Source organism: Mytilus trossulus, chromosome 9 (genome assembly GCF_036588685.1).
Source record: "Mytilus trossulus isolate FHL-02 chromosome 9, PNRI_Mtr1.1.1.hap1, whole genome shotgun sequence".
NCBI classification, from domain to species: Eukaryota; Metazoa; Mollusca; class Bivalvia; order Mytilida; family Mytilidae; genus Mytilus; species Mytilus trossulus.
The window spans coordinates 7323995-7468173 of record NC_086381.1 but is presented as its reverse complement, the minus strand read 5'-3'; the positions used below and the strand labels follow the sequence as shown (position 1 = coordinate 7468173).

General features: G+C 32.0%; 4 protein-coding genes across 12 annotated transcripts; 2 read left to right on the top strand and 2 right to left on the bottom strand.

Moving 5' to 3' along the window:
• The first annotated feature begins 1441 nt into the window (after nucleotides 1-1441).
• Nucleotides 1442-2176, top strand: LOC134683696 (uncharacterized). The gene has a single exon (XM_063543007.1). The coding sequence runs from the start codon at nucleotides 1442-1444 to the stop codon at nucleotides 2174-2176; it is 735 nt and encodes a 244-aa protein (XP_063399077.1).
• A 21121-nt stretch (nucleotides 2177-23297) lies between these two features.
• Nucleotides 23298-87327, top strand: LOC134685047 (myotubularin-related protein 13-like). 9 transcript variants are annotated; one of them, XM_063544417.1, is made up of 44 exons: nucleotides 23298-23439; nucleotides 39384-39469; nucleotides 43711-43971; nucleotides 44495-44597; nucleotides 45233-45349; nucleotides 45702-45834; nucleotides 46382-46490; nucleotides 47719-47832; nucleotides 49544-49624; nucleotides 50150-50263; nucleotides 50705-50833; nucleotides 51053-51151; nucleotides 51776-51930; nucleotides 52838-53003; nucleotides 54485-54634; nucleotides 55146-55214; nucleotides 55506-55682; nucleotides 56652-56765; nucleotides 57068-57258; nucleotides 57629-57795; nucleotides 58184-58257; nucleotides 58601-58796; nucleotides 59111-59244; nucleotides 59835-60007; nucleotides 60496-60692; nucleotides 60965-61160; nucleotides 61710-61790; nucleotides 63398-63507; nucleotides 64325-64555; nucleotides 65714-65737; nucleotides 68235-68354; nucleotides 70280-70324; nucleotides 72093-72259; nucleotides 73122-73295; nucleotides 73794-73898; nucleotides 74429-74614; nucleotides 74893-75073; nucleotides 75642-75766; nucleotides 76111-76335; nucleotides 78337-78634; nucleotides 79474-79635; nucleotides 80195-80355; nucleotides 81526-81657; nucleotides 82684-87327. In XM_063544417.1, exons 1-44 carry the CDS (start codon nucleotides 23385-23387, stop codon nucleotides 82771-82773), a joined length of 6177 nt encoding a protein of 2058 aa, XP_063400487.1. In that variant the 5' UTR covers nucleotides 23298-23384; the 3' UTR covers nucleotides 82774-87327. The 9 variants fall into 9 exon arrangements, with proteins under 9 accessions (XP_063400487.1, XP_063400486.1, XP_063400488.1 ...); XM_063544416.1 differs by having other exon boundaries at nucleotides 74893-75076; XM_063544418.1 differs by lacking the exon at nucleotides 65714-65737 and having other exon boundaries at nucleotides 74893-75076.
• A 3771-nt stretch (nucleotides 87328-91098) lies between these two features.
• On the bottom strand, nucleotides 91099-112601 carry LOC134685046 (glutamate carboxypeptidase 2-like). The gene is made up of 18 exons (XM_063544415.1): nucleotides 112304-112601; nucleotides 107212-107365; nucleotides 106711-106818; nucleotides 106168-106290; nucleotides 105243-105426; nucleotides 104504-104600; nucleotides 103591-103677; nucleotides 103024-103109; nucleotides 101851-101970; nucleotides 101046-101128; nucleotides 99182-99245; nucleotides 98251-98318; nucleotides 97761-97825; nucleotides 96504-96591; nucleotides 95743-95992; nucleotides 94546-94633; nucleotides 93338-93430; nucleotides 91099-91842 (listed from the first exon to the last, which is right to left on the bottom strand). The coding sequence occupies exons 1-18, from the start codon at nucleotides 112519-112521 to the stop codon at nucleotides 91662-91664; spliced, it is 2157 nt and encodes a 718-aa protein (XP_063400485.1). The 5' UTR covers nucleotides 112522-112601; the 3' UTR covers nucleotides 91099-91661.
• A 12792-nt stretch (nucleotides 112602-125393) lies between these two features.
• On the bottom strand, nucleotides 125394-143249 carry LOC134683687 (uncharacterized). The gene is made up of 7 exons (XM_063542996.1): nucleotides 142917-143249; nucleotides 132365-132431; nucleotides 130359-130542; nucleotides 128660-128865; nucleotides 127196-127441; nucleotides 126019-126225; nucleotides 125394-125755 (listed from the first exon to the last, which is right to left on the bottom strand). The coding sequence occupies exons 1-7, from the start codon at nucleotides 142938-142940 to the stop codon at nucleotides 125394-125396; spliced, it is 1296 nt and encodes a 431-aa protein (XP_063399066.1). The 5' UTR covers nucleotides 142941-143249.
• Nucleotides 143250-144179: the final 930 nt, after the last annotated feature.

Below are 144179 nucleotides of genomic sequence, written 5' to 3'. Positions count from 1 at the left end.
GTAATACGAATTCACATTCAGCAAAACAGTCACAATCAGGAATAAGTCACGTTTGGTAATTAAAAGATTAGACGACATAATGACAAACCACAATCTACCATGTGGTAAAAATGTCCTTAGCTAGTTTTGTTAAAGAGACATCATATTGAAACGAATCGAAAAATGCAAGTGTACAATTAAGGTATGTCCAGGATAAGTATAACGACGAGATGCCAGTGATATAGCATACAAGACGACGAATACAAGTGATGCACCTTCGAAACAGGATTTCCCAATGGATAAAAACTTAAAGGAAATCCTGGTTACAAGAACAAGGAATACAATAAGTATATCCTTGAAAAATACGGGATCATTGTGTAGTCTCAATAAACTAGATTGCAGATAAAGACACAAAGTCGCTGATAAATTTCAATACTGTATTTAAAAACACATGTAAAGTATATACAACAACATGGTAGATATAACGAACAACCACTAATCGGACTCTCTATTTCTCTCTCTCCCCTCGCACTAACTCTCTCTTTCCTTTTATACCATACTCTGCCCAGTTACATAACTAACATAAAGATATGCCCTACTAGGGCATATTATTGCTGAGTAATCATTTTAGTAGGGCTCTAGGGCACCATTATATAAACTTTACTAGGGCAAATAATTGCTGACTTAGCAGTTACAGGGCAACCGGGCACCATAATAAGGGCTCAGTTGCACCAGCAATTTAGGTTAATAGGTCAACATGTGGTTTAACTTATCATGTTTCCTTGAGAACAAAGAGATCAATCTAAATATAGCAATTACTACTAAATATATCAAATCTAGAATAATTCTGATGAAATTTCACTAGCACTGAATGAGCTCAACACAATTACTATAAAACTATATAAAAATGAGTATTTAAAATCTATGATAGGGCAAAAACATTACACAGCCCCCCTCTTAACACTGAACCTCCACTGTTCAGTACTTAACACCAAAACTATCATATAAAGCACCTTATAAATCTCATAAAAAAAACCAATATAAAACTTGGTTCACATGCATGTAAATAAAATAAACAACATTTTAATAAATCCTAACTCATGTAGGTAATATTATGCATAGATATACGTAACAAAAAAAACAACCAACAACCTCCATACAGTCATACTTTTAAATGCACATTTAAGATAAATGACCAAAAAGGGCTTTAGTTTTTAGACACCAATAATATTAAGGGTCTTAAGCACCAACATTATTAAATTATCAATTAAAATAATACATATAACAATAAGAAAACTGATTGTCCCCAAGGTCAATACAAAATCAATAAAAATAAAACAAAATATAATACTGACTTGTGTATTTTATGACTAGAATCCCAATTAAAAAACTACATATAACATAATGCTACTATTCATTAACAAGGTACCAAAATGGCACATTTGGGACTCTGAACAAAATTATGGTCCAGGACGGAGCAATATTGCATGAAGCTATAATTAAGTCAGGTGTGACAAACCGGGCAGGTATTACAGAAGAGAGCAGTTTAATTGGTATTTTAACACCAGAAAGACCATTTCTGGAGAAATATGGGTTAGCCATCGCTAGGACTTTAGTCGATGCAGCTAATGATGTCGTTTATACCCGAGTATTTAACCCTGGACCTAATGATGTTGTGGTTTACAAACACACCCATATGGCTTTGTTTAATCCAGTTAGTCGAATAAGACATACTTTTAATTTGAATAAGAGTAAAGATCCAGTTCTACAGGTTAACGTGGCTCCTATTAGTAACATGGCAGCCACGATACCTGAGCATTTGAATGCAGTATTAGAAAAAGGCTGTTCACATATAAATGAAGAACAGAAAATTAAATTTAAGAATTTTCTTTTAAAGAATCAAGAGTGTTTCGCTAAACCTGGTGAAGTAGGGCGTACTCATTTGGGGACACATAAGATCAAACTGAAAGATGAAACACCTATTAGAGAACCCCCTAGACGAATACCTTTATATAAGAGACAGGCTTTGGAGGAAGAGATTGAGAAATTGGAACAACGGGGACTAATAGAAAAGTCATCAAGCCCATGGTCATCACAGACAGTTATGGTCCAGAAGAAGGACGGGACTTGGCGCATGTGTATTGACTACCGGAAATTAAACGAAAAGACCATCAAAGACGCCGCTTACACGTATTGATGAGAATCTAGATGCTTTAGATGGGGCCGAATGGTAAACGTCACTCGACCTCGATATGGCCTACCATCAGGTACCAATGGAAGAACCAGACAAGGAGAAAACAGCATTTGCAACACCCAGAGGTGGCCTTTATCAATTTACCACCATGCCGTTTGGGCTATGTAATGCGGCGAGTACGTTCGAAAGAATAATAGAGAAGGCACTTGCTGGACTACAGTGGCAAATAGCTGTTTTATATTTAGATGACATAGTCGTTTTTGGTAAATCGTTTGATGACCATTTTGTTAATTTAGAGAAAGTTTTGAGTAGACTGTCGGAAGCAGGTTTGAAGTTAAAACCTAAAAAATGCCATTTCTTGCAAAAAGAGATTTCCTTTTTAGGCCACATTGTCTCAAAATCTGGTATAAAGACTGATCCAGAAAAGATAAAAGCAGTAAAAAGTATGCCAAGACCCAATACCGTGACTCAGATGCGAAGTTTTCTTGGCCTGACTTCATATTACAGGAAGTTCATAAAAGACTACTCCAAAATTGCCAAGCCTCTATTTGATTTGACTAAAAAGGAAAATACTTTTAATTGGGAAGAAGCTTGTGAAACAGCTTTTAAAGACCTCAAACTGAAGTTGATTACAGCACCCATACTGGCATATCCCCGGGCAGAAGGGTCCGAGTTTATTCTGGATACTGATGCCAGCGCCTATGCCATCGGGGCTGTATTATCACAAGTACAAGACGGTAAAGAGCGCGTTATCGCCTATGGTAGCCGCAGCCTAGATAAACCAGAGAGGAACTACTGTGTAACCAGAAGAGAGATGCTGGCAGTAGTCTACTTTACAAAGTATTACAAACATTATCTCCTTGGGCGTCGTTTTAAATTAAGGACAGACCATGGTTCATTAACCTGGTTACAGAATTTTAAAGACCCGGATGGTCAAATACACAGATGGATACAACAATTGAGTCAGTTCCACATGGTAATTGAACATAGACCTGGTGCCCGTCATGGTAATGCCGACGCTTTGTCTCGACTTGTAACACAATCAGAAGAAATTTGTAAACAATGTGAAATGCCCTGGAATTATGTATATGATGGACCAAATGAGTTTGAAATTGAGCATATGAAAGAAGGTAAAGAAAGTAAGACTGTAGAAATGGTTTCAGACGATGAGGATTTGGAACACAGAGATTTAGAGGACCCCGAAGCAAGTTGCCCTAGTCCACGACGTTTGCCCGACATTTCAGACGGCGCTACGCCCGGATTGGGTAACGATGTTTCCGGAGAAACACCAACTCTAAGAAGGGGGAGGAAGCCTAATAGACCAAAACCAGCAAAGAATAAAGATGAACCTAGTATCGATTTAAGTCTAAATTCAATTCGTGAAAAACAAGAAGCAGTTGGTACCTTGAAACAAATTTTAGATTTTAAAATGAAAGATGAAAAGCCTAAATGGGAAGAGATAAGTCGAGAAGGTGGGAAATACTTGAGATAAAAAATGATGTTTTGTGTATGTACTGGGAAGATAATACGGAAAGTGCTAGATGGAAGATCTGTTTGCCTAAAATTTTGGCTGAAACAGTTCTTTGGTACTTACATGATAACAAAACTGCTGGACATGTAGGGATAACGAAAACTTGTGAAAAAGCGAAACTTTCACCGTTTTATTGGCAAAATATGCAAGAGTCCGTGAGGAACTATGTAAACAAATGTGAGATATGAGGAGAACGCAAAAATCCGCCTAATAAGAAGCGGCATTTCATGAAATCATATGTAGTCGGTTCCCCCTTTGAGAGAATCGCTACAGATATTGCAGGACCTTTTCCTATAACTGACCATAAGAACAAATACATTTTAGTCATAGGGGACTATTTCTCCAAGCTAACAGAGGCATATGCAATACCCGATACGCTAACCACAACTATCGCGGACATCCTAGTGCGAACTTGGGTTAAGAGATATGGTTGTCCATTGGAGATACATTCCGATCAAGGCAGGCAATACGAGAGTGCAATGTTCAAAGAAGTGTGCCAACTATTAGGAATAAATAAGACCAGAACGACTCCTTTACATCCTCGTTCAGATGGAATGATAGAACGGATGAACAGAAGTATCAATGATATGCTCTCCAAATACATAAAATCATGCCAAAGAGACTGGAATTTATATTTGGACTTTCTCACTATGGCTTACAACTCTACTCCACATGAGAGCACCGGGATTAGCCCGCATAAATTAGTTTACGGTCAAGAGAAAAGCCTTCCTTTAGAAATGATCACGGAACCTATAGACGAAAATACGGAAGAACCCCAATTTGCGTCTGATTACGTCCAAGAACTTGAAGAAAGATTGAGAAAGGCGCATGACTATGCGAGGCAACATTTGAAAATTTCGGCAGAAAGACAGAAATTACTATACAATGCCCGTGTGAAACCTAAAAATTATGAGGTAGGTGATTTAGTTTGGAGGAACCAGAAAAAGAATACACCAGGACTTAAATTAAAAATTTCTAGACAATGGACTGGCCCATGGGCAGTTGTTGATAAATTTAGCGAAGTTATTTTTAAAATTCAACATTCACAGAAATCACCGCCGGTTATTATACATGGAGACAATTTAAAACCATATAGAGGAAATAAGAAACTCGATTGGGTTGCAAAAATTCCGAGAAAGCAAGTCCCGGCAGTTTTTCCAACCCTATCTCGTTTCATCGAGGATAAAGTAGACCAAACGGGAAAACAACACACGGAAAAACAAGTAGGAGGTGAAATTCCGACCAGTCCATTAATTGAAAACAAAGAAAAGTCTGAGTTAAATAATTCTCCAGATGTTGATTATGCAATAAGTCCAAACGATTCGGGCACCAGCCCTAGTACAATCCGGAGTCCGGGCGTGCTCCGGACACGTGTCCGATACTTATGTAAACCTTTGCGCGGAAAAATTACTGAACCAGAACATAAACAACAAACACGCAAAGGAAGAGCAGTTAAAATACCAGCGAGATTCAAAGATTTTATACACTTGGTAGAGGAAAACGAAGCAAAGATGGATAACAATAATAATGAAAAGCATATTTGTGAGGACTGTGGGCAACAGTATGCAAATAAGAGGAATTTAAGGAGGCACAGGAATCAGGTGCATGACGAACAGGTCAGTTATGTGAAGTGCCCAGAACTCAGATGTAACAAGTTCTATTACCGAAAAGAATACTTAGCCCTTCATTTAGAGTGTGCCCATGGTTTCGGCCACAATGGAGCTAAGGAAAAAGTGAAGCAAACCAAGATGGAGAAAGGCAACATGAGTGAACTTGAACCACGCCGCAAAGATCGGAAGATGAGCGCTACTTGCACTAGCCCAACACTAGGGGTGTCTGTTGATGTGTCCAGTTCTATCGACAATACAGAAGGAGCCGTGGGAGGTGAACCGCCAGCACAGTCAAAGGTGACAGTTGAATCAGTCCAGTGTGTTGATTTTCTTGAAGTACATGCTGACAGTTCTGAATTCGACGATGAACAATCAAAGTCAGAAAACTCTGTTGAACAAGAGGGTGAGACATTTTTAGAACTTTTGGACAGTTTAAAGGAATTGTCAGATAACTACAGTTCAAGTAGTCACGTGACATCTGACCCTGTTGATGAGACCCCTATAACTTCAGGGCCGTCCACATCTGTACGTATTCACCCAGAAAATGAACAAGTTGCTGGCTCGTCTGGGTTATCATATGGAGAAGTGTACCAGTCAGAAAGTGAAGATGAAGCTGATAATAATGAAGAGGTCAAGGAAATTAGTGACTATTTTGAAACTGTAGAGGCAATATCTATAACCTTAATCACAACAAAACACTTTCAAGAAAGTACCGGCAATTTACTTTCAGAAAGAAGAGAGCATAGGTTTGGGTCGTCATTACATCACGACCCAAGAGATTTAGACTGGGACCGCTTCTTTGGAGATGTGCAAGAGGAAATAATTAAACACGCTCAAGAGGATCATCGTAGAGAAGCAGAGGTGGAGGAACTATCAGATGACAATGCTGAGGCCGAGTAACACAGAACAGGATTACCAAGGGAGGAGAAAGACACTTTTCGAATTGCAATGTACTTTTATGTAGACAATTTTTGTTTGTTTGTTTGTAATTTTTTTATTATTCTTTTTGTTTCCATACTCTATTTTATAAGAAGTGTTTGATATGTTCGGGCATGTATTTTTATTGAATTTGGTGTCCTGTAACCCTTTCATTTTTGGTGTTGCTAGACCTTTCTCTTATTTTATAGTTTGTTTAGTAACGGTAAATATGGAGGTATTTAACGCTTTGATCCTTCGGTTGCCCTTAATAATAAAACTAGCCTCATCATGATCCCATACACATCTGTATGTGGATATAAAATCTTCACCTATTAAATTACAACTTACACCGCCAACAACAACCTCGTGTTCAAACACTTGGTTATGAAAAGTTAAAATCATCTTGGCCTTGCCAAGACAATCCAACTTTTGTCCATTAGCTGCAACATAATTCCCACCCACTGGGTGAAGTGCTGGCTTATCAACCATCATATCGTAAGTATTCTTAGATATAAAGGTGCTTTTAGCTCCTGTATCAATTTTCCATATAACAAGGGCTCCTTCTATCTGCCCCCGTATCAGCATACATCCAACACCTTTTACACGGACATCTGATGCAACGACCGCCGGATTATCCGAGGCTCCAATTTTAGGGCCAAGTGTGCCAGACGTATTATTATCACTACTACTACTACTACTACTATTTAAAAGAGGCTTACCCTCTTTAAGCCTCCTCCTCTTCTGTTTTCTCCTTTTACGTTTACCATTAAATCCACCATTCCCATTAGGCCGTTCACGAGTGACCGACACCTGGCCTCCGGTGTCGGCCCCTTCTAGTTTAACGGTCTGGCATCAAAATCTCTACGAGGTTCCTCTCGTCCCCGGAAATTCTGTGAACGGTTATCGTATCTACGGTATCTCCCTCTTCCGCGTGCATTACCTCGGCTGTAGGGTCGCCCTCGGTACCCCCTGCCGGAATCATACGGGTAACTATGGGGGGACTTTTCTATACTTCTATTATTCGCCTCGTGATCTGTTGAACCTATAGTTCGGGAATTCCCATTAGTAGCTACATCTTGTATGTCTCCCCCATCATCTACTTCATAAATTTGTCGATTTACTATCTTGCCGTCCTTAGCAAGATCTTTTTCTCCGGCCCGCAAACACTCTTCCTGCATTGCACTCAAAACGGCATCTTGCAGGGTTCTAGGTCTAGTCCGCTTAACGGCTAGACGAAAATCTTCTGCCTGACCACATTTGTCTAGAAAAGATTTTATAGCGCTTTCTTCTACTATTTCAGGACTACTAGGGTACGCCCTCCTATACAAATCCTCAATTGCCTGGCCAAAGTCTCTTAACGACTCATTAGGTTGCCTTTTTCTCACCTTGGCCTCAGTTACATAGCGTTCTTTCATAGCTGTGTGTCCGAATCTCTCTCCCATCTTTTCTTTTAGTCTATTGTAATCTCTTTGTATCACTAATGGAATTCCATAGGCATAAGTCTCAGCTTGTCCTCTTAGTGTACTTTAAAGGACCCTTCTGGACTTTTCGGTATTCCACCTGTTTAAACCAGCCAGGTTTTCAAAATATTGAAGGAAGTCATTCCACACGTCTGTACTCGTCCCAGAAAAGGTTCTTCGAACAGAGTACTCTTGTGTATGAGGAATATTTTCCAAAACAGGTTCCTTACCCTGGTTACAATACCTATTATCAACCTCTGCAGTTTCAGGTTGGTTAAATAATTGCATCGTTCCACGTCCTTCGTCCTCATGCATGGCTGTGTTCTCCATTTTAGGTTTCATCATGGGCGAGATATAGGTCCGGTTAGAAAAACCTGACTCATCTGTTGCCCTGTGCGAGTTATTACATTGTCCATAGTTTTGTCCGGAAAGCCCAACAGGAGGTTGCCTGTGCCCGTTCGTGGTGCATCTTGCATTCCATTCCGTCGGACCCTCGGACGTTATCTTAGGACTATATAGTTGCCCACGTATCGAGGAGTTTGCCAGTTCATCTTCCCCAACATTATCCGGGTAACCGCTAAACCCATAATTAGGATCTCGCATGTTCTCGGACCGTGCTGGAGGGGTATCATATATATCATGAGTGCCAAAAACATAATGCCAAATTAGTTTAAAAACAATAGTAAAGACAATAAGTCCAATGATTACTAATAAGCCGGACATCACATATTCTTGTGATCTCTGGACTACTTTATTATTAGGAAAATAGACCCAGGCTACTGCTACCAGCCCACTACAAACAGAGAGCAGACCAACCCAAATTAACCAAAATTTTCTCCAGCTATTCCTTTTATCTATAACTGTCTCCGTCATATGATTATCCTCCTGGACGTCTCTACCTGGAGCATCCCTCGGTGAACTTTGCCCGGCTCTCCGTCTATACGGCATGCCTCGCATTGTTTCCGTGTGGATGTCCCTGGGAGTACCAGTGGCAGGGGATCTGCCAGACCCAGAGTTATCTGGGGAGAATAATCTATTTCTATAATGATAATGTCTTACCTCCGAATTTATTGGAGTCCGAGTAGGTGTTCTTCCTCTAACAATCCTAGGTGTTTCCATTGCAATATCCACAAGAATGAATGTATCTTCTTATTTACAATAAAGTTTTTGAAGTCACACTTATTGAATCCCACCGCTGCCACCAATGTAACGAATCGAAAAATGCAAGTGTACAATTAAGGTATGTCCAGGATAAGTATAACGACGAGATGCCAGTGATATAGCATACAAGACGACGAATACAAGTGATGCACCTTCGAAACAGGATTTCCCAATGGATAAAAACTGGTAGCGCCTCCTTAAAGGAAATCCTGGTTACAAGAACAAGGAATACAATAAGTATATCCTTGAAAAATACGGGATCCTTGTGTAGTCTCAATAAACTAGATTGCAGATAAAGACACAAAGTCGCTGATAAATTTCAATACTGTATTTAAAAACACATGTAAAGTATATACAACAACATGGTAGATATAACGAACAACCACTAATCGGACTCTCTATTTCTCTCTCTCCCCTCGCACTAACTCTCTCTTTCCTTTTATACCATACTCTGCCCAGTTACATAACTAACATAAAGATATGCCCTACTAGGGCATATTATTGCTGAGTAATCATTTTAGTAGGGCTCTAGGGCACCATTATATAAACTTAACTAGGGCAAATAATTGCTGACAAAGCAGTTACAGGGCAACCGGGCACCATAATAAGGGCTCAGTTGCACCAGCAATTTAGGTTAGTAGGTCAACATGTGTTTTAACTTATCATGTTTCCTTGAGAACAAAGAGATCAATCTAAATATAGCAATTACTACTAAATATATCAAATCTAGAATAATTCTGATGAAATTTCACTAGCACTGAATGAGCTTAACACAATTACTATAAAACTATATAAAAATGAGTATTTCAAATCTATGATAGGGCAAAAACATTACAATATGGATCCACCAATTCGTGATGGTGTCCATAAAATTTACGGAGTGTCAATTTTAATCTGTCCTCCTCATAACTTTGTTGGAGCAGTTTCTGCGTAAGGAGCACACTCCTGTATATGAAGTCCGTATAGTGTGAACAAGCACGTGAATAACGTATCAATTGTGATATGTAAACACCATACGAAGGGGCAGAGGGTAGGTTACTGCTAAGAAATGGGAAATTGATAATTGGGAAGTTGAAATCGTCCCGTTTATCATAGATTTTCGTGTGAAGTCGTCCATCTACGTCAATATTTAGGAAAAGATCAAGGTATGAAGCAGTCCTTCTAGTATCAGTAGTATCCTTAATTTCAAGTTCACTAGGATATATGAGATGTAAATATTGGCTGAAGTATGGGTTGTTCAATGATAAAACATCATCAATATATCGGAAAGTAAAATTAAAGAATTTCGCAAGGTGCTTTTTCTTTTTGTCTTTTAGAAGGTTCTGAATAAATTCTGCTTCATACGAATACAAAAACAAATCAGCCAGCCTTATGGAGGGCATTTCTGCGACTTTGTACAGTGGTTTTCAAACTTTGGAATACAATGAAGATATGCACTTCCCCTTTTCATTGCTTTTGTGTTCGTTTGGAAAAAGGGTAAATTAAAGTTGCTGTTAACTCTTATCAGTATTTAAAATTTGTTGTTAAATGTTTTGTCAAAATCGAGGTGTTGTTATCACCATCACCACCATCTATAGAGGGGGTTGATTTAGTGAGACCTAGGAATGTTCTAGATCAAAAAGAAAACCACCATGGAGATACATTTATAAATTTTCTGAGTGATACAAATTTTGGGATGTTCAATGGTCGTTTTCAAGACAGTGAATACACTTGTATTTCTACATCAGGTAGATCCGTAGTTGACTATATTTGCGTCCCATATGAAGATCTGGATACCATTAGCGACTTTAAAATCATATCTATGTCGGATGTAGTTAATAACATTGCTTATGTTCCAGAAAGTATTCCTGATCATTCGTTTTTGTATAGTGATTTTGAAAATGAATTAAATTATAAAACAATTTCCGAAGAGCCACAATTAATACGAAAACCTAAATATAACGTGTCGACTGTTCCGAATGACTTTCTGATGAATGAACAAATACATTCAAAGGTGATGGAAACTATTCAAAATATTGAAAATTATATAAATGTATCTAGTGATATACAAAACGCATATGACCAATTTCAAGATTTGCTTAAGTGTGAAATGAATAACAAGCTACAAATAAACACAAGTGGTATGAGTCGTAATAAAAGCACAAAATCTAGGTATAAACCTTACTGGAACGATGATTTGTCTTCACAATGGACTAAAGTGTGTGCATGTGAAAAGAAATGGTTGCGCTGTAATGGTCCGAGCGGCACAAAACAAAGATTAAAAACAGATTATTGTGTGGAAAGGAAGACATTCGATCGTCTTAACAGAAAATATAAGCGGAAACACCAAATAACAGAGCGAAAGAAATTAGAAGAAAAACTATGTACATCAAATCAGCGCGAATTTTGGAAGTCGGTTGGTAAAATTGGAATCGCAAGTGACCGTAAACCATGTATTCCGATGGCGGTATTAGGTCCAAATGGAAATGTAAATACGAATAAAAACGACGTTCTTAATAAATGGAAAAGTGACTTTCAAAATTTATTTCAACGCAATGGTGGAGATAATAGCCAACTTAATGCATCTACTTTCAACACAGAAATAGACGTTACGCCGGTAAATCAACCAATTTCAAGAGACGGGGTCGTTAATGCCGTAATAAACGCTTAATTACGAAAGGCCACGGGAATAGATGAAATTCCGACGGAAGTTTTGAAGAATGGTGCGGCAATAGACTTACTTTATCAAATTATCAGTGGTTGCTTTAATCTTGGAAAAGTTCCGTATCAGTGGAATAGTGGTATCATCAATCCAATTTTAAAACCGGGATTTGACGACGATAGAAATCCTATGAACTACAGGAGAATCACTTTGGTGTCCGTGCCGTGTAAGATATATTGTTACATTTTAAACACGAGACTTAGCTCTTGGCTGGAAAAAAACGAAATTCTGTGTGATGAACAAAATGGGTTCCGCCGTAACCGTAGTTGCGAAGAACATATTCACATGCTTCATTCTATTATGAACGACAGAAAAATATCAAAAAAGTCAACTTACGTATGCTTTGTAGACATAAAGAAAGCTTTTGACACCGTTGAACATCATCTTCTGTGGTTTAAATTACAACGTGTTGGTGTCCGTGGACAGTTCTTATCTGCGATTCAATCCTTGTATAATGACCTAAAATGTACCGTTCGTATCAATAGTGACCAGACCCCTTGGTTCAGTGTAGATGCCGGTGTGAAGCAGGGCTGTATCCTATCGCCCACTTTGTTTTCAGTTTACATCAATACTTTGGCAGATCGTATAAATTCTCTAGAATGTGGAGTGCATATTAATGATTTCCGTCTCAGTTTATTGCTCTACGCGGACGATATAGCGCTAATAGCTCCAGATAAAGAAAGTCTACAACGTATGTTAAATGTAGTAACCGAATGGTGCGCCAAATGGAAGTTATCCGTAAACATTGGCAAAACTAAAATTGTCCATTTCCGTCCACAGTCATTCTTACGTTCAGATTTTACGTTTCGATGTTCTGGAAAAAATATTGACTACATTGATTCATACAAATACCTTGGAGTGTGGATGGACAAACATTTAACTTTCGTAAAAAATGCAAAAGAACTGGCCAAAGCAGCGAGCCGTGCTTTGTGTGCTTTAATTACAAAAACCCAATCCATGGGAGGGATGACTTTTAAAGTGTACAATAAACTGTATACGTCCGTTGTTGAACCAATTTTACTTTATGGTAGTGGTATCTGGGGCACAAAATCGTTCAGTGCCATATCAGCAGTACAAAACCGAGCATGTAATTTTTTCTTATCGGTGGTAAAGCGCACATCGAACGTAGCTTCACGCGGTGATATGGGATGGACTTCGCCAATAACCAAACAACGAATAAATTATTGTAGACTTTTGTGCAAATTGATCCGTACTGACCAACAAAGAATTTCATACAAAACTTTTAAATGGACGTCTAGAAGAAAGGGTTGGTCATTTGAAGTGCATAAGATTGTTGACCGGATCAGACTAAAGGATCCGACGTATGACTTAACATTATCGACCAAATCAGTTATGCATATGATAAGTGAAAAACTATGTGAGCTGGACAACACAGAATGGTATGAAGAACTTTTAGATGACCGTCGTAATCTAAAAAACGGAAACAAATTGCGCACTTACAGATGTTATAAACAATGTGTGAAAACAGAACCGTATGTGGTTTTAAACATTTCTAAACAGGAAAGGCGTGTTATGGCTCTGTTTCGCTCCGGGGCTCTACCGCTAGCGCACGAAACTGGCAGATACTCCAGGCCGCCTACACCCGTAGAAGATAGACTTTGTTTGTTTTGTGAAAGTTGCAGTGTAGAGACTGAAAAACATTTTCTGATGGAATGTACACTTTATGACGATATTCGGTATAACCTTTTTCATGAATGTTCAAAATTAATTCAAAATTTGTTCAGCCTTGACATAGATAACAAATTTATTGAAATAATGAACTGTTCTGATATACAATATTTCCTATGCAAATTTTTGTATAAATTTTTCTGGCGAGGAAAATTGTTTAACTGCTCTTCATGAAATTTTTACTAGCTTCAGAGTTTTATTATTTTAATTTTACCAGGAAAGTCAGATTTCGACAAATTTTTATATATATATATTTATTGAATATAGTGATTTTTAATTTTAATGGTGACTTTTTTTGTGACTTGTATGTTTTTACGGAGTATATTTGAAATTTTTATAGAATTTGAAGCTTTTTAGTGTCTCATAAGTCGTTTTTATGGCTGGATATTGATTGTTTTATGTGTATATATTTATATAATGTTGCTTATATTTATGTCAATCAATATGTGACACTTTAATAAACTATTTACTTACTTACTTACTTACATCTAATTATGCATCAGATAGAACTACCAAATGCTTTACAGCATTTAAAATGTATACAAATTATATATTTTCAAAAAGAAACTGACAAGAAAATTAATTGTAAATGCAATTGTTTCTCCTTACTTTCGATGAAAACAAAGTATTTTCTTAATTTTTCTTTTTACAAATGAATCATTTCAGAAATTAAACTGATAATAAAACAATTTTATGTGTCTGTTCGAATTCTCGATCCTATGGTTCGGTGGTTGTCGTTGCTTCATCTCTATCTTATTTGTTGTTTTCATAAATTGTTTTGTTATGAGTTACGGGCCGTTATAGTTTTCTTGTTGAGTCCTTCCACATTTTTCTGTCGATGCTTTTTATAGCCGACTATAACATATACATAGGCAAATACATAATGTTTCTTTGAGCTCCTGACTTGGGACAGGCACATACATAATGTAACGACAACCACTGAATTACAGGCTCCTGACTTGGGACAGGCACATACATAATGTAACGACAACCACTGAATTACAGGCTCCTGACTTGGGACAGGCACATACATAATGTAACGACAACCACTGAATTACAGGCTCCTGACTTGGTACAGGCACATACATAATGTTTCATTGAGCAAAGATATCATGTGATGGGATTGATGGTTATCCAGCCGAATATTTCTACCACGTACTAAATTTCGCAGATTCTATATATTAAAACATAAACAGAGTTCTCCCTTTTACATTTTGATATGAGCGTCACTGATGAGTCTTGTGTAGACTAAACGCGCGTCTCACTTTTGCGTACTAAATAATAATCCTGGTACCTTTGATAACTATTCACATTTAGTATATACATTAATACATGTAACATGAAATGTATAAACTTATGCATCTACGGTGTAAATATTTTCCAAATAAAACCCAAAACATTAGGTGTGTCCGTTTTGTCATTGTTTCAAAATTATAAGATAAACGAATCGTGCATATACCAATTTGACAATTAATTATATACATCTCACTATAAAATACCGTCAATAAAAAAAATCTTATTTCGTTTGAATAGCTCATTTATGTTGGCTTAAGAAATGTGATTAATCATGTTGATCACGGTGGGTATGGTTGTCCTGCGAGAGAACGTACTGTGCTGGTGATTCGGTCCTGACGGGTGCTGGTGATCAATGAAAAAATGTAAACAAAGACGAAAATGATGATTTTTGACGTTTTCACTAATAAAAAATGGAAGAAAACAGTTGAGATTTTTCAATTTTATTTCTTATGGGTTCATATATAAACCATTGAAAAGTTGACCCTCTATACTGTTTCAGTAAGCGTAACACAAAAATGCTCATTTTCAGAAAATCTTGAACTGAAAAAATAAAACAAAAATGCTCATAGAGTCCGCTTTCTATACCGCAATCCACACGACAAAACTATTTTGTAAAAAAACATTGCAATTTATAAAAAAATAGCATTTTCTCAATTTACTCATGTCCTGATACTGTGCTGGTGGGTCCTGTCATTGTGCTGGTGGGTCCTGATACGGTGCTGGTGATTTTGGATTAGAAGTTGGTCATATTTGAAACAAATGTTACAAAATCAATAAAATTGGGCAGATAATTGTTGTCAATAGGATCTATTACTCCTATTTAGCTCTTGTGCATCCATTTGGCTGTTTAATATGTGTTTTCAAATGATCGTAACTTGTATAACATTATCACATAAAAGGGCAACATCTTTCGTCCAATATCAGAGAACAATATATAGTATGTAAAATAAGAATAGTTTTATTAAGATATTAAATGCCCCTTACATTGATGCCTCAACAATAATCAAAGCCCATGCCGCATAGACATGTTTGTCAGCGCTCCGCATACCCCTCCCCACTTCCACCCAACCAACCCTCCTCATTTCCTCCTTCATTGTAACAGTGGTGTACCAACACAACAATATATCACATTAAATAATTACACAAAGACACACATTATTGAACAACGAATGCTCGCAGGTACTGAACGCTAGTTCAAAGCCACATTTTCAACTAGTAGATAAACCATGTTCACATATACAAAAATCTCAATCGTGTCGATTAAAAGTCGCAAAACTTAAGTTCAGATTTTAATGTTTGATGAAGCAGAACTTTAAAAGTGTGCAGTGAATCTTGTGCTCACAACAGTTATTGTCATAATTATGTTTACATGAGACTTATAAAGGAATTAAGAAGGTACCAAGAAATGTTTTACAGTTCAATTTAATTATCATGAATGGAAGGTGAATGGAAACTGTGAGGGTCAAAATCTTAAATTGCTTATAAATTTTTGCTGGACCCAGTTTCGTTATCTGATCTGAATGTTCTGAAATGCGCAAGGTGGATAGACATTTTGATTTTTTTTACTCGGAAAGTTTTGCCCTAATTGCTTGAACTTTTGCAATATTAAAGCCGATTTCAATGAGTGTGAAGACAAAGGGAATATCTTTGGTTATATTGCTTGATGAACAGAAAAGTCATTGTTAGGTTATGTAAACTACCCTACTTTAAGAGTATACCAGTCCGACAAATGACACATCTTTCTGTCTGTAGGACCAGGCTACTTCGAAAGGAGGGTACGGTTTAGCTCACAAGCAAGCTAACCAAAGATATTATGTTTGCCTATATACTCGATGGAATCGGCTGTAACTAAAAACTCGAATACATTTTAACAGACAGTGGTCATGTTTGTTGATGAATATTGTTTTTCTAGATTCACTCTTGAAAAATCATTTGGTAACATTTGGTCAAGTAATTTCAGAAAAGATCTTTTTGTAATTGCGGACGCCAAGACAATACATGAACCTCACACGACCCCTCGACACAGGTGAGCTTATACAGCCCGTAACAGAGAAGTGATCGAATTGGTGTTTCTTTACCGTCAAAATTAGCTACGTTATTGACAAACTTAATTGAGTAGTGAACGAACTATTGGTACTTTAACGTTAAAAAGATTGACAATGCTGACAAACTTTCATGTGTCGATAATCAAGTTTAATACCGATAATATTGAAAATAATGCTAATAATATGAAACAAAATATGTCCATGTACCATTTCGATTGGGCGAAAAGAAGTCATTTCTTCAAAGTCAGAACAGAAAAAAAGGTTTATGGAAGGACGTCTTGATAGTATTATTTCCTTTACAATTTTACCCAAAACTAAAAGAAATATACTGGTAAACATTTAAAAAAGTGTTTGATAGGAATGAAGTCCTTTATTTTTTCGGACTACACTGTGTATCGTATGTGTGATAAATTTGAATTCAATCAATAACTTTGAAATGTTTTCTCATATGTATACACAAAAGGGAGGACTGGTATTTGTACTTCTGTTAGAACATGTCTTCGTCCGAGTCACATGCCAAACTTTTTTCTAGTACAGTTTAAACGGGAAAATTTTGTTGAGATTTTTTTTAATATGACAAAATAACGAGCAAAACTATTTCTTGCAATGGCACACACAGAGAATATATCTTTTCTAATAAAAATCAGTAAAAAAAAATTCTCCAAAATATACCATGGCCAGGACCTGACAGTTTTCAGCAGTGTACAAATAAAAATCGTCCGGGAAACTGCGCTTGCTGTCATTTTGATGGATCATGCAACATTTCACCTATTACCCATAAACAACATAGGTTCTCAATTACTAAAAAAAGTTCTATAAGATAGTTTCAAATCAGAGTAAACATATTAACTTCCTAATATACAGTCGGTATTTGGAAGACAATATAATTTACTATCAATTTAAGATTGACTCTTGAATTTTAAGAGACAATATAGGATGAACGGATCATATAAACCGGAGGGAAAATATGATACATGCCCAAACAAAAAATATAAACGAGTCTAAATTAAAAACTACGTTCAAACCTATGATTGCGTTGGATAAAAACCGCAATTTTTATACGTGTGCATGTCAAACAAATTTCGTTGTAGAAGAATCTAAAAACAGCACAAACAACATTTTCCAAAAGACCTTTGTGGCACAACATCGTAGCCACTAGTTAACAATTTTTTTTTAATTTTTTTTTCTGTGACGTATTAAATTTTTATTCAGATCCATTTTGTTACATCTTGTGATCAATTTTATTTGGCAATCGTCAATGGCAGTCAGCAGGGTTAAAGAACATCAGTTGTTCGACCTGTTAGTCAAATGCGTTTTGTTTAAATATACTTTTTTCACGTTTTTGGTCTTTTGGAAAATGTTGTTTGTGCTGTTTATATCTATATAACTAATATGAATTTGCGGAATTTAGTTTGGCTAAACCTATATATAGTATTTTTGTCATTCTGGCGGAGTTTCTGTGAATAATCTACTTCTTTAAAAGAAACGAAATTTATCTAATTTATTACAAATAATGCAATTTTCAATTTTGTGATTTATTAACAATATAAGACAGTTGAAATTCATATTTTAAAACTGAGCCTAGAACAATTCCTGATACTTCGTTGTTACTGGCATTATTCGGTGTAACAGATTCTTACAATAATTTCAGTACATGCACAAGTTTCCTAATAGATATAGGAAGATGTGGTGTGAGTGCCAATGAGACAACTCTCCATCCAAATAACAATTTAAAAATTAAACCATTATAGGTTAAAGTACGGCCTTCAACACGGAGCCTTGGCTCACACCGAACAACAAGCTATAAAGGGCCCCAAAATTACTAGTGTAAAACCATTCAAACGGGAAAACCAACGGTCTAATCTATAATGCATATATTTTCCCTTCACAAGAACACATTTATCAAATCCTGAAGAAAGTATGACGTATTGAGACCACTTTTGTCATCCGTACTCATACATGGGTAAACCTGCTGCCGTATGTGTTTGTTATGACGCCATGTCTTTGTTTGCTAGCTTTCAGAACATGTAGTTTGCATGATGATGTACTTGATGGTAGGCGTGACACGATGGTAATGTTTTTGGTTGGACGTCTGATATGTAGCTTGCTAAAATCGTCTTGATTAGACTTATACATTCTTATTTTGGATTGCGGACACTTTAGAGTTTTCTTGTAGCACCGATCTACGTGTCAAAATACATTTTGTTTACTTTGTTATAGACCCGCCATCTATTGGTGATTTCGAAAGCGTTAAAAGATAGCTTTCTTAGGAACAAAGATAGTCGACGAGATAAGCGCAACAGTAGTATACCGCTATTCAAAACTCGTAAATCCGGCACGGACAAAAAACAAAACCGGGGCAACAAACTAAACTGAGGGAAACGCATTAAATATAAGAGGATAACAATGACACAACATTAAAATGTAATACACACAGAAACGGACTAAGCTTTAGACAAAATTCGATAAGAATAACAAATATAACATCAAAACCAAATACATGAATTTGGGATAGAAAAAAGTACCGTGACACGTCTTATAGTAATGTGAATTCACAGTCAAACATAAGAGAAAACAAACAACACAACGGAAACACAACGCTAAAATGTAACACACACAGATACGAACTATTATAATATAACAATAGTCATATTCCTGACTTGTTACAGCATATTTTTAAAGAAAGAAATGGTGGGTTAAACCTGGTTTTGTGGCATGCTAAACCTGGCACTTAAAAGGCAATGTTACATATAACATTAAAATGACAACATAATATTACAGGACTACAATACAAAAAAATAGGAGAACATATTAGTCAAAGAAACACATGAAAAATAGATTAATAAAGGCATCAGTTTTAAATTCAAATACGCCAAAAACGCGCCTCGTCCTCACAAGACTTACCAGTGACGCCCAGATATAAAAGTTCGAAAGTCAAAACAAGTACAAAATGGTACATGTAAGAGCGTGAACTGCTGGTAAAGGTACATATATTTAATAAAAAAAAACTATACAAAAAAAATTCACAATAAACATGATGCATCGCTAACCATAATTCTCACTGGTTATAGAAGTCGTAAACAGCACACAGTTGTTCTATGTCTAGAATTCAATGAAGTGTCAGGTCATTGTTGACCCTCTGACATTACTCCTCTTAAATTTTTAATCCGAATTTAGAATAAGAAGCCTGAAGATATCGTATTATAAGCCTTTGATAAGTATGATTAAAAGGACACTATGATCTCTGTATACCAGAGACTAAATGCTTTGAGGTAAACAACTATAGCTTATCGTATGGCCTAAAACAAGAAGCAATAGCCAACACTGTATAATAACCTATAAAGGTTCTAAACAATTTTTAATTAGATATCCAAAAGCTTGATTCATGCTCAAAACTACAAACAAAAGCAAAAATCATAAAAAGCAACTAACGACAACCATGATAGTGAATAACAAATCTACTTGAAAGATATCAGGCATATGATCGATTGTTTACCGTAGACACGCGTTTCGTCTACATAAGACTCATCGATGACGCTCGAACCAAGTAAAACTTCGAAGAATATTTAAAAACACGGAATCCTATTTAAAATACGGCTTAGTTAATATATACGCCTGAGGTAGAACATTTATTGTATTCTAAATATCTACGAAAAAATCAAAATTTGTCAATTAAATGAATAGATATCCCCATATATTAAAGTATTTATAGCAGGTCAACATACAGGTCTTGACGTGGCCCTAGCACATACATGCACTATGCTTCCTTAAAAATACTTATCAAATTTGCACCATCAATAAGTCTACCGTATGCGATGGTTAAAACTGTAGGAAATTTAAAACATGTAAAAGACGGACATATCTCACGTTCAAGTTCATGAGGAAAATATCAAATTTGATACATGTTTGCGTACTTTAAGTTGCAAAACTAAAATTTGCATTGAGAAAGAAGTATTTTTGAAAAGTTATTCATAATCTCTGCCTTTTGTAAGTGCAAATTGACTAAGAATAATAAGATATTGGTTTTCTACCAAGAAAAACGTTGACATCTGAGCTTCTATGGTTCTTTGATTTTTTTTTATATACTTTGCGTTATATTTGTAACAAAATAAATGCCTTCATGGTTATTCATACTCTTTTTCGAAGCGTTTACGTCCGTGAACTTAAAGGAAATTAACAGAGAAAGCGATTGCAGAAATTTGGTTGAAAAGGGAGAGTGTATAAAAGTGTATAAAATCCAGAATAGTACAGTGATAACGATATTTATCAAACAAGTAATGAACTTTTGAATAATACTAACATCTTTAATTTGGGTTTCAAGCTAAAAATATCTCAAAAATGAAAAAAAATTACAATTGGCACTATTTTTATAAAAAAATTGAAAATCTTACAAAAATCATTTTTTTTCGCAAAAATTACTATTTTTATTTTTGAAAGGTATTTTTTATACATTGACATATTGAACGTACACAATTTTGGCATTGTGATAACAGAAAATAAAGCTACATGTTAATTTTTCACGCTTCAACACTGTTGGTCATTTTTCAATTTAGAATTATTTCTCGATTTTAATTCAATTTTTACAAAAATTGCACTGTACGATTTTTTTACGACCGACCAAAAAAGGAAGTTCAGATATTATACTATAACATATAAAAAATTCAGCTGTGTGTTAGATGGGTGCATTAAAGTCACTAACTTAGCGTCTTTTCTGAAAATGTCACTCGCCTACATGTCGAAAGTAAATAATTCTTATACTAGTATTTTGTACAAAGATCACACTTTCTCCTCACGCAGTAATCAGGAACTTTTAGAACAAATTCTTTTTATTCGAGTTGATTAGCAATGTCCGACATTTTGTCCCCTTCAAACCAATTTAAACGTAGGGTTACGTTTTCTTTTTTTTTTTCATGATGTTTATTTATTACAGTGCCATTCGCTACATAAAAAACATTATAATGGATAAAAGTACAAAAATTTATCTCTATTTTGATATTAAATTCCCATAAATTAAATCTAATATACGAGATATCAGATAAAACTAAAATGTCCGATACAATGTCCCCACATACGATTTTGACGTTTTTTAATAAAATATGCTTCTAACGTTCCGTCTAATTGTCATGATAACGGGTTTCACAGACGATTTGATATACGGCTATTTTATTTAGTTGCTTAATAAGAAAACTTTGAGATTAATGTTTTATGTTGAAGCTCTTTCGATTCATAAAGAAGGGGTGGGGAGAGAGATTTCCTCGCGGAACTGAAGTGTTTCCCGGACTATAATAGTCGGAACCGCTATAATACAAATTAATGGAAAAAACAGCTATAATAATTGTTCCCGCTAATTCCCTTGTATATATTTGTGCAGAACTGCCATGCTAGATATGCCGTAGACTAGTCCTTTCGCCTTGACATTCTGGAGTGCAAAAATGAATGCATTTGCAGTGCAAAGTTTATCCATAAAAAAAAAAGAAATCGATTGCCTTTATAATTAAAGTGTACTAGTATATAATTTTAAAATGGTTTCAATTCAAGTTACTTTTTATTTTTAATTTGTTAATAAAACTAAAGCTGATTTAAAACATCTTTTATCTAAGAAAAAAAATTAGTACTTTCTTAGGGAAAAATCAATCCTTTAGAATTTATTGTAAAAAGTCATCTGAACAACATGCATTCCAACGTGAACGTTTGTATTTTGTCTTACGTCTTTGAGTGTGTAACGTTAGGTGACACCAGTATCGTGCGACGTTTCTTACATTTTGTACAAGTTAAAACCATTTTTAAGCATTATTTTGTACAGGTTATAACATGTATGAGGTACGTTTGTACATGTTATTACTTGTATTTTTGCATTACACAAGTTATAACATGTACAATATTTTTGTACATGTTATAACCTGTACAAAATCGCAACTTGTACACGACATATATATATAATAATAATTAAGGTTATGGCTGTGGCTTATTATACACATATCACTGATCAGCATAACTAAAATTATTCATTGGTGTTTTATTTATGTTAAACTATCAACCAACTAAAGGGCATACGATACAGTTTTTTTGATCCTGTATTTACAGTTTCATGAAAATTTCTATATAGGCTAATTTTTGCCTGATGAAATCAAATATGTAATAGAAAATATACCTTCATGTGCTACTTTTTGAGTTAAATGAGGTCAAAATTTTGTATATTTACTAAAAATTCGGATTTCTGTCCGTATTTTCCGTTTCAAAAGAAATCCATTTATATAACTTTTTTGTTTTAAAATATGAAGATAAACCGTGACAAATTGTTTTTTGTTAGATACTTTGTAATTTCTGTATTTCATAAGTATCCGAAAAAAAATATGCATTTTTCCCCCCAAAATAATTCATTTTTATCAAATGGTCATGAATTGAGAAAAAACGTAATTTTTCATTGTATCTTTTATTTAATATCAAAATTAAAAAAAATGCTCTATCAGTTACAGTTTTATAAAATTTGGTCAACATAATCTTCCTGCAAAATGAAACAAAAGTGTCGTTTTAAAAAATAGGGTCCACGCACCAATTTTTTTTTTTTAATTTATGCAAAGCATATATTAAACTCATGTTATCTGATAGTATAAAATTAATCTATAAATATCTATATCTAAAGTAATAAAAAAAATCCCGCCAAACTCTAATTTTATAGAAACGAGTGGTTCCCCTTACACTGGGATGTCCCGGAAGTGCATTTTAGGAATATGTACACAAGATGGCGACAGTGTGATGGGAATGCAACCGAAAAGTGAAACTTTGTGGTATTTTATGCAATGTCTCGATTGGCCGACTACTTTGTATTAGTAGGATACGACCACGAGAAAGATAGTAAGTGATTGAAAACATACATTGACCAGAATAAGGTGCATAAGCACACCTCTGACACTGACAAAATGCGTCTGCAACAAAATGTTTATATATAGAATTATCGGTATAAATATAACCAGTCATGTACAACAGAAATCTGGTAGATATAACTAAAATACGCTTATTTATGGTTCTTGTTTTACATTTGAATTGTTGGGGAATTGTTTGTTACATCCCATACAATTACAAGCATTATTCGAACCACCATCTACCAAAAAAATATGGCTTTATTTTAGAGGACTTTCACTTTCATGCATTTTTTGTGTACATTTCAATTTTCCAAAAGTCAATTCATCACAATTACATTCTGATCTACCATCATACCTCATTCATAAATGAAACTCATTGGTCTACAGGGTCCCTGTAACAGTGAATATGGTACCAAACTTTAAATCATCTTTAAATAACTGTCATATTTGGAACATCATACATGTAGCACTTTAAATTTCTAGGAGGTGAGATTCTCCGGCTTTTACCTCAAACACTTTGGGAAAATACAATTTCTAATTCCAATTTAAAATCAAACGGTAAAAGATATCACGAAAAATTTTGAAACACAAAAAGGATACGATGAGGCAGAGTATGTACTTTATTATTATACTGCAAATTAGAATTGTTAACAAATATCATTAAACATAAATGAAAAGTCATGAAGCCTACATTGTATTCCAGTATTCTACTATGTAAAGGGGGAGGGGGGTCTAGGCAGATCAAAGCCTTTAAAGGAAATTAATTGTGCGGTTGCACCGTTGCAGCAATACACATACATTGGCTATTTTTAAACATACTCTGTTCTAATAATGAATATTCTGCAATTAAACATCAATGCAAAATAATAGGGCCAATGGACACTGGGTGAACAGGTATTAGGGCAACAGATAACAGGGCGAAAACATGAATTAGGACAAACATCACCATAATCTTATGAAAACTTATTATCCATTATTCATTTAAAACAGTAGACAGGGTAGATATTGATGTTATCAAGTCTGTTATTATAAAAAAATTGGGTCAGAATGTGCAAACAATCTGTTTCAAAGTAGGGCCTAATGTAGGATTTTTGAAAAGGAGGAGGCGACTTCTCCTTCCATGAGAGGGAGAAGTGAAATTCCAGTACTATTTTGGTTTTATAGTGTTTTTCATGCTTATCATTACTTCATTGTACTTAGGATCGAAGAAATTGTTTTATATATACATTTGTACAAAATGTATGCAATAAAAATATACATGATTGAAGAAGATGGGGTCAGGAATGTTAACAATATCTTGACAACACTTCCTATTTAAGGAAACACCAACTCCTATAGAATTAAAAAAAAAACCCTAGATTATTCAGTAAGTAAACAATTAGCAAACATTCTTAAATGCACCAGTGAAGAATATCTTTTTATCTGTCAGGATTTGAGCTTCTCCCTAAGGATTCTTGAGGGACTCTGTCACTCATCACTTTTGGCCATGGTACATTTAGGTCCAGCAGCAAGATAAAGATATTTGATTGAAATATTATATACATGTATCATTTAAATTTTTAGTCTCCATCCCATGACCCAATAGAGCAATGAAATGACATTAAATTCAGATTTCATTTAAACTTTAGCTGAAGAATGATGATACATGTCTTTAGTTTATACAACATATTTCAGTGTTGATGATATATAATGCATCTTTAATTTGGAATCCCTGATCTGTCATACAATAACCATACACGTAGGACTATCAACGTTTATTTGTTTCGCCTAACAGAAGTTTCAATGGAAACTTTGTTATAAACATTGACATAATATCTATTTCTGTTGGAATAAATTTTCCATATCATTTTTTCCGTTATGAATATATATACTCAATAACTAATATTTATTCCTGTGGAAATAGTATTCCAGAATTTTTTTCTTCTTTTGGAACTTATTTTATGAAGGAACTTCTATTCGGTGACAGCATAAGTTTTACTCTTCACTGAGTTGGCCCAATGTTGACTATTGATAGAGTAAAAGAGGAGACTGCAGTTGATTATTGGTTCGATTCTCTGCTGGGTCAGTCCACTGTTGAATTGTAGTGTAGAGTGCTGGTTGAGACTGAAGTACAAAATGTAGATCATTGGTTCTATTCTCTGCTACATGTAGGTTAGTCCTCTGTTTTCTAGTTGTTGAGTGTTGGCTAGGGGATGAGTAGAGCATAAGTCAGTTCACTGTTGACTATTGGTATAGTAATGAACATGAGATCAGTAGATAGTTAGTTCTTTTCTCCACTGGGTTGGTCCATTGTTGACTAGTGGTAGAGTGATTGCTTAGACTCTACTGCATGTGCAACAGATCATGAGTTCTTTTCTCCACTGGGTTGGTCCATTGTTGACTAGTGGTAGAGTGATTGCTTAGACTCCACTGCATGTGCAACAGATCATCAGTTCTTTTCTTCCCTGGGTTGGTTCATTGTTGACTAGCGGTAGAGTGATGGTAGGGACTGAAGACAACATTGGTTATACTCTTGACTGGGTCAGTTCACTATTATCTATTGGTAGATTTTTGGCTGAGAATGCAGACTATTATTGGTTCTAACTTCTTTTCTCCACTGGGTCAGTCCAAATTCTATAGATACATATGTTCTGCTTCTACCCAATTACATAATATTTAAGAGGAAGAGGAAAGACTGACGAAGTCAGAGCCAGAATGATGTTGACTGGTACATGTACATGTAGCTTGTAAGTTCTAGGATCATAAGGGTAAATTAAACTAACACGCTTCTTTCAAACTGTTACCTTCTGTGCTAGTAATACTGGTACATGTACATGTAGCTTTTAAGTTCTAGGATCATAAGGGTAAATTAAACTAACACGCTTCTTTCAAACTGTTACCTTCTGTGCTAGTAATACTGGTACATGTACATGTAGCTTTTAAGTTCTAGGATCATAAGGGTAAATTAAACTAACACTCTTCTTTCAAACTGTTACCTTCTGTGCTAGTAATTTGAAATTCCAATCAACTCAGTGGGTTTGTCTTTTTCAAAGGAATATTCCCATCTTATGAATACTTATGGTAGAATCCTGAACTTGCATGTTATTCTGTTACTGGACGATATACAACCATAACAAGAAATTAATTATATCTTTACTATAGAGTTTCCAAGTGAAAGTTCAAGCTGTTATACATGTAGTTATTAAACATCAGTTTCTCAAAGTTATACATTTAGTTTATAACTATAATAAGGAATCATGTACTACTACGATAGGTATTTAATGTAACATCTGGTTTTATTAGGATTGATTTCTGTCACTTGGCTATTCTTATCACATGTCTATTTATTGAGAAAATCAATGTCACACATTCCAAATTTACTTTATTAAAAATTTGTTCTTGTATTATTAATCATCTGGAACACACAGGAAAATCCAATTGTTTTTGTATACAGAATTTGTATCAATATTGGGGTAATTGTTGCCATACTTCTGTATCAATTTGTCTCTGTTGTAGAGTTGTCTCCTTGGCAATATCACCACATCTTCTTATTCATATATTTTAAAAGTTTTCAGGATTTTTAAACACATTTTCAATAGGTAATTTTTAAAGGCAGTGCTTTAAGGCCTGACTTTTAAGTCATGAGGTTCATCTTTTCATACGCAATCTTTGCAGGGGGTCTTTTGGCCAGAAATAGATCCGGAAATGTTCGAATTTCTCCTCTTCTTTTTATGGTATGATATGGTTTTTATTTCTTTCATTTACATTGGGGACTAAAGAAACGATCAGTGTGTTTTGTTTGTTTAATAGAACTTGTTATGAGTGTGTATTTTGCATTATAAGCAGTCAACCTGACTACAAACTATCATTATGTGTATTCCGTGCGGAAAGAGGTCGGGTCAATTTCGAGTGTTATCTGACATCTAAAGATTCTTTAATTAGTTCAGACGTTGATTTAACAATGAAAAGTCGACTGAACATGATTAATATTGCATCTTCTATAATTCAAAGCGGAATTCGGTTTATGAACGAGAAACTGTAAAGCGTTTTCAATTTCGGTATTAGTTATGTATGTTGTCTACGTATTATCCTGGTTCCCGGTACTACGTTCCGGGTATTAGCTTTTTGTGTATGTGATGTGTAACATTACGATCGGGTACCAGCCAATCTACGTGTGTATGTGTACATGATTTCCCGCCAAAATGACCGTTTTACAGCTATGGAAAAAATAGTCCACAAACGTTCCGTATAATGATATCAAATTCATAATTAATCGTAACTTTTTATTATCTTTGTATAATAAATATAACAAAATGGATTCCACAAAATTGAAAATAGCATTATTTTACGAGGATTTCTCATATTTTTCTCACTTCCGGCGCAGTAATACGTATGTTTCGAAGAAGCTCGAAGAATTTGACAAAGTGAATTGAGAAGGAAACGGATAGATTTACGTCCTTGCTATCAGGTAAAACAATTTAAATGTACAGAACAAACACATTTACTTCACACAAATAGTACAGGCTTAAGCTTTTTGTTGTCTTATACACGACTGTAGTCTAGTCGACGGCGGTGACCTACAAGGTACGGGTCATACTGGGTCAAGTCTAAATATGTAAACATATCCACGTGCTATTAGGTAGAAAGCATCGTAATGCAATATCTACAATTTTCCCTCCTTTATACATCGTTTACCCAAATATATTTCTCCTTTATAAATCGTTTAACCCGATATATTTCTCTCAAATACACTTAAACACGGGTTGTATGTACGTATCGTTTCTAGTGTTTTCTTGTCCTTATTAAAGTTCATTTGTTGATGTTTAAATATTTTTGAACGACTGAACACAGGAGTGAATGAATGCAACAATTATATATACTGAAGACTTGGGCTGTACAATGATAGTGTACGTATTGCATACTGATAATTATTCTAGCTAGCTAGCAGTAATTATGTTAATTTAGGATGTAATGACAGGAATTCATGAGCTCAGGCTTTCTGAAAAAAATATCAATGACAATGTAAACAGGAACAAAACATTGACACGAATGCTGCTCTCTTCTATGTTATAGTTATTTAGGTATGTGTGTTGCACAAGTTTCAAAAAAATTAAGTTATAAAACTTTTTTTCAGGGCACAAACCCACTTTAAAGACACTTGTCTACTGCCATACCCATCCTAATTTCATGCACCATTTGCAAGCAAGAGACTGAATGGTTTGCAAAATTAAAAATCAGGACGGTGTCCAATTAAAACAAAAGAACTAAACTGGATGAATATTGTAGGAGAAATCTAGAGGAAAGTTTTGATTTGTGAAATTGGTTTTCCTGAAAAGCCATTCATCCTAGCCTGCAGAAAGGAACTATAACTGTCCACCACCAACTGACGAGCTAATGTTGAGCTTCACATATGGAATTAATCAAATACCATCAACGTTTGTGTTTTCAGCACAGATTTCACAAGTTATGACACAGCTGTGTTTTTTTATACCTGTTTATAGAGTTGTATACTAAATTTTGTTTTTTTTATCAATAAATATATATTGTGTCATTTAAGAACTTGTATTTTGCCAAAAGATGCATACTAGTGAATGAAAGTGGTGCAGATCATTTTGCTTTGGTATATAGAATTGAATTACAATTGTTCATGTTATTGGAATGCTTATAAAAATAAGGAGATGTGGTACAATGTATATGATATTTAGTGAGTTAATCAAGCAAAAGTGAATAAGAAATTGGTATAAGCAGTTACAGGTACATGTACTACTGTACAATCTCAAACAATGAGAAAAACTCATACCGTAAAGAGAATTTCATATTTACTTACAAGTAAGTTTTGTTTTTGCGTTGAATAATTTTCTTCTATTGTTTTAATTGCAAATATTGGAAGTGGTTAAAATGCTAATGAGACAGCTGTTATGGCCACAGAGCCTTAATTGAAAACTTCTTTTTCATTCATACCAGTAGATTTTGCCTGGAGTTAGAAACATATCTGCCAACTTTTCAAAATGCACATGGGGGTTTTACATGAAAGATGGTTCATATAGTCATACAAAACCTCCAAGGGGGCCTTCAAATGGAAGCAGGACAAGTCGCCCCACTGGCTAATCGCCCCACTTTTAAAAAAAACGCCACAAACTGATTTATCAAATCGCCCCACATGTGAAATTGGTTAAATCATGTTTAATATTACTCCTGCCAACTTGCCCTACTTATAAAAAAACGGTAATATTTAGATTAATAATATATATATAATTAAAAATAAAAACTCGCACCACTTTAATGAAAACTAATGTACACAGAATACAAACAAACCGAAAATTAATTTACTTACTATTATTGATATATACTGAAATTATAATTCTAAAAAAACCCTGATTGTTAAAGAATAACTAAGTTTTGAAGCTCTAAGTTATTTGCATAATAATTGAAAAGAAACCTGTTAAATGTATCATAATGCAATATATGGAATTGAACTTATATTCCATGGGATAACATCTTTTTCCATAAGTGGGGTGAGTTGGCATTACTAAATTCATCCTGGTTATTAATATATTTATCTAGATTTCACCGATTTCCATTAGGTGGGACCAGTTGGCAGGGGTAATATTAACGGGATATAACACGGTTCACAAGTGGGGGGCGATTTGGTAATCCAGGTTGGGGCAGTTTTTTTGTCGAGCCTGCAACTTTTGTCGCAGAAAGCTCGACATAGGGATAGTGATCAGGGGGCGGCGGCGATGTTAGCTCAGTTCTTAAAAGCTTTATATTTTAGAAGGTGGGAGACCTGGATGCTTCATACTTTGTATATGGTTGCCTCATGTTACGAAGTTTCCGTCAGTCACATGTCCAATGTCCTTGACCTCATTTTCATGGTTCAGTGACTACTTGAAAAAAAAAGTTAAATTTTTTGTAATGTTAAATTCTCTCTTATTATAAGTAATAGGATAACTATATTTGGTATGTGCGTAGCTTGCAAGGTCCTCTTGCCCGTCAGACAGTTTTCACTTGACCTCGACCTCATTTCATGGATCAGCGAACAAGGTTAAGTTTTGGTGGTCAAGTCCATATCTGAGATACTATAAGCAATAGGTCTAGTAAATTCGGTGTATGGAAGCACTGTAAGGTGTACATGTCCAACTGGCAGGTGTCATCTGACCTTGACCTCATTTTCATGGTTTAGTGGTTATAGTTAAGTTTTGTGTTTTGGTCTGTTTTTCTTATACTGTTTGCAATAGGTCTTCTATATTTTGTGTATAGAATGGTTGTAAGGTGTACAGGTCTACCTGGCAGGTTTCATATGACCTTGACCTCATTTTCATGGTTCAGTGGTCAAAGTTAAGTTTTTGAGTTTTGGCCTTTTTTTCTAATACTATATGCAATAGGTCAACTATATTTGGTGTATGGAAATATTTCATGATCTACATGTCAGTCGCGCAGGTTTTATTTGACCTTGATCTCATCTTTACAATTCATTGCTCAGTGTTAAGCTTTTGTGTTTTGGTCTGTTTTTCTTAAACTATAAGCAATAAGTCAATTTTATTTGTTGTATGGAAGAATTGTTAGCTGTACTTGCCTACCTGGCATGGTTTATCTAACCTTGACCTCATTTTCATGGTTCAATTGTCAATGTTTAGTTTTCTTGGTTTATGTTAAGATTATGTGACAGTTGTAATAAAGCTTTATTATTAGGATTATCAACATAATATCAATGATTAGTAAAGAAGGCGAGACATATCAGTGTGTGCACTCTTGTTTTTAAAGTGGGACGATTTGTCATGGATTCCCTTCAAATATATTCTAATGTGGTTTTTGGCTTCTTCATGCATTAACAAGCTCATAGCCATTGTTGAATTAATTGTTTTCTTTAAAATAGTCGACAAAATTGCTCTTACAAAATTTCCATTTGGGAGCCTTGAGCTCGATGGGGGAAATACTCTGCAAATACTGACAGTTGCCAGGTATGGTCATCAAAAAAGTTGACATGTTACTATGTACATTTTCCATTATGTTACTTGATGTTCTTGCTATAAACACAGTACAGAGACTAGTCAATCTTTGTGAACTATTTTTTATGAGAGTCATAGAATATGTGTATACAATCAATAATTAAGAATAGTCTATTTATATTGAAAAGGAAAAGTTCTTATATGTCTAAAGATGAGGGACGAAAGACACCAAAGGGACAGTCAAACTCATAAATTTAAAGCAAACTGACAAGGCCATGGCTAAAAATGCATTTCATGGGAGGCACATAAAATATACTGTAAACATAGACTATAGATATAGGTGAACTAGGTACAAAAGAACTCTGAATCTTAAATTCTACAAACCACCTCTGTTCTATGGAAGATAATGGTATAACTGGACTAGAAATACACACAACCTGTAATTAACTGCCTTTACAGCGCTTTCGCGCTTTGATTAAGCATGTAATTGATTTTTGTTTATTTTACTTTTGCTTTTGTGATAGCTGAAACTTTTTTTTAACCCACAATATATATTATACAGTTCTGTTAGAGCATAAAATTGCTTCTGAAGTAGTTTATTATGAAAATCTTTAGAGTCAAAGGTTCTTTTCAAGATACTTAACTATAAATATTTCCTAGTATTTATATTCCCTTCACAAACAACCGTGCGAGGGATGTAAATCCAGTCAAGGTTGTTAAACACTTCCATCATCATAATTTAACTACATGTACAAGTAAAGAAAGTTGGCCTTTCTTGTCAGCATACATGTATATTCAGCTTTGATTTAAAGGTTAAATAATATATACATGTATATATACATTGTACATGTGTATTCAAAAACTTTTGTGGCTTATACGTTGATGACTCTTTTTAGATTGATCAAAATGGAAAGGAATAATCAGACATCAGTAACAAATTGATATTTAGTACACAAAAATGTATTCCAATATTACACCCTCCCATGTACATATATATATTAAAGTATGCAGTAATTGCAATCCTGTGAACAAAGGAACTAATCCACTATGAGGAAATGATAACTTAACAATTTAACCAGGGTTTGAAGTTGAAGTAGCTTTATGAATGGAGATATCTGATGATAACCTGGGGTTAAGATGTAGAAACAATGTCATATCAAATGTACAGTTAATTGTAGGTTACTGGTACAATTATGTAGAAATTTCAGTCCAATTAAATAAAATTGGAAGATAAGGAAGTTGCAAGTGTATTTGAATTGATAAACTGAATGGTTCAATGAACAATTTCTTGTTTCGATCCTGTACTGTTAACTTCCACATAGGTTGTATTAGTATGTACATGTATAAATTTATTCTTCTTGGAAGAGATTTAGATTTAATTTATTTGTGAAACTAGGAAATTACAGGTATTTAGTACGTTTACTGCAGAAAAAAGTACCATTGAGTCGCTAATAAACTTTATAAAGGTATAATGAGCAGTTAAAGCCACTAATTGTCCCTAACAAGTCTCTGTCTGACACTGTCAGAATTGTGTGAGTTTTGGTTGATAAAATTTGATTCAATGAAAAAAAATTAAAGGCTCAGGCCTCTTTTCATAAAAAAATTACTTGCAACATTTCTACTGGCATAGACATAGGATAGATATTACAATACTTGCATAAATAGTTGGATGGCATTTTCCTGTCAAGAAGCCTTCAAAAGCCATATATATTTCAAAATTATTTTTTTATGGAAGACTGAATTTTTGGCCACAAGTCGCAAATAATTTCCTCATAAAAAGTGACACATATATATGTATTATTGAAAGTGAAATAACTCAAATAACCAATCTAAAATGTTCACTGGTATAAACAATTTATCAATAAATACATGTACATGTAGAGCATGTTGGGTCTCCAACTAGTCTAAGTTTATAGTGCATCCTCTCTAGTGCTCTCCTTTTAAAATTAAATCAGCTATTTTTAATCTGCTGAATAACCCCCAGCAATGCTTTAATTTGGATATGGCTATAGCCTCTCACAGTATTTTGATAACTCTAGATCTGATGTTGAAAAATTCATTGAAAATTACTACTGAATATGTATTGAATGCTGCAAATGGTTGGACCTATTATATCTATGTAAAGATGATACATTGTACATGCTGCAGGATCCATGTAATGAAATATGTATATATAATGGGGGTTAATGATATGCATATCTGTAACAGCTGTGATCACAGTGAACTATGGGAGAGTAATGACATAATGATTCCAAGGTGAGGAAGGTGGTTATAGGTTAGTAAATTACTTCCTCATATTTATACTCAGGGTCAGTGATGATTACCTACATCAGTAACATCATGTCTCTAGTGATAGCAGGATGAATTACAATTACATTATGACTTTTGAAGTATGAAATTGAAACAACTGTGTGGGTTTTATTTCTGGGAAAGGGTACATTGGAGTTTTGATAAAAAAGGGCCCAAAAAGTTTGAACAGTAAAAGAAAGATTTCTTCATGGATATAAAATCAAATTTGTTCTACCATGCATCCATCCATAGACTTCATCGCACTAATGTCATTGAAATAATGATTTAAATAGGTGCAGGATTGTTTTGATGAACTTTCTCAAATATATATGCATGAAATATTAGCGACTAGACATTAAACAAACAACCCTTTACTTTGTTGTGACAAGACTTATCTAGGAGTTGAAGCTGTTCAAGCATCATGTCTAATGGACATTAACACATTATAGATATGAAGTATGTCAACTGATGGAATCAATATTGTCTCTTTAGTAACTTGTACAATGGCCTCTATAGTAATATACATTTATAAATTATTTTTTTGGTTGTCCACAATAAATTGAATTGGGATGATCTTTGTGCCAGAACAGAAATAATAGAACAGAACACTCCAGGGATTTACCAATTATCATCTATTTTATATTGTAAAGATCTAGTTTATAAAAGATATCATTTTACAATCCTATAATTGACTTGTCAGTTCCATGCTTTCCGTGTGAATTATTATATTACAGATCAATTCTAGGATGGGACTTTGTCAATAAACTTATGGAAAACTGGGAAGTTATGAAATAGTTGTTCTGTAGTCTCAAAAGAATTAAAAGTTCTGTTGTCCCAAAATAATTAATAGTTCTGTAGTCTATACGGTTACGTATGAAGACTGACCACCCAGTACTTGAAATTATAGCAGAAAATTGCAAAGTACTTCCTATTGTTGCACATGATTACGTAATCCAATGGTTTGTTTCTAATTATCTCCGCACTGCCATTGATGTGTTTTATTCTTTAATTACTTCTGGAAAACACATGTTATCTCTTTACTTACATGTATATTGAAGCATTCATTGAAGGCATGAAGTAATTATGAAATAGTTTGGCAAGATGATGTGTGTTTTCAATTTTATCTTTAAATGTAGAAAAAACTGTTGAAATTTTTAAAATAAAGCTGTCTTTTTGTGTCTCTTTTTCATAAAAGTAATTACAAAACAGCTATTTATTTCCAAATAAACATTTCAATTTTAACAATAACTTGCTACTTTAGTTTACCAGTTATTATGAGAGTTCATGGATTAGATTGAGAATTTGAGTTTTTTGTAAATTTACAAGAAGCCTTGATACTGTTTCCAGAAAAGGCATATTTATTGCATAATTAAAATTAATATATGATACTTTGTTAACTTAACAAGTACAGTGTATGAATGTTCTATTTTGCCCTTCAAATTTTGTCACCCCAAAGAGTTAACTAGAAATAAAATATGGCAAAGGTCACATCTATGGAATTATCAAGGCATCTAGTGAAAATGAGGCACTTATTTGAGGGCAGATGTGTAAATACTATGCTAGAATGTAGACGTTATATCTGATGCCCTGTGTAGATTGAGTGCCACACTGTCTGCATTTATTTTTTACTCTTTGACATGAGTAAACTGTATGCTTGCAAATAAAACTTCTGCCCCTACAAACATGACAAAACGTAAACCCCATTGTCTAAGTGGCAGTCCATTCAAGATCACCTATACATCTAACTGTATGGATGTTAAAATATTTTTTGTTCTGTATATGCATTCAATATTTGCCACTGAATAATAAGCAAGAATCAATCAAATAAATAAGATGTAGGCACATACATATACGGCATACAAAACAAACTTTCCGTTTGGGCAACCACTTTATTTTTATATTATATTAGATGATCAAGTTTTTGTTTGAAACTACGAAGAATTATAATTTTTGACTTATATTTAACATGTACAAACGTTTATACAAATGTAAATGTTGTTGTATATATCAGCTGATGTTGTTTTCACCTTCCCCCCAGAAATGCATTGAGGTCAGAATATTTGTTTCTGTTAAATGAAGTAGCAGATGCTATAAGATGTATCACTGAACAGAAAAGATATGTTATGTAAGACATAGTTTACAGAAGAATTCCAGAAAGCTATCAGTACTGTGTTGGCAGAATGTAAATGTAAAACCATTCTGGTAGCAACTTAACACAATTACTGGATAAGATAAAACGTTAATCTTTGTAGGAAAAACACTTGGTTATATCTATCTTATCTACAATTACTGAACTATCATTGGAATATATAACACACTTGAATAAATACAAATATTGAATAAGGCTTGAGAATAATGTATTGTTTTATTTGTTAAGACAAATACAATTTGTCATGATGTGATGTTGAGATATTAGATGTTTATTATAGATCATCTTCTAAGATTAGATCTTGGGTTAGATTTATATTAATGGATTTATGGATATTGTTATGATGTCAATCTTGTAGTAACAAATTATAACATAGTTTTTGGTAAATAATAAAAGGATGAAAGGGGGGTGAACATTATTTTTGGAATTTTTAGCTTTGATAAATATATGATATTTTTTGTATCAACAGCAAGGGAAAAAGAGATTTCAAGATCTCTAAAAGTTATATTGCTACACTCACCTTTTCATGGAGTTTATTGTGTTTCAGTTCATGTTAAACAGCATAAATATTTGTTTTCCTCACTGTTTGTAAGGCATTATAAAAAAAACCCCAAACTTTCAAGGTTTCACGCAATAATTAACTTCTATTAACTGTTGTAACATTTATAAATGAGGCGTGTAGATTGAAATTGAAAGAATTAAAACAAAGAGAAAAAAGATATTGGAATAAAGAAAAGCAATCAGATTGAGACACCATCTTTTTTATGACACAAATATCAAATGAATTACAATTTCTTTACAGATTTTAAGTAAATTGGCCTTCAGAATTGGATCAACTTTCTATTAAGTTTGATTAGAGTGAGAGTTAATTCCTTCAGTGTAATTAATGAATTGTTTATCTCGTGGATATTTTCATGCTGTTTGTTTACAATTAATCTTCCTTGATCTAACATGTTAATTATTTCTAGAGAATATATTTTCCATATGGAACAATTCTTTCATGTTATTGTAGGAATGTAGTTAAGATATCTTTGAATCACTGATTGTAGAGCAATTTTGTAGCAGCTCTGATTCTGTGTGCATTCTTTTCACATGTCTTATTGTTGTTTTTTTTTTAATACAGATTCAGAAACTGTAACATTCAAATTCATTAATTATATGGTGCTATCTGTTATTGTGAAAATTGAAAACAAGATAACTGTCGCAAATTTTTTTTTAGATTAAGACAGCACAATTTGTATGCAGTATTTCTACTTAAATCAAAATAGTCGTTAAAACAGAGTTTGTGTCAATTGACTGACATTAACAATAAATACAAGCAATATTGAATTAACAAAATTAACATTGTTATACAACTTTTCATTATATATAAGGCTAAGAAATATACAAATATATACTACTAGATATGAAATATGTTCAAATCCTTAAATATACTTCCTGTTTATAAACTACATCATCAAATAAATGGAATGAGTTTTTATTATTGATAAGTATCACAAGACAACAATTTTATAAAATACAAATGTACTAGTATATATATTAGTATTTTAAAGGAATAGTTGTTACTAGTCTAAACAGTTTCTGGGTAAAATCATTACATACATGTATAATGTTTTTAATCTAGACAACACATCTAGTTAACTTTCAGTGGCTGATCCAGCACTTCTAAACGGGAGGGGACCCACTGACTGACCTAAGGGGTTGGGGGAGGAAGTGCTCCAGTCATGCTTCAGTGATTTCCTATATTATTTAACTAAATTCACACGAAAAAGGGTACATAGTACACACATGTATACGTAGGGCAAGGACAGTTTTGAGTTATCTGGTGTGGAGTAAAAAAGTATTTTTTATTGAAAATCATCAACAGATTTAGTTACATACATGTATGACCTACATGTATAATATGAGTAATATACATGATATACATGTAGGAAATACAAACATCTGTGAATTTGAATGATTTCGATTTGAATATTATTAACATATAACCTGGACTAGTTCCATTCTAAATATTGTGATAGAATTTGTGGTATTTTAAGAATGCTACAATAATTAAGCATCAAATATCCTTCCTACTGAGAAGTTTTAACTAATTAGAAATGGAAGTGGTGTATAGACAGTCGACTGATCAACTGATTAATGTATAGGGTGAAGAACGTATCTATGCTTTTTTCATCAAGTTTAGAAGTAGTAGTCTAAGAGGTTTCTACTAATGCCTGTCAGGCCTGTCAGTAGAGTAATTGAAAATTAATATTGAAGTTTTCCTGACTTTTGAAGTATATGCATTTGTGATTACAGTTTTAAACATATACACAATTGTATAATCACTCAAGTAATTGAGACTTTAAGATCTGACGTCACATGGATGAACATTTAGAATTTAGACTATTTGCTTTGGCAAATCACAAAAATTGGAATCCACAAAAATAAATGTATTAACAGTGCAGATTTATACTAGTTTGTACTTTACTTCCAATGAAACTATATACATTGCACTATGTATCAACTTAACAAGCTATATAAATAGGGATTCTCTGTTTATTACTTTATAAGTTGCAGATTCTTATCTCTTTTCCTCAAATGGGATTTTGATTAAATTTTTATCAAGGTTTTAATAACCATTTTGATATTTCTAATAAAATTAAATTTTTACGAAGTTAAATTTAGAAAAGACAATTTTAGTCAACATTGATGGAGAGTGCATTTTACATGTTGTTTAAATGTTAAGTTATTCAGTGTATTTTACTATTTATGTAAATATCTGTCATTATAGAATTATGTTATTCTACAAAAATAATATTTACAAATATCACAACTTGCTTGTTACACTCTATTTCTAACAACATGCATATATATATATGTATGTTTGTTTCTGCTCACCTGGCCCAAAACTAACTTTTTTCCTCACTCATATACTTTGTTAATTAATAGCCAGTTAGAAGTTTAAATGGGTAAAAAAGAGTCAGCCAGATTAAGTCTACAAAACCAGTCAATTTGACCAAAATCTTCAGTCTACTTCATAAATGAGTTATTGTCCTTAAAGGACTAGTTTTTCTGGTTTTTTGTGTTTTTTGCCTCAGGTATCAAGTTAAGATTGGCGTTTTAAATTTGAAAATTTAACTGTCTCGAGTGGATAAATATCGTATTACACTTGATGCAGAGGTAGAATCTATATATATGTAATGCATATTATAAAGAAAGTTTTAAAAACAAATATGATCAGAAAAACAAGGTCTGCAAATACATGAAATAGGTCAGCATTGATGAAATTGTCAGTAGACTTCTTTTAAATATGAGTTATTGCCCTTACATGACAATTTATTTTTCATTGTGTGTTTTTGGAATAAAACTGTAGAAGATGGAGAGAAAAACTGAAACATGAAAAAATTAAAGGGTTAAAAGATAATTTTGTTTTCATGAATTATATCTAATGACTAGATTCTAGTCTCGAATGTTTGAGAGTGTCCATTGTTGAAGATGCACATAGGTGAGCAACACCAGCTTTAAGAGTCTCTAGCTACATGACAATTATACATCAAATTGCTTCTAACATTGTATTTATATTTGTAGGAGGTGGACAAAGTGTAGGAAAGATTATACAGAGATTTCCTGAGAAAGAATGGGATGATTGTCCATTTACGCAGGGTATAGAACTAGTAAGTACATTGGCATACTTGAAAGAGTGTACATTTACACAAGGTAGAAAACTGGTAGGTACAATGATGTATGAAGTAGATAGATTGTCAATTAACACAGGTAGAATTGGTTAGTACAATGACATACAAGTATGACTGTCCAGTTACACATGGTATAGAAATGGTCAGTAACTGAGTACAATGACATACAAGTATGACTGTCCAGTTACACATGGTATAGAAATGGTCAGTAACTGAGTACAATGACATACAAGTATGACTGTCCAGTTACACATGGTATAGAAATGGTCAGTAACTGAGTACAATGACATACAAGTATGACTGTCCAGTTACACATGGTATAGAAATGGTCAGTAACTGAGTACAATGACATACAAGTATGACTGTCCAGTTACACATGGTATAGAAATGGTCAGTAACTGAGTACAATGACATACAAGTATGACTGTCCAGTTACACATGGTATAGAAATGGTCAGTAACTGAGTACAATGACATACAAGTATGACTGTCCAGTTACACATGGTATAGAAATGGTCAGTAACTGAGTACAATGACATACAAGTTTGACTGTCCAGTTACACATGGTATAGAAATGGTCAGTAACTGAGTACATTGACATACAAGTATGACTGTCCAGTTACACATGGTATAGAAATGGTCAGTAACTGAGTACAATGACATACAAGTTTGACTGTCCAGTTACACATGGTATAGAAATAGTCAGTAACTGAGTACAATGACATACAAGTATGACTGTCCAGTTACACATGGTATAGAAATGGTCAGTAACTGAGTACAATGACATACAAGTATGACTGTCCAGTTACACATGGTATAGAAATGGTCAGTAACTGAGTACAATGACATACAAGTATGATTGTCCAGTTACACATGGTATAGAAATGGTCAGTTACTGAGTACAATGACATACAAGTATGACTGTCCAGTTACACATGGTATAGAAATGGTCAGTAACTGAGTACAATGACATACAAGTATGACTGTCCAGTTACACATGGTATAGAAATGGTCAGTAACTGAGTACAATGACATACAAGTATGACTGTCCAGTTACACATGGTATAGAAATGGTCAGTAACTGAGTACAATGACATACAAGTATGACTGTCCAGTTACACATGGTATAGAAATGGTCAGTAACTGAGTACAATGACATACAAGTATGACTGTCCAGTTACACATGGTATAGAAATGTTCAGTAACTGAGTACAATGACATACAAGTATGACTGTCCAGTTACACATGGTATAGAAATGGTCAGTAACTGAGTACAATGACATACAAGTATGACTGTCCAGTTACACATGGTATAGAAATGGTCAGTTACTGAGTACAATGACATAGTGAGAAGATTGACAATTTACATGGTATAGAACTTGTGAGTACAATGCAATGTTTGTAAATATGTATGAGTACAATACAGCAAATATTTCCCATGCACACATGGCATAGTGCTGCTAGTACAAATTATGAAATATCAAGACCAATAATGATTTTAAACATTCAACTTATGTAATCTGTACTTGGAAGGCTTTAAATTAACATAGGACATGGTAATTTTAATTTTAATGCACACAGGGACTGGGTATTCCCCTGCCTCCTTATTAAAATATCCATGTAATCATCTAAGTATACGGAAGTTGAGAGGGAAGTCTGCAGTATAAAATCAGAAAACCATACTGAACAACCCCCCTCCTGGATCTGCCTCTGAGAGTTCTCACTTTGATTTTCTACTGATGAGTGATGAGGCGACTTACATTGTTCTCACCCCTCACACCATAATCTTGTATTGTGATAAAAGTGTGTTTTTATGTACCACCCCTCTTCACCCTAACAATGTAATGATGGTAATTATCACTAATTGGTTGTGAAGAAATATGGCTGTTCGCCATTTAGAGTTTACTTACCTACAGTTTACAGGTGCTCAATTTAAATTGTCTGTTACAAAAGTTCTGCCAATTTAAATGATTGTTTAGGTTCCATGGAGGATTATTTTGGAAAAGATGTACATATTATATGAATATTTAAGCAAATAAACACAATATGTAAATTTGAAGTCAAATTATGAAATACAATTTTAAAATCAAATATATGTGTTGGTCTTTTTCGAATGAAGTTGAGATTATTCTGAAATTAGACTTCGGTTGATTTCCAATGATGGTTGTTTATATTGCTGTTGAAATATCTGAGTAAATATATGAAATATGGTTGATTTTGAAATGAAGAGTGGGATGTACAAAAACCAACTTAACCCCTTCCCCATAGCATCTGTCTATGTAAACAACACCTGTCACACATACATGTAATTACTTCATTCTACTCTCCCTACTGTAGATGAAGATGTTTCGATTGATTTAATGAATATATATACAAATTTCAGATGTACGGATAAACATTTGGTCATAATTTATTATTGTCCATTTCTTAAATAAAACTTTATAAGAAATATTCATAATATCTTACTATAATAGTCTTACGTTAAGGACTTTGAACAAAAAATTAAACCTCCTAGAATTTGGTAATACTTAGCATTGCTTACTAAATAAGGCTTTAACTGCACCCTCTGTTTAAATGACTGGGAAAAGGCACTTAAAGTTAAAGTGATAATGATGCTGTACTTTGAAAGAAGCTTGTCAAAACTTGAATACTAAGACAAGTCATGTCCATAAAGTCCTTGTCATATTTATTGTTTGAAAGGATACAATCTTGTTGTACTTAGGTTGAAATTTATTTGAATTAACTTCAAATATTATTGCTCAAAGACATAAAAATATGCACCTAGAGTCCAAGACTGTTGGGTAGTTGGTTATTCATTGATAAAGAAATTTAACTTTTTTATAAATTATAGTCTTTTTTTTAGTGTATTTAAGAAAAAACAGTATCATCCGGATCATTATTTCTTCCATCATGTATAAATTTAGCTCACAATCTTCCCACATAACTCATTCATCTACTTACTGTTACATAAGGACATTTTAAAGTATGGAAGGAAATTTTAAAGTATTTATCTATAATTTGATTTAGTTACTAATCAGATAAATGATATCCGTGCTTTACCTAAATAAAGAACTGATCAATGGAGAAATCACTGATGATCCAATACATGTCATTTCATGTGGTCACTTCATATTTGAAAGGTACATTTTACTGATAATATATCTAGATTATCTATGGATTCATTTTAGGGGAAATATAGTGTAGAATTCTTATCCAGTTAATATACAAAATGAAATATTGTATAAAAATAGAGGCAGATGAATGAATATAGTATTTGTCTATCCTTAGTTACATGGTGGTAATTTGTTAAGAGCACCACATGACCTTTTGACATTTAGATGCATTTTTATGGATATTAAAACACATTTATGGCTCCATTTTCTTTAAATTAGGATTTTCTTTGTTTGAAACCAGAGGCTGTATAAAGTACCACTTAAAATATCTTTTAAAACTGCACTTACTTTATATTTGACCACAAAATACATTCACTTTTGTACGGTTTTGACATTTTTGGATCAAGAGTTATACTCTTTTCTAAAAAAAATCAATGTTTTGAAACAGAAAATAAGGGTCAATGGTTGCTTTAGGCATTTTCCTTTTCAAAAATAGTGACCCTTGATAAATCAGATGGTTTTGGGCTTCCTGATGGTAACTAGAGTACCACTTGACATGAAATCTTTTTAGATTTTAACAACTTGTCACGAAAAACAGGTCATATTTGATATATACAGCATGACATGTAATGATTTTGGCACTATATTATATCATTATAGTTTCTACATAAATCATTAAAAGTACAAAATTCACCAATTTTTTTACATGTATATTGTTTATATATGACAAAAGATCATGTGATGTCTGTTGTAAATCAAAACAAGAAATGAAGCATTTTACATGAAATAAACAAGGAATAAAAAGTATATATTTGAAAATATGACTGTAAGAGACCTTCTTCAGTAGTCAAGGTTGTTAAACACCACATTCCTTTGTCTATAAATAGAAGTATAACAATCTTAAATGAGTTATGTAAAAATATGTTTTACATTATATGGCAGTGATAGGATTTATCTAGAAATGTATGCAACAAATCTGTGGTGTGTCTGTATTTATTTTCATATTAACATGTGTTACTTAAAAGTGATATTATCTATGTAGAAAGGTAGACAGAACTCTATATTTACTCCATGTTATTATGAATACATCATTGTGTTTCTCTTGTAGTTTTGTCAGCCATCAGGATGGAAGCTGTCACCACAAAGATGTCCGCCAGAGTTCTTTATCGCTGTCCTGACAGACATGGATGCAGACCGCCATTATTGTGCGTGTCTGTCATTCTCAGAGTCTGTCTCCGTAACACTCCCACGACCAGATGAGGACGGAGATGCAGATGAAACAGAAAATGCCATAACTCAACAATCTCTAATGTTCTCAACAAAATGTCTAGTTCTAATATCAAGACTGGATTACTTTGAAACATTTAGGGTGAGGTTTCTCAATATAAACTTGTACATGATGCTTTATAAAAAAAGTATTAATACCTTTTTTGGGGGAAATTGATTGCTGTTATTTATAACTCACAGTCAGTTTTAGAACATAAGCCATAAGGTACATGTGTTTGTAAATACAAAATGTATATGTTTAGAGGGTTCAGATATAAGTTCAGATATTTTAGAATTCAACAAAATGAAAAAAAATCAACCAATAGCAACCATTATATGTTTATGGTTATCTGTTGTCATCAGTTTCTATACTTTATAAACCCATTCCTCCAAACAAAAATTCACATTAGGTTTATTAGAAAGAATAGACACATCATGGATGAACATCTTGTAATGTCTTTATTAGAGTTTTCCTTATCATGGCTTATGCTAGCTATAGTTTTCAAAATTCTAATAATCAAATTTACATTGAAATAAAAGCATTTAATAGAAAATAGTAAATGAACATGGTCACAATTAAAATCAGCTTATTTTTTGTAAGATGTATTTTATGAATTTGTTTTCAGAACTGCCTAGGAATCATATACACAGCCTATGTAGACAGACTTGATGCTCAGTTAGAGGTTTTGGTGGGGAACATTATAGGGAGTGTTTATGTCCCTCCCCCAGGTATGATATTGGCAGATGTTGCTGAAATGTTTTGAGTATTACTTTCTTTACAATTATCCATCTAAAAAAAGAGATGTGGTATGATTGCCAAAGAGACTATCCTTTGAAGACATTAGAATAAAAGATGTGACAAATTACAGAAATGGTCTTCTACAAAAACTCAGAAAATAATATGTGAAATAATTGGGAATAAAAAAACCAACAGCAAATTTCAACTACAGCAGTAAAAGAAAAACACTTAAAAGTAGAGAGCAACCAATGACAACCACTAGACTACAGACTCCTTGCTACCCATAATGAACTATGTCATGCACTCACATTTGATTGAATCTCTGTGATGACTGCTATAATTGCTGTTTTGAAAGATATCTCTTAACATGACTTTTGTGAGAAGAAAATAACACCAAGGTTTAGCCTCGGCTGCAAATATGTCAAATCTTCTATTTTCTCTTGTATGTACACATCAACAAATTTAAAAAAAATTGCAAAATTAAGTTACTGGGAATTCAGGTAGAAAAAACTAATGACAGATGTAGTATAAAATCACATTACATTATTAAATTCTTTTAGTCAGTAAGAAAATAGTTGAAAGATGTGATGAATATTACTGACTGTATATAATGCTGTTTTTCCAGGTGGACCACAGATAAGATTTTCAATAGGTGCCGGAGACAGACAAGCTTTACAACCTAAACTTAACAGTGGTTTACCTTCATCTAGAAATTGTGTAGCATTGTTATTTCAACAATTAGGTAAAATCTTTTATGATAAACTTGGAATTTATCAGGATATGACATAGTTAAAAAAATTATATAAATGAGGAAATATAATAATTAAGATTTAAATGGAATGTAGAAATTTTTTACAACTGGTTCCTCACTATAAAATATACCACATCAATTTTTCTAGAAACAATTCAAATTTTGCCCATATTGTATATGACAACACAAATGAATTTTATATTATAGAAAAGATATTAAGAATGTTTCAATCATAAGACTTGTAAACAAAATAATGTGAAAAAATTCAATTTTATTGAATATTGTGAATACATTCCAACTGAAGTGACCCTCTAGTAATTTATAATCTATTTTCTCATTCCAGGGATCCAGAACACATTGGTGTTATTTTGTGCTGCTTTGACTGACCACAAGATTTTATTTCATTCCCAGAGTTTTTCTCGATTAACTGATTCTTGTCAAGCAATAGTAGTACTTCATTATCCTCTCAGATTTAGGTAAATATCAGTACAGGGAATTGATATCAAAGATAGCTTATGCTTAAGTTGGTTGTTATCAAACATTAAAATAAGAAGATGTGGCATGGTTAACATTGAGACCAAATGACACAGAAATTTACAACTAGAGGAGACTGTACAGCCTTCAAAAATGACAAAACCCATATAACGTAGTTAGCTATAAAAGGCTTGAAATATAAAATGTTAAAAAAAAACAATGAACAGATACAAAATTATATACACATATTTTTTTATTTTTTTGTGTGCATGCACATGACACCCTGATCTTAATTGTATACACTTGTCTTGGATATTGTCAAGATAATTTTCTTTAGTGCAAATAAAACAATTATAAGGACTTACTATAGTCCAACAAGTGATATAGTCAAATGCAAGTAAATTATGAAAACAATCTTTTGTTTGCATTAAACAAAGGTAATAGCGAAATAATTATTTACCAGAGAAGGCTTTAAGAACAGGATATTTAAAAAAAAAACTATGATTGAAATATATGTTCTGTTTTATTGACCAATTGTTTATGTTTCAGTTATGTATATATACCAATATTACCAGCTCATCTTGTGGAAGTACTAAGTTCACCAACCCCATTCATGGCAGGCATCCACTCTTCATTAGCTGATGAAACTGCTGAATTTGTAAGTTTTTACCCTATAGATTGTGGTGTATAGTTCCCAAGGTAGATAACTCCACCAGTTTTTACCCTATAGATTGTGGTGTATAGTTCCCAAGGTAGATAACTCCACCAACTTTTACCCTATAGATTGTGGTGTATAGTTCCCAAGGTAGATAACTCCACCAGCTTTTACCCTATAGATTGTGGTGTATAGTTCCCAAGGTAGATAACTCCACCAACTTTTACCTTATAGATTGTGGTGTATAGTTCCCAAGGTAGATAACTCCACCAGCTTTTACCCTATAGATTGTGGTGTATAGTTCCCAAGGTAGATAACTCCACCAACTTTTACCCTATAGATTGTGGTGTATAGTTCCCAAGGTAGATAACTCCACCAGCCTTTACCCTATAGATTGTGGTGTATAGTTCCCAAGGTAGATAACTCCACCAGCTTTTACCCTATAGATTGTGGTGTATAGTTCCCAAGGTAGATAACTCCACCAGCTTTTACCCTATAGATTGTGGTGTATAGTTCCCAAGGTAGATAACTCCACCAACTTTTACCCTATAGATTGTGGTGTATAGTTCCCAAGGTAGATAACTCCACCAGCTTTTACCCTATAGATTGTGGTGTATAGTTCCCAAGGTAGATAACTCCACCAGCTTTTACCCTATAGATTGTGGTGTATAGTTTCCAAGGTAGATAACTCCACCAGCTTTTACCCTATAGATTGTGTTGTATAGTTCCCAAGGTAGATAACTCCACCAACTGAACTAATTTAAGTAATGGTTAAATGAGATTTATCATGCATTTCACAGTTTTCATGAGAATTATGATTAGGTTGGAGATTATTGGCTGTGTATTAATTTTATACAAAGCATATTCTTTGCTTAAGCAATCCACAATGAAATGGACTATCTGATTGCTTGAATTTCTTGAATGGGAGTAAAAAAGAAGTGTGAAGACCTAGGTATGGACAACCTTCAGAAGGAGCATATCATTAGTATATGTCAGTAGAATGTCTATAAAGATTGACTTATTCCACTAAAACAGGTTTAAAGTTTTAGGAACTCTTTTAGATGAAGTTTGGTAATGTCATACAAATAAGACTAAAAAAAAAACCTGTCCTGTCCATATTTTTGGCAATAATAGAAATATTGCAAAGGTCTCTGAAGTTACAGTATATTTACTTATATCTTTTGTCTATTTCAGTTGGACGATAATTACTTATATCTTTTGTCTATTTCAGTTGGACGTGATCATTGTGGATTTAGACGGAGGAAGTATCAAGATTCCTGAATGTGTAAATATTCCCATGATACCTGAACCAATACTCACTAGGACCAAGAAGTCACTTCATTTGGTAATGGTTTATTAAATGTTAACCTCATTTTTAACTTTAGTCTATCTTGTTTTTATTAATATGTTTTACATAAACCTATTTTCTGTTTGAGTTTCTGGCTAAGTAAACAATATCTTGGAGTATCTAGTTTATGTCACACCTCAACAAAGTTGTGGAGGTGAGAGCTAAGCTGTTGGTAAAGTTTACTATTAAGATTATGATGAACTACTGTTGTATAAGCATTCCCACTGAGGTTATTTGACCTTGCCCCTTCCTCCATTGTCAATTAGTTTTGAAACTTGTCCATAAAATATATTGTAGCAAGGCATAGCTCTATGTCAACAGTTTATTCTTATAATAAGGTATTTTCACTGTATTTAACCCTAAAAGTGTTATAGGTTAAAAATTTTTAGGTACACTGAGCATGAAGGCAAACTTAATTTTCTGTAAAATTAAAAGAGATAAAAGTGAAATGAATAAAAAAAATGAATAATTTGTAAATTTTATTTTTAGAGAATACTTCAATTCTCATTCTCAATTTTATTCAAATCCTGAAATTTTTTGGAATTGCTAGGATATTTTTTTTTACTTCTCATATTTTATAAAGAGAAAATAGCATTTAAAATTAGAATTGCATGATAAATCAAATAAATTTGATCCTGTATTGCTTCATTTAGGCTTTGTCCCTTATTTTTAAGAATCTATTTCTTATGTAAAAGCAGAACACAGTACACATATTTGGAATTGAAAAAATATATTCATATGTTATATCCCCACCAGACATTTCTAGAGTAATTCATTTAAAACCAATAAACAGGTTTCTGCTGTTGATAATTGTATACCTGAAAGTGAGGTAAATATTGTTTAATAAATGTTTTGAAGAATAAAAGGCACCCAATTAACAAAAAAATCAGCATGTATTGTCAAAACACTTCTGTGCATTACAATATGAATTCTTTTCATATTCTTCGATTTTTAAACAGATTTTGAAACATTTCTCTGCTTTATGTGAATCAAAAATCTGCTGTATTTTAGTCGAGTGTTTTTGAATCGTCTTCTGAAGAAGTCAATGTGTGCTTGAAATGAATGTTAATTTGAAGTTGAAACTTTTGATATTATAAAGCTTTTGATGAATGTGGTATAATGCATATTTCTTCTTTAAAAGTCTGCTGTTTTCTCAAATGATATTTGCCATGGAAAGTCTGTAAAACCAGCTGGAAATCAAATATTTGCTCAATTATTTCAACTCTAAAGCTTATCATAAATAGCTTAATCTATTGTCATGCTGAAATGATAATAAACACAACTTTATCTTTTTGAGTATGTCATCTCAGATGGTTTATCATACATGTAAAAGCTTGAGTTTTATATTTGTAAATAGCGAATGAGAACATATGTTTAAAAAAGATATGTAATAAAAAATATACTATAAATTTTTGTTAGGCATCAAATGCTTTCCATCTTGCATGTTTCAGTTATTTTTAGTCTGTTATAATAGGATCTAATAATTCTTTATATTCCATTTCATATACCTTGAAATACATGTTTGTGTCTTCCTATACAAAGTATAGTTCAATATCTTATAGTTAACTTTATTTACTTTTTCAGAACTTCTTTCCAAACATGTATAGGCTTTAGTGTTATGGAGGGAATTTGTAATCTGTGTTCCTTGTAAACTGTTATTCAAGCTTTTTCACTACTTTATAATATATATATATATATTTGATTTCAGATTTTAAACATGGATTTATTTAATGCTGACAAGGCGTTCCCTCCATCCCCTCCCAAGAAACAGATCAGTAGTGACATGAAGGTATTGCTTATAGCTGTAGGAAAGTTTGTTGTACAATAAAAAGATCAAGACAGAATTATTGTCCAGAAAAGTGTTCAATTTTAATGAGGTCACTTTAAATGCAGTCCATTAATGCTAAACACTCTTGCATGAGTTAATGTACAAATAAACCAAAATAGGAAAAACAAGATCAGAAATAAAATAAGAAAAATTTGCAAAATTCAATTTTGCTTTTGATCTTTACCGGAATTACCTATCTTCAAAACATTGACTCTCTGTATGTTCTAGTAAAAGAATATCCATATTAGGGTTTTAATGCAAAGATTCAGGATATTGGGTATTTTTTCAGATTCAATTATCAGAAGGATTTTCTAAAAGTTAAATAAACCAAAAATTTCCTTTCAGTCCTACTCAGTGAAAAACATTGCAATGGGAAAAACAACAGAGAAAGCATATAGATATCATTATCGCTATAAGATATGGAATAAATTAAGTATTTTTTAATTTAGATGTTTCATATGTTTAATAATATATTTTTATTTTCAGGACAAGGAAATTCGAGCAGTATTTATTCGCCTATTTGCTGAGTTATTGACGGGGTACAGAACATGTCTCACGGTGATCAGGATACATCCAGAACCATTCATCACTTTTCATAAGGTCAGATAATAGTCAATTAGGAAAAGGTCAAATTTATAACACGTTTATATGGGTATTGTTGGAGCAAAATTTACAAAATAAAGTTAAATTATGATGAATTTTATACACAACATACAATTTATACTACAGCCCAATTATTTCAAAAGGTACTTTCCTCAGCAATAAGTAAAATATAATACCAGATGATATCTTTTTGCCAAACACAAATTAAGATATAAAAAAAAAGAAAAAGGATTCCTGTACCTTGATAAAAACAAACTCTATGTACCCCTCACTATGTAAAAAGACACCCTTGTAGATTTGCTAAAAAGAGCAGACTAATGCTGCTACAAGGTACCACTCACACCTGTAAATTGGAAAGGAAGTAATATAAGTTGTAAAACTTGTTTCCCAATCCACTATGAATAAATATGTTGAAACTAACCTATATTTCTCTTTCAGGCCAATTTCCTGAGTAACCGAGGTTTTATAGAAGATGATTTTCTAGTACGAGTTTTAGATTGTATGGCTTTTGGTGGATTTGTGCAAGAAAGAGGTCCACCATATCGTGTCTGTGATATTTTTGATGAGGTTAGTATATTGAAAGGGAGACATATAAAAGTAGTGACCATTTGTGTTCAGGAAAAAAGCTTTTCTCACTATAATGTTGAGCTTTAATCTTGTTTGTACATGTAAATGATGAAAACAAAGAATGCTTCATGTAAATGATACACTTGAAATATAAGATCAAATTGTAACACTGAATCAGACACCTAAACCTGTTTTAACCAAATTTGATTTTAATTTTAGATCTATGCAAATATACAAGATTTATTAACAGAAGAAAGATCTGATCCAAACAAAATGTTAGAAAACATTAAAGAGTTAGCAAAACAGCTGTATACAAATGTGAGTACTTATAAATTACTGGTAAGAATGATAAGAAAAACATTAAAGACTTGGTTGAAGACAGATGCATACAACTAGAAGAACACATAATCAATACTGGTTCATGTGGAGATTTAAAGTGACCAAGACTTTGGACAATTAGATGACAAATAGAGTCATATATTGACCCACCTTGTAATAAACTTTGAAATGTAACAAAAAATTGAAATTTAAAAAAAACCTTCTTTAAAGAGAAAGAACAAGACATTATATATTTTGTTGTGTATTACTTAAACAAGTTTATAAATACCATATTGTGCTATAAATAAAAAACATCTCCTGGTGATTTTCAAATCCATAACAAATCCATGGTAAAAAACTAACACAAACTTATATTAATGTGAGATCAGAATTAGTTTCAAGCAACCATAAAACTTGAAATAATCATTGGATAATTGGGATACTGTGAAAATATTTTTAACATATTTTTAACACATGTTAAGTTGGTTGAAGTATGCATTTTAGTTTCAAAAATTAGTAGTAACTCAGGCTGACTGGCTAGCTTCAAACATTTCATACATATTGAAATTTTTTAAAAAGTTTATAAAATATTTATATAGTATACCATTGTTTAAATGTTTGTAGGAATATCCTAATCCTCAACCATACGTCCAGAAAGTGCCAAAACCAACAGAGGAAGCCTACAAGAGAATACATCAACCACAGTTCCCATACCTAGACTGGTTACATGTCCAGGAAGTTATTGACGAGGGCATTGCTAAAAACAATCTGAAATCTAAGTAAGGAATTATCTATAATACTAAAATTACGAAGTCCAATTTTTCAGCCGTCATCACGTAAAAACGACGAATCAAAGATTTCAACTTTATATATCACTAATATAGTACAAAGGTGTAGATTGAAAATTACACCACTCCAGGCCCTTTTGTTTTCCACGTAATTAATATTGCCAATAATTAAGAAGTTCTGGGTCGAGTCCGATACCGATACCAATAGTATATTCACCTGTTACCTATTACCTAATCTGTACGTTCCGCATCTGACAGGCACACCACCAAACGGTGTATTCAGGGTTAATATGCTATATACACGGGTCATAATCACAGGGTTGACACTACTAAATTGTCAAATAGCTACCTATTGTAGTATTTTAATCAGTAAGAGTTCGACGGGTTCAAACAGAAAGATTTGAAAGCAGAGAAAAACTGTGTATCTTATAATCGGCATGACTTTATCAGATGACAATACTAATACTATAATTAGGCTTGCGCATAGTTATATACCTTAATTCAGTCACGGACCCGCGATATCACGGGTGTGTTCTAGTATTACATTAAAAATATTAAGTCATAGTTCGTGATCTTATAGTCAAACATTACTAAGTTGCAAAATTCTGGAATTATCAACTATAAAATAAAAAAGTCGGCAAGCTCTATTGATAATTTTTTGTTGCCAGATGCATGCAAAGTATATTTGTATTAGAATGAGAGATTCATTAAAACTTTATAAAGTTTACCTCATTGCTGTTAAATTTTAAATTGTGACAAATTGATCTGTTATTTTGATATTGGTTTAAAGTGTCCTGGTAATTTATCATCATTAATTTTTTTCTTACTTAGCTTCACAGTAATAAGGCTCATTTAGCTTATGAAGTATTTTGTTAAGAAAGTTTTTCATTATTAACAGATTTAGTAATATGAGACCACATCAGTTACGGATAGTCCCTATAGGTCCCCCCTCAGCCACACTGACAGAAAGACAGAGGATGGTAGATAACAATGCCAGAAGGCTTGAAGTCCTCAGGAATTGTGTTAATTTTATATTTGAAAATAAGATCTCAGATGGCAGAATTGTAAGTTTTTAAAATCATGTTACAATGTAAATTATCTGTTATAATGTAAATAATATATTACAATGTAAATTATCTATTAGATGTAAATAATATATTACAATGTAAATTATCTATTACAATGTAAATAATTTATTACAATGTAGATAGTTTATTACAATGTAAATTATCTATTACAATTTTAATTATCCACCACTATTTAAACTATCTGTTTCTGCAGTCATAAGATGATAGTTATCAAAGGTACCAGGATTATAATTTAGTACGCCAGACGCGCGTTTCGTCTACATAAGACTCATCAGTGACGCTCATATCAAAATATTTATAAAGCCAAACAAGAAAAAAGTTGAAGAGCATTGAGGATCCAAAAGTCCAAAAAGTTGTGCCAAATACGTCTAAGGTAATCTATGCCTGGGATAAGAAAATCCTTAGTTTTTCGGTAAATTCAAAGTTTTGTAAACAGGAAATTTATAAATTGACCGCATTAATGATATTCATGTCAACACCGAAGTGTTCACTACTGGGCTGGTGATACCCTCGGGGACGAAACGTCCACCAGCAGTGGCATCGACCCAGTGGTGTAAATAGTTATCAAAGGTACCAGGATTATAATTTAGTACACCAGACGCGCGTTTCGTCTACATAAGACTCATCAGTGACGCTCATATCAAAATATTTATAAAGCCAAACAAGTAAAAAGTTGAAGAGCATTGAGGATCCAAAAGTCCAAAAAGTTGTGCCAAATACAGCTAAGGTAATCTATGCCTGGGATAAGAAAATCATTAGTTTTTCGGTAAAAAGTACCCCTTGTAGTTGCTGTAATTTTATTTTCACCACAAAAAAGAAAAGAAAACAAGTTAACACAAGATTAAAAGGAGAACACATGATCAATGAAATATTCAACCAGCAAAAAGCAATGGCTAAATAATTTTGACTCTTTAAATACTGTAAATTCAGAAATTATTGCGTGCATTTATTATTGCGATTTTGTCATTTTAGGCTCAAATGCGATTTTAATTTTTACGATTTTGAGAAAAATCCTGTTAAATTCATATAAAATATTTCAAAGTGCGAGTTTAAATTATTGCGTTTACAACTCAGTCGCATTTTTCGCAATAATAAAAACCTCGCATTAATTGCTGAATTTGCAGTACCAAATTACACTCAAAGTCTACTGTGGATTCATTTATAATATTTTCGTGGGTACCAATTTTCGTGGATTGCGAAAATCTCACATATTGGAAGATATTTGAATTCGTTGATTTGGAAAAGTTTGCATGCATTCCTTTGGAAAATTTGTATTTCGTTGAACATTTAAATTCGTGATTCCCCTGTTCCCACAAAATCCACGAAAATTGGTATCCAACGAATATTAATGAATACACAGTATATGAATGAATGAAAAATTTACATAGACATGACACTTTAAGGCAAGATTTGTTACAGAGATTGCAGCCATAATTAATATTTTTTTAACATTACAGATATTTCCAGCAGTATTGAGGGCACTGAAGAGTAGAGTAGCTAGAATTGCTTTAACACAGGAACTAAGCTATCATATACGTAGTAATAGGGCTATGTTAGAACATCAACAATTTGATCTGGTGGTCAAGTTACTTAACTGTGCTTTACAGGTAGGTTATTATAACAACATGACTAATTGATTGAATGTTCATGGTACTTAACTGCTTTGAAGAAGCATAGGTGTTTTGGCATCCTTTTGGCATCCTTTTGGGTTTTATTCTGGTTGTATAAGCATTACGATCAGAATAATCAATATATGGATAACAGTGCAAGTTTAAGATATTTTTTGGCCAAATTTGAATAATAATTCAAAATATCTATCAGTAGAATATTCTTAACCAAAACAAAATATATCTATGAGCTGATAGACAAAAAACTTGTTATGTTTGTCAGTAGTTAAAGAGAGTGTCTTTTCCTATTGGAAATGAGTAAAAGGAAATCCTGGTAAAAGTAAATGAACCAGTAACTGTAAAATACTTTGCAAATGTTGAAAAAAGTAATAGTTTTGTTAACCAAACTTTCATTTAAAAAGTTTGCTGTTATTTCATGGAACATTATACATTAATACACTTTGTGTATTATGAAATTAGAGAGTAACCTCTTCACATTGATTTATTACAGAATGATTCTAATATGGATGAGAATGGTGTGGCAGCAGCCATATTACCTCTGGCCACCTCCTTCTGTAGGGTAAGTATTGTACTAATTTACATTGAGTGTTCATTATTTCTTTAGAAATTCTGATTTTACAGTTTATAAAAAAATATCTTGTATCACACAAGATTATATAAGTCTAAAGATGCACATGTGAACTTGTTTCCTTCAAATTAATGGTGCCTGATTTTATAAAGGTTTAGATTCTCAATTATATTCAGAATCTTAATCAGGTTTCTTTTGATTGCTCTAATAATATATGCAGATTATACATTTTTATTTTTATTGGAGCAAATACTTTTATTACAAATATGTATTTCTTTACAGAAATTATGCACTGGAGTGATACAGTTTGCCTATACCTGTGTCCAGGAGCATGCTGTGTGGGCCACTCTACAGTTCTGGGAGGCTGCATTCTACCAGGACGTACAAAAACAAATCAGACAGCTGTATGCTCCTCATTATGAAGAAGTTAAAGATGGAGCATGTAGTCCATCAACACATGTAAGTCACCAATATACTGTGGATTCATTATTATTTGTTGGATACCAATTTTCATGTTTTTAATGGGCAAACGTGTTCAAAGAACTACAAATTTTCTCCAAGTTTTCTGCAAGTTTTCCTCATTCCACGAAAATTGTTACCCACGAAAATGAGTGCAACCGCAGTAAATGTAGATCAGTGGGGGATCCAGAACTTTTCACAAGAAGGGGGCCCACTCCAGTCATGCTCCAGTGATTCCCTATATTATCAAGCAAATTTTTCCTACAAAAGGGGACCCCTCTGGATCCGCCTATGAAGATTAAGATAATCTCAATCAGTAGGGTGTAAATTGTCTTATTTAAGTCTTTATACAAGTTCAATCATTCAATGTTCTATTAGAGATCATAGATTATAGTTAAGGCCCAAGAAAGCTATCTTAGGTAAGAAGTAAAATCATTCATTTAATATTTCCTAAAGAGCAGAACATGGACAATTTTCAAATTCCTGCATCTTTTTGTGTCACAATACTTATGTTATTTCACAGTATGAAAAAAGTAAAAACACAAAAATACTGAACTTCGAGGAAAATTCAAAAAGGAAAGTCCCAAATCAAATGGCAAATTCAAAAGTTCTAACACATCAAATGAATGGATAACAACTGTCATATTCCTGACTTGGTACAGGCATTTTCTTATGTAGAAAATGGTGGATTGAACCTGGTTTTATAGCTAGCTAAACCTCTCATTTGTATGACAGTTGCATGAAATTCCATTACATGCGCATCAAATTCCGTGAACTGATTGTGTGTTCAATGACTAAATTTACATCGATTGACTCAGGGAACCTGTGTTACTTGTTCACAAAAAACAACAAAAGATTGGTTTATTGTGTAAGGGTATTCATACATCTTAAAGATATCCTATGATATATTACTTAGATTTTGATAAGAAGGTGATTTATATATAAACATAGTACCATTTTTGTTTTCAGCCAAATGAGTTAGGAATAGTGTGGAATAAAACACAGTCTACAACACCCGATACAAAGAGAAGATCAGGTATTAGACCCAGAGAGATTGGTGCATTAGAAATAGCAGCTGAACAGGTAAGTCTTTAGTTGGTTAAAACCTTATTGTAAACTACACCTGACAAAATGTATTATTTAAAAAGTATAGGTTATATCACTTTTTACTTTATGAACTGTGAAAATTTACAATATATATTTATCATATGTTTCAGCTAAAGTAAAAATTTTGAAGAAATCACAAATGATAAAGTTTCTACTTTAAAAAAAAAAAGAAAATGAAAAGAAAAAAGTTTCTACTTTTCTGATTTGTGTGAAAAATTATCTGCATGGAACAACACATATTTAACTCAAAATTAAAATCATGATTTTATAACTTTCAGTTACGAATATGGCCAAGTCTGACAAAGGAGAAGAAAGAAGAAATGATAAACAATGAAGAATCAACAGTTTATAGTCAAGCCATACATTATGCCAATCGAATGGTATACATGAGGGTCCCACTGGACACCAAAACAAGTCTGAAAACTTACACCGACTGGGAGAGTAATAGCAACAGTAACATAACAGCAAGGTTTGTATCTTAAATATTTTGTAGTCATTTATGTTGTCAACCTTCAGGTTCAGTCTGTGGTTAAAGTTCATTTAGATCAGTGACTTTCTCAATCATTCATGGAACTTACAAAACTTCGACAAAAACCTTATATATGACAGTTAAAAAAGAGTATTTTGAAAATAGGTGTATTACTAATAAGCTTTTTTGTAATTATTACAGTTAAAGGTTTGGATAATTTTTTTAATTAGAATGAAATTACAAAGCTTAAAAAAACTTGGCAAAATGAAAATTGATGAGAGATATATTACAATATGTTTTAGGTGGAAAACTAATCTAAATTTGAATTTGAATGCAAATTCATAATAATTTGATTAAATATTAATTTTAGCATTGCTGAGAGTGATAGTGTGGATGCAGAGAGTGGGTTTGATGAAACAGAAGTATCTGACACAGGGGCGGGTGTGATTAAGTTTGTTACCAGATTTGTAGAGAAAGTCTGTAATGATAGTAAAGTGACACAGGATCACATCAAAGCTCTACACACAATGGTTCCTGGTAAGTTGTTCTAATAGAAGATATAATCATCCTGTCAAGTAGATTTAGTATACAATATTTTGTCAGTCAATCTGTTAAATAGGAATAAAGATGCTGGGTTCAATATACGTTTGCTTCTCTGTAAGCGTGAAAGAAGTTATTTGACTGTGACACTTTTAAGAAACTGGAAAATTTAAGTTGTCAACTGGTTTCACTTATCATAGGTGTTTTCTGGATATGGTACAAACAAGTTTTAGTTCCTGAAATGCAGAGTAATGGTACTAAACTTTTTATTCCAAAAAGTCTTCAGTTAAAGTATTCAAATAGAAAGTGAAAGTACAAATACCCTGAAAATATCTTATAAATGATGATTGCATGTATTTCTGATATGTATCATTGGTCATTTTAGGAGTTGTAGCCATGCATGTTGAAACATTAGAGGCAGTACACAGAGAGAGTAAGAGATTACCTCCGATACAAAAGGTAAATAGAATAATATTATCAAGAGGAAATAAGTTATAAAGAAGTCAAGAGAGAAACCCAACAATGAAAATTAAATATGAGGATCTTGTCATTGGAAACATTTCTTAGAATTTTTATTGAATTCTGTTCTAGCTCATTTATCTGCTCTTATAGAAAAATGTTTTCAGATAAAAAAAAATAATTTTGTGTTCACAAACAGTTTATTTGGAAGAAGGGTGTGGTATAAGAATCACCCTCTCGGTCCATTTGTCAATGTGCTGTGTAAGGACAACTTCTCATTAAGGCTTAAATTGATATTGGACCCCAATGTGATAAAAACTCAACCAAATGTCATACATTTCAGCCAAAGATATTGAAGCCTACATTATTACAAGGAGAAGAAGTAGTGATGGATGGTTTGAGAGTGTACCTGCTGCCTGATGGTCGGGAGGAAGGGACTGGAGGGAACCTGGGTGGTCCGGCTCTGTTACCAGCAGAGGGGGCAGTGTTCCTTACTAACTATAGAATCATATTTAAAGGAATACCATGTGATCCTGTTGGTTAGTTTTGATTGGACAGTGTTACTATCAAACTAAATAATATTTAAATGGCCCCATTTAATGACTACGAATGTTTTATTTTCTAAGAATTTATAGTTTTCTATTTTAAATTTAAGTTCACTACTTTAATGTGAGTGTTATCATGAACTACAAATTGTAAAGAAACATATTTATCCTCAATGCCTTTTGTAATCCATGAATTTTCAAATGCATGTTAATTTGATCATTGACAAGGAATAATTTAGAAACATATTTTCCTTTAATGCCATTTGTAATCTAGAAACTTATATAATGCATGTTATAATATTTTTCAGCTTGTGAACAAGTGGTTGTGAGATATTTTCCAGTATCTACCATGACAAAGGAAAAACAAATCAAACTAGGTTATACTCCACATATAGATCAACTACCTAAGGATGGAATTCAAATCAGAGCTAATATATTCCAGGTAAGATATTTATTTAAATGCCTTCTTTTTGTCTGTCAGCATGCAAATAAGTGTGAAAAGTACAAAAAAATACATATAATGATATAGAATGTCTTTGTTACACAATCTATGAATGTGTTGTGTTAAGGTTCACATTTTTAAGATATATTTATTTTATTCTATAACAAATCAATCCTCTAAAGATTCACCTATAAGTGATGAATTTTCAGTGATCTGATTCAGCTATTACATTTGTACTTAAGAATCATTTAAAGACAAAAATAGCTTAGTATAACATAGATACTACCCCAATGTAGACTTTAATTAATATGTGTAAGATATGATATATTTAATTCACACAAACAGGTTTAATTCCAGTGAATATGACTAGAAACCAAATTCTTGTACCATTCCTCAAATTTCAACTCACAGGAGGGATTGGGTTTACTGGTTTACTCATGTCTATGCCTCCATCTTTTAATGACACATTTCTGTCATAGTTTTGTCCCTTTATAACATTATATGCATGCTAGGCATCATCTGTGTCCCAAGGGCACATTTTCCTATTTATTTTTTTAGCCTGTTAATTTGAATTTGTGTTTATTTTCCAGTTGATGAGGTTGGCGTTTGATGAAGAAGTTATACCAGAAGATGTTGACACCTTTAGAAAGTTGGCTAACAAATATAGGAACCCTGCATCAGTGTTCCATGCTTTTGCTTTCACTGGACAAGTTATCATGCAGCCAACTATGGTTAAACATAAGGAGAAAAATGCTTCATTGAAGTAAGCTATTTTACACATCTAGATATAAGATGTAGTATGAGTGCCAATGAGACAACTCTCCATCCAAGTCACAATTTGTAAAAGTAAACAACTGTAGGTCAAAGTACAGTCTTCAACACAGAGCCTTGGGTCACAACGAACAGTAAGCTTTGAAGGGTCCCAGAAATTACTAGTGTAAACAGGAAATCAATGGTTTAATCTATATAAAAAGTGTAGATTTGTTTAATGAGCTATATTGGTCCATATCTGAAAAAGCTTTGAAGACGTGTCAATGTAATATAAATCATTAAAATGTGTCTTTTTGTTGTTGAGATGTATACAGCAACTAGTAGGATATTGTATGATAATAAACATATAGAAATAAGTATTAAAACACAAACCAAGCCTAGAAAATAAATTATAATTATTTATGATAAAGTGAAATATGTCAAACAATGGAAACCATGTGAAATACTTTTCTAAAATGTACAAATTTAACTGTTTGTTAGGAACTTTGCAAAGAAAACATTGATGAAGACAGCCAGAAAAGCTGGAATAAAACCAAAACAATCTGCCAGAAAACAGAAATATGTCCTTCAACCACCACCATCTATGCAGAGACGAAGCATGTCACCAAGGTCATCCTCGGCAGGGTCAGACAGCGACTCAGAACGACCAAATAGTGAAATGTTTGATGACTTGTCTAGTAAGTGAAGATCTTAGATATTGTAACAGATTCCTAAGGGGGGAAACATTAATGGCATTCCCGAAAGTGCACATGTGTATTGAAAATAATTTTAGATTTTTTTATTTTTTGACAAAATAAAACACTAATAAACTTTTTTTTTTTATGTCACTTGGGAAATTTAAACTAAAATTCACAGGATACTTAGATATTTACCTTGTTCTAATTTCTTTAACCTTGTTCTAATTTCTTTATTCATAATTATCTGGGGAATTAAACATTTTTTTTTACAGTTGTAGATGAGTCAGAATATGCTTCTTCATGGACAACTGATCCCAAGACAATAGAAAAGTTATTACAGAGACCAGGTTACCATGACTACGAGAGACTTGGACTTAATAGTCTGTCTTCATCACACCATGGACAGGAGCCCAAGTCTGAACAGTTTAGAATATCTACTGTCAATGCTAACTTTGCAGTTTGTAGAAGGTATAATTTGTTCATCAGTTTGAAGTCTGTGATAGGCAGATTCCCCTCCACTCACTGATCCGCTGATTACAAATACAAATGGTCCTTCCAAGTTCTAATTATTCAGAAATCAATAAGGGCTTTCATGTTGCACATCCATGACCTCTAGGAAAAGTGATTAGTGAAATTGAATTATGAATGTGAATTTTTATAACTGTGAACCTGGCATTATTGCATTCTTCACATTTCTAAAAAATCAAAATAGTGTGCTTGAAAAAATAATCCACTAGGGAATCTACTATAGTATGAGTCAACCAATTACATCTTTGATAATGCATGTATTATAAATATTTCATAAGCTTAGGAAACTGTTGAAAACTGATAAAATTGCCACCATGGATTTAATGAATGAATTTTAAAAAAGAATTATAAAATATATAAAAAAAATAACACAGAAATAAAATTTATTATTGAACAATTTGAAAGTGATTGATTAAAGAATATGTAATCATGAATCAAGTTTTGGTTAAAGCTATCTATGATGTGATAATGTTACATTTCATTTTTCAGTTACCCAGCTTTAATAGTGGTACCTCTAAGTGTTACAGATGACAGCATAAAGAAACTAGCTCGTACTCACAGACAATATAGGTAGTGTATCATTACTCTGGAAAATATTATATCAAATAAAAAAAAAAATCCAGTTTCAATTTCTCACAAAATTAAGTTGGTTCATTTGAAATTTAAATCATTATACCAAAAAGAAAGAAATTACCCTGTCAGACCATGAAAGTACTACTGTAAAGTCTAACTGTTGAATGGATTCAACTGAAACTTTGCACAAAGACATAAACACTATTTTAAGATATACTCAAAACAAAATAATTCAAGTTAGATTCAGGGAACTACAGATTTTTAACCGGATTTTTGTGACAAAAATGTCTGTTATTGATTTGGGGATGTACGGCGGGCGGGTGGCAATCAAGGGGTGTCTGTGCATTAACTCATGAACCGTTCAACCAAAGCTTTGAAAATTTTAATATGTTGTTACTGACAACTAAATGAAGGTCAAGTTCAATAATGGTGATTTTGAATTTTACCGTTCAGGAGTAATGGTTCTTGAAAGATTGAAAAATGGAGTTTCCAGTCGTGTCCGTGCATTTACGCATGAACTGTTCAACCAAAGCTTCCCAAATTTTAATAAGTTGTTACCGATGACAAAATGGAGGTCATGTTTAATAATGACGATTTTGACTTTTACCGTTCAGGAGTAATGGTTCTTGAAAGATTGAAAAATGGTGTTTCCAGTCGTGTCCGTGCATTTTCTCATGAACCATTCAACCAAAGCTTTTGAAATTTTTGCATGTTGTTCCTGATGACAAAATAGAGGTCAAGTTTAATAATGACGATTTTGACTTTTACCGTTCAGGAATTATGGTTCTTGAAAGATGGTAAAATGGTGTTTCCATTCACGTTGTTGCATTTACTCATGAACCATTCAATCTTAGCTTTTCTAATTTTAATATGTTGATACTGACTACAAAATGGAGGTCAAATTTGATATTGACAATTTTCACTTTCACCATTCATCAGTAATGGTTCTTGTGATATTGCCAGGACACAAATAAATGTTAATAAATCTGGTTTGCTGTCGTTGTGACAGCCTCTTGTTATTCTTTTATTTACCTGTATATGTTTTTCACCAGATGACACTGACAGTTAGTACAACTCCTTCAAAACCCTCATATCATTTTGATGAATTTCCCCCATGAACAACATCTGAAGCTGGGTTTGAGGATGAATAATTTTGATCAAAAATTTGAAGGGGAGATTAAATTTTCAGATAAATGTTGATCTTTCAAACACATCTCTTCCTGATAAACTGTTAGATGAATTTTAAAGAAACTTCTCACTAAAGTAGTTAGTCATATGAAGATTAGCCTGAGCAAAATAACATTTTATATTGTAAGAACTCTTACAAAAGTTATTTATGGATTGGATGAATCCTAACACAAGGGTATACTTATAGATGAAAAAATATGTATGAAGCAAAATAAACTTGGTCCATCATATCTTGAATTGGAATATTTGTTGTCCGATATTGTAACAAAATCACAAAGTTACACATGTTTATTTGAATGTCTACGTATATAGAAATCAAAATATTATGTATGATTTACAGAAGTTAATAAAAATGAAACCACAATACTTGAAAACTTTTTTCTAAATGATAAGGCAATTGTTTTCGTGTGTTTTAGATTCCCAGTAATAACTTGGAGGCATCCTAGGACAAAAGCTTTACTGATCAGGGCCAGTGGTTTCCACAGTAGAGGTTTGATGGGAATGTTAAAGCATGACACAACATCAGGTAAGGGTGTGTGGATTCCACACAGCAGACTATAAAATTGCATTCATTCAGTCAAAACCTTTATTTGGCTGCTTGATATTTATCAATTTTCTAGTATTTGTTCCAAAAATATCAATGATGTCATTGTTTAAGCAATATTAAAGATTAAAACACCTTCCTTTGTCCATAATTGTAGTTGAACCCTACTACAATGAAGATATCTTCAATTTATAGTATTGCCTTTGAAAGTTTAATACAATTCTATCTTTTGATTTTTGTTTCCCATTGCATAAAGAATGCAATCTTTACCAATCAGTGCTCACAATCAATTTGATTTCCCATCTCTGCTCACAAGCACTTTGATTTTTGTTATGTAAACGATGTCAGTAATATTCCCAGGATGGCAAGTAAGGTTTCAATTTCTTCATTAAAAATATTGAAGTATTGTAAATTCAGAAATTATTGCGATGTCTTTATTATTGCGATAAATGCGACAGGGTAACATTGGCAATAATTTAAACTCACATTTTGAATTTTTTTATATGAATTAAACATGATTTTTCTCAAAATCGCAAAAATTAAGATCGCATTTTAGTCTAAAATGACAAAATCACAATAATAATGCACCCAATAATTTCTAAATTTACAGTAGATATAATATATTGGATTGTAAACATGCTTGATAATTTTGTTCATTATTTAGGGTTTTCTTTGGTAGCTCATAGATATATTGATTTTGAGGATTAGATAATGTTTTGATCTATTTGAGTAAATTTATTTATAACAAACAAATCTTTCAGGGTATTTAACATTAAAGTAACTTTGTGTATCCCTACAGGAACAGCTGGCAGTGAAACATCTTCTAGTATTGAACAGGAGAGATATTTCTCCAGTCTGGTGTCAGCTACTCCAAACAGTGAGAGATATCGTGGATCTTGTAGCGACTCACTGACGAGTCTAGACTCACTAATGATGGCAGGAATCAACGTCCCAGAGACCCCTGATATGAACAGAAGAGCTTTAAAGACTGGCAGTTTACAGAGAGCTACTAAACCCAAATCTCAATCATGTAAGATTTACATATGAACATCAGCACTGTAGTGTTGAATATGTACAATATTTCTGTTTGGGTTGTGTCTTAATATGTATGAGCAACAAGGTAGGACTGGACTAAGTACAATTATAATCGGAATAAATTTAACCAAGATCTTACATTTAGGTTTAAAATCCAATGTTTTTAAAATAATTTAAATTTTGTGAGGTTTTTTTAGCCAATTCAAACAGATTATATTTAGATATATTTTGATAAAGCATCCAAGATGTTAAAACTTATCTAAATTTAACAGACCTTAGAATTATTGCAAATATTTACAAAATTCAAACCTAATTTCTGGTTTACTAATATATTTTCCCATTCTTGATATGCTCAGTTTTAGATGACAGTCTCAGGTCTCACTGTTACTGGTCAAACATTGACAGATAATTATTTAATTTTGAAACATAATTTGTTTTTTATTCAAAAGAGCTGTATGCTGTGGATATGTTTATTTTTCTTGGGTATCAGTTTCCATGGATATTTGATTTCATCGTTTCGCCAAATTTTACATATAAGCCTATAAATTTGTTATTCCTTTTAAACATTTGAATTCGTGAAATCTGCGAAAATTGGTATCCCAGAAAATAATAATGTATCCACAGTTTTAATTAAAACAATATGATGTCTTAAATGTGTAGGAATAACCTGAACATTTTCAATTTTAAAGCTTTGTTGAGATATTATTCACAATGTTTATCTTCTAATTTGCACCTACTTTTGATTTAGCATTTTTTTTTTTTTTTCATTTGTGGGTTTGGTTTTATTGTTATTATTTTTTTAGCTTACTCTTTTTGTTTAGCATGGTTAAGCACTGTGTGCAAAATACAGATTCTTCTTTTTACATTTCTTAAATGTAACAAAATATTGTGTTTAAAGCCCAGTAAAAAGAAAAAAGAATTGCACAATTTTTTGTGTAAATGCTTTAATAATAAATCTTGAATTTTAATGGTTTATATTATTGTATAATTTGTTCATATGTAGCTTATTAAGTTTTTTAAAAATAAATCTTGAATACCTGATTTGATTAAAAAAATAAATGTATGCAACAGATTAATTTTGGCTTTAACATAAATATATAACACAAGTATTGCTATTTTGCACACATATTTGACATTGTCATTTATTTCTCAGATGATTATGACTATGAATATAGCAGTAAGTAAAAAGATGACATATAAATCCTGCATCCAATCATATTCAATTACACTTAATAAGGTGCTCTCTCGATGATGACAATTTTAGGTTCAGATTTGGTATAATTTTTTTCTTTAAATTGTTTAGATGTAAATATTTGAGTGTTATATTTTGATAATTTAATATGATTCTATATGTCTCATTGGCAATCACACATCTTCTTATTTTTTTATAAACTGAAAACTTATGTATCAGGACCAGTATGCATAAAACCACTTAAGTTAAGAAAACTGATTGTAGTACTCATTTATTGTTGGACATGTAAAAATATCTGTCTGTTTAAAACAAATCTTAACTGAAGTACCTTTATGCATACGGGCCCAGCATTATAAGATCTTCTGAGTTTTATATATACATTAAAATGAAGTGTTCCAAGCCTAGGATTGTCCATTCCAGGCTGTGGTCATCATTGAAAGAGCTCTGACCTCTAGAGCACAATTTCTTGCTGCTATTTTAGGAAAAGTATAAATTAGAATAAAATGCTTATTTGATAGGTTATAAGTTTGTATTTATCAAGAAATTTTATAAATTAAAAACATTTCATCATTTTATATGTATTTTAAGATTCTCATATAACTGAAATTCTTTTATTAAACCTTAATTTGATTGGGAAAAATTGTTGGCAAACGATATATGCCTTTTGAATGAGAACACTCAAATTCTTGTATGGACTTTATAAAAGTTTGCTCAAGAGTTTTTTGTAAAATATTTCTCTAGATCATAAACAGTACAATTTTTTTTTGCATTACCTAAAAAGCATAGGTGCCTTAAAAATGATCTTACTAAAATATAATTGAAGCACTGAAGGGACTATATAAAAGGCTTTTTGGGTGCTTGTCATTTATACTCATTTATTGTGTGATTATGATGGAGAAATGCTTAAATTGCTTATAGAAGTTGCTATTTTCTAAAAAAAAAAAAGTGCCAGATCTTCAAATCAGTTGAAATAAGGGAATTTATCACTAAATTGACAAAGGAAAAAACAAGATACTGAAGTGGTATGGTATCACACAGATCAAATTTTGTGATTACAATAGTCAAACCGGTTACTAGCAAAGATATATTTTAGTGTTTTTCTTGTCTTTGATTTTGATTTTCTCTTAAGATCAAATTTATGCAAGGAGATATTTTCTTGGATGTATGTTAATCTCCTTGGATTTATGTTAATTTCAAGATTAGCAAAATAAATTTAAAGGATAACAGTTTGCTTATGCTTGAATTTTTATGTGTTTCAATATTGAAAAAATATAAACAGAGCTTGATTGATGTAAGCATGTGTTTGTTCCAATTGAATGTAAAAATAAAAAAAGTATATGATTGTTGGGTGCCTGATGTCCAGTGCCAAATATCTGATGCATATTTAGGATGATAAAATTATGACAAACTGGGGATTCATTATTATTTGTTGGATACCATTTTTCAAAAATCTGGCAAGTAGAATAAAAATCGACCTTATGCAAATGAAAATCAATTCATCTTTAATACTATTTCAGGTTGAAAAAATATCTATGGAAAGTCAGTTTCCGTTTGAAAATCTACAAAATAGTTAAAATTCATCTTTTATTTCGTTTTGGGTTGTTCCAAAATAAATCCTAGTCTGATACATTCACCCATATACTGTACTTGCATAAGGTTGATTTCTATTGGTCGCAGTTCAAATCATTTATAATGGAATAAACAATTTAGTTACTGTAATTGTCAGTTGTTGGGGTTAACAAACAACCAAGTAATATTCAAATTTTATTTTAATTGTCAAGTAATTAGGGTTAATGAATACTTTAATGTTTAAAACTGATTGATTTATTAGCTTTACATAAAGTTTTACATAAAGCTACTGTTGTTTATCTAGTTTTGAAATTTGGGGGAAATGATCACAGTGGAAATTATATGATATCAACTGACAGATATGGTGTGCTGTGATGTTATGTGTGAAAATTATGAACTGTTACAATTATTACTTATCCTGAAATTACTTTCTGAAATTTGTTTTCATAATTACCATTCCTAGATTCAAAGAAGAAATCATTTATATGTTGTATACAAAATTGAGACAGTTCATGATTTATACTTTCCAAAGTATATTCAGTAAACTAAACATGTAACAAACTCAGTAAAAGTAAAACAGGTTTTCTCTAAAATTATTTGTTTTGAAGTTCTTAATATAAGTACAATTTCTCCTTTCAATGGATTAATATATCCTTTTTGCTTCATTTAGGTTTTTTTTAACACTATTTGAAATTTAAAAAACATACATAATTATTAGGCTAAAGTTTACTGCTTATACATTGGAAATAGAAATAACTGTTCTAAATAGGGAAAAATGTTATTTAAAAAAAAAAATGGTTTGTTTTGATGGATTTCTGTCTTATTAAATTTCACCACATCTCTTTTAATTCATATTTGGAAAAGAAAACAGTTATTTCTTACTTATGTGTTGTTCATATTTTTGCTTCTCTAGCAAGTCGCGATTCCCTTGACTCTATTGATGAAGTGCAACTGAGATCATCCCCTCGAGGAAGTACGATGCTAACACGGGCTGCCAATGCCATTCGTGCTAGTGGGTCATGGAGAAGTTCAAGTATGTTGCTGCGTGTGATAATCTTGGGTTGCGGCATGCTCTCACATTGTATTGGGAACTTCTCCATAAGCTGTCCTGATTTAGCCTCAATAATTAGCATTCTTATGTTAACATCTCAGATCATCATCAACCTGCAGTCAAAGTAACTTTATCTCTCTTTTATCTTATGAAGTGTTATAATGTCATTTCTTTAAAAGTTGTATTTAAAATTTAAAAAAAAATGTTTATAGAAAGAAGTTTCAGACCATTTAAAGGTTAAGAATTAAAATTTACAAGTAATTTCATATTTTATTTTATAATTTATTTTATTTTGTGGTCTGGTAAAATTTAGTTTCTTCTTTTTTGTCAATATAACTATCATTTTTATTATGTTAATTTTTTTGTTTTCAAGTTTTGTTAATTTTTTGTGTAAAGCATCCATATAACAGGTTATTGCATAAATCCTTCAAAATTGGTTATGGAACACATATACAAGCAATGTAAGGAAAGGTTTGACTGCTTTTATTTTCAACATGCATGGAAGATTCGGGTATATACCTATGCGCATATTACACTTTTTGCTTAAAGTGGGAATGAAGCTGGCTTTATTTTAGTTTCATATGCAAATTTACTATATCACCATGTCTTGACAAATATATAGTTTTAAATTGTCATAGTTGGAAGTCATGTATTAGCATAGGTCTATATTTAATCATTTTCACATGATTTTCATTCCAGTGATCAATTTATGTAAATATAATATCATATAAATCCTACAGTTCCTCATTCTATATATATTTGGTGATGTTTATTGTATATATATTAACTCCTGTTTTACTTCCTGCTCATAATTTTCAAATCATAATGTTAATGCTGCATTTCAGTTAATTTTGAATGTACAATTATTATGCATTTGAAATAGCTTTACACATGAATTTGTCAGCTCAATAATAATGGACTACATCAACCCAACTTTGATTTATTAATTTTTGAATGATGCATATTCAGAATTTTTTAAACTTGCTAAAGCTTATAGAAAGAAGTTTTCAATCAATACTTTGTTGATTAAATCCAAACATGTGACTCTTTTCACAAAAAATCTTTGGATTTACATTGATCGTAAGTTATGCTGAAATGTGTATAACTTACTAGTATTTTTATTCTTTAAGTTGTTTTTTTTTGTTGTAAAAAGAGCCACTAAAGGGATCAAATGCCTAATAAATGTGAATATGATGATATAGAGTAAAGTTTCATATAAATACAGCATTATCTAGTCATTCTTTCTAATGTATGGTGATGGTGGGAGCTGATGGCTCCTAAGAAACAATCTTTCTAAAGTATAATGAGAGACAAGGGCTCCAAGGTTCTTACAAAATCTCTCTTTTTTTCTCTAAATGCTTTAATTTTTTGCATGTGCAAAATACAAATATATATCAGGTAAAGGCCTTAAACACAGTATTTATCAAATGGTTAGATAGCATTATTGTTTATTTGTTTGCAGAATAAAAAGCAGTGTAAAATGGCAGAAATCCAATTTAAAATGTTGTCGTATATGTATAGTAATCCTATAAACTTTATAAGAATCAAATATAACCTCAGGATAGATCTTCTGTGTTATGTTTGTTTCATAAAGTAAATTAAATGAAAAAATAATTCCACTTGAATATCAGATTTTAACTTTTTTGAAAGGGTCGAAATGATTGGTACATTTCAGTCAAAATTCCTGTTAAAAAAAAACCCTGAAAAAATCATAACAAAATAGATTTGAGGATTTCAGCGTCTTATTTTGACATAATTTGACCATATATATATATAACAAATATAATATAATGGTTGAAGGATAGCTATTATATATATGTTTTGCTTTTTCAGCCATAATATTTATAACATTTAGGCCTAGTTATTTATATTTCACTTAAGTATACCATATATAATATATATTTCAGTTTTAACATTGCCTAGGAGAACCAGATCGAGAGGCTCATGGCAAAGTATATGCTTAACATATATTGCTGCATGCACTGAAGTGATTTAGAGTTTCTCTGCAGAGTTATCTGCCCATACAAATGGCTGCAGATTTTTGTGTGTCATGCTTAGATATATGTTTTAACGGTGTACTGCGTGTGCAGCAAATAATATATTGTAGTTTCTCATCTTTTTTGGCAAAAATGATTGACTAATTAATATTACTAATTAAATAATTTACTTTATTGAATTAATAATGTTAGTAAATTTTAAATATTGCTAATAATAAGTAGATAACTTTTGTTTAAGATTTCTCTGAACATGAAAACATTTAATACACAACTAATCTGAAATATTAAAGTAGAAATGATCTTTTAAGTGCAATTTATTAATTACTTTATATTTTCATTTATAACACATTATTTCAAAGACAACAATAAATGGTTATGTTCAAGTTTGATTTTCATAGCTAAAGATAAGAATAATATATATTAACAATGCTTCAGACATAATTGTAGTATATTTCACAACTTATTAAAAACCAGAGCTTATACACCTCTTTTCCATATTATACACAGTATCAGAAACCATTGCAGTTCAATCCACAGCATCTCCTTGTGAAATGTTATGATATATATATAGCAATGTAAAAAATCTTTAAAACCTAGGCTTAATTATTTAAAAAGAACTTTGTAGCCAAACATTATAACAAACAAATACCACACAAGTACTATGTCATAGATGGTTAACAGCCTACAATGAGTTTGATCTTCTGTTGTGTCACTATAAATCATGTAAATGAGAGATAAATTGGTCATAGGAAAGGTTCACAAAGGGTTAAAATTGGCCCTAACTTTTTTAATGTTTTTTAAATCTTGGCCAAACAATTACAAATTTCAAATAGAAATACTTGTCATAATACTGTCAAGACTAAAATATACTGTTTTGGAACCTTCCTTAAATTTTTTCGAAGTTATGACCCCTTAAATATACATTATTCATATTTTAGAAATTTTAATTGTCTTTGGCATAATTAACGTTGGCCACCATCCACAATTTAAAAAGCTTTTATATTGAGGAATTGTATATCTCATTTGGAATCTTTTGGTTGCAAAGACACATGATATCTGCACTGATTTTGATATAACAATTAACATGTAACGATAAAAACAGATTTAAATAGTGGTATATGAAGACACAAAATTTTCAAACTAAACCAGTACTGATTATAAAAGATAAAATATACCATTACTAACAACAATATATATGCCCAACTGTACAATTGTCAAGTAATTATTATGATTGATGTTGATATAACTTGTCATGACACTAACAAGTATGGAAGTCTGGCATGTACATTGTACAGGAAAAATAGTGCCCTTAGATAGTGTTTGGGGATAGATAGTTAAAATATGGTACTTCTGAAAACAGCAATAATGGATGCTTTTTTTAACATCTTCATATACATCATAAGATGAATTCAATTATTAAAAATGTGGGTTATATTCATGAGAAATATAAGAACGAAGATTTTTTTAAACTATTTTTTGTAAGATTAAATTTCAGGAATTATATCTTTCAAATTCACTTTCATTTTAAAAGGGATTTTATGTTTAACAGTATAATTTATTTTTTAGGTATATTTATAATTTAACTTATAATACATTTCCTATGGTGTTGTGCTGATTATAGATTTGTTTAAAATTATATGTTCTATTGTCAGTTTAATTGGTCAGTTTGACATCATGTGGTTACTGTTATGCTGAAACTTAAATGTACGTTATTATGTTTCAGCTTTCGGAAGAATTGGCAGTATCAAGGAGAAAACACGAACAACTGACCCATCACGTTTATCTGTGTCATCTGGTATATCGATAACTCAAGGTGACATCATTAACAACTCAGTTCAAGGCTTTAAGAGAGTATCTCTGTATGTACTGGGAGAAAAAGCTCAAATGAAGGTATATAGTAATCATTAGTGAAATCATCTTTCACAGATTATGTCTTATGATATATAGTAGATGGACATAATGTTTTTCGTTCTGTGTGTTCGTTCTTTGGACTGTCTGTCCATTTATTTGTCTGTCTTTCCAGCTTCAGGTTAAAGTTTTTGGTCAAGGTAGTTATTGATGATGTTGAAGTCCAATCAACTTAAAACTTGGTACACTTGTTACCTTTGAAAAAGCTTTTCTAATTTTATACCACATTAGAGTTTTGCCACCAATTTCATGGTCCACTGAACATAGAAAATGATATTGCAGGTTGGGCATCCTTGTACTGTGGACACATTCTTGTGTAATTTGTGCATCTGTTTGTCCTGTATCAAGCTAAAGCTTAAAGGTTTTGGTTAAATGAGTTTACCATGAAATTTTGATCACAGTCACATAAACTTCATACTTAGCACATATGTTCATTATGATGTATCCTATTAAAATTACATGTTGAATTACAATGTTGACCCCAATTAAAAGGTTCACTGAACATTAACATTGGAAAGTCACATCAGTGCAATAGGGGGTCAGTGTCACATATTCTTTATTAAGTCTGTAATAAGCATCTTGAAGTGCCATTGAGATATAAATTTGTGACTTATACATAAAATAATAAATAAACATTTAAAAACAAGAAGGTTAACAGCAGTGTGATTGAATTTGTAATTGTTAGAAGAAAATTTACCATTTTGACTTTTTGTTTTGACTTTTCCTTTGATTTCTGTATTTCAGTGATTTTACTTTTTTTGAACATTCACAGTATGAGTGAATTTGTCTGTTATTCTCAAAAGTCAATCCATTTCATTGTTATATATATTTCATTCCATTGCAGGGAATAAAAATGGAGTCTTTTCCCAAATGTGATTTCATACCTGTGGACTTTTATGAAGTCAGACATGTGAAGGCTAGCTTCAAGAAGTTAAGTAGGGCATGTGTACCTAGCACTACTCCGTCAGCTGATGCCACATTCTACAAAACTGTAGAGGAATCTGAATGGTTGTTACAGGTAAGTCTATACAAAACTGTAGAGGAATCCGAATGGTTGTTACAGGTAAGTCTATAGAAAACTGTAGAGGAATCTGAATGGTTGTTACAGGTAAGACTATAGAAAAGTCTAGAGGAATCTGAATGGTTGTTACAGGTAAGTCTAGAAAACTGTATGATACTGGTAAGTTAGTTTAAACAAATAACTCTCAAATGGTTGTAAGCATTTAAAGGCAGCTGTACAGCCTTCAACAATGAGATAAAATGCCCCTGCATGAAAAATATGAAACAATTCAAATGAAAAACTAATGGCCTAATTTTTTTTAACAAAACAATTTACACAAAATATATGACACTGAACTACAGTTCATGACATGAGACATGCAAATACAGAATATGGAGGGGTTAAACATGTTTTTGAGTGTTCAACCCTTCCCTAACCAGAAAGTCTTCAGTCGAGAATGAATTTATCATTATATATATATATATATATTATAAAGCTCTACTTTATTGTTTATAGGTACAGAATATAATGCAGTTAGCTGGCGCCACCGTTGATCTATTAGATGTACAGGGATCTTCTGTGATGATCTGTCTGGAAGATGGCTGGGATATCACTACTCAGGTAAGAACTAAACTTATTGTAACTCTAAAATATATATTATTGAAACATGTTTGTCAGTTTATTGGCATACATTATTCTGTCTAGCTTAAATATATTGGAACAATTTTCAGATATTTTTAAAAAGAACTGTTATTACAAAGCATAATTATTTGAATGTTCATTGAAAATGTCACTCTTCAGTCTGTATCTGTTATTTACAGAGAAGTTATACTCGTTGGGGATGAAAGTCATATTTATTAAGAATTGCATAAAAAGTAACACACTTTTGAAAATATGTACAATGACATCCTGTGGATTTATTATAATTTGTGGAATACAAATTTCCATAGATTCAGTGTAGGTGAGCCACAAATTATGTCCAACTTAGTACAAATTTTATATCAACATGTATGCCCATCCTGATAAAACCTTTCCCTTATCCAAGAAAATAAATGATTTCATATTATACTGTCTTTACCTTTTATCCAGGTGTCATTTTCATATAGAATGAAAACAATGTTTTTATTTGGGTCATTCCTTATATTTTGTAGGTGGTTTCTGCAGCACAGATACTCTTGGATCCTTTCTACAGAACAATAGAAGGTTTCAAGTGTCTCGTTGAAAAGGAATGGTTGTCATTTGGTCACCGATTTACTCACCGTAGTAACCAGACAGCAGCCAATCAAGCCAGTGGATTTGCACCACTGTTTTTACAGTTTCTTGATGTTGTCCATCAGGTAAGATATTAAACATTTCTGGGTAAAATAGTAGCATGCTATGTTTCCCAGCTTTGTAATGATAAATTTTCTTCAATATTGAGTTTCAATAATCATTTTAAAAAAGAATGCATACAATATTTTGTTCTAATATTGTCACTGCAAGATGTCTTTTACCTAGAAATATCAAACCTGGTACTCTGGCGTACAAAATTCTCATAGCAAAATATCATATAGCATGCAAAATTATTGGGAAGTTAGATACAATTTGAATAAACTTTTGTTTTGTTTTTAAACAGATACACAATCAGTTTCCCTTGTCATTTGAGTATAACCAGTTCTTTCTGAAGTTTCTGGCCTACCATTATGTGTCAAACAGATTTAGAACGTTCATGATGGACAATGAATATGAGAGATTTGAAAGTGGTTGGATCCTGGACGAAAAGAAAGCATCTAAGTTTGATGACACTGATGAAGATGGTGGTAGGTTTAAAACCAGATCGGGTTTTTTCATTGTACAATGTTCTAGGAATATTTTTCGCACTCTATCACTAAAAACATGTCCATTATGATCTGAACTATTTACTATATATGCCAAATTATTTTTACCAAGATTTCACAGTTAACTGAACATAGAAATAATAAAGTGTTAGTGAAGCATGGTGTCCCCTGGGTAAATAATTCTTATTATTGCTTAGCAATATAATATTTCCCAAAGAAAGTAACCAAAACTTAGCGTTCATTAAATTCTAATATTACACTACTGCAATAAATCTTCAAAATTCATGACGTCATCAAAGACAAAATCTTAGTTTAAACCAATTTTTACTTTTAAATATTATATTACTATACAATAAAAGGGTCATTGCATGAATATTGGGGAATATTGTCCCTTATAGAACATATATTGCACTCGCAAGCTCGTGCAATATAAATTTTAACTCTGGACAATATTTCCCAATATTCTTGCAATAACCCTATATTATCAAATTAACTTAGATTCATTAGATTTTAAAGTTACTGAAAATGACCCTGTAATTTTTTTCAGGATTTTTGTACAGACACCAGCATCAGTCTAACCCAGGGATGTCAGTATGGGATTACATAGAGAAACATCACAGAAGATCTACAGTGTTCTGTAACTTTATGTATAGCCTTCATGATCAAGAAATGGTGGGTATATATTAAATTACTGGTTAAAGGTAGATAAGTAAATACTTTACATAACAAGATGGCAGTCATTATTTATGAATCATTCAAGTTGCAAGTCCATTTGATGTATACAATATTACCAAAAGATAGCATGATGCTGTGTATTAACTATTATCCATTGGATACTATATTTTTGTGAATTTCATGGGTAAAAGTGAAGAACAAATTCACATCTTTAAAGAAATACAGATTTTAGCTATGCTTGTATTCAGACTTTAGCAAAACTCTGAGATGAAGTATTTATGAGAAAATATTTTGATTTTCAAAATTCTTTGAAATAAATTTCTGTTGTAATAATTTTGCAGGTTTTGAGACCATATTCAAATTTAGCAAACATGAAGATCTGGGATTACTACATAGATGAAGATTTGGCCCATGGTCCTCCCTATGAGATAGAGACCGCCCAGAAAGAGCTGGCTTTGAATGAAGATGTGACGGTAGAAGGGAATCCAAGTTCTAGTCGAGTTGTCAATATATGTTTCGACAATGTTCAAATTCAGCAACCAGAATCTTTTAAAGTTTTATTACAGGTAAAGTATAATCTGTTTTAAAAAGTATATGTTAAACTATAAGACATTAATGAATTTGTAAAAATTAGTTCAAAACATAGTTTGATAGTAAATATTTTTAATGTCAGTGAGACAGCAACCAAACAATATATTCCCCAAAAATATTGCTGTCCAAAAAATGAACAGGTGCTAAACCACATGGAGGCTCTGGTTGTCTTTAGAAAGATAAATTGAAAGGTAAACAAAAAAGGTCAAGACTTATTGCAGAAAAGAGTGAATTTAAGATCACATTTCACCTTTGGTTGAAAAATAACAAGTAGACTTACATAAGAAACTGATCTAGATCTTGAACAGGCAGGATCAAAACTACTGTTTACCTTCAAAATATATGTATTTTATATGTGTTTAGCACAATCTGCTTAGATGTATAGAATTATGAAAAAAATACAAGAGATGTGGTATGATTGTTAATGAGACAATTATCCTTCAGATTTAGAATGACATGGGTTTAAGCAATCATTTGCACTGTTTGGCTTTCAACAAAGACAAAACCGATACTGAATAGAGAATTATAGAAAGAGAGCTATTTAAAAAAGAAGATGTGGTATGATTGCCAATGAGACAACTATCCACAAAAGACCAAAATGATATAGGTCACCGTACGGCATTTTTTTGTGTACGTACATACATTTTTAAATGTATCAAAATATATAATTGTAAAACCAATCAAACAGCTTTGATATATGATAAAATTTCTTTTCAAGATATACCCTAATACTTGACACCTGTGCTAAGTTCTGATTCTAGACATTATTAAGTCTCCCAAACAAAGTTTTGAGACTTATTGTTTTTGCTCAGGTTTTTTTTATTTTTCTTCTTCCGCCACTTTAAAAAATGAACTTGTCCACAGCGTTTCTCCAAAACCGCTTGTCAGATTAACTTAGGATTTCATAAAAGGGTAGACTAATATGTCTAGGTGAGCCATCAATCTTTCGTTTGTGCATTGGGGTCTTTTAAGGGGTGTTAAGGGGGTAGAAAGGAGGGAGGGGTTTACTATAGAACCCTATGGGATTTTATTTTCAAAAATTTTCAAATGAATATAACTTAAAAACTGTAAGTGATAGATACATGCAGTCTTCAGAAATGATTAAAGGACCATAAAACAAATCACATGTAATATAGGGGGAGTCCATGGGGGGTCATCCCCACCCCCTTCAATTTGAGAATATGCTTTTATCTTGTAAACGGTCCAGATCCCCACCCCTAAACCATATATATTCTTGTAGGGGACAATTAAACAAAAGAAATGAAATAAAAGGGAAGTCCCTAGGGGTCACCCCAACCCCTCTTGTTTGAAAACTTGTAAACGGTCAACATCCCCACCCCTAAACCATATATACTCTTGTAGGGGACAATAAAACAAATGAAATTAAATAAAAGGGAAGTCCCTAGGGGGTCACCCCACCCCTTCTTGTTTGAAAACTTGTAAACGGTCAACATCCCCACCCCTAAACCATATATTCTTGTATGGGACATAAAACAAATCACATGAAATTAAATTTAAGTTCCTGGGGTCACCCCCCAACCCGTTCAATTTGAGAATGTGCTATTATCTTGTAAATGGTCCAGATCCCCACCCCTAAACCATATATATTCTTGTAGGAGACAATTAAACAAATGAAATGAAATAAAAGGGAAGTCCCTAGGGGGTCACCCCACCCCTCTTGTTTGAAAACTTGTAAACCGTCAACATCCCCACTCCTAAACTATATATATTCTTGTATGGGACAATAAAACAAATCACATGAAATTTAAGGGAATTGCCTGGGGTCGTCCCTATCTTGTTCAATTTGAGAATGTGCTATTATCTTGTATGGGACAAAAATTCAAATCAAATGAACTTGGGACCATATGAATGGAGAGTTATTGGAGCTTTGTTTGGGAGACTTCGTAACAGCATCCTGTTACAATTACTTCTTGTTAAAATCAATATTATATAATTATACTTTGATTTGTGTGTAGGAAGTACATAGAGTGCAAACAGATTTAGGGCACCTGCAACAGAAATGGAAAATAATCTGGGACAAATTAGAAGGACCAGCACGTGACTCTACGAGACAAGACGTCTCATTATCTGTTCTCAGATCACATGGTAGATCAATTCATAAACGTTCAACGTTAGAAATTCTAGTGAAAGGAAAAATGCTCGGTGAAGCAGCAAAAAGATTCAGTCAGCCGCATCGTTTTGAGAAATTTACATACACTACACCTGCTTATTGTGATTATTGTTCTCAGGTGTTATGGGGATTCCTTAAGACTGGTGAGTTCTTTAACCTCAATAGTTTTAAAAAAAATACATTATGACAGACATGAACCCTCATTACCAATACTGACGTAGTACAAGCACATAAAGACACAAAGTACTTATCTAAAACTACTTGCAATTACTGAAAGCTAGTTGAAAGCCAATTACAAATAATGAAAAAGTCTTGTTTTTCTAGATTAAGTCATGTACAATGTTCCTCTGTATTAAGGATATAGTCTATATCTAGTATAGTGATTAATTCCTTTATAAGTTTATTTGATATCACTTTAAAATGTTCGAAAGATGCTTTAAAAGTAATTTTACTGTTGAGGTACATTAGATTGTATGAGAATATTAGTCATCAAGTTTATCATATTCAGCAAAAAACATTTTGATAGAAATGAATAAAAGTATGCCTTACTGTCATTATATACAATGTATCATTGATAATAATATGTAGATGCATTATTATTATTAAGGAATAGCAGTTGTGTGGACCTCATGGGTAAAGGTGATCAATAAATCTGAATGTTTTAACAACAAAGTTCAAATTTTCTACAGGAATTAATGCAGACTTTGGCAAAACCACAAATTAAATATCAATGTACAAAAATTGGTACCAGTGAAATTAAAACATCTGCCATGTACATGATGTACCTGCATAGTAGATCATTTTACATAACAACACAAATGTTTAGTTTGCTTATGCAAGGAAAAAAAATATTCAAAATGCCTTGTCTTTTACTAAGCTACATGCTGGTTTTGTTACGCTAACATTAAGTACTGAAGGATACGTATGAATTGCAAGGAAAAGAACAGTTTTAATAAATATATTTTGAATGTTAATTTTACAGGTATGCATTGTGCTGACTGTGGATATAATTGTCATGAAAAATGTATGTCTCATGTCCCAAAGAACTGTACAAAGTTAAAAATAGTAGCAGAATCTAGTAACAGTAGTTCTAATGTATCTCGAGCTGGAGGATCAGAAAGCAGCTCTGTGTCAGGGGGAATGTGTAAGTTAATTAAACAAATATTTGATCAGCAGGAGGACATTATCAGTTTGATAAATGGGATCCACTTTTAGGATCAAAGATATGGATTGATTGATTGATGGCATGATTGCCAATGAGACAACTCTGCATAAGAGACCAAGTGAAACAGAAATTAACAGATATGTTAAAAGTGGAGTGCCTGGAGGGAACACTGACATTCTGTAGAAAAACTGACAATTCAAGCAATACTAGTCAATGAAGATCTCGTCTGATACCCACAAGGTTCAAACTCAGTATTGACAGGCTAGTGTTACAGTAGATGACTTATTCATACAGCCACATAGTCCCTTTCAATGTTGGTAGGATTTGTTAGTACTCTCTCAGACGATTGACTGGCAAAAGTAAAATTACACTTTGGTACTGAATAAAATTGTGATTGCCATGTTATCCTTAATTGTTAGTTTATTATTTTGTTTTTCAACATTTAAAATCAAATTATGTTTATTGAATGTTTAGTCTAATACAGCAAGTTAACTTGGATGATGATTATTGTTAATTATATCATTCTTCTCATTTCCAGCTTTAGGAACATTAACAGGAGCACACCCAAGTTATGAGAACTTTACACCAACCAATACAAATACTGAACACAGAACGTTAGAGGGTTACCTGTACAAAAAGGGGGCACTTCTAAAAGGCTGGAAACAGAGGTGGTTTGTTCTTGATTCAACTAAACACCAGGTGAGCTTTTGACAGTGTGTAGTGACATCTTTGGTGTTTATGTCTTAACCATTCGTCCTCTCCCAATTTTTTTCAAACAATTACCATTGCTATTACAGTACAGGGGAATAAAGATGAAAGTACTGTTTTTAAGTCTGTAGAAAGAATTGATACCTTTTAACTAATCTAAATTTTTTAGGTAGAAACTTTGAATTTTATCCATGTCCCCAAAAATTTGTTGATTATATCAAAATAAGGCAGAAGGTTAGGGTGAAATATTCCCTAATTTATGACAGGAAACAGGTCTTTAATGGAATGTTTTATTTTACATATATCTTACATATTCCCACTTCAACATTTAGTTTGTCAAGCCTATACATCTACATGTAAACATAATATACTATTCATCTGTTTATTGTTGAAGACTTTATGTTTACCTCTATATATTTGGTTGGTTGTATTCAGGGGTCGAATTTAAGCTTTTTTGTGTACTGGCCCGCCGGACCAGTGAACTGAAAACTCTACTGGTCCGGCACCAAATCTACTGGTCCTGCAAAAATGACATTAATTTGACATGTGCTGTTCTGATTGCTCATGAGCAAATACAGAATCAAATCTGAATTTGACGATCCAGTTACGAAAATACATTCTCTATCATAATCTAGGTCTGACACTGCAAATTTTTCACATATAGTACAGTTCATTAAATTCCGATCTTCTATATAATGCAACCATTCACGATCTTTTTCCCATGATTTTTGTTATTTGCGTTTCCTTTTGTCACTTTCGTTTACTTTATTTCGATCTTCCTTTTGATTTTCAGTTATCTTAATTTTTTTGTCCCGCGGTTTAACTCCTTCCAAAAATTTCCACATTTTGTGAAGTTGTGAAGGACGCTCACCCGAGATATTAATTAACTTGATCAATTGTAATACCCCCCAGTACTGTGTAATTGATTTCACAGGTAAATTGTTTTGTAAACAAACAGAGATTGCCTTGCAATCAGTGATTTTTATCGACAAATTTCTACTGGTCCGACGGACTACCAGCTGACAAAATCTACTGGTCCGACGCAAATTTTACTAGTCCCGGACTACCGGACTAGCGCTAATTTCGACCCCTGGTTGTATTGTTGTTTTGCAATGACTGCTCTTCACCTTTTATATAAAGTATTGATCATTATTTTTTCAGATGAGATATTACGATTACAAAGACGACCCTACTTGTAGAGGTTTCATTGACTTATTTGATGTACAAGCAGTCCATCCTATAAAAAATGTCCAGGGACCACTTAAGAAATCAGACGAAAATGCAGCTTTTGAGGTAAGGTGGATAAGAGATATTACAGAATGCAAAACTGCCAGTATTTTTGCAAAGCAAGAACAAGACGTCTTTCGCACATAGTAAAAAAAAACACAGTTCTGCACACAAACTTATTTATCTTGATGAAGACTTTGTCTAATTCTTTTTAATCAATTACGAAACATCATACATTACAGTCAAAGTTTAGTAAAGATAAATGTTACAATATTGATATGTTTTGATAGAATAACTTATTTTCTATGGAGCTATATTCAGCTCAATAAAACAGGAAAGGTTTAAAAAATCACAATGCCTTCCAAATTGCCAAATAACCAGCCTTCACCAGTATAATTATGTCGTTCATTTGCTTATATCAATTATAAAACAAATAGCATTGTTATGGAAACAAGAGTGTACACGCTGAAATGTCTCGCCTTTTTTACTAATCATTAATATTATGTTGATAGTCCTAAATATAAAGCTTTATTACAACTGTCACATAAACTTAATTAACCAAGAAAACTAAAGATTGATCATATTATAATAAGAGAGAATTTAACATTACAAAAAATCTTAATTTTTTTTATCAAGTAGTCACTGAACCATGAAAATTAGGTCAAGGACATTGGACATGTGATTGACAAAACTTCAAAATATGAGGCATCCTATACAAAGAGTTAAGCATCCAGGTCTTCCACCTTCTTAAATTTAAGAAGTTAGCTAGCACTGCTGCCGGATCACTATCCCTATGCCGAGCTTTCTGCAACTTCTGCAACAAAAGTTGCAGGCTCGACAAAAAATGTGTTTTGAAAAGATTCAACGAGTTTTGTACATATAAAAGGATAAGATAAAAGTACAATACAATGTTTGGCTCCTGTTGATGTGTCAGACTTTTCTAGAGACAAAGCAAAAATTGCCCAAAAATGAACTTTTGAACGGATACTTTAGTTGTGCAAGTTTTTTTCTAGAAACTGAATGACTTTTTGAAGGAACAGTTCGAGAAAGGTTAAAAGTATAATTGATATGTTATATTTTTTTATGTTTCAGTTGAAAACCAGTAAAAGAATGTACCACTTCTATGCAAGTGATGCAAAAACAGCACAGGACTGGATAGACAAAATACATAGTTTTATATGAAAATAAATCATCTAGGTGTCTCATATCTTTTTTAATTATGATTCAATTTTTACAGTGAAAAGAGAAAATCTACATTTTACTGTTATGTTATGTATGTTAGTGGGTGACTTCTGACTTTTTATAGAAGATTTGTCAGTAAAGAAGAGCTTCAGCTTCTTTTTTACAACTCAACATGTTCACATGACAGATTTGATATCATTAGATTGTACATCAGACAAAGATTATCATGTGATCAAGAGGCTCTATCATGTGATCAAGGAGCTCTATCATGTGATAAAGAACCAGAGCTTGTGCTTTTCATGTCCTGTTGAATATTCATACACCATAAACCAGACTTAGTGCTCATCCATGTTCATGTGGGAAATTAGCCTTGATTTTTAGTTCCAGCCAAAGTTTATTGAGATTTTAGTTCCTATATTGAGTCAGATGTCTTAGCATAGAAATGTGGAAATGTGTTATTTATATATCATATGTTTTACTTAATACAATTTCATCATATCTATTTATACATTCTTGTATGTGCCAGAATAGGATACAATGGTCTGCTTTGGAATATGTGTTTTTATACATTTTAATGAGGTTTAATCTCATGGCTATGTTTTAACATTAAAAACATGAAATGAAAAATTATGCAAACTATATTTTTTAAGTTAATCGAATGCATGACAGCTTTGTATCTGTTGTCGTTTTTTAGTTTGTTTCATTGGGTTCATCTAACATGTATCCTTTTATCTAAGCAATTTTATTAAAGCTGTTAATTATGCAATGATATTAAAGGGTCAGATGTCACTTAAGGCTATCTTTGAAAATAATTAACTATTTAGAAGACAGTGGAATAAAGTATTTGACAAAATAAAATATTAGCACTGGAATTGTAAGGTAAAAAATTAAATGACTACAAGCCCTTCTTCTCCCATAGATCAACTCCAAGAATGCACCTTTGACAGGATTAATAGTCCCAAGGCCCCCCTTTTAATGGAGTGACATATATCATGAATGCACAGAAATTTTACTAGCATCACTCCAACTTATCAAGATTCATGTTAAATGGATTTAGATGGCAAAGGATGGATTTTTTTTGTATTTCTTTAGTGAATGTAAAAATAAAAAAAATAACAGTTTTAGACAATATATGTTCACAAAAGGAATAAAAATGTATGTTACAGTTATTAAAAAGATAAGAGAAAAAGGAAAAGAAAAAAAAAAGAAAAGAGAAAAATATAAAAAAAAGCGATAGAATTGATAAAAAATGGTTGATAGTCTAATTGAAATTTATTAAATTTATCTTCTGCCATCTCTATTCATCACAACATGGAACCAACCCTTTGCTTTCATTATAAGTGTTTGAGTTTAAACACTGAGCATATAGTAAGGCTTACCGAACATGAAGATTACTAATCTAACTGTTATATATTTATTTACCTTGAATACTACAGTAATTTGATCTCTGACATTGTATGTTATTTATGTTGCTTGCCAATTTATTTTATACTGAGCAACATGGGTCATATTGTAATGATTCATGCTGTAACTTAGTTCTCAACAGTTTTGTAGAAAGCTTTGAAGAAAAATAAATGAGATTTGTCCTTGTGTCTTCATTAGGAAACACATGTTTTGCTTTAGAATATGCAATAATGACATTGAAACAAAAAACCAAAGCATTTATAGTAATCAGAATAACAAATCTAATCATAGAATGTTCTTTAATAGTTGACTATGATAGGTACACACTAGTTCATGTTGACGACGGTGGAGGTTTATTTCAGGAGCTTAAGAAATAAGAATAAGTGTTCATCTATTATGTGTTTTAAAAGTCATTCACACTGGGTAATTAATAAAAAAGAATACATATTCCATTAGATTAATAGATTTACATAATTGTTTTAATGCTGAGTTGTAATTGTCAATATGCACCATATAGGGAATTGAAACACTGTGCCAATTTTAGTGTAGCAAAATATTTTTCTTGTTGCACTTTTTCAAACAAATATATGTTGATAATTACAAAATAAATTGTATGTTTTTTCACAGGGTCATCAATATTATCAGAAACCTCTGATTTTAGTTCATATATTTATTTCTGTTTTTGTGAAATTTCGCTCCATCACTTCTATTTTTTTCGCTTTTGTGTAGGCTTGAGTTACAATCTTGTGGCTTATAATTCTACCTCTTTCGATGTAACAAAATCAGGAATTAAATGTTACAAAAATCTGAGGTTTCTACTCATTTTACTATCAGATAATCTGTAAACTTGTGTAATAAAAATTACATTAAATTTTCATTCTGCTGAACATGTGGCTCAACCAATTTGAGGGCATAGTCAGCAACTTCCCCTTAACTGTATTAGTAAGATTTTTTTGCATTGCTTTGAATGTGGATAAAATTGGAAAAGTACTTATTTATGAAATTTGTTCTTGACTTTAAAATGGGTTGATGTGATGCTATGCCATGCAAATTTTGTTGTTATTTTTTTCTTCAATATAATTTTAAATAGATATTTTAGCTAAAGTCTCCCTTTCTAATATTTATGTGTTTTAGAAACAAATTTCAAACATTGTACCAAAAATTAAACTTTGTAGCCATAGGCAGATAGCATTTTAATATTTAAATCAACATAATCAGACAGACAGCTATTGTTAGGGAATAAGTTAGATTTTATTTGAAGATGTTTTTTCTTACCTTTACTTTATTTCAACCTTTATCTTACCTTAGTATGAGCTAGTACCATCAATATGGGGACCATTGTCTGTTAGTGTTGGTTGTTATGCATATATCTTGATCTGCATCCTTGGTCTTTTAAAATTTAATTATGATTTAACTTTCCTTTTGTTGTCTTCTCTGAAGTCTAATAGTTCAATCATACCAATGAACAAAAATTAAAAAAAAAACTCAAAAAACAACCAACTAAAGAACCAATAGGTAATGATTACTTGTGTTCTTTGATAGTCCCTTTTCATAATTATGTTTTATAACCTGCCTTGCATCTATTTTGGCCACTGTCAATATGGTTTGACCATAAATATTTTTTCTCATAAATTTTGTAAAGTCACCTTTTCTCTAATTTATATGCTTACACTCTGTGCAATAAGTATTTATAGCTGTAGCAATAGGGTCTTTAAATATTAGTCATCATCCATTCGTTCAGTGAATATATATTCTACAACTTGCAAATGAAAATAGAGTGATTCTCAGGTAATAAGTTTAAACACTAAACTATTTTAAAAAATAATGTTTCAAGGATTTTTTTTAGTGCTGAATCATCATTTCTTAAGAAAGTAAGGAAAAAAAGTGTTAAAACTGTCAGAAAGAAAAAAAACAAACTTGTCAAAATTTACATTTCAGTGTACATTTAGTTGAAATGTCAAGATCTGAAAAAATAAGTATCCATGACAACATTTTTCATAATATCCAAAACCATTTATGTAAACACAAAATTTACATTCATTGCATTCATTGTATTACAATTACATTATATATATAATTTTCATTCTTACACAACCAACTTATATAAAATTTTAAACAGAAACTAACTAATATTTTATGAAGAACCTACCTCATTCTATATATTAAAAAAACTAGAAAATTGTCCTTTTTGACACTAGTGTTTTAACCGTTTCAATATTGAGGTAAACTGTTGTTCACTCTAAATCAGTTTATACAGTTTTGAATAGTAAATGATACCAAAATGGTGAAGTTAAATTGTTTTGTCTATGATAACAGATCATTTTATATTGCCATTGGATTTTTTGGATAGGGGATTGGAGATTTAAGTGGATTTCAAGACAAGGTATGTTTACATAAATGTAACTTTGTAATGCCATGTTGCCATTGTCTCTTGTAAGAACAAATTTAACTCTCTGTATCTTCATATAAATGTATGTTCATTATTATTTATTTTATTTGTTAAATCCATGGTTACTGTGTTGTTGCTTTGTAAAGTTTTCAGTTTGTTTTGATAATATTTCCCAGATTTAAAGTCATGAATTACTTATACATTAAATTATTTTTAGAGTGATTGCTTTGGTAAATAGATTCTTATCCATGGAAAAGTCATTATGAACACTTATTTGTGCTGTTGTTAAACATAGATTGGAACCTTAAATTCCAAATTACTTGTTACCCCGTATTTTTTAAAATAAAATAAACAAAAATAATAATAAATCAATGAAATTAAATTTAGAAATGAAATAAAAACATAACAACGCATTAATTGATTTGTTATTATACAGTTTTGTAAATTGCACCAATTTCACTACTCATATTCATGCTCATACAATTAATCTTGAATTGAAAAGTGTATAGTTACACTGTGTTGTTAATGTGTATGTCTTAGGAAGATGACACCAATATATTGAGCCTTATGCATTAGTAAAGTCATGCAACTGAGCAATAGTAATAAAACAAACTGAATACTTGGCAAAAGTTTTGTTATTGTATGCAATTTGCAGTGTGATGTCTGATTGGTCAATTTTTATGTAGTCTCAACCAATGAGTGACAAATATGTTGTTTATTGGTTTTTAGAAAAAGCATAATAAAGGAATTACAAAAATGTGTTTATTTTGCCTACTTCTGCATGTCCTATGAGCTTGTGTTACGTGCCTCCTGCAATACATGCCATCAACCGACATGGGAATATAGACTCGGTTAAAATACCATGATAGGAAACTACACCATCAATAAATTAAAAGATTTGACTATACTATTATTTAAGAAAAGGAGAAAAAACACAAGTTTATCATGATAAAGAAAAGAGTAAAAGTCAATTTAAATTTGGGAAGTCATGGGGATTTCAAAATGTAATTGTGTCTTGTTTTGTGTTATCTCCATTGATTTGAAAAAATATTGTATGAAAAAAATGAAAGAATGTACATCATAGACCTGTTATCTACTGTTACATCTTTACTTGTGAGTGTAATCATACCAGGAATAGAATTATTGAAGGGCACATACTAAAAAAAAAGATTTTAATTCTAGAAAAGGTAAATCGAAATTAAATTCACAATAATACTGAACTCAAAGAAAATTAAAAACAGAAAGTACCTATGAAATTGCAAAATCAAATACTGAAAATCATCAAACGGATAAAAACATCATCACAATGGATAAAAACTGTCATATTCCTAATTTGGTACAAACATTTTCATATGTAGAAAATGGGTGATGAAACCTTGTTATGTAGCTAGCTTAACCTCTCAATTGTATGAATAAAGGCAACAGTTATACAGCGGTTTGAAAATCATAAATCGATTGATAGAATACAAATCTGGGTTAAAAACCAAAACCGAGGGAAATGTACCAACTATAAGAGGAAACCAATGAAACAACAGATACACTAAAGTGCAACCCAAAAACCAAACGACAATGTAACACACACACAGAAACGAACTATGATATAATAATTTTCCATTTTCCTGACTTGGTACAGGACATTTAAAAAAATCGTTGGTTGAATTTGATTTTGTCGCTAGAGGAACCTCACGCTTTTATGGCAATGTTTAGAATAACACTAAAAGAACAATATTACATGACTGCAGTAAAAATGAACGCATAAACATTCTGGACTGAGTAATATACAAATAAACAATACAATAATACATATGGACATGCTATTGAATTTGGATGACCGTCGCATCAAATTCAGTTATACTGACAAGGATGTGTGAACAAATCAAACTGACATAATAGGTAAAATGTCAAGAATAGATACAGCAGTCAACATTGTGTTATAATATTAATCAATATAAAAACAAACTCATATGAATATGATCTTTTGATATTTTACACTTTCTTTGGGCACGAAAAATTCAGATGATTTCGAACCATAACTTCTTTCATTGTCGAGACTCCGAATTTTTGTCACAGGAGTGAACCTAAGCGATTCTACACTCCTTGGTGGATTCACAAATTATGTATGAAATTGAGTGTTTTGATTGGCAATGGACATCTATCCACCAGCGTTTGTTCAATTTGTGGTTGAAGTGTTTTTAACACCAGTACATTCGCCAAAACCTTCATGGAATATTAAGAAACTTCCTACAGTCCTTTTCATGGCCAAAATAGTTATCAAAGCAGAATATGGAAAACAATTTGTTTTCTTTTTCTTGTGATTTGTCAGTATCTCAACTCATTAGATATGTTTTCGTGGTCTTCGATACTTGATACCCGTATAGTCGTCTGGTCTGTAATCTAATATAGAGTCGCCGGTCTGTAATCTTATATATTGTGTTGTTTTGCCATTTGTGTATCTTTGACATAGTGTAGTTTCTCATGACATTCGATGCATGCATATTAGATACTTCAGTTTGGTATGTTGTGTTTTGTGTACCATTGTTTGTCTTTTTTCGTTTTTATTCATGACGTGTTAAATTTTTTCGATTTTTTTCTTCTTTTGGTTACATTGTTTGTCAATTAATTGGATTTGCACATCGGTAAACTGCTGTCACCTTAATATTAAAAGTGGATATGGTATGTTTGCCGTTGAGTCAACTCTCCACAAGAGTTTACTGATAAATGATGCAGTTAACATTCGAATACAGCACAAGTTTAAAGTTTTTGTTAAGTAACTTTGTTAAACCTTCGTGAAACTTATGCTTCTTCATGATCAACACAGCCCAGAGAAAACGGTTGTTCTTCGTTTCCATATTTATCTAATAAAGGAACCTAATTTTGGCGGTTACAACTTTGATATAGACAGTATGTGTTTTTATAGATATCAATAAAATTGATAAATATGTTAGAAATTTTTGCAGAACTTTCTTTATGACAAATATAATGTTTGATGCAAAGTTTTGGAAATATTTAACTGATTAATGTAATTTATTTTATTATGAACATTGACATGCAATCTTTGAGTTTTGCGAATCGTTTTAATTTGTATATTCCTATTTGTTTAGATATTCGTGGATTTCTAAACTGTTGGATTTCGTTTTCCCAGATGGAGGTTATTTGAAGTGACATGCATATTACTAGTATGCACTGTTATCATTAAATCGTTCTAACGGGTAACTTCCTTTCACAGTAGAGTAATATTAACAATTATCGCTAGAAACTAAGATCATATGTGTCGTTGGCAATGAAATTAATAACGTCGTCACAGGTAAAATTCCGATATACAGATTATCATTGATCATCTCAACTCGATTGCTCTCCTAACTACTTACTAACGATAATGTTTAAATATCGATAGCATACGTTTATGTATATGTAAAAAGACATCCAAACAATGTTATAGTTTTGAAAAGTATAAAGGACTATTACATAATTGAAATTAAAGAGAGTATTGTACAAATTACAACTTTCGATGACTAGGGACATACAGTAGAAAACAAAAACCAATATTTACATGTGTTAAAAACAAAGAAAAAGTTAACTAATTTTTTCAAATCTCTTTTGTTTTCTCTTATTTTTGAGTGTAAATTCACATTGCGATAAGACGTGTCAAGGTACTTGTCTATCCCAAATTCATGTATTTGGTATTCATGTTATATTTGTTTTTCTCGTGGTATTTTGTCTGATGCTTGGTCTGTTCCTGTGTGTGTTACATTTTAGTGTTGTGTCGTTGTTCTCTTATATTTAATGCGTTTCCCTCGGTGTTAGTTTGTTACCCAATTTTGTTTTTTTGTCCATGAATTTATGAGTTCTGAACAGCGGTATGCTACTGTTGCCTTTATTAAAGTCATACAAATAATTTATATGAGTGTTATAGGCATGATTTATTTATATCGGGAGATCAAATTTACAGCTTTGTTTGTAAAACCTGTTTGAAATTGAATATTGGTAATGTAAGATTTAGTTCATTATACTGATGTTTGTCAACCTTGTATTACAATATGCTGAACTCTCGGTGTTAATTCTTTCAGATCAGTTGTGTTGTGTGGGCTTTCGCATCATTGACGTTTGCTGTCACTATTAACATTTTGTTTTAACCGTGAGTTTACAAAATCATACTGGGTAACGATCGATCAGAAGATCTTTATATTAAACAAACTTTTTTGTATTTAATTTTCAAACTTTATTTATACTACGAGCTATATTTAGTTACTTCCAATTAGTTCATGTACACTTTAAATGAACCTTGCGTTTTGAGTTTATGTATCGATAATCGAAGTACATCTTTGTGACGAAAACAAGACAATATCTTGAAAATGCTGGCGTTCATGCCAGCGTATCTTGTAATATAAATTCATAATTTCTTTATTAATACAAAGTTCAATTTTGACAACATAGCAAAAGTTGGAGTTATAAAAATAAAAGAATACGTGTATGCTTCAGTTAAATTTAATAAAAACTAAGATACAAAGATTGTTCATTTTTGATTAACTAATAACAATATTTTGTTCATGTTTAAGCTGCGGAAGTTTTCCATTGATTGCTTAAAATAATAATAGCATTACATCATCAAGCACAAGCCTTTATTTAAAGTCTTTTATATTATGTTTCATATATTTTTTTAGTACTAACATAAAGAATTAAAAGTGTTTTTTTAATGTCACTCGGGTGAAGTTAATTAATTTCTGTTTTACAAGTTTGAAAATAAATCTTGAAAGTAAAGTGAATATGAAAACTCCTCAAATACACTTTGTGGAACAATCTTTATTTGTTCAAGTATAACAATTACAATACAATTTTCAACAAAGGGAACTAACTTAAAGGCACCGTCAATTTTATATTCTTTTTTAACTATACAAGTTATACATTGTTATAGCAAAACGTATATTTCATCGGGTTTTGCATGCAAGGTAAACAAGCACTTCCTATCATCGAAAGGCAAATAGTGGCATTATTGTGAATAATGATCACGATTGAAAAAAATAATAATATATCTCTTTCAGAGCTATGTTCAAATATAATATCAGACAATTAAGTATTATACAAAAACAATGTATGTCTATCTGTCTAAAGTTTTAGCAGCATCAAAGATACGTTGTATTATTTTTGCTACGTGTTTATGAATTTCCACATGACACTCGGTGGTATTTTGAATGTCCATACATTGAGTAATTCCACCTAAACCAGGGAATGACACACCGCCATAATAGTTTGCTGTATCAGGTGAATGTAATAAATGTCTGGAAAACAAATTGAAATTGGAGTTAGTACAAAACAAGTTTTTAATTTCATCGCGTTATATTGACACGAGTTGACATATTGAGCTTTTTTTCCCCTTTAACAAAAGTCATGAAAGCTAGACCAAGTGATCCTACATTTTGTCGGCTTTAAGCATATTTGATACTTTGGACATACCCTTTTTCTTATTGGAGATAGCATCTCAACCAAGATAATTTTTTAAAATTCATTTCAGCTTCTTCAATTCTTTATTTTGCCATATTTAAATGAATTGATGTTTTTAAAAGGTAACATTCACATACTATCTGGATCTAAAAAAATTTTTTTAAACATCTTAGGAATGATAAGATTCTTAGACAGAAGCTTCCTCAGTATAGACAAATTGCATCTTTGTTTTGTTAGTTTTCCTCATGCAAGGGGTAAATGTCATTAGGTGTTAGTTGCGAACAAACGTTATGAATGACAGCAACAATCGCAGGCGAGACAAAGAGATATTACACTAAATGCATTGAAACTCCAAAAGTTCAAAAGGTTGAACCCAGAAAAGTTAGGACAATCTAACTCTTTCTTCAAACAAAAACGAAAATGTAACTAGCATGTATAAAGATAATTATGAAATTAGAAAATTCATAAAATGATTTGTTGTTTATGTTTATGTTTATGTATTATTCGAAAAACCTTTCGTGGTACAACCTTTTGAAGTTTTGGGTTTTCACTGCTCTTCAGTGTTCTAATTAATTTGACCGTCGCTCGGCAAAGCTAGGCAGAAATACCATGAGTCTTTTGTGTGGTATCGATTTCATACTTGGCTGGGTTTTTTTTTTGGGGGGGGGGGGGTCCTGAATGCTTTTCGATTTTTTTTCTGGTTTGGCATTCAAACTATATCTATGACATAAATATAAATTATATTGTCAGAAAACACTTAGGATTTTCTTATCCCAGGCATAGACTACTTTAGCAGTATGTGGCCATTTTTTTGGAATTTGGGGTCCTGAATGCTCTTCACCTTTATACTTGCTTAAATTTCTAACAAATTTGTTCTGAGCGTCAGTGATTAGTCTTATGTAGATGAAATATTTAGTACGCGTATGGCTTATCAAATTATAAGCCTTGTACCTTTGATAATTATTTGACGAGTTTGTCACTTAATGCTTGAAATACAGTGAAACATGACAACTCAGCTTGCATGTCAAATGTGTTTTCATTACTTGTAATACGATATGACAATTGATAGCGGATTTGTATTCAATAAAACCACCAGTATTGTATTTAATATTTGTACTATCGTGTCTTATCTGAAATTAACATCTGCGTTTAGTTATCTCGAACACTAAAATAAATATATAAATTTTATTAATATTTGTCTGTTTCTCTTTTTTCTAAATCCCTTGGGCAGTATTAAATCTAAAATCCGTACGATTGACTTATATTTATTTCATTTTACATGCGGTTTCGATTTAGATAAGATAATTACACGAACAATATTGTTTTACTTACTTGTACAAAGAATTTCCTGGCAATCCTTCATCAATCAAGAAACTACGTTCTAACCATAACAACTTGTCATTAACTTGTCTAGCGTACAAAGGACTATAAAAAATAACAAAATAAATATATTATAAAGTGCATGAAAAAGGATATTTGTAAAATAATCGATTTAATAGACCATCGAGAAGTAGCATCGTAAAAGTAGATGTCGTCATACACAAATCGGCAACTCATATGGCATTGACGTATACAAATATGAAGTATGAAGAACAGCTAGAATAAAGGCAATTTGAAAAGTCCTTGTCTGCAATAAACGTTTTCTTCATTAACATGCTTTGATTTTACCTTAAAAGATGGGAGAAAGATACCAGAGGGACAGTCAAACTCATAGACTTAAAATAAACTGACAACTCCATGGTTAAAATGAAAACGACAAACAGACAAATAATAGTACACACGACAAAACATACAAAACAAAAGACAAAGCAATACGAACCCAACCAAAAACTGGGGGTGATCTCTGAAAGGGTAAACATGCTCCACATGTGGCACCCGTCGTGTTGCTCATGTTATTACACACCCGGTAAAATTGTTTGCATTTATCACCTTAATTGCACAGAATCAAACTTACCATTCTTGAGTACAAAATTGATTTCAGTTTCGTGTTGCTCAATCTTTAGTTTTTGTCTAGTGTTTATTTTTTGACTACTGTGTATTGTTCGTTCATTTTTAGATAATTTCTCTAACTTGTGGTGTTTGATTCTCTCTTGGTATTATCTCTTCTGTTTTCTTTTCATTTGCTTTTTTGAGCGTCGGAAATTATAATTACGGTTCACCTTTCTCTTCTGAAAGTGCGAGCTCTGACTGTGATATAGTTTTCAATTCGTAGTGCCATGGTGTAAAGTGTTTTATGTTAGAGTTTGCTGTGGACTTATGAAGATTGTGTGTTTACATTCACCTACATTCACCTACGCTCCTTTTTCGTCTGAAACTAGTTGGATGTGCATTTCTCCCTAGCTGTTGAACTACATGGCTTTTTATGCTTAAACTGCAAACCTTTAGTGTATCAAATCTCAATAGACTGCTGAATTAAATAAAACCGGACATTTGCATAACGATCTTTTTGCTTATATATTGCTTATATGTTCACTACTATCTCCTTACCTTTTTTTCATTTATTCCTTATGATTCTTATTTCAAATATATAGAGAACTTACTCATCATTGTCATTGTGTATTGCTCCGATGATCGATTTCAAACGAGCAGCTGATTCATGAAAGGCGTTAACAGATCTATGTATCCACTCTGCAAAAAAAATAATCTATGGCATTTGTACTGCAGATGTTGTAATTCTTCACGACCATTATATCCTAGCAGAAAACCTAAACAGAGCCACATTTTGCAACTTTGAATTTTTGTAACAGCTACTAGCTATTCCAATTTAATCTGTCAATCTATCATAGTTATACACCTTTTAAACTTTTAACAAAAAGTAAAAAGTGAAATCACAAAAATACTCCAAGGGTTATTCAAAATGGAAATTCCATAATCAAGTGGATCCTTTTGTAATATGTTTTTTGTACGTTTGAATATCCCTTCTGAATATTTTAACTGTTTTACCATATTCTTAATAAATAAAAACAAATCATGAAAGACACATATTTATTCAAATTTTGGATACCATACATGTCTATAGTTCGCGAACTAAATAAACTCATCATAGATGCCAGGACTAAATTTGAACATACGCCAGACGCGCGTTTCGTCTACAAAATACTCATCAGTGACGCTCGAATCCAAAAAGTTAAAAAGGCTAAATAAAGTACGAAGTTGAAGAGCAGTACAGACCAAAATTCCGAAAAGTTTTGCCATATTCAGCTAAGGTAATCTATGTCTGAGGTAGAAAAGCCTTAGAATTTCAAACATTCTAAATTTTGTTAACAGTCAATTTATAAAGATAACATATCAATGATAATTCATGCAACACAAAATTGCTGACTACTGTGCTGGTGAAACCGTCGAGGAAACAAATCTCCACCAGCAAGCAATATCGGTTCTTTGTTTCGGCAGTTGCGCCGAATGTGATTCTTGTGCTTTCGTACACGAAATTCAATTTTGTATGGACAAAAGTGAGTTTTGTTCAACAAAAATTAGTTCGGTTTAACAAAATGAATTTCGTCTACAAAAATGAATTTTGTCATCACGAAATTGAAATTCTCATAAAACAAGTCTGTATCACATAGTTTTGTAAGACAAAAATGATTTTGTTATGACATGATTGAATTTTGTACAAAACCACAAGAGTCCCATTCGGCGCCATGTAATCTTATCATAAAACATAATATGACAAAAATAACCGGACTTGACAAACCAAAACCAACCTTCTACATTAGGTAAACAAATACCATACTTACCTTCCATCTTTGGTCCAACCACTTGTCCATAATGGTTCAATAACTCTTCCACTCCGTTTGAAATATATTCAGCATATCTATCAAGGTCGAAGGGAATGATTCGAGAATCTGCTAAGTTTCTAATACTCTCGGATATAATTGACGTCATCGTTTTTGCAAACTTTAATTCTGGATCGATCATTTTGAATGCATGATAATTCTCATAACGTGAATGATAAAGTGGTGTTGATGTAGAACCCCATATATCTTTCTAAAACATAACACATGTTTGAAAAGGATTAAGAACATGCAGGGTAATATAAAACGGATAATATAGACGAAAATTAAGTTTTCAGTTCCCGTAAGAGGGTAATTGGTCGTACTTTATTGCACCAGACGCGTTAAAAAATATGGTATATGAAAAGTTTTGCGATATCTTTTAACAGTGTTATAAGGCAGGAAGTTGGCATGCCATTAAACCAGGTTCAATCCACCATTTCTTTCTTGCAAAGTCCTGTGCTTTTCCAGCCAAGTTGTGAATAAGGCAGGAGTTGTTTTGTGTGTTGGCGTTTATTTTGATGCACTTCGTTGTTCCTGTTGTTCCTTTGTTTTCCTCTTATAGTTGATGTTCTTCACTCGGTTTTGGTTTATAACCCGGATTATACTTTTTATCAATCGGTTTATGGCTTTTAAACATCGGTATACTACTATAGCCCTTTTCACACTATGTCATGACTAGGTAAATAATAGAATAGATAATAAAAAGTAGAAAAGATACATACCAAGTACGAATATTTTGGGTACATAGATGGTACTCCAAGTCCTGCGAGGAAAGGAACGTGGTCACTTCCACCACCCATTTTGTACACTCTTTGAATCAAAAATTAAAACATAACCAAATAACAAAACTACAGGTCAAAATACAATAAAATCTTTGCATTTCTAAGCGATAGTTAATGGTTTGAAGTAATTTGTCTTTGTGTCATAAACAATTCAAGGGGGAAATGAAGGCGGAAGAGAGGGTATGCAATACAAATGTTGAGAAGAGCAAACAACTTAATAGGAAAAAAAGAAAAGAAAATATGATGAAGGACAAATAGCAATTTACAATACAAACTAGAGTTGACATTATTTTATCCGAACAAAGAATCCCTAATGGTTTGCTTTTTTATTTACATTTTATCACAATTGACATCATATTAGTTTTGTAATTATATAATAATAACGTTACTTCACCATAATCGTTTGTTACATGGAGTAATTCAAAACGGAGTTCCTACTGAGTCATAATGTATGCACAAATGAATATGTCAAAATGGCGACACATACTATTATTCCCAACGTATCAAACACCGACAAAGAATGTAGTCACTAATCAATCAGGAAATGGTTACCATTCTTATCTATTGAGTCCTATTGAGACTTCGCCATCGTATGGGTTGCGTAATCTTCAACTCGATATATATGTTTTTCGAGGTAATGTTTTTTTTTATGGTTTTTGTGTTCTCCCTTCTCCTAATTTGAGTTTTGATATATTCATATCTCATAAACGAATGACGAGCTGAGTCAAAGCAATATCTAAATTCTTTATCGAACTGGGTAGAGATATAAATCAAGATTAACCTCATTAGTTATGTGTGTACTTACAGTATAATAACTTTTTCTCTGTCCTGAATTTTTTTTTGACCAAACATTTTTTTACATAAATAAGGCCGTTAGTTTTCTCGTTTGAATTGTTTTACATTGTCTTATCGGGGCCTTTTATAGCTGACAATATGCGGTATGGGCTTTGCTCATTGTTGAAGGCCGTACGGTGACCTATAATTGTTAATGTTTGTGTCATTTTGGTCTTTTGTGGATAGTTGTCTCATTGGCAATCATACCACATCTTCTTTTTTATATGTTTCTTCTACTTTTTTACATTTTGGGTTTGTTGAAACTGATATTTGATATTTTAGAATTGGGATACATCAGTGATAAAACATGATATAAAGCGTAAACAAAAGATGTGTTGGACAAATATATGTGAATGTACAAACCTGAACCTAGGGTGATTATTCCAAGCTTCATATGCACTATTGTATTTTCCATAAGGGTCGGGTACCTGCAGATAAGTTATGCTACCAATAAACTTCAGTTCTTTATTAAATATTTAGACTATATTAAACATAACTGTAATCTTTGTCGCTTGTTCCATGGTTTAAACTGTAGGATCCCACGCTAAATGGGTTAGTTTGTGTATAATGTTGTGTATTATTGCTGTTCATGTACATACATAAAGGGAGATTCATTTAAAAAAAAAACATCACAAGAAACAATAAACATTCATCAAAACTTGCAATAAGATTAGTTTCAGTGTATTTTTTGCTGGCTATTCACAAATTTGATAGTTAAAAAACATGTGAAAATGTGAAAAAGGGATAACTTTTCTGCATCTGTCATAAAATATCTAAAATCCTTATTTTATTTTCCTTTGACGCACTCTTAGCTTAGATAAAAATGATTTAGAATAAATGATTGAAAAATTACCTTATTTGCTGCATCCTCGAACACCTTTTGAAGCAGTGGAACTGTTTTCAAATGAATGGTGTCATTCCCTACACGTTGTAAATATGACATAAAAATTATTTTCGAGTTTTTCAGTAAGTTTTTGATTTATAGTGTTTGATATTTTTATATTTGATATATTGTAATGCAATATTATACGTAACGCAACTTTAAAATAGCTGAAAGACAACTTGGACAATACTATGATTGACGAGTGGCAAAATCCGTCACAGAGTTCATATACGGTCCTTATGTGATTAGCAAAATTTCACTCACGTTTCAGCGTGGTGTTAGGTAGTATGGATCGAAAGATATTTTATTTTGCTTATCAACACATAATACAATGTAGATTAAGTCTGAAAAATGAATTACACGAGTACTATCAATACCTTTAACCTCAAATACAGACACCAACACACAGTAAACACTAATACCATATAATTTTTAGGATATTGAAACAAAAAAGGTCAAACAGAAGCTACCAAAAGGGCAATAAAAATTCACAAGTCGACAAAAAAAAACAACATTACCACTAGAAAAAGACAAAAGAAGAAAAGATTTTCTTCAAAATACTTCATGGAAAATAATAACTGAGCAACACTCATCTCAACAGACACCGAGTGATATAAAATGGCAAGGGTTTAAACACAACTGTTTCTCTTCAAATAAATAAATAGGATAATAATATGCTCTAGATATGGATTCTGTAGAATACAACAAGATTGTTAGAAATGATTATATAAAATATCCTTACAAAAGTTATGAATGAACGACAGTACGATATAAAGTATATAATATTACCTGATACCGCGCTATCTACGTATATATAGGCTACGATATAGAGTATATAATATTACCTGATACCGCGCTATCTACATTTATATAGGCTACGATATAGAGAATATAATATTACCTGATACCGCGCTATCTACATTTATATATGCTACAGCTTGAGATGTCAACCACTTGCTGTTATCCTGTAAAATAGTCCCAAGTCTAAATGTATAATCATGTGTTGCAATTAAATCACTCATTCCATCATTTATATCTTTTATGTGTCATATTATACAAGCTAAGAATATTCAGCGTCGGTATATGTTTTTATATAATCTTTGAAATGAATATACTACAGCTGATAAAAAGCTACTACGATACAACGAAGCTGAAGAACATGTTACTTCAAATAAGTGTTACATTTTCCAACGTTGTACACTTTTAAGAAAATGTTTTGATAAATAAACTCATAATAGAAACCAGGAACAAATTTTGTATACAAGCCAGACGCGCGTTTCGTAAACATAAGACTCATCATTGACGCTCGGCTCCAAAAAAATTAAAAAGGCCAACTTAAGAACGAAGTTGAAGAGCATTGAGGACCAAAATTCCTAAAAGATTTGCCAATTCCAGCTAAGGTAATCTATGCCTGAGGTGGAAAAGCCTTAGTATTTCAAAAATTCTAAATTTTGTAAACAAGTAATTTATAAATATAACCATATTAATGATAATTCATGTCAGCACAAAAAGTGCTGACTACTAGGCTTTGGGTCATTCCTTCATTTCATAACAAACCATTATACTGATTTTTTTCAAAACGCCATCCGATATTGGGCTGATTTTTGGTTTGTGAGTTAACCATGATGAGTTACAGATCAAGTTAAAGTTTCGTTTCGCTCCGCTAATTTTTGCTGAAATAACGGGCTTTCGACTTTGATAAATTGTTGAAAATCACAGTTAAACGGAGTTTTTTTTTTATTTAAACGCCTTCAGATATTGGGCTGATTTTTGGTTTTTGAGTTAACCATAATGAATTACAGATCAAGTTTAAGTTTTGTTCCACTCCATTATTTTTTGCCTCAATTAAGGGTTTACAACTTTGAAAATTGTTGAAAATCACAGTTATACAGCCTTTTTTCTAAACGCTTACAGATATTGGGCTGATTTTTGATATGTGAGGAAACCATGATGAGATACAGGTCGAGCTTAAGTTTGATTCCGCTTCGCTAATTTTTTCCGAAATAACGGGCTTTGGACTTAGATAAATTGTTTAAATAACAGTGATACAGACTTTTTTCTAAACGCTTTCAGATATTGGACCGATTCTTGGTATGTGAGTTACTCATAATGAGTTACAGATCAAGTTTAAGTTTTGTTCCTCTCCATTATGTTTTGCCAAATTTAAGGGTTTGCAACTTTGAAACTTGTTGAAAATCTCAGTTATACAGACTTTTTTCTATAGGCCTCCACATTTTGAGCTGAGTTTTGTTAACAGTTAATCTATAATTATGAACATATCAATGTGACACTACCATCATGTTTGTGTTCACATGTGTTATTGAAATTGCAGATTTGCTTTTTTTTTGGGACGAGGCCATTCGTGTCGTTTTGACACAACTAGTTTTATAAATAGATCACACAGTCAGTCAATTAAACAGATACTGATATTGATGTGACAAACCTTTCTTGGTATAAATTTTAAAGCACAGTAATGTGACGTGTTATGAGTGAGACATAAGATCTTCAGCGCTCATGAATCCTACCACAGTTAGTAGTGTTGTTAATCTTTATTTTCTGTGCATGTTTTTGACGGTTGTTTGCTTTTTGTCGTTGTTTGTCCTATGTTAATGTTGTAAGCATATACTTGAATTTTGCTTATGATTGCTCCATTGGTATCTTTTTAATCCTTTTCATTTTCTGAATTTAATACTATTTTCTGCATCTAATTCTAAATGCAGTACATGCGGAGTTTGAAATATAATATGAATATATTAAATGATTACCTCCACCCATTCAAAAGACCCAACTAATCCAAATTCTTCGGCATCCCAGCTACAAAACAACACTGATCGTCGGGGTCTCCATCCTATGAATAAATACATTTACAATTTACTGTTAATCACTAAAAGATATGGTGATATTGCAGACTGTATACAAAATATGATCGTGAATAAGCTATTACAGCACATGTACCCAGCAACTGCGAAGGCAACTGCAAATAAACAAGGAAAGCAATTAAATATACTGTTTAATATACTTAATACTTAATGATTTTAATTTGTGAACATCTTCCTTGCATATTGTGCTTTTTCGTTATATGTAAAAATTCATTAAATAACTTAAAGCTATGTTTATTCATCAAAAGCAGCATCCTTTGTAAATATGAAGTAATTTTCATTGATTCATAAACTTTCTCATTGTTGTGTTGTGCTGTAAATCGAAAGAAGGAATAAGACCAATTTGTTGTAACAACGAAACAAATAAATAAATTGTTCAAGTAAAATTCTGTTGATATCATATGCGAATGCTTTAGTAATCGTCAGATATCTTTTCAATCAAAAGTATGATGATAGCTAGTTATTGTCAGAAGTTAGAATGTCACATCTTAACATTAAAAGTCTGAAATGATATACATGGTGTCTAAAAGATAAATAGATATTAAAATCTAACAAAAACCGCCTGAAGAAAAATTTAAAGATGGAATTGACGATTCCAAATTTCTATATGTAGAAGTCTACTTGATTAGACTTATTAAATGTAGTAGGTTGTGTATAATACTATTTTTAATCAGTTATTTAAAGAAATTACCGTCTTTCAATAGCTGCCCAAAAGCCCTCGCTGTTTCCATCATAACAACGGTACCCGATATCGGATCTATTGAACCGTAAACCCAGGCATCTCGGTGGTTACCGACCATCACATATCTATCTGTAGGTAAAACACATATACAATAGTACTATTTCAGAGGGGGAAAAAATAAGACAGAAAAAAAACCCCAAAAGAATACAAAACCTTTCTGTTACGAGACAGGTTGATTATCAGGCTTTTCTATTTTTCTGCGAATATGAAAAATAGGTTTCTTGTTCAGGAGCCTGTAATTCAGTGGTTTTCGTTAGTTTATTTGTTACATATTTGTTTTTCGTTCATTTTTTTTACATAAATAAGGCCGTTAGTTTTCTCGTCTGAATTGTTTTACATTGTCTTATCGGGGACTTTTATAGCTGACTATGCGGGATGGGCTTTGCTCATTGTTGTAGGCCGTACGGTGACCAATACTTGTTAATGTTTTTGTCATTTTGGTCTTTTGTGGGTAGTTGTTTCATTGCCAATCATACCACATCTTCTTTTTTTATATTTAATGTATCTGTGTATACTGTATTTCATCTACAGAAACACAAGTCAGGCGGTTTTTTTTACCCCATATATGTTTTTATAACATTTTTGCAATTTTTTTTCAAAATTATTTCTATTCGATATCTTTCCAAGTAGTTTCTTTATCTAAATATGACGTCTGATTAAATATCGTTTCAATCGAATGTGCCCCAATGTTTTGATATTTTTGTCCATTATGTTTGTTTATTTGCTGACACGTTGTTGTCGGAAAAGTTAAATTATATGCGACTGTCGTACAGGTGAAAGGATTTACTGGCTATAAAGCCAGGTTGTATCTATCATTTTCACCACAGAGAGGTACCTGTACTTAGTAGAGAATGTGACCGTTGTTTTCCCTCCGTTTGATGTATTTGACGGAGGACTTTTGGTTTTCTTCGGGATCGGTATTTTTTTTTATTGTTTTACTTTCAATTTACATTCGAATAATATGCTATAGATGTGAGGATAATACATATGAAATATCAGCCTTTTTAATTAGTTTTAAATGGCTGTTAATATTCATTCTGATTGATATATTGCCTATTGATTTTTTTTTTATACATAATAACGAATATTCAGGTTATCTTGAGATGTATAAAATTTACTTACCCGGTTCAAGTTCACCTTTAATCTTCCCAATAACATTAAAGATGCGTCTGTGTGCAAGTTTGTTACTAACTCTAAGATTTATTTTCCTTAAACAATAAAAATACAAATTTTAAAAAGCCATTAATATATTTTGACTGTGACTGTTCATTTAAAATGAGTGCCATTCACAAATAAAGCATCGAAACTAAGAGGGTAAACTCATTTAGTACAATATCAATCGCTCCTGATACCCTCAGAATGACTAAAAAATTCAAGAAAGCTATATACTTTATACATATAAATAAAACAACTAATTTTGTAAACAAATATTGTTCTAAAAACAAGAAATAATGATACTTTTGTTAAATTAAAAAGTTTTTTTTTATATGAAATGTGTTGGCGGTATGAAAGACAATTATGGTCTAATGACGCAAACAATATCCCCTTTTTTGTTGTATCGAGATTCAACCAGTTTTTGTTTTATGAGTTGTATATTCTAAACTAATTGATGAGATATGCAAATCGGTCAACATTATAATCATTATAAACAGTGTAACTGGAAAAGTGTTATTTTATTTAGATACTTACCTTTTATTAGTTAAACCTGGACCAATTCTGTATGTGATATTAAGGTCACCTTTCCATTCGTCTGGTACTTGATCACCAGTCATTAGACTATGATATAGCATTGGAATAATTTCAAATAGATGAAATGGTATACGTTTTTTTTTAGGTTTTTAATGACCGCTACATGTGATATGCATGGTCTTTCGTATCAGGATGAAAAAACTTAATAGTTGTACACTATGCTGACCGCTTCGATGTCAGTTGTTATTTAAAGTTCATGGAAATGGGGAGACAGTGTTTCATAACTTTAAAATGCGCTTACATGTAACTAGTCATCACTGTCGATGTTAAAACAAGAATGAAGTATTTTTATTCAAAATGTGTGTGGAAAATATTTAGTTCATGCACATAAACTAGAAAAGATACCATAATTGAAATGATGTAATTTACGTGCGTTTCGTCTGCAAAAGACTCTTCAGTGACGATCGAATAAAGTTAAAAAGACCTACTTGTGGAAAATCGGTTTCACGCCCTTGGTATCATACCAGAAGGACATGCTATTTTATGTCATCTTTTTGCTTTGCGAGTGATTAACGGCATGCAGTTTGCTATTGTTATACTATGATATATATATAGAAAACGTTTGTGTCATAATTTGAGTGACGATACGTTTCAGTATTTTTAAAGAACAATTCAATTTGTATTTTGCTTATACAACGAATATCAAATAAATAATAAACGACAATATAAAATGATATGTATATGACGGTTGCTAAAGAAATCAATGACAACAGGGAATAAAATCGACATTCCCAAAGCTAAATGTGATAAAAGACGACAATAGAGTTAAGTCATTTACACCTAATATTTTGGCAAAGATTACATATAACACATACTTTTGTCATTAACGCCATTAAATAGAAAACACTTATACCTCAGCAGGCTATACGCATTACTATAACTGATTGGTAAACACGGGATCTTTGGTAGACGAGCATTAAGTTCATGTTCTCGTAATCTGTAAGAATATTCTGTAAATTGAAAATATTAATTACAAATGTCAAACTCAACTTAAATGACTTAATTAAAATTTCAAATTAGTTTTATAAAGATTTAAACCTCATTTTTTTTAAGATCTGATCAATAACGGTAGGAACTTCAATATAGACTTATTTATAATTTGAGATTGACATTATATTTCAGATCTGATAGGTCTCAATGTTCACAACTTTCATGTTAGACATTTAAAGTTGATGTAAGAAGACATTGTTGTCAATATTTCAGATCTAAGCAGAAATTGATTATTTGAGGTAAACATGCAATATCAATGTAATGAGGTGCTGCTGTTAACGTCTCAGATCTAAGCTGAAATTGATAAGTTGATTGTGAAAACGCACTGACAACTCAGAACAACATAAGAATTATGTATCAATTTTAGTAACATTTTAATTGTGCATCGATTTGTATTTTTACATAAAAATTCTGCTATAGAATAATATAATTTAAAATAAAAATATTATTGAAACATCGTTGATCGACTCAATGTGTTGAAAAGATCAGATCTGATTGATCCAGGCATAAGAATACAACGTGTATAATCCTACACCAATTGGTCTAAGTAACATTATGTAAATTTTGTTTAATTTTACAAAAAAATTCAACATTGTAATCACCATTAGCTGGATATCCTGGTGTACTCTGGTCCCCTTTATTAAGAACAATGTTTCCTCTTTGTGCTCCGTCGTTGGGTAGGAACACTGTATCTGGATATGTTGCATTGGTACCAATAGGGGCATAATCACCAGGATCCGAGTACAGTATTATACCTATAGCTCCTGCTTCATATGCATTCTTAACCTGTGTGAAAAAGGCTATTGTAAAAGAGCGTATGTTAACATTGTAACATATTCCTTTCTGTTGATTGGTTGCTGTTTGACGTTACATCTACTTGCAATTGTGTTAGATATTACATATCTAATTGACACTAAAGAAGGTCTGTTGTTTGATAACCATAAGAGTTTTTTATTTACAGCAATCGATAAACGGCTTTCAAACAAGGGCAAAATAATCGTGAATATCATGAATTCTAACTGGAGAAAAGGCAATCTGGTAACCCCTTCCGAGTAATTATTTAAGTTCGCAACTAAATTTAAAACCAGTGCAGAAAAAGCATATACTTTATATACAATGCTAAAAACTACACAAACAAGAAGATCTCAAAAGTAAAATTAGAACACTATCATAAAATACCTCTATCAAATCCATACCATCTACAACTAAGGTAATGTACCTTTTGGGCAAATTTTACAGAATTGATTTTTATATTCACTTTAGAAATCTAGAATCACAAGAAATAGATAGATTCACACTACATTAAATAGTCATCTCTGTTAGTAAGGCAAACTGAATTTTCGAGGTGTGCAATCAAATTAGTTCAATTTGGGGTATTGACTTTGTCAAACTTGTAGTAATTAAGTTAAATATATAACTATTTGAATAAGTTTGCATACCTCTATTGTGATTTCATCTAAAAAATTCTAACCCTATGGATCACATGCAAAAATCATAGATTAACAACACCTTTTTGTATGTATTTACCTTGTTACCTCTGAAGCCTTTTCCATACTTTGCTATTACAATAGTACCGGAAACATTGATGTTCAAATTTTTAAGTTTTTGAAAATCTGATTCCCGAGCATAATTGACAAATACCAAATCTCCCTGAAATAAAATTTCAAATTTTCTAATAGGATTAACCACTATTACATCTCAATTCGATTTAAATTGTAGAAAGATATCATAGGATACTTTCCTTCTTTCATTGAATTATTTTTAAGAGTGTTCTATAATTATACTATCGTTTCAATCTTTCATGTTTATTACGACTAAATTCTCACGAGTATATATACTGAGTAGTTTACGAAAATCTTTCCGAAAAAAATCGTCACATACAGCACATTGCATTATTATCTGCTATATTGTTGACCAGAATATGCCATTTCGCATATGAGTGATTTGTATCACAGTTTGATCAAAAGTTTTCTTTAGTCATCTTTTATACTGCTCTCTTACTTAGACTGGTTCCTATAATGAAGTTAACTTGATTGCAATCAAATTTAGTAACCCATGTTTTGTGCCTACCATAACATTTCCAGATGGTGAGAATGCATTAAATGGTTGAACTTCATCTCCTTCAACAATAGCAACTGTTCTAAATGTTTCTGTCCCGTCTTCCTCGATCACTGAAACCTAATAAAAAAAGTTAAAAAAACTGAATTTACATGAAGTTTCTTTGATGTCTATCATTCACTTTGATGTTTTATATATAACGTAATTGGCTACTACCTTTACTTCAGTTTTATTTTTTTTTGTGTCTTGTGACGAAAAGTTTTGGAAATTTATTTGTGCGATCTGTTATCTCCACGTATTTAAAAATATTCTTGTAAACCAAATATTCCTGGGGGAACTAAAAGATATGACTTTTTTGAAAATAGAAATACTACATTGAGTAAGCGTAAGATTAATTGTCTAGTTTTCGACGAAAATAACAAGTTGAATATGATAAAATCAAAAACTATATTTCAACCATTTATCAAAGGAAATACTAAGAGAAAGTATTTAAGAACTTGATTTCCTACTTACATAATTATCAGCAGTTTTGTCAGGGTATGATAAAGTAACATTATATTCTATAATTTCAGACTGCAAGCCATACTGTAGAAACTGTCGATGAACAAAATCACCACTCTCTCTATTGTTCTCTGTCCCAGCTAACCGGGGTTTTCCTGTAAGTATCCTGAAACAATAGCACAAATGCAAGTTCCCTTTTCTGATAGAATGTGGACCAATAAACACTATATTATTGCAGATGCAAATATTTGTAACATGTGACTTTGTTTGCCATACCAACCATTTCTAGATGATCCGTTGTTTCATTTCCCCTTTTCCTTCTCAGTTTAAGTGATTATGAGAGCTTTTATGTATTTGGTTTTTAGATGTTTTTTGTCTGCATACGTGCTTTGAGCAGCAGTAGTGGTTTCATTCTACTACATAGAAAATATTCTTGTTACTAAATGATAGACAGATTTCTAGGTTTCATTCTACTTTGTAGACAATACTGTTATGGCTAATATAGATAGACAGATTTATATAAGTTTGTCTTGCTTTGTAGTTCTTTATTTCTGTTGCAATATTTGTAATTTTTTTACAATTTTGAAAAAGAAAATAATGTTTATACTAGCCGACATTTTTAACCAAATACACATTTTTGACACAAAAGAAAAGATTAACTACTAATCTATTTGCTCTGTATTATTTATGTTTATTTTTGTACAGAATTATTAGTATTGTTTTAGTTGTGCCTTTGTTTAAGTCATCTGCTAAACCGATTTGATAGAGTTCGGTGCTTCTCTTGATTTATTGCTTTGTCCCACTGTTCGAGATATAAAGGTTGTGACATCAGTGTAATGCTCAAAGCCAATCTATTGTATTCCATCATATGTTATAAATCAAGAACTGTGTCAGTGGTTTTTATAACTTGGGACCCGCTATTTGTTTCTTTATCTTTTATTATGTGAACATTTTATGGTTTTCCCGCGGGTTTGGACACCCCTCCCCCTTTTAAAATGACCAGATTCGCGCGCTTGAGTGTTTTGTCTTCGTTTGATGATAATGATAGATCTTAAGTTTTAGTTTAAACATATATATTTATAGAGGATTGGGAGAAAATATTGCAACTTATATTCATCCCTTTCCACTTTATGGGTGCGAGTGCTGCCTTGTAGCGGCATTAGTCTGCTGTTTTTCGAAATCTACAAGGGTTACTTCTACGTGCAATTAATATGGTTCTGCTCTGGTCCGTTATATATTGTCCCCTTCTGACGGGATATCATCATTTCGCAAGACCATACTCGCAAATGGTGTCAAAGGAGAGCCGATCACTCAGTCCATGAAATTGTCACCCCGGATCGGGGATCGAACAAACACCCTTTGTGTTAGTAGTCCGATGCACTAACCACTAAACCAGGGCTGTCCTTTTTGCATATCTTTGGGAGTCTGTGTAAAATTTATTCAACACTATTTGATACAAATATTTAGAGCACTTTTATTTAAGAGTTTGTAGAAGTGATAAAGTAAAGAATATATAGTCACAGTCATGACTAAACTCAGTAATGACCCGTCGAAATTGCATTTAATTGATAAATTCAACAACACTTACCGTTATCTTGATGATATTTTTTCGTTAAATAATCAAGAATTTTCTCAATATACTGCTGAAATTTACCCAAAGGAACTTACTTTAAATAAATCAAATGTATCGGTAATAATTGTCCTTTCCTGGATTTAGATATTTCGGTTTTAAACGGGAAACGAAAAGATGGCATAGGGGGAGAGCAATGAAACATGATACATGCAAAATTAATTGTTTCTTGATTGTTTTATTTATGAGCTTTAAAGGGTCATAAAATAACCAAGGGGCATGAAAATGACAGAGATTTTTGCCACAAACTTCACATGTTGGTATGACATTAAATGTTTTATTATATATTAAAAAATGGTTATGAAAAGAAATTCCAGTTATGATTAAAAATAAGGTAATCGAGACATTGTTTTGTGTTGATTATAATGCATTGCCTAACATAGTAACATATGACTGCATTAATTACAACATATTTTAAGCAATAGCAAAATACCAAAAAATGAACAGTATTGAAGATTCTAATCTTGTTTGATATATATATAAATTATGCGCTATTATACAATTGATACTGTAAAATATCAGCCTCGAACCACAGTGTGAATCTTCCTGATGTCGAGTGCGTATTATTTTTATAAACACTGAAAGACAGTCACAATCAAAATCAAGAAGTAAGCAAAGAATTACAAAACGAAAGGGCATTTACAACAACACATTGAAAAATACATATATAAAAACAACACGAACTCCATTAAAACCGGGAGTGAATTCAGGTGCTCCTAATGCGTATTATTTTTATAAACACTGAAAGACAGTCACAACCAAAATCAAGAAGTAAGCAAAGAATCACAAAACAAAAGGGCATTTACAACAACACTTTGAAAAATACATAAAAGACAACACGAACTCCATTAAAAACTGGTAGTGAATTCAGGTGCTCCTAATGGGTAAAATCCGATAAACTGCTTATCTTGCTTCATTTCTGTTGTTTTCTCCTTCGCTTCAATAGTTTTTCGATAGACGAGAGTAAGCTTGATAATTTTCCTTGGTCATGTTCACGTCGCTAAAAAAAAATCTGCGCAGCAAGGTGATATAGTCAAAGAGAAAAACGTAACCAGCTAAAAAAGGATAATAATAATATTGTTACAGAATTATCAAACCTATATTTGGATACCAATTGTACTGAGATGCACATTGTAAAAACTTCTCTGATGATTAACACTTAATCAGAGATATCTACAAAAGATACAAAATATGCCACAAATTATTATATAGCATACTATACTTACCGAGTTTAAAAGTTTTCAGTTCCAAATATTTTTTGAAACAATACACATTCAAGTTAAAAAGATTAATAACACCAAATCTACTGAAACAGTACTGAAAATAACAATACCGAAATAGTACTGTCAACATCAGTACTGAAACAGTACTGACAAAATCAGTACTGAAACAGTACTGTCAAAATCAGTACTAAAACAGTACTGACAAAATCAGTACTGAAACAGTACTGTCAAAATCAGTACTAAAACAGTACTGTCAAAATCAGTACTGAAACAGTACTGTCAAAATCAGTACTAAAACAGTACTGTCAAAATCAGTACTGAAACAGTACTGACAAAATCAGTACTGATTTCATTGAAAGTATAACATTATAAGTTTTCAGTCTTTCCTAACAGTACTGATATGCACGAGGGTAGAAATGTACCAAAAAAGTATGGGTAAATTATTGGTAGTGTACACACTAAAATTTACGACAAAAGAGACGTTTTTCGTTCCCTATTGTTAATTTTCCATTTTTAGATGGGAATGTTCCTTTGGCACCATCTTACGGTGTTTATATTTCACAACTTGTTCGCTATGCCCGTGTCTGTTGTGGCGTTTTTCATTTTAAGGAACGCAACCTATGTATTACTGGTAAATTATTAAACCAGGGATATCGTTACCATAAATTACTTAAAACCTTTACTAAATTTTTCCATAGATATAAAGATTTGGTTTTGAAGTTTGGTTGTTCCTGTAGAAAACTTATTTCAAACGGGATAGCACATCATCATTTTTACGGAAATTTTGTTAACAGTGCCCGAAAATTTAGAAATGATCCATGTAAACTTGTTGCTCCTTTAAATAAACTTTTTTTAAAAGGTTACCTATTCAACACTGTATTAAGATCATTGTATATTGTTTTTATTGGTATAAATATTGATTTTGTTATCAGTAGATTAAAAGCTAACTAATTATTACTGGTATGTTATATAATATATATATATTTTCATGAATCTACAATCTGTCGATACCTGTAACTTGGCATTGCACAAGGTCATGTTTTTCTTTGGCTGTTTTTGACGTCTTTACACTAAATCCATTGTATGTTGGATGTGTACGGATTGTTGGTTTAGTCTTAGAAGCATGATTTTTTTATAAGTTGTTAGTGGCTTTGAACTAGCTGTCAGATAACTGCGAGTACTCTCAGATCTGTTTATTGTGTCTTTTTGTGTGGGATGTATAAGTGCCCGGACACGTCCACTTGTATTTTTTGTCTATCTGATGAGTTAAGCCTTTTTCAACTGATTTTTATAGTTCGTTCTTATGTTGTACTGTTATACCACTGTCCCAGGTTAGGGGGAGGGTTGGGATCCCGCTTACATGTTTAACCCGGCCACATTATTTATGTATGTGCCTGTCCCAAGTCAGGAGCCTATAATTCAGTAGTTGTCGTTTGTTAATGTGTTGCATATTTGTTTTTTGTTCATTTTTTTACATAAATAAGGCCGTTAGTTTTCTCGTTTGAATTGTTTAACATTGTCTTATCGGGGCCTTTTATAGCTGACTATGCGGTATGGGCTCTGCTCATTGTTGAAGGCGGTACGGTGACCTATAGTTGTTAATGTTTGTGTTATTTTGGTCTTTTGTGGATAGTTGTCTCATTGGCAATCATACCACATCTTCTTTTTTATATAGTGTACAAAATTTGAATAATAATATAATATCTACACACGCTTAAAACACATGTCTAGCTTCGCCTTCCGTGACAAGGTAGCCATACGACTATTGAAGTTATATTATTATATAGCGGATGCAGTCGAGTGGTATAGAGCGCTGGAAATGAGGCTAAGCGATTGGTGCTGCAGTGTATCAAAGGTGTGAGTTTGAATCCCGCTGATGGACGGACACAAATTAGCTAGCGCAGAAAAATCTAATTTTAAAACTGGGTGGTATAATTTCAGACTTATAGTATGCACATTGTCTCAGACATTGTTTATATAAAATGCCTAGAAAATCAACCTAACGATGTAAATGTTGATTTGATTCGTAACTTCCTCCCCGGCATATATGTATATATGCATATTGGTACCGTTAATGATGTCGATGTTAAAATAGTATAGTTTCTTACGGTCTTTTGTTGTTGTTTTTTTAAACTTTTGTTGTTGTTTTTTTGTTGTTGTTTTTTTGTGTTTGTCTCGTAAATGTTTCCTTGTATTTAAATTCAAAGAATTGGTGTTACTTATATAGCTTCGACAAACTAAAACAACATACCTTAAATTACTGTCTATCTGTCCTGTATCTATGGTATCAAATAACTTTTGTGTTATACTATTGTCCCCGTCTCGATTTAGTCTGTCCAATAATTTTGTCCTGGAATCCGGCTGAAACACAATTGTTCGGGAAAAATACCCTATCAAAACGCCAATTATAAACGCTAACAAGATTAACAAGGCTGTCCATATAACTTTCTTATATTCTCTGGAAGTCATCTTTACTTTCACGTGCTTTTACATATAAACTTCACCACTCAAAGTGTTGTATATGATCAACAATTTGTTAATTACATATTATAGCAGTGTGCATGCTATAAGTATGAGGCCCAACAAGGAAAATGTGTTTGTAAATGAATTGCTTTTAGTTTTGTATCATATAAAATGCTTAATGATATTTATGTGGCTACATATTATAAAAGAAACCATAATATCATTAATGTATGTCTCAAATATGATTGTCTACATAAAGGAAGGATTTTTTTTTAAAAGTTTGGAAAGCCATGAAAAAATAAATAAATACAATTTTCAATAGTCAATATGTGAAACATAAGTACATACTATCTGAGTATAATATGAATGACACATATTTACAATTATATGGGATAGAAATGATCTACCAGAACGTAAATATATGTGCATGAATCTTAGTAAAATTATTTTTCTTGTATTTAAACTATTGTTTATAGATAGCTTTCTAGATACTAGTTTGATCATGCAAACAATTAAATTAAGAGACTTTATGTTTTAAGTTTTTAAGTGATTTTAAGGCGTAGTATATACATATAAAACACACTTTATAACATTATTTTTATTATTTATAATGCTAAAAATGCACTTATCAAATAATGTCAATGTTAAACGTGATACCATCAGTGACGTACACAGCTACAAGACTTATGTGTGCTTGTAGTTCGCCTCAAGAATAGGACACTATTTTCCAAATTACTTTTTACATCATGTAATTCTAGTGGTCTGTCCGAACAACGTTGGAGACATATTTAGTTCTCTTAAATAAATAATAAGGACAACAGCTGGGAATTGTTTATTTAAAAACTCAGAATGAATAATGAAACTAAATAATCCAAAATGAAAGAAGGTGATGAATCACATTTCAGCATGTTTTTTTTCAGTGCGTCATGCAAAATCTGATTTAACCATTTGCTTTCTTTTCGAACAACAAACTACGACTCCAAAGAGTCTGTATCGTTCACATAGGTCTATGTGCATCCTGAACCATGATGAGAATAGAACTGATGAAAAAAAACACCATTTTTTTATTGTCTTTTATTGTTGATACTTTTTCTGTGTACAGTTTCTTTCTTCTTTCTTTAGCCCAATCCACAAATTATCATATAAGAGCAATTACTGCAACATAGAGTCTACTTTAATATCGGTAGTATTCAAATATTAGAATATTTTATCTTGCTGATAATATTTAGACTGTTTTCAGCGTCTATCTACTTATTATAGGTATCAAGATAAAAGGCATAAATGTAAAATATTGGTAAACATGGTCATTAGAGAGCAAAAACATTCAACTAGGAGTCGACTACAAATTTCAGCTATAATGATTAATTGGTGTATCTAGTTGTGCTGTTCATTTTTTTGTTTTATGAAGTGGCTATATAGCAATAATACATTTCATGAAAAAATATAGATTACTAAAAATGAGCAAAACTGATTGACTATTGTGTCTTAGATGATGATCTTTTTAATGAGTTGTAACTGGCTTAGAACTAGCTGTCAGTGGCTTTTTAATGAGTTGTAACTGGCTTAGAACTAGCTGTCAGTGGCTTTTTAATGAGTTGTAACTGGCTTAGAACTAGCTGTCAGTGGCTTTTTAATGAGTTGTAACTGGCTTAGAACTAGCTGTCAGTGGCTTTTTAATGAGTTGTAACTGGCTTAGAACTAGCTGTCAGTGGCTTTTTAATGAGTTGTAACTGGCTTAGAACTAGCTGTCAGTGGCTTTTTAATGAGTTGTAACTGGCTTAGAACTAGCTGTCAGTGGCTTTTTAATGAGTTGTAACTGGCTTAGAACTAGCTGTCAGTGGCTTTTTAATGAGTTGTAACTGGCTTAGAACTAGCTATCAGTGGCTTTTTAATGAGTTGTAACTGGCTTAGAACTAGCTGTCAGTGGCTTTTTAATGAGTTGTAACTGGCTTAGAACTAGCTGTCAGTGGCTTTTTAATGAGTTGTAACTGGCTTAGAACTAGCTGTCAGTGGCTTTTTAATGAGTTGTAACTGGCTTAGAACTAGCTGTCAGTGGCTTTTTAATGAGTTGTAACTGGCTTAGAACTAGCTGTCAGTGGCTTTTTAATGAGTTGTAACTGGCTTAGAACTAGCTGTCAGTGGCTTTTTAATGAGTTGTAACTGGCTTAGAACTAGCTGTCAGTTGCTGTAAGTAAATTTAGATCTGTAATGTGTATTTTAGTTGTTGGGGTTTATAAGTACACAACCACGTCCAATCTATTTTTGTTGGATATATTTCTATTTGTATCCATCTGATGAGTAAAGCCTTTTTCAAATTGTTTGTTGTTGTTTGTACTGTTTCACCACTGTCGCGAGTAAGCGGTAGGTATGAGCGTTCCATTCCACACGAACAATTTTACAAACATCATTTAATATAAATTGATTCTCCAGTCTTGTACTTAACTATGTTGAGGAAATGTTTCTTAGTTTGTTCATCTTTACAATTATTTTCAATTTGTATTTTCATTTATTATTTGTTTTGCCCGTACATTATATGTTATTCAGGTCTCAGACAGGGTATATACTGTGACATTCCTGGCTTAGAATTTATATCCTCTGAGCCGAAGTCGAAGGTGATATAAGCCCTAAGCTGGGAATGTCACAGTATATACCCTTTCTGAGACCTGAATTACACATATATTACGGATTACCCCTGACTTAATGTTATTTTCCAGTGCAGGTATTTGTTGACAACACATATATAAGTTGAAAACCCCAACCTGATATGTTCGGCATACGTGAAGGATTTTCTAATTTGCTGTGAACGTACCCATTATCAGGTTATCTGCATGTTGATATCGTAAAATATCAGCTGCGAGACATAATATGAAGCTTTTTGTCGAGTGAGCGTGGCGAACGAGATCAAAAAGCCTTCATATAATGTCAAGCAGCTAATATTTTACAATATCAGTATGCAGATAATCTGATAATCGATTTATCGGGCTATATTTGCGTACTTCAGAAGTGTTTTCTTTGTTTCACCAGCACACAAAAGATGACTTGATAAGTTCGGGTCAAAGTTATTAACGTCGGTTCAAACATTATGACGTCGCTGATATGTCCGGGTCAAAGTTATTAAGGCCGGGTCAACGTATAAGACGTCACAAAGACATGATACGGAATAATATTAAGAGCTGAACAGGGTGATATAGACAGTGGGACGACCGATAAATAATTTTATCGTGTATGTAATAATTTATAATAACTCTTTTAACATCAACTTAAAGTATTAAAAGTGTTAATTGTTTGATTTTGTATCAAAAATGTATTATTGACTAAAGCACGTCATTATTTTCCCTCTGTGAGCCTCTGACAGTCTGATAGCTTTTGACTACGTCACATAGTAACCGGTGTAATGGTGACGTTTTTGAGGTTCCAATAGGGGATAAAAATGTCGTATATACCCCGGCAGTTTTCTGAATATATACTGACATCTCTGTGTTGTTATCCAAGCACAAACCTCGACACATTTGTAATCCGTAATATACATATATAAAACGTCTGAATAGTAGTCCACTATTTTCCCCGTGAGGGCGCTGGATCGTTACGAGTAACGATATATGTACCATACTAAATAAATTATATAAACGCCTATTTCGGATAACCGATATCCTTCCTCAGACAGATTCTGATGTTAAATGAATCATCTTTAAGTCTTCTTAGATTAAACTTTTCTAAACTAAATCTTTGAATTTAAGGCGTTTGTATATATATATATACCTTAATAAAAATTGCGGTTTTTATCCAACGCAATCATAGGTTTGAACGAAGTTCGCAATTTAGATTCGTTTATATATATATATATAACTCGTCTAAACATCAACCCAACAAAGTTATATCTGTAAATTTGTGAATGTAAAACAAATTTTGTTGTAGAAAGGTCTAAATACAGCACAAACAACATTTTCCAAAAGACCAAAAAAGTGAAATAGTATATTTAAACAAAACGCATTTGACTAACAGGTCGAACAACTGATGTTCTTTTACCCTCCTGACTGCCATTGGTGATATTTAAATAAATTGATCACAAGATGTAACAAAATGGATCTTAAAATAAATTTAATACTAAACAAAAAAACGAATAAACTTGTGGCCAAGATGTTTTGCCACAAACATAGGGTGTCAATATTTTTTTTGTATACCAGATCTTGATTTCGACAATATATGTCTCTTCAGTGATGTTACGGATCGAAACGGTAATTGGAAGGCCATATAATATATATATAGTATCATAGGCTAAGTCTGCTTTAGTCAAACTTTTATATTTTCTTGTGTGTTTTTTTGTATAAGTTTGACCTTTATAAACTGTACCCGTAATATACTGAATACATAACAAATAAATAAAACAGCAGTTGCCAGTTGTATTTAGTAGACACAGAGATTTGTTGCCATTCGTATTGTGAGTTTCTTTTTTTTATTCCATTCATCGATTTTGCCATGGCTATGTTGTATTTTAATTCTTTTCATTCTAAGAACAATTATCCACCTGTTTCAGCTCATTTAACATGGAGTTTGAATAGATGCAAAATAGCAACGAGGAGATCTATGTTCAATGTTAGCCTGTAGTGAGATGGGTTTTTTTTAAGTCAAAAGGAACGATTTTCCTTTCATTGGAATTGCGTTGATGCATTAGGGAGCCACTATTTGGTTTTTTTTGGGGAGGGCTAAGATGAATTTGGGGAAAACAGATAGGACAGGAGTTTGAGTAAAAAAGGCAGGATGAGCAATCTAGCTAAAAAAAGAAGGCAGGATGAACATTTATGTTAAATTAAAAAAGACAAGATGAAAATCTATGTTCAAACAGGCAGGACCGAATAGTGATAAATAAAAACAGGACAAACCTTTTCATCCTAGCCCAACCATAAATATCAAATGGTAGCTCCCTTATGGCCTTGCAACTATTATTGTCGGTGTTTAGTTTGCTGTAACGCAATTTATTGTACCGTTTCAGTATTAAAGTATTAGATGCTGAGATTAGATGAAGCTTTTGATATCTGAGTGGCGACTACCGTGACCTGATTTAAATAAAAGTATGGATATTTATGTTAAAATTTCTCTTGTTTTAAAATGAGCAATTATTTTTGATAAAACAATAAAAGTGTCATTATCTCAATCCTTCCTGTTTCAGCATTACTTTAAGAAGATGGTTTATAGTAATGGATTCGCAATAAAATCTTAATTGTGTCTATTATTCTGTCATCAAACTGATACGTTATCATTACTTTTGTATGACAATTTGAATCTCTATAATATCTTGTCTTTTTCTTGTTTAATTGCCAAAATATGAAATGTTTGCTGATAAATGATAACACGTTTATGTAAATTAGGACATTAATGTGTACATTTATTGTTGCCAATCGCTGATTACTGGTTTAAATCAAATCCTACATTGATAAAAGGGGGATATTATGCATCAACGCTATCCCCGTGAAATGGAAATAGTTCCTATTGATTAATATATTTATATTATATATGTTATCGGTTTTGTCATTGTAGAAGGTTGTACGGTTGTCATTGTTGTAGGTTATATACGGTTGTCACTTAATGGTATCACCTCACTCAATTTAAAGTTGGTTCACATTTTGCCATATCAAGGCCTTTGACATAATATTCTATCCTCTTTTAGTACATGAATCAATTTAGAACTAATGTCGGACGGATATGCACATTTATACTTATATCAGAGTTTTCTTTATTGCCGTACAGTTAAAAAGTAATCTGCTAGTAACCTTTGTTATATCCCTTACTTTATTATAAAAAGGTTTCTGTCCAAATGTAGTTTCGTAAATGTTTAGCACAAATGTTTTGCCATTTTACAAGGAACCAGCATATGTATTTTTATGATAAGTATCAACGCTTTTGAAAACACCTGCATATAATTATAATTGAGAGTATAGTCTTGTACGGCGGGAACGATTATACGACGTCTATGCGATTAAAACTTAACATATTAACGTAATTTAGCGCCATACTGACAGACGTCGTAAAATATTAAGGTATATGGCTTTTATTGAAAAAACAAGCACATGGACCCCTATTTTTTTCTTTTGCAATCAATCAAGTACTGTTTCATGAACACTCCGCCAAATTTTCAAGAAAAAATCACGATCAAATTTTTTCTGCACTTCCGAAATGACGTAAAAAAATGGTCAAATTCTTTAATTCGCATATTGCAATCTAAATCCGGAAAATTATAAATTGGTTTAACCTTAAAATTGTTTTATTATGTTGATGCCATGGATCAAAGGAACATTTTACAAAAAAAACCGGTTAAGTTATGACTTTTCGTTCAAAAGTATTGTTACTTTCTTAAAAGTCCTTATTTATGAAATTTCAGGGATTTTCTTCCAAATATGCAAATTTCGAACCAAATTATCTCAAAAAGTAAGTCATTAAGGTACTTTTTTCTTTCCATATTTGAAAAGTACACATTGAAATTGACCTTCTATCAAAATTTTAAGAAAAAATCAACGAGGGATCTCTACTGTATCGTATGCCCTTTATATATTTATTCTGTAAAATTGCCGACCCTTTTCTACTTTTATATAGTGGAGGTTTTAGGTAGACGATATCAATCGTCATATATTCTTGATGGGTGACAAATAACACATCTGTATCTAAAACTTGCAGTTCGGTGCGAGCAAAGGCTCCGTGTTGAAGGACGTACTTTGACATATAATGGTTTACATTTTACAAGTCACATGAAAGGAAATTGGATTCTTTGGCACTCGTACCTTATCTTCTCATATCTTTTTATTGATTGACTTAAAACTTATTAATATGAATTGCTATAATTTTCAATACCTCTATCACTCTATGTTTTCTTTTAGAAAAAGCCAATTAAACGTACACATGACTAAAATAACACATTTATTATTATTTATTATTTCAATGCTAACGAATCCTTTCACTAGTAGTACAAAGTAGCAAATCTATATAATACTATCAATCAATATTACTAGCAAGATACGACCATATCCTTATAATAGATGTACTGAACATCTGAATTCACCAAAACCTTCTATTACTGTCGTTTAACTATATGTGGTGTGAGGATTCTGTTAACATCATAGATAGATGGGGACTCTTCCTTGTAAAATACGGAAATCAGAGTTACTCTAGAGCCAAACAAATGAAACAAAAGATTAACTTCGAATTTACATTTTCTAAATCCTTGTTATTACTGGGCTCTACTCTCAATTTTCGACAACATTTGTGAGACTCAATCTCTATGTTTAAATTAAAAAAACCTAATGAACTACAATGTATATGTCACAATGCGGCCTTTCAAAAAATAGCAAATTTCAGATTGGCAATAAAAAGTAATCATTTCAAACCGGTAGCCAGATTTACGTTCAAAACAATAAACGAAAAACAAATAGTATATACAGCAAGAGAGTACTCGTAGTCCCTAAAAGCCAGCTCAAAGCTCATACAACAAATTGAGAAAAAAAAGTTCATATCAGACAAAAAGTGTGAATTAATTATGTATAGCTGTATACATAATGCATATATGTTGGTAGCAGCTGTTAATCTTATCTTTTCATGATCATTAGTTGATTAAAACGCAACTACTCATACACATTTTAATACTTTTACATCAGTTTCGTCCGCAGCATTCAATTTTTGGTTTATTGTATTTGTCCGGACGTTTAGTCCTTAATTAGGTATGTAATTCCAGAAAGGTGGAAAGACCTTTCGATTTTGTTCTGATTATTAGGTCTTTCCACTTTTCTGTGGAAAGACCTATTGTTTTTCTTCTGATTTTTTTTTCCTTCCGCCTAATTTTGTTCTTGTGATAAATACTTGTTTTGCAATATGTCGCTTAGATATTTGGTGTATGATATCGAACAGTTTAGGCGCTTTCAAAATTACCCTGCGTAACCGAATACCTTTCTTTGTAGGAGTTATCTCCCCAAACACTGTTTTCTTTGTGTTCACAACTCCTTCACAACCGTAAAAGTTTATGACAAATTTATTTTACAAAATTGCTCGTTTCATCATTTGCATGATTTGTCCTATTTTGACCGAAGCGATATGAATGCTCCCTATGAGAGTTATTTCCCCTTAAGCATTTAATATAAGAGTCATATAAGTGATATACATTTCTATCTTGTAAACCATAAGTGATAGAGACCTAGCACCTTTTGATTTAAAGTCTTTGGTCCAAAAAATGAAAATTAGGTCAAGGTCAAAGGTCAAGGTCATATTCTAATATTTGAATTTTGCTTATTTTCACTTATTCCCAAAGACCGTATATGATATCAACAAATTATTTTTACTAAATTGTTAGTTGCGACATGTCGTAACATGTAAATTTTGATTGCAAGGGTACGTTGAACGTAAAAAGGAGTTTTCTCCCCTCTTGTATTTAAAAATACGCTTTTGGTGATATAACTCATTTACCAAATATAATTAAGACCTATGGTCTGTTGATCTGAGGTCCATAGTTCATGACCTTGAAATTGATCTCAAGGTCATAGCTTAATTTGACGTTCTAGATTTTGACCTTTGCTTTTATTTTATATGTATACATGATAAAGCCATGAAGCGTTTGGAAAAAATGTATCAAACCATTTAACCTTAAAAAAAATAACCGGAAGTGACCTTTTGTAAACCGGAGGCAGCTATTTTTTGTACTTTATTAATATAACTGTATATTGAACCAAATATTTTTGGAATCAGTGTCAAGTAAATATTCAAAAATAATCGGAATTAACATTTTTCTAACCGGAAGTAACAAATTATCTCCCTTATTTAAACAAAATTGTATGGAAACCATATATTTTTGGAATCAGCGTACTAGAAGCTACATTATATCATTTGACGATTGAAATGACATTTTAAAATTAGTTTCACAACTTTCATATCAAATTACATTATTTGGATGGAAAGACCCTCAAGTGTTTTCTGAACAATTGGTCTTTAATTATTATTATTTTTTTCTTCTTTTTCTTCCGCCTAATTTGTTTTCTTGCGAAGTATTGTTGTTTAATAAGTTGTTGCTTAGATATTTGGAATATGATATCATTTAGTGTATACGCTTTAAAAATTTACAACTGCGTAACAAAATACGTTACGTTGTAAGAGGTATCCCCCCAAACACTGTTTTTCCTGGGGCCACTACTCCTTCGCAACCGTAAAAGATCACGACAAATTCATTTTACCAAATTGCTCGTTACATCTTAAGGATAAGGATATTCATTGAACTGAAGCTTTATGGGGAATCCATATGAGTTATTCCCCTTTTTCATTTCATTCAAGTGATATGCATTTCAAACTGGTAAACCATAAGTGATAGAGACCTAGGGTCTTCAGATTTGAGGTCCTTGGTCCAAAAAAATGAAAATGAGGTCAAGATCATATTCTAAATTTTGATTTTGGCTTATTTTCACTTCTTTTCAAATACCGTTTGACATATTGACAAATAATGTTTCATAAATTGTTAGTTGTGAGATGTCCTTAGATATAGGAAGATGTGGTGTGAGTGCCAATGAGACAACTCTCCATCCAAATAAAAATTAAAAAAGTTGCTTGTATATTTTGGTTGAAAGGATGCGCATACAATAAATGGGAGTTTTTGTCCATCTTACATTAAAAATTACACGTCAAGTGATATTACTCAATAACTAAACATTTTAAAGACCTAGGGTATTTTGATTCAAGGTCCTTGGTCTGTGACCTTGAAATTGAGGTCAAGGTCATAGGTTAATAGGACGTTCTACATTTTGACCGTTGCTTTAAATTCATATTAATACATCATAAAACCATAGGAACTAACATTTTAAACTGATTTTTCATATTTCATTATCAAAATAGATCTTTTCTAGTAGAAAGACCTTCAATTGTTCTCTGTACAATTGTTTTTTAATTGTTTCTGCAATCGTTTGATCAATATCAAATATCGTTCTTCCGCAAACCCCATGATAAATCTCTAAATTGAAGAGGTCCGCTTTTATATTGAAGCAATCAAGCGTAAATCAGAAATACAGCCAAGTGTATTATGTGAAAGATGTGTTATGAATATTGATGAGACAGCTCTACAACGAAGATCAAATGACGTAGAAGTGAGTAACTATATGTCATCATTCTGTCTTTGACAATGAGTAAAACTCATAACAAACAGCAAGCTTTAAAAGACTAAAAATCAGAATTGACAATCGGAAAACAATTCAAAAGAGAAATCTATCGCCTTGATTGATGTAGAAAACAATACACGAAAAACAAATATGTTCAAACAACTAAGACAACCATGGAATAAGAGCTGCTGACTTCGGACAGGCACTATCATAATAACAAATAAACTGAGTCTCTTGAAACGTTTCAACCCGTTGCATTTGTCAGGAACCTGTTGTTCAGTTGGCATCGTTTGTTGATGTGGTTCATAAGCGTTTCTCGTTTTATTTTTTTATATAGATTAGACAGTTGGTTTTCCTGTATGACTGGATTTACATTAGTCTTTTGGGGGGTATTTATAGTTTGCTGTTCGGTGTGCGACGATTTATCAGTAAAACATTGTTCTACAATTTTACAAATTGTGACTTCGATGGAGTGTTTTTTCATTGTCATTCGCACCACACCTTCTTATATCTATAGGATATGTTCTTTATTCAAAAAGCACCTCACAAAATTTAAAGAAAGACTAAGCTTAAGGATACCAGAGGGACATTCAAAACTATAGTCAAAAATGGCTTGACAACGCATTTGCTATAGAAGAAAAATGCCAATTGCCAAACAACAGCATACAAAACACTACATAGAAAAACAAAGACCGTGCAACACGAACCCAACCATACACTTAGGTTGATCTCAGGTCGTCCAAAAGGGTACGAAAATATAATGAGAACATATCAACGTCCAATAAAATCAGACAAAATCATGCACAAAGGCAACAAAAGAACCACAATTAATAATAAAACATTGCATATTAAAAACAAAATGAGTAGCTCGAATTCCACCATAAATCGAGGTTGAACTCAAGTAAAAGGCTGAAATCAATTCAACAATGCTCAACGTTCTATGGTTTAAATGAAGACATGATTGATTGTTGCAGTGTTTAATTTTGTCAACATGTCACAGACATGTTTTTTTCATAACAAAATTTAACCACTGACAATATGATAATATAACAGGCATTGTTGTCTCCTGAGACATGAGTCCTTCTCGCATCACGTGGCTCACATATAAGGCATAGGGGTTACTTCTAGTGCTCATGTATGTGATACATGACCGCCTTTGATTTCTTTCTTTTCATTCTGACTTTATTTATCCTCAGATTTTTTCTGGACTTTTCGAATAATAAAAAATACTCAAAGAGATGTAACTAGCAAACATGGGATATATTTGCTGCGCATATGATCAGTCAAACAGAGAAACTAACTTAAACAAGGCAAATTTAACATACAATATTTTTATTTGTTATTCACATTAACCAATTCTTTTAAAGGAATTCCCTTTAATGTAAATGCATGATGCAGCCAATCAGAAAGTAGATAAATATATGAATATTAACTAAACATTTTTGCTTATACAACCAAAAAAATAACATGAAAACAATGATACAGTGTTTGAAATTTTTTTTTTACATGATCAATTAAGTTTGATGTTGGAAAATTTGCCCGCCTTTGGTGCAGGAGGACGCGAGTATTGTCAATTAAAAGAATCCACTCCTTCAATACAAAGCATACCAACCATAGAAGTAAGAGAGAGAAAAAAAATCGAAAGTGTTACATATAATTCTTCCTTTTATTCTTGCAACTGACTTCATCTACAATACATTTAGATGATCAGATCTAATCTGCTGGTTACACTCTTGTGATTAGCCATTCATATTTTTTTTTAAATTTCATTTTGAAGCGATTTGTCATTAATTGAGATAACTATGGGCGTTTGATTCTAATTTAAAATAGTCAACTGTTCCATTTTTATCAATATTATCAATTTAATAAAAATAATATAAAAAAGAAGATGTAGTATTATTGCCAATGAGACAAGTATCCACAAAAGACCAAAATGACACAACATTAACAATTTTTTCTTCTTCTGCAAATCAATATATAATGCTTTAACAGATAATGTCAAATCTAAATTTAAACATTTCACTACATTACTTACTGGTTGATTTTTTTTTTTAAATCATGAATTTTTAGAATATTGTGTTACTTGTTTAATATAAACCAATTTTTCTTCCAATACCTATAATAATTGAATCAAGAAAAATTATTTTAAGAGCAACCAAAAACGCATTTTCAATTTTCAACGTACACTACTTTTTTCTTTTATCTAACGAATACTGCTATTATTTTTTTATTTTTCTGAATTTTCTGATTTTTTTGTATACAGTATAGATGTTTGAGTACATTTTGAAGAAATTTGGAAACCTATAATTGTTGCTGGTAATGGCGTAAACTCTAACCATCGATAAGGATGATAACGATGCTAATTGATTGGTGTTTTACGTCCAGTGGAAGATAGTTAATGTTTAAACAGGACGTTATATATGTTTATATGAAAATTAACGTTACTATATACTAAAATGCTACAATGAGCAAGTGTTTAAGCGTGCTAGTTCAGAACAGTCACCGACACTAACAGACATGTCACTCATTTCGTAAACATTATTTTGACTCCGAGCCGATCAATCGCTGTTTCCGTTTTTTTAGTTTAGCACAGAAGTAGCAAATACCAATTTCCATTTCTTAGTTGAACCCAACGGACGATAGAACCGCCAACCTCCCGAAATTTAAAAAAAATTTTGGTCCTACTAAGGAATATTTAGGTTGTTCTGGCCAAATACTGGTCGTAGAAAAAATATGTGTTACCAAATGAATCATTTATGTTCATTTGCCTTTGCACAAGGAACAACACCTTTTAAAAAAGTTTCTTGTGTCCTTTACAAGCGTAGGAATGTCAATTACAATAAGTAGTCCTATCACAATCGTCAATATCACTACGCCAACATATCCAATGCTTTGAGCAGAAACACGGTTATCGGGGGCGCTCGTTAATCTTCTTTTATACGATGACGTCTCTTTTTTGTCAACTGTTAGTTCTGTCTGTATTTTATCTATTTTTGCTTGTAATTCTTCTGTTGTTATAGAACTACTTGCAACTGTAGCAGAACATGGACAGTAACATGTAGACGAAGATGTCCCACTCACTACATTGGATGACGTTATTACTCCAGAGCTGGACGTGGCAGCTGAAATATATATATATATAAATATTGTTTTCTTATTCCATACATTACATTTAAAAACAGAAGATGTTGTATGATTGACAATGAGACAACTCTCCACAAGAGACCAACATGACACAGAAATTAACAATTATAAGTCATCGTACGGCCTTCAACAATATACTCCTTATAAACTTCATTTACAAGTAGTAAATGCGATAACAGGTGTAGTCATTTAGATTTCTATTTCAAAAATATATATTATACTTATACTGAGGCAGGCATACTTTGGCTGCTGAGTAATTCAGTTGATATCATTGACGGATCCGAACTGTAGACTGCAATATGTGTAGTTTCACTTAAAGGTGACGTTGTTATACCGCTGCTGTATGATGACGATGACGTTGGACTAACAGACGACGAATAAATCGGGCAATAATAGTTTGATATTTCCGGGGTGATGGCCGAAGTGTTGTCATATAATGTGAATATATCTGAAAAACAAGCCAAAAAAAGAAGGACAATTATAACAGTTTTATTACTTCAACATGTAGCGGTGAAAACCATTATGTTTGAATTTTAAAAAAAATCTTCCAAATAGAACAATAACTTTCCGGAATTAAAACAAAAAGTTTAAAAGACAATTTGAAGCATTTTTTGTGTCTTCTTTAAACTGTAGTTGCTGTACAAAAACCTACATTAAGATAAGATTTAAACAGTATCACTTTAATGGTGTGTACAGTTGAAAATTGTACAACCGGCTGATGATACAAATGGATATACCATTAAGATTTACTCACTTCCATAAAGAGAATGTGTATTTGGAAAACATTTACAAATGTTTAGTTTTCAATGGTTTTCAACTTAGAACCTTATATGACCTTTTTTTATTCGAGTGTCACTAATGAGTCTTTTTATTTTTAGAGAAAATGCGCATTGTCGTTATATAAAATTTGAAGTAGCCTCGCTGTAACATACTTATATATAACAAATAAGATGTGTTATGATTGCCTATGAGACAACTCTTCACAAGATACGAAATAACACAGAAATAAACATTTTTGGGTCATTGTACTGCCTTCAACAATGAGCAACGCCAAAACCGCATAGTCATATGCACGTTAATAATTGATATATTTTAATATTAATATGTCTTTTATTTAACTTTGTCGTTTGATTTATAGTGTGTACATTTATAATGACATGTGAGGCAAGTTTGCTAACTCTACACAACAACTCTCACATCTTTGTTTATAATAATACTACATATTCAATCGTATCTATTATTAAAATCGGTAAAATGGTAGCAAGTAATTGCGTTTTATGAGCCACTCTATCACATCAGGTAAATAAGATAGCAAAAAAGTCGGAAACATATTGTCTACCAAAGGTGTGCTAAGATACAAAAAAGGCCACAATAATGATAGGCTACATCAACACCGATATGAATATTTAAAAACATACTTTTTATGAAAATATCCTCAGGTTTTCTCGAGCGATGTAGTTCTTTAGTTTTATCATATAAGTGCCTGTAACATTCAATCTTTGAATTTACCAAATTTTGTTGAAATGCTGCACACGTGCCATCATCAAAACACAATTTTGCACATTCTTCTAACGAATCGGTAGTATCTGTAGCACCGTCAGACCCTATTTCAAAGGTTCTATCTGTTAATTCAATCGAGATCTCGTCAAAACAATCACCAGATTCTAAAGCGAAAAAAAAAGCGTTTTTCAGTCTAATATAAACATTGGACGTTCGTAGGGAACAAACATGTAAAAGTGTTCTAAAACATTTTAGTTACTAGTATATAACATATAGGGATTTATTTAAGCTCAGATTAGTTAGATGTTCATTGAAATTTGTTTAATCGATCCTTCATTTACATGTAAATAATTAAACAATAAGTCAAATTGAAAGCAAAACAAGACTAAAGCCGGGTATGGACCTGCATCGATGCAAACAGACTTTTAAGGTAACATGAATGCTGATCATGGCTGATCATTTCTTCCATTGAAGCCAAAATTTTGACTCTAAATATTCATTGTGCAATGAATGCTGTAAAATTTCAAATTAGCGACAAATGGAAATAGGTTCATGGCGGATGCTTAAATTGCGTCCCCCTATGGATTTTTTTCTCTCGATAAAATAGATTCATTTTGTTCGTCTTTCCACTGAATTTAATGTTTAAAATGACTCATGAGCAAAAGGGTCGATATGTGCTGGTTATATATTTATATTTCACTGTATAATATACTGGTTTTTTTTTTAAATGTCACTAAAACAAATAATTGGATTCAAGCGTCACTGTTTAGTCTTTAGTAGACGAAACGCGCGTCTGGAGTATATACTAAATTTAGTCCAGGTATTTATGATGCAATTATTTAGTTAGTTTTATTTGTGTACGAAGCTTGAACAAATATCAAATCATTTCTTTGAAATATAGCCTAGGTAAATTTGTCACTTGTACATTACTCTTTCTTGTAAAATGAGGTAAAATAATTCTTAAACTTCAGGCAAAAAAAATGATTTCGCTGCTAAAAACTCGCTACAACTCATAATTATCAAGCAGCAAACTTAAAATGAACTAATTAATTTTCATCAATTTTCGACAGTCATACAAATGAGAGGCTAAGCTACCTATACAATCAGGTTTGATCTATAATTTTCTACACTAGAAGATGTCTGTATCAAATCAGAAATGTCACAGTTGTTCCCCATTTGTTTGATGTATTCGAGCTTTTGATTTTGCCATTTGATAAGGGACCTTCCGTTATCTAAACATTCAAAGAAAATACTTCGATGAAAGTAATCAACCCAAGATCCTTCAAATTGACGGAGTCGAGTGTTTAATATAACTGCTTACGCCTTTCGCTACGAAGATAAACATATGTCATTTCCCGGAGACCACATTTGCATATCCTTACCATTTGACGTATCTTCACATATGAATGATTCTGTGTTAGAACACGCCTGTATAGAGAACATTGTGTCTGTATGGTTAAATATCACACAACCTTCTGAGTTTCCAGGTGACGTCGACCATTGATTAGTAATAGTATACTCATCACATGTATCCCATAGTAAACGAAGTGGATTTATTTCTTGATGAAGCCCAATCCACAATACTTCTCTGAAACAGTGACATAGATAAACATGTAAATCTTTTAACAATATACACAATATTTGTAACGGTATTCATCTAATACACATCTTTTTCTTATAGAATATCGGTTTAATTGTCAAAATAACACTAATCATTATGGTCACTACTCTCAAACTCCGAAACTCTTTGATCCTTGTGATATTCGTTGACAATAAGCGGACTATAGATATCAAAAGGTTCTGAGGCTAGAAATGTACAAAATACATACGTGGTCAGTTTCCAAAACATGAATATTAATATAACATCATCAAATTCTTGTTGAGTTTTTTTTAGAATAAATGTTACCAAAAGTGGGAACAAGACTTTGCATGCTCATTCTATTCAGCATCCATATAGACATGCATTTAACTCTTTAAAAGGGAGTGAAATAAATCAGATGCAAATTCAAACTCATATATGTCAAAAATTAACAGACAACACCGTGGCTAAAAAAGAAAAAAATAAATATAGAAAAACAATAGTACGCAAAACACAAGACTAAAGACTGGGCAACAAGAAACCCACAAAAAAACCTGGGGATGATTGCGGGTGTTCCGGGATGGTAAGCAAGTACAAAACAGACCTACATTCGGTATTATACCGAATTTCAAGTTCACTTGGATATATAATAATGAGATGTTAGCACACATCAAAATTTGGGTTGCAAAATGAAAAAAAGGAAAACAAAGGAATAATAAGATCACTGAAGTGCAACAAAAAACCCACCAGCATACATAGAAACGAACTGTTTAAAAACAGCTTTCATATTTCTGACTTGGTACAGATGCCAGTCTTGTATAACAACTCAGTTTCGGTTAAAACATGGATTCTTGGACTCCTTTTTTTTGTTTGATTAAAAGTTTATGCTGAATAGAAACATATCTATGAATATAAAAAATCTTGCATCTTTTTGGTGATATCAATCCAGGAAAAAGGAAGGATATCATGTTTACTGCTAGTGGTGCAGCCAAATTGAAACAGCCTACAGAAAGTAGAAAAAAATAGTTTTGACTTCAGGGTTACATAACTTTTTTTCTTCATGGCATTACTGACTTTATTTTCTCAAGTACACAAATGTAAATCACTATTTCATGCTTTTTTTGTTTTTGTTTGGTAAAATATATCAACCAAACATTTTGATAAAATCGCTTGTTTGTCTTTTTTAACTCTTGACTGTCGTATTGTTAATTTAATCATATAGCCCGGTGTATATCTTGTTTAAAACACGAAATGTGTGAGGTTATGATAAACTTATTACTTGCAACAAACCGGCGAGAATTTTCCATGTCTTTTTTTTAATGAAAAGTCCCATGCACATCAAATTTATCAGAACCTAGCTTTGGATCCATACTTCTAGTATCATTTAATGAAAGACAATAATAGGGAGAATACAGCATCGAAAATATGTAGCCAAAAAAGGTCCTAAAACATTTTAAAAACTTCGCCCCCCTTCCCAAAATCCTGGATCCGCCCCAGCATACCTGATTGTATAACCGTGTGGTTTAACTGATTCAACATGCGGCATTATGGTATCCGATATGTTCATCATCTCGAATGAACTATCGATGATAAGTAAAGTTCTGTTGGTCCTTTCACATATTTCTCTAGCTGATGCCCATGACACAGCTGTATAATGGTAATGGTAGCGACACAGATGTCGTGTATCTAAAATATTAATTATATATAGAGTACTTACAAGGAATATGACCCCATATCGAAGGCGAAACAAGAATTAGAACTATATTAATATACTACTGAAAGGCAACAATAGTATACCGCTCCTCAAAAGTCATAAATCGATTTAATTGAAACAAATTCGGGTCACAAGCTCAAAAACTGAGGGAAACGAGAGTGTCCGGGATTCAAACAGTTTTTGTTTTCATGGTTTATGGGGCCGTATTTCCGCGATGGCCACGCTGAAGTGCAATGGTCCACGCTATAGTACGATGTTCACGTTGAAGTGCGTCGTTAACACGCTGAAGTGCGATGGTGACATTATGACGTTAGCGTTGTTGATAGCTACTCTAAAGTTCGATTGTGGTTACGCTAACATGCGATGGTATGTCTTTGACAGTGAGAATCCAAATAGACACGAGATGTTTAAATGAAATAGCATCACCAAAATGAGCAACTATTTAACTTCTATAAGGGGGAGGGAATGTGATAATTGTACAAGAAAGATTTTTTTAACGCAATGCACTAACATGTTTTTAGTTTTTCGCCGCTTTCAATTAAAATCACTATATTAGGAAATAACACATTAAGGTACTCGGAAAATCTTGGATTCAAAATATCTTTTTTGTCAGTCGTTCCCTTAGATTTGATAACCGTAGTTGTTTGCTAGCCTCGTATTTGGTAAATCTTTTCACTTTGCATGCATTAGTAGGGTTCAGAAAATATGGTGTTCAACTTTAATAGTTGAGGATGATAAATGGAAAAGTACACGTGGAGGCCAGTCATGTTAATTTTGGCCTTACATGTTGTAGAGAATTATCACAGAAGCCACAATAAACTAAGAATAGGGCGACGGTGTCATTACAAATCAGGATACATCTCGGAAATAAAACAACATTATATCAACTTGATACAATAAAAAATTGTTGATACTAGCATTTTTTTTGTATAAAGTTGTCCACATGACATCATGTGACGATTACTTAAAGATAAATCAAATTAAATGTGACGATAAATATACTTTATTTATAGTGCACAAATCTGCGGCATAATTCCGAACACGGGTTCGCCCATTTGCTGATCAAGTTTATCTTTTAACTTTGTAATCTTTTTAGCCCTTTAAACATTTTTTGATTGGATCGTCACTGATGAGTCTTTTTAGACTAAACCCGCGTCTGGCGTTAATTCAAAATTTCGATCATGTTCCCCATGAATTGCGTCCACATGTTATTGAAAAATCTTCCGGGACTTGAAATGTTCGTTAATTTCTTTTTCTCTCCCTTTCCTCAGTTAGCATGAAACCTTCATCTACAACCCTTTCATCCTACCCTCGAATCCATGTTGTATTTGAAAACGTCACAATGTTCAAACAAACGTCATTCTAAACCATCGCCCTTCAACGAACGGACCATCGTACGTCGGCGTGGACAATCGCAATTCAGTGTGACTATCGCACTTCGTCGTCCCCATCGCAACTCTAGGTCCTACATGTATACATATTTTAACATGTATTACTTAAATGTAATGTTAATGCACTTTCAAGTTTTGTCTTTCTTTAATGAAGATTTCTTAGAAAGACGATTTTAAAATTATTTTACTATTGTTCAACATGAACGGCTGTAAAATACAGAAATGATTGTAATGCATCATTTATCTAGCAATCACCAAAAATTACCAGGCAATACTAATTTGTATTTGTCAAATTTTTATATTCAAATATAAAAATATAAAACCCATAAAAACAATGGTACAAATAATGTTACTTTTAATCTGTATTTCAATTAAATGTATAAATTGATAACGGTATACTCACAATCTAATGCGTCTGTAAGATGAAGATACACTGTTATAACACTCAGAAGGGTTATTGCCACCATTCCCTAGAAAGAAACAAGTGATGTTCAGTTATTAGTTGTACAACCAATTACACACATTTTACTTGTATTGACCAAAGAAACTAGGAAATGTATTACTTGCAAATAATCTACGAGAACAGAGAAAACGTGTAGCCACAACATTAATCATGTTGATATAAACTATAAATGAAAGAAAAACTTCTTTATTTATGTTGATTGATTACTATTGACTTATCGTCCAGTATCAACTATTCAGGACGATAACTATAGCAATGGCTGTTTCTTTAAAAAGTGTCAACAACAGTAGCATTCTCAAAAGTTTTAAATTGATTATGAACAAAAAACCTTTTTTCAATCTATTTTCTTTCACAGGAAAACCACGTAAAACCCAATGCTCTGGTAATGTATATTGTTTAACTTGATTTGTTGCCGAACAATTATCAGAATGAAACACATATTTTAGTTATGTAATTGTTATCTGTTTTCTAAACAGCAATTTATTATTTTCTATCCAGTGTGGCTTGTCACTTCAAGTGTATCATCTATTTTCTTGAATTTGTTTTATTTGCATTTTATCAATTAATAATTTTGTGTCTGTTTTGAAATCGGACACAAAGTCAATGCGATATCAGAATTCGCTATGCGTGTCTATTTCGTCAGAAATGTAAGGTCAAAACGACGATCAAATTTACATTAACTTACGCCAGACCAGTCTGTAAATGGAATTCAATTAACTTTAGATCAATTTCTTCACTATAAAATTTTATTCGGATTTTATCACGTAAAATAATATGTCAAAACAGAATCCCACCCTGTTTCAGCACAAGACATCTCCGGTTAAATAGAAATGACAATTTATGATATAGTGCATATGTACGCCAGAGTGTACGCCAGAGTGTACCGTCAAGGAATTTTTTTTGGGTTAAATTTGACATCAAAGCTTCATTTCGAAATGTTAGTAAAACATAAACCCGTGCACCTTCCAGAGCACTTTTGCCATTTCTTTGCCAGTTTTCTACAATCATATTATCATTTGCAACATATATCAAACATTGATAATGTTAAAGGGTCACTATCTACGTACGAGATGAACAAAAAACAATAGAATATGATTTCGTTTGGTTCAATCAAAAGTAAAAGTGAAATAATAAAAGAATAATTCGTTTTTAGCAGCCAATTTGGTTCAATTTTGTCAAACCAAGCAAAGAAATATCGCTAATGAATTAATTAGTTGCAAATGAATAATTCGACCACTTTAAATTTGTGGTCATGTGACCCTCAATTCAACCAAATAGCTAGAGATTAAAAGGAAAATAATGTCAACCTTGATAGTCTAAAAAAGGCGAACCACTTCGTTGACTGATTCAACCCCCAGACAAATCATTCGCATATAGGTGACGCATAAATTATGAATGTATTGTTGATTACTCTACGTCCTCGCGTTGATTCACTTATTTTCTGACAATAACATGAAATAAAACGGACCTATAACAATCAAATCGCATGAGGAAGAAATCTATTAATGTTTATGCTCATATCGGGTTATGAAACCGTCGGTAATATTCGGAGGAAATCTCCATAGCTAATTTGATGGCATCTGTACTAAAATACACACGAATTTCCGATATATATTATCGAGTACATGTTTTGTTTACTGTTTATTTCAGACTTATTGTAATTTGGATATACGTTTTAGTATGTATAAAATAAAATTTGAGAATTTTAGTTACTTAGAAGACCATGTATTTGACAGCTAGTTCCCCTTAAAATTCCAATGATTATAAACAATGCTTTAATTTAGATTGTCGTCCGTTTTGGTAAAGAAACCAAAGCTAAAGAAATATAAAAAAAAAAGATAAATTGAGGTTAGTTTGTCTTCGCAAATTCCCATAACAGCGACTAGCGATTAAAAACTGCCCCGATTAAAAAGTCTACAAATAGCAAGCAGTAGATTTAATATATAATAGATATTCAGCTAAGAAAGAAATGGGTGCTATTGCTTAAAACAAGTAAGTCCAAAAACAAGCAAATATATCAAACTTAAAAATATAAAATCCAATAACACACACTAAAGATATTCAGCACTTATATAATGTCTATAAGATGAGAAATGTCTTTTGAAATTAACTGTAGAACTTCTATATATGTTTTAGTTGAAAATCTTATAGCTGATAGTAAATAGCATTTGCTTCTGATGATTGTTTAAATCAAAATAATAATTAACTTATCATAGATACCAGGATGGAATTTTGTATTAGAACCAGACACGCGTTTCGTCTACAACAGTCTCATCAGTGACGATCGAATCAAACATAGTTAAAAAGGTCAAATTAAGAACGAAGTTGAAGAGCATCAATAACAAGAAATGTTGTCAAATTTCAAGGTATATTTAAAAAGGAACATTCCCTTAAATGTACTGAAAATGACCAACGGAATGCCAAAAGCTTACTGTTATATTTTTGACTAAAACAGTCGTCTTCAAAGGAAAAGGTTCGGTATAACATGATTTGTGTTTTGCTTGCTTAATTGCCAATTGTTTGGCAGTTGGAAATGCATATAGTTCAGTGTTAATTTTCCTCGGAGTTCATTTTTTTGTGAATTTACTTTTTATGGAAATATAAAAATGAATACATCAAATTCTACTAAAGAGATAAATATACCTACATGATATCAAAACTTGCAGCTGAATTTTTTTTGTAAAATTCCATAGATTTACTGAAATATAGTTTGAGGATAGATCACCAATAATTTTTCAAGCTACTGATTGTATGGATTATTCAGTTGGAAACATCATCATGTGAAAAGAAGCTAAACTAAATTATAAAAAAGTAAAATAAAAAACGAGAAGATGGCTTATAGAAAATGATTTGTGAATATCAGAAGAAAAGATAGGATACATTTCTTTTCGACTTAAATAAACGAGGGACGATAGTTATCAAAGGTACCAGGATTATAATTCAATACGCCAGAAAGATACCAAAGGGACAGTCAAACTCATAAATCAAACATGAACTGACAACGCGATGTCTAAAAATGAAAAAGACAAAAAGACAAACAAAAGTACATGACACAATATAGAAAACTAAAGAATAAACAAAACGAACAGCACCAAACACTTGGGGTGGATAACAATTTTTTCTTTTAAATATTTCTTTAGAAATGCCAATTAAAAATAACAAAAAACAAGCAAAAATAATCTTACTTGTAAAAATATTATATCATTTATAAGTTTAAATCTAATAAGGTCTGAAAAATGTGCCCCCTTAGTTGCTCCGATGGGTAATTTAGGATTGATGTAACAGGTTATAATTAATCAAATATGTTGAAAATAATAAAAAACAAATCTTATGAATTTGTGCATTCCTTACTTCACATAATTGATTTCTGATGTGTAATATATTCGAAATTTTAAAACTTTTGCATAACCTTAAGCTTTAAAAAGACCCTTTTCAAATGATTTAAAATTTGCGACAAAGCACGATATTACATGAAACTAACATATGGCAAATCAATAAAAAAACAATTTTGATTTAAACTTAATTGCTTTTAATAATTTAGAAAATTGTGGTTTTAATAATTTTAGATCATATACAGGGCGTAAACTGATACAAAATATTATTATGTAACCTTTTATAAACGTGTATCGTTAGATGAGTTTTAATACTCCATTTAAACTATAAAATATGGGCTAAATAAGGCTACAAATACTCACCTTTTGTTTTGGTACAATGCAATTTTGACGATTTTTTTTTCTAGGTGACAAACCCATGTCGGTAAAACGATTTGATAGAACGATGAAAATGTTGACATCAATTCAATAACTTCTCAATGTTCTCCTATAATCAATGTTTTATATGAGCCTTAATTAATTCATTTCTCAGCTCAGAGTAGTTATATTGTGAAGCATCAATTCTATATAATGAATTTTACAGGAACACATATGCCTAACTGTCATACAAATTTACATTATTTGAGCTGTTGCCATAAATACGTCTGACAAAAGGAAACATATCATTATATGACTGCGTATTGCAATTGTTTTATTTAAATGCTTAGAAATGGTATATGTTAATTAAACCAGATTGATACGAACTTTTGTATAAAATGTCTGCTGTTTCTCTATGGGAATAGAAAAAAAAAGTTAAAGTGTTGGTTCATTAACAAGAGATTTCAATCGTAAATCGATATAGTATCTAATTATGTCTCGTTATACCTCAAGTTTAAAAAAAAACTATAATTGTTTTTAAATTCTCGATATTAATGAAAATTTAATTGGATTCGTCAAACTGGTAAACATCTAATTAAATTACCAATAGTTATGATCGAAGACGATAGACATTGTGTGCAAATACACTGATATTCAAATTTCCTAGTTCATATTTAAATATTTATTAATGATTTCAAAAAGCATAATTCAAATCAAATAATGCAAATACTTTTTATGTGGCAATAGTAGAAAATAGAAAACAAAACAAATCTCATCATTGGACACTTTCTAGTTAAAAGTCAGGTTATGTCTGCTTGAAAGGTTATTTTGGAAATTAACATAATACCGTTACAACGTGAGTTTAACCCGGATTTAACTTTTAATTAATAAATAGATCAGAATAAATGCGGTTCTTATATTTACATGTCAAACATCTTATATTTGTTCTTATTATTTCCTTCCAATCTTAATTGTAACATTTATTGTTTTGGAAAAATGAAAAAAATATAACAATTCCTCTCATAAAACTACAATTACATATAAACATAAGGTACAATTATTACATGCATGTGTGGACATGCAATGAAAAAAAATACGCATTTGTTTTAATAATACAATATTTGATGTGTTTTTCCGTTGTCTAAATTTATAAATATTAGGGTTTGAACGATAGTAAGGCGATAAAGATTTCTTTTTTCTTATATATAATGTATTGGTACAAGTCACCAACGCCTTTCGATTCACAAAAATTTCTCGGTAAACTTTGTCACCTTCCGGATTCAATCGGTTTTTGTTTACAAGCAATTATCATGTAAAAATGTTAAGTATTTTTCAAGGGAATGAACAAAATACACACAGAAAATTCACAAAATCGAAATTAGTAAAAGTATGAAATAATTCGTTAATCTGATTGATTTGGTCAATTGTTTTGTGGTTTAAAATTCTGTGGGATAACACTTACAATTATAAACGACCTCTGTCCTTAGTATTATTATTATCACATTATCATACACGAAGTTTAAATAAATATCTTAAAATAGTTTCTTGGTGTCATGCTAAAAATCTACACTTTACAATTAGCAACATCAATTAAACTAATATTTGAGACGTCATTTGATCATAACGCTGTCGCCAACTACGACAATGTTTATAAGCATGGATTCACATCATCCTTTGTTTATTGTTTACTCATTGTCCATAGTAGAAAATCAGTCCTTAAGGAATTAGAAGTAAATTATTGGAAATTAATAATCCTTTTATATCTCGAATGAAGAACCAAGGACAATATAATTTAATTTGTTTGGATTAACTGAATGTTTTGCGGATGATTTCATGACCATTTTCAGGCGTTGATGCTTCACGAATTGACACATATCGGACAGTGTTTCTTTATGTAAAGCACTGCACTCAGACATGATCAGGGATAAATCCCGCAGTTATATCATGAATAAAAACTATATAATTTTCATTGCAACAAAAGGTGTCATTTCTAGATGCTTTTGTTGCATTATAATATAAAAGGTGATAATCCATGAAGAGTAATAAGTATACCATTTAATGCATATACTAAGTACACACTTGCTGACATTAGACAATACTCAATTGTAATGAAATGTACTCATGTTGAGTGATTTTAATTACTATTTCTAACATAGACATCAGTTATCTAAAATAACGATGGGAAAATTTAAAATGTTCATGCATTATTGACAATTTGATTGGAATTATGATACAATCACTCTTTTGATTCTCCAGCAATAATCTGTACTTTTCACATAGTCATGACGCAGTTTATGAGTTATCAATTGTCGAAATGGTCTTGCGATTACAACCCTTTTGTATTTATACTAGTGTTATGTAATATTTTATTCATTCGAAAGACTTATTGTTTACGTACTATTTCTTGTTTGAAAAGATTCTTCATTATTGGCCAAAAACAAGTTTTGATTAATCAAAATGAGTCTTTTTGCTTATTTTTTAGAACACTATCATTTATTTTACTTTTCATATGCACTTATTTTGTAAAGTACATATTTGATTTAAGTTTCAATCATGTGTTTTTATTTTAATACATCGTTCTCTGTATTGAGACTGTATCTGCAATTGTCTGTTAACTTTAAAGCCGTTTTGCACTTCGCCGTCAATTTGTACAATTTTTCTCTTCAAAATAAATCGTCCCAGAAGACAAAAAGATTAAAATCAGTAAATTGATGAAAGTAGATATATGACACTTGAAAGATTTGATGTAGTAAAACGTCCATGCCATCATTAATAAACCAGATAAAAACAGTTACTTATCCGGTATTTGCTTTTTGGTATATATTAACATATATGGTTTTATCGTATGTTTTTTCTACCTCTCACCTCAACCAAATTTTGTTTCAGTCAAACTTTGTAACCGTTATATAACGTGTAACAATTTTAAGAAAGAACGAGAAACAAAATTGAAATGTAAATAAACACATAAGATACCAGGAATTTGTACGTCAAACGCGCATGTCGTCTACAAAGCGATTGAAATCAATTTTCAGTAAGTCTGTATGAAATGCGATCCAACTTCTTTGATCATAACAACTGAAAACACATACTTATAACTTACTTACATAATCAGATCTATTTGTCAATGGTCTGCCAACATATGTTTTTAAAGCAAACTTTATGAATGAGGTAAAGGTTATTGACACTTATTGCCTAGTGGCAAAGTAAACAGTTCTACTCAGACTGTTAGATGATTCTTTTAATTTACGGAAACGAAACGTATTGTTCTGAGAATTTGTGTACTTGATTCTTTTCGTATGTTGATAGTAAAATGATTTGTATGCTTCATGGTATTTTTAACCTATGATAATATGAACAATTCCTGATAGAATTAAAACTGTTTGTTTTTGCCTCAGATAAAGATAATACTTTAGTTTAGTAAATTTTACGATTGTAAAAGATACCAGGCCAATAATAGAATACAAAATAAAAGCAACGCGTTATATAAATTGCATGCGTCCGACGCGCTTTTCTACCGTCATCAGGAACCGACATTCCCTATCTCATGTTCACTAAAACATGATCGAGTGGGTGTCCATGTATGATGCAAGATTATTTCATACGCATATGTGCAGGTTAAGACGATTTGACGGTGCAAACTCGGTTCCCTTGTAACCGTATAAATCACTACACATCTTCAAAGGTTTATCCACAGATGCTAATATTGTTTTAATGTTTTTGTTTTATTCTTCAAGGGGTAAACATTTCTAGTAATGCTAGAGGTAACTGAAATATAGAATTTGAAACAAATCATAAGCAAAATAAAAAAGAACAGAAAAAAGCCAACACGATATGATATAAAAGTTCTATGGGAAAGTAAAGAATTAAACAAAAGCGTGATTAGAATTACGAACTTCAAAGCTTTATAGTCTTTAAACTTAATTTATTAAAAATGAATAAATAGAGTTTGCTGTATGGAACGAGCAGAGTTCCCTTGCAATTTCATCTCAATTTTTACATGCATGTATGTCTTCTAAAGATTTTTACGCGAAAAATAGTACAAGTGCGAATTATAAGTATGATTTGAATAGTTTCGGTACTTATATAGCCATACTATCGGATCGATATATATGAAAGATTAAATATTGAGATAGTGGATTTGTTATTTAAATGTTTATAGTTTGCGGTTTTAGCAGTTGTCTCACAGAGGGTATAAATAAACTGAGGAAATATCCTCTAGAGTTATAGAAAATACTTATTGAAATATTTGCTTATCGTTCTGCGGTGCATGCTTTACGTCAGATTCTAATAACAGTTATATTTGCTAGAATTCATTGAATTCCAATTGTATTTTTGAAATGAACAATGTAATCTTCAGGAGGTTATAAAGTATATTGAAATAATCCGGTTAAACCTTATGAGTGTTAGAGCAAGCGAGACGACATTTGCATAAGAATCGGCAGTGGGTACCAGAAGATAAATCAATTAAAGATATACTTGAATGGTAATAATCAGCTGTAAAAGAGATTTAACTTGAATTGGAATTCTAACTTTTCCCACTGGTAATTAGTTTCAATCCAGATATTTTTTTTTTTATCACGAACACATATTTAATTTGTATCATTCTTATAAGGTGTATGTTTATCTCGAACATTAAAAAAGATATACCATGTATGTTCAAAACTATAACCTGCTTACTAAAAATTTGCCAAATAAACTCTTTATAGATACCAGGATTAAATTTTGAATTTACAGCAGACGCGCATGTCGTCTACAAAAGACTCATCAGTGACGCTCAAATTCCAAAAAAGTTATAACGACCAAATAAAGTACAAAGTTGAAGAGCATTGATGACCAAAATTCCTAAAAGTTTTGTTACTGCTAAGGTAATCATTTCCAGAGGTAGAAAAGCCTTCGTATTTCAAAAAATCAAACAGTTAATTTATATAGGTTAAATACATCAACAATGGCATCTTTTTGTCCAATCTTATGACAGTTCGGTGACAACGCCAAGGCTGTAACTATAGTTAGCATCGTTAAGGTAAATGTTATCAAATCGAAACATATATCGACTGCGTTAACAAAATATCATGTCATTTCCGGGGAGACAGCACATGTTTCTTCACAAATCTGTTACTGTCACCTAAGATGCCAACAGTTTGGAAATTTACGCAAAGAGTAAAATATAAAAAAAGAAATCGAACTCCGAGGAAATCTCTAACGGAAAGTCCCAAATTAAATGGAAAAATTAAACGCTCAAACACATCAAACAAATTGACAACACATGTCATATTTCTTAATTTGTACAGGCATTTTCTTATGTAAGAAATGGTAGACGAACAAGGTTTTATAGCTAGGTAAACCACTCAATTTTACGACAATACACAAAACGTTTGACAATTTTATTTTTTTATAAAAAAAGTCTTATAGAGCAACCACTAACGGATGAGGAGGTCGCAACTGCATTTTTAGTCATATATAACTGTTTGTTTTGAAAGTGATTTGCATAAAGTATAATAAAATAAAGTGAATATTGAAACAAAATCCCGGCTTTAAGGTGGTACCTAACACTACAGGGAGATAACTCAGCTAAACGTTTCAATTAGGTTGTGTTGTTAAGGAAATATTTAGCTTCTCAATGATCGAAATTTGTGTTTGTCGAACTGCTTTCTAACCAGTGAAATTTTTCTGATAAATTGGTATGTTCTAATTTTTAGAAATTTTTAGAAATTTTTATCAAAGGGTCAAAGTTAATATTTTGTCAAAACTTTATGAAAATGAAACGAGTCAAATATATTTTAGTCAAGGTGTTGGGTACCACATAAAAGCAAATTTCACAGTATATAGATCTGCGACACAGTAAGATAACAATATACCTGCCTCACAGCCAATACATGTACATTTATATACTTTTAATGCTACAAAAGAATACCTGTTTGAAACTTGAATTGACATATGATAAAATGGAAAACATTTTTATACAATTGAGAAATTTGATGAATGAACAATTTAACAAGAAACTGTTAACATAAATGTAAAAATAAAAAAACCCAGAGATTAACTAAAACAAACCAGTTATGATATTACGTAAGTTTTGAAGCACCAATGTTTAACTAGAAACATGATAAAAGTCAGAGTAATCAGGAAGCAGGGGTAATTTACGTACAAATATTGATGTGTGGCTGACGTGAATGTTAAAATTACAAGGAATTTATGAACTAGTGTATGTTCACAAAATGGTGTGTGACAAAAAAAACCCACCCTATTTTATCCATGTACTGCGGATAACAACTGTAACAAACACAACATTATGGAATTTGTTGATCGATTCAATGCATCGGTGTCTCAGTTCCTTAGAGATATGTTGTAATGGTAATATATCTGAACAAACCAGAAAAGTCGACTGATGGAACAATGAACATAGTGTGGCATATTCCAGCTTTGGTATATAAGACATAATCTGGCTTCGCATGTCGAGAAATACATGCAATGCACGAGACGCTTTCCACTTATACACACCGGGTGTAGTTCTTACATATTCATTAGTTTCTTTTGAATCAGTACTTGTATTCTTAATAAGTTACGAGAGACAACGTGGATAGAAAAGTCAGAAGGTACTATAGTGACATTGAACAATCAAAATCTGATGAATAAGCGACAATTATATGACCCTCCCCTTTTGTTGTGACGATGAGACACGTCCAAAATAACGCTACAGAAAACTAATGACTAATAAATACAAACTCGATCTACACTACTGTTTTCATCTGTTTTTAAACTTGTATTAACTGTTCATTTTTATGATATAATAATTGTATACTTACTTTTTTCAAGCTATATTCCAACATAAGTGTTGTTTTGTTCAACTGAGAAAAATGACAGAATGATTATAATTTTCTTTTCATACACACGATTGACAAATAGTCTAAATAAAAATAGATATTGCTATTAATTTACATCAGCTGGTAATCCACGTTGACTGTAGAAATTATTTGAATATCCCAAAATCTAAAGTACTTTTCCGTTAAATTTTATTTCAATATTACAGGTTATTATTGTCACTTAATGAAACTGATATCACTGATTAAAAAATAATTTGCCAATGACAATATGTATCTACAAGAGATCATATTAAAGTCCATGTATATATCGATAATGAAATTAAATTTCAAATTATACATTACTGCACATAGATATCACCCGAATACGATATTCCCTTATGATACAATACTATTCTACATTAATGTTTGCATATGCCAATATATCTGACTGACACACCGGGATTTGATATGTACGCAGACCAATCATTTTTAGGATATATTCGATTGTCAATAGGAACTTTTGATGAAGATGACCTTGCAACAATGCAGAAAATCGTTCCTACCATCTTCGGAAACCAATACAAATTACGGATATAATTGTCAGTTGGTTTAAGGTAACTGGTGGAAACACAGCATGAATATAATTATCAAAATTTGGGATAATCGACATATCATGTTCAATTGTCTTTTTTTTTTTTTTTTTTTAAATTAATCAAAGTTGTATTGCACTTCTGCTGTTAACAATTTACTCAATCTACAACTTCAATTAAGTATCCCTTAAATTAGACATTGAATATCTAGGGAAAAATATTCAATAAGTATGTCTATAAAGTTAGTTGTATTTATTACATACATAATAACAGTTCTACAGAGTACAATTTCATACCAGAATACGGCACGTTTCTTAACCCAAACTGTATATGATTTATTTATTGAAACTTCACTGAACCGTTAAATTGATGATGATCTTTGATACTGACAGCATGACTTTTCAGTGTTCAATTGTCAATTCAGGAGAGATTGGTGACAAATTATTATTAACCGAAACCCTATGTAGTGAAACGGTTGTACAGAAATTGTACAAAAAATCCATGTAGAGGTCGTGTATGGGACATTGCAATATATTACAGTTACCATTTTCTTCTTTGCTCTTAGTGAAGGCTATTTTCTTATTCACTTACAATACGAATAGTTTTTGAATTCTACAAAGGTCTCAATCAAATGCGGGTGTAAAATACCACTCTTTTCTGACTACTTATAATTGAA

What these genes read in the sequence shown, in the direction of transcription:
- LOC134683687 (XM_063542996.1), bottom strand. Translation starts at nt 142,940, where the DNA reads ATGTTGGAATATAGCTTGAAAAAA. An exon ending in ATGTGAAGATACGTCAAATG is followed by an intron (nt 127,442 to 128,659) that starts GTAAGGATATGC and finishes TTTTCGCTTTAG; the next exon opens with AATCTGGTGATTGTTTTGAC. An exon ending in TGAATTACTCAGCAGCCAAA is followed by an intron (nt 125,756 to 126,018) that starts GTATGCCTGCCT and finishes TATATATTTCAG; the next exon opens with CTGCCACGTCCAGCTCTGGA.
- LOC134685047 (XM_063544416.1), top strand. Translation starts at nt 23,385, where the DNA reads ATGTCTCGATTGGCCGACTACTTTGTATTAGTAGGATACGACCACGAG. An exon ending in CATGTAGTCCATCAACACAT is followed by an intron (nt 55,683 to 56,651) that starts GTAAGTCACCAA and finishes TTTTGTTTTCAG; the next exon opens with CCAAATGAGTTAGGAATAGT. An exon ending in TGACACTGATGAAGATGGTG is followed by an intron (nt 75,077 to 75,641) that starts GTAGGTTTAAAA and finishes AATTTTTTTCAG; the next exon opens with GATTTTTGTACAGACACCAG.
- LOC134685046 (XM_063544415.1), bottom strand. Translation starts at nt 112,521, where the DNA reads ATGACTTCCAGAGAATATAAGAAAGTTATATGGACAGCCTTGTTAATC. An exon ending in CCAGGTTTAACTAATAAAAG is followed by an intron (nt 103,110 to 103,590) that starts GTAAGTATCTAA and finishes TTATTGTTTAAG; the next exon opens with GAAAATAAATCTTAGAGTTA. An exon ending in ATACACAATGACAATGATGA is followed by an intron (nt 93,431 to 94,545) that starts GTAAGTTCTCTA and finishes TATTTTTTATAG; the next exon opens with TCCTTTGTACGCTAGACAAG.
- LOC134683696 (XM_063543007.1), top strand. Translation starts at nt 1,442, where the DNA reads ATGGTCCAGGACGGAGCAATATTGCATGAAGCTATAATTAAGTCAGGT.